The sequence below is a fragment of the Bufo bufo genome, chromosome 1 (genome assembly GCF_905171765.1).
Source record: "Bufo bufo chromosome 1, aBufBuf1.1, whole genome shotgun sequence".
In the NCBI taxonomy this organism is placed as follows: Eukaryota; Metazoa; Chordata; class Amphibia; order Anura; family Bufonidae; genus Bufo; species Bufo bufo.
The window spans coordinates 622,257,857-622,402,035 of NC_053389.1; the positions used below are offsets into that span (position 1 = coordinate 622,257,857).

Sequence of the window (144,179 nt, forward strand, 5' to 3'; positions counted from 1 at the left end):
CCACGTGGCCAGAGCTAGCCTTTTATGCCTTGGAGGTGCTTGCCTGCCCGGCGGCCAGCGTTTTGTCTGAACGTGTATTCAGCACGGCAGGGGGCGTCATTACAGACAAAGGCAGCCGCCTGTCTACAGCCAATGTGGACAAGCTGACGTTCATAAAAATGAACCAGGCATGGATCCCACAGGACCTGTCCATCCCTTGTGCAGATTAGACATTAACTACCTCCCCTTAACCATATATTATTGTACTCCAGGGCACTTCCTCATTCAATCCTATTTTTATTTTCATTTTACTATTATATTGCGGGGCAACCCAAAGTTGAATGAACCTCTCCTCTGTCTGGGTGCCGGGGCCTAAAAATATCTGACAGTGGCCTGTTCCAGTGTTGGGTGACGTGAAGCATGATTCTCTGCTATGACATGAAGCCTGAATCTCTGCTATGGGACCTCTCTCCTCTGTCTGGGTGCCGGGGCCTAAAAATATCTGACAGTGGCCTGTTCCAGTGTTGGGTGACGTGAAGCATGATTCTCTGCTATGACATGAAGCCTGAATCTCTGCTATGGGACCTCTCTCCTCTGTCTGGGTGCCAGGGCCAAAATATCTGACAATGGACTTTTCCAGTGTTGGGTGACGTGAAGCATGATTCTCTGCTATGACATGAAGCCTGAATCTCTGCTATGGGACCTCTCTCCAATTGATATTGGTTAATTTTTATTTTTTATTTTTATTTTAATTCATTTCCCTATCCACATTTGTTTGCAGGGGATTTAACTACATTTTGCTCCCTTTTGCAGCCCTCTAGCCCTTTCCTGGGCTGTTTTACAGCCTTTTTAGTGCCGAAAAGTTCGGGTCCCCATGGACTTCAATGGGGTTTGGATCCCGAACATTTCCGGGAAGTTCGGCCGAACTTCTCTAACCCGAACATCCAGGTGTTCGCTCAACTCTAGATCTTATGTATCTGCTCTCCTTTCGATACAATTTCCTGCTGGTTTCTTTTCTTCTTGTCCTCTCTGTGTCGGTTTCTGCTTGCACCGCAGCAGAAACCACACCAAGTGAACTGGTTCCCTCTTTGTTTTTCACTATGCAGCTATGTACCAATGCATCTCGCTGGTTTGGTGCTCTTTTATACAATACTCCCGGCCGCTCGGGGATAACCTGTCCCAGCACTGGGTCATTTTTAAAAATGAACCAGTTTTTCTGCAAGGAGTTCTTTAACGGTCCTATCTGCGTGTTATATTGGGTGAGGAAGGTAAATTTAAAGTCCAACATTTTATTCTCCTTCTCTAGTTCCTTCTTTCTATTAGAATTTTTAACCCCCCCCCCCCCCCCATCCCATTCTTCCACTTCTTTCCTGATCTTCTTTAAAGCCTTGGGGTTATATCCCTTCTCTTCAAACCTCTTCTGAAGCACCCTACTTTGTTCCCTGTAGTCTCTGACCTCAGTACAATTTTGACGAACACGTATAAACTGTCCCTTCGAAAATATTTTGTTTCCAGGTGCATGGTGGCAGCTCTGCATATCAATGTAGCCATTCACATCTGTTGGTTTGAAGTACGTTTTTGTCTTCAGCTGACCTTCCTCTAAAAAAAATGGTCAAGTCCAAGAAGTTGATGCTACTAGGGCTCATTTCACTTGTAAATTTTGAATTGTAGGTGTTCTCGTTAAAACTATTCATACGTTTTTCCAAGCCCCAGCGTTCACCTTCCCACATAATCAGGCAATCGTCGATAAAGCGCTTCCACAAAATCAACGTGCCTCCTTCCTGGACCGTTTTTTAAAAGGGGGTTAATCGTTAACCTGTATATGGCTACTTGGGAAAAGTTAACGAAACTGGGGGCGCATTTGGCCCCCATCGCCGTTCCGGTCAGCTGAAGATAAAACCCACCATCAAACCAAAAGTGGTTCTTACCAAGACAGAAATCTAGGCAATTCAAAATGAATTCCCTCTGTAGAGGGAGGATACACCAGCAGTCGCTAGCCATAGATCGGTATGGATTTCACCAATCTCCTTGATGATATTCAGGACCATACCCGTATCTTTAAGGTAAGATGCTGTTTTACCCACATATCTTTGCAGAAAATAGTCAACATATTCCGTGATACCACTTGTCAATTCCTTTTTGTCAATAATACCTATCACAAACGCCTTATCTAAAAGTGCATCCATTTCTTTTTTAAACTCAGGAAGGGGATCCTTTTTCAAAACCTGATAAGTTTCCCTATCAGAAAGGAGTCGGTGCATCTCCTCATCATATTTACTCCTATCCAATACCACTATTCCCCCCCCCCCCCCCCCCTTATCAGCCGGTTTGATGACAATCAGGCTGTTCAACTCTAGATTTTTCAATGCATTTTTCTCTTCTCTAGTTAAATTTGGGCCCTTCATTCTATCATCCATATTTTCCACACTTTTTAGTAAACCCTTTTTAAAAGCTTCCACACAATCATTATCCTTATTCACAGGGAAATATCTGCTTCTAGCCCTCAAACCCGTATGTATAACATAATTTTGCTGTTCCAGAGGTTTATATTCAATCTTCTCATTATTCAACATGTATTTTGCCAGATTTAGCTTGCGAATAAATCTATGTACATCTAAAAACATTTCAAACTTATTCAACTTTTTTGAAGGCGCAAATTTGAGACCTTTCCCCAGCACATTCTTTTCCTCATCTGTTAATTGATATGTACTCAGATTATATATCCCACTCAGTTCTCCCTGTTTTTTTTGGAGTGGGGGTCGCAGTCCTCCTCCTTTTCCCCTTTTTCCCAATTTCTTTTTGGTGGTATTACCATTCGTGGGTCCAGTCCCAGATCCTCCTTACCCCCTTCGTTGCCTGGTGTGGAAAGTTTTCTGGTTTATTGGCCCCTGTATTCACATTCTCCTGTTTCTCTCCTACATTGCTGAGTCTATAATTCTCCTTACTTCCAGCAGCTGGTCCAAATTGATTCCTATAACCCCTATAAGGTCCCCTCATATCATAAGATCTTCCTGAATTCCCATAATTCTGATTGTGATTATACGCACTCGGTGGGTATCTCTCCTGCCACTGCTTTTTGTTGATAATATCCATACTGTCTTCCCCGTGGTCCTCCACCATAATTTCCAACTTCCTTTCTGTTGTAATTTCCTCCTCTAGATAAGGATACATTGTTTCCCCCTGCCATTAATTCCTAATTTTTCTCATTTTGTTGAATAAGTTTGAAATAATTTTAGATGTACATAGATTTATTCGCAAGCTAAAATACATGTTGAATAATGAGAAGATTGAATATAAACCTCTGGAACAGCAAAATGTTATACATACGGGTTTGAGGGCTAGAAGCAGATTTTTCCCTGTGAAGGATAATGATTTTGTGGAAGCTTTTAAAAAGGGTTTATTAAAATGTGTGGAAAATATGGATGATAGAATGAAGGGCCCAAATTTAACTAGAGAAGAGAAAAATGCGTTGAAAAATCAAAAGTCGAACAGCCTGATTGTCATCAAACCGGCTGATAGGGGGGGGGGGTGGATATTGGTATTGGATAAGAGTAAATATGATGAGATGCACAAACTTATCAGGTTTTGAAAAAGGATCCCCTTCCTGAGTTTAAAAAAGAAATGGATGCACTTTTAGATAAGGCGTTTGTGAGAGGTATTATTGACTAAAAGGAATTGGGCTTTTTAAAAATTGTGGATCTTTGGCAAGTGGTATATTACCGGTGTCCTTGGATACCCAAACTGCTAGTGGATCCCCCCGGGAGGCAGATTGTTTCGGGCCTCCAATCTTTGACAAGTGGTATCACTGAATATGTTGACCATTTTCTGCAAAGATATGTGGGTAAAACAGCATCTTACCTTAAAGATACAGGTATGGTCCTGAATATCATCAAGGAGATTGGGGAAATCCATACCGATCTATGGCTAGCGACTGCTGACGTATCCTCCCTCTATACAGTCATTCCCAAAGATCTGGGACTGGAGGCGATTCGGGTTTATCTAGAGGAGGATGAGTGTATGCCACCGCTGCAGAGGGAATTCATTTTGAATTGCCTAGATTTCGGTCTTAGTAAGAACCACTTTTGGTTTGATGGTGGGTTTTATCTTCAGCTGACCGGACCGGCGATGGGGGCCAAATGCGCCACCAGTTTCGCTAATCTGTATATGGCTACTTGGGAAAAGTTAGCGATTGACCCCCTTTTAAAAACAGTCCAAGAAGGAGGCACGTTGATTTTGTGGAGGCACTTTATCGACGATTGCCTGATTATGTGGGAAGGTGAACGCTGGGGCTTGGAAAAATGTATGAATAGTTTTAACGAGAACACCGACCATTTAAAATTTACAAGTGAAATGAGCCCCAGTAGCATCAACTTCTTGGACTTGACCATTTTTTTGGAGGAAGGTCAGCTGAAGACAAAAACGTACTTCAAACCAACAGATGTGAATGGCTACATTGATATGCAGAGCTGCCACCATGCCCACTGGAAACAAAATATTCCGAAGGGACAGTTTATACGCGTTTGTCGAAATTGTACTGAGGTCAGAGACTACAGGGAACAAAGTAGGGCGCTTCAGAAGAGGTTTGAAGAGAAGGGATCTAACCCCAAGGCTTTGGAGAAGATCAGGAAAGAAGTGGAAGAATGGGATGGGTGGGTTAAAAATTCCAATAGAAAGAAGGAACTAGAGAAGGAGAATATAATGTTGGACTTTAAATTTACCTTCCTCACCCAATATAACACGCAGATAGGACCGTTAAAGAACTCCTTGCAGAAAAACTGGTTCATTTAAAAAAAAAAAATGACCCAGTGCTGGGACAGGTTATCCCCGAGCGGCCGAGAGTATTGTATAAAAGAGCACCAAACCTACGAGATGCATTGGTACATAGCTGCATAGTGAAAAACAAAAAAACAAGTAGGGACCAGTTCACTTGATGCGGTTTCTGTGGTGCATGCAGAAACCGAAACAGAGGACAAGAAGAAAAGAAACCAGCAGGAAATTGTATCGAAAGGAGGGCAGATACATAAGATCAAAGGTGAAATGGGGTTTGTCTACATGCTGGAGTGCCCTTGTGGGCTCCAGTATGTGGGCAGAACCCTTCATAAACTGAAAACACGACTGCAGGAGCATATAGGGAATATTAGGAAAGGTAAAGAGGATCACAGTGTTCCACTACACTTCAAGCTTGGAACTGGAGAGGAGGGGATCCTGTTGCCAACATCAACCGCAAGGAAGTTGGATGGATATACAGATTGGGGACCTTGAGTTTGATCTAAAGCCGTGCTTAGTGGAATGAGGAAGAGTTGCTAGCGGGGGGCGAGGGGGGGGGGGGCTGTATTGCTGCAGTCACTGACCTGTTTAGGATTATTATGCAAGGTAATAGCCGAGTTCTCTTTGAACTGTTGTCTAGTAAAATCGAGTTGCAAGTGGGGAGAGTGGTGTATTGCTGCTGTCATTGAATACCTGTGCCTGTGTATTGTGAATGAATAGAATAAAGTGGGCTGTGATTGGTTTGGGGGGAACCATGTGATCGGAGTGTCCCCTTGTGACTTTTTTTATGAATAGAAAATAGAGGGTTATTTGTTATGTGTGAATTATACGCTCTGTAAAGTAAGGAATTTTATGTCCTTTTGTAAGTAGAATAAAACCTGCTGATTGCGGAATTACCTGGTGGAACTTCACTATTTGTGTTATAACTTCCCTCTAGGGTGCAGGTGTATGAGTTTACCACCCTCTGGTAACCGATTGTTTGGCTACAAGGTGAAACAGCTGCGCATTTGGAACACTCATCATAGGCAGCGCAATCAACATTTATTGGAACTTTGACTGTGAAGCGAACTTTACCCACGTCGCTTGGTGGATCTGCAGCGCCAATAAGTAACCACAAAGATTAGAGACTGCTTGTATATTGGGTAATCCCAAGTAGCAGATGTCAGGCAGAATCTTAGTCTGACAATGCAGGGGTCAATAGCCCAGGTAATCCAAGTATCAGACAGCAGGCAGAATCAGTCAGGCAATGCAGGGACAATGCTGGAGGCAGACAGGCAGGGAAGGTTAGGGTTAATTGGCAAAGTACACAGCAGGGCAGAGCAGAAGAAGTAATCAGCTATAACGATCATGCTTGGGCACTTCATAGTCGGTGAAGTTGCCCAAAATACCAGTAACCCATCTCTGGCCAGTAATCGGGAAGCGTGCTCTCCACTCCTATAACAAAAGGAGATGTGCACGCCCATATGCTATAGTGCACAAGATGAGTCCTGGCAGTGAGGGTGAATGCAGCGGTATGCTGGTGGGTGCCTGCTCCTCCTGCGAGGTAGGCCAGAGCTGGGACCCATGGCACTGCAGTGTGCAGACGGCGGTCAGCCACACAACAGTGAGGTCACGGACACAATACTGACAGGTCAGTTTCTTCTGGCCACCTGCTTCAGCCATTTTTGTGATGCTGTCACACACAAGCTGCCTCTGCTGCTATATTTTCCCACTAACACTATCTTGTGCTGTTACTGCCACTGCTGTTGACCCCCACCTTTCAACTCTGCCAGGTCACTATGTTGACTCCTCATGCAGTTGCCACCCTCTCCACTGTGTGATGTGGCTACTAGTGTCCCTGTTTGGCCTTGTTGACAATTTTTTACCCTTCTGATCGGTCAGAAAAACTGAAAAACACAACGGATCCTGTCTTTAAAGCATCCATAAGGCCTCTATCACATGGTCACTATTTTGCATCAGGATTTGCTCATGATTTGGAAGCCAAAAGCAGGAGGTAGTACAAAACATTCCATTATGGGCCCTCTACTTGTATCAGCATGTAACAGAACAGGATCTCTAGCAATCTATGTGAAATCAGCAGACGGTGTAAAAGGAGAAGGCTCTTTCACTCTATAGTAGAATCTTGGGCCACTGCATGGTTAAAGAGGACCTTTCATGGTTTTGTATTGAGATAAATATCGCTCCTGCGCCCCGCTGTGCCCCCCCCCCCGCGCAGTTTTCGCGCTCAGTATACTAATACTGAGCATTTAGTACAGAGAGGAAGAGATGCCAGGGTTTCTCAATGGGCGTCTCCTTCTCCCTGGCTGTGCCGCGGTCCAATGACAGCAGAGAGCGTCACAGCCAGGGAGAAGGTGATCGATCTTTTTTTTTTTTTTTTCTCCCTGGCTGTGACACTCTCCGCTGTGATTGGACCGCGGCACAGCCAGGGAGAAGGAGACACCCTGGCATCTCCTCCTTCCTGTACTGATGCTCAGTATTGGCATACTGAGTGGGGAAACGGCACAGCAGGGCGCTGGGGCGATATTTAAAAAAATCTAGCAGGGTAGCAGCATCAGCGCCGCCCCCCCCCCAAGTAAAGGTATTTATCTCAATTAATACAAAACCATGAAAGGTCCTCTTTAAGTCCTTTATATCTGACTCTAACATTGACCTGTGAGGCGGAGTTCACTCTTCAGTTATTTGGTCAGTTTTGGAACCTGAACTGAACAAATAAGTGAACAGTGAACGGATTCTAAGAATGACGCCTGTCATACGGACAAAGTAACCGTTTCACTATCACGGTGGACTAGCTATGCAGGTTTTTGCAATGCACAGTGACTTACGATATACAGGCTTCCTGTAGCCGGGAGAACTGATTTTTTTAACACGCTTAATCACAAATTAATTTGTATCGAATCAAAGTTTTTGGCGAAAAATTCAGCGTCTGAATCTAATTTATGAAAACTTCGCTCATCTCTACTGATGAACTCTTCTACTGATCATCAGTAAGAAAAAGGTATAGAGCCCTTTAAAAGGCAATTTAGAAATGATATGCAAATTTATTTTCTTTGGTTTTAAATGTCATTTATGGCAACTAATAATCCTCTATTTCTTATTTTCAGTGTCTTGCTGAATTCAGCACAATGTGGAGTTTCTACTGTAGATATTCAAAGTGGAAAGTTGGCAGATGGCACACTGAGGTTGCTGGAAAGCATAATGGGTCCCGTAATTCTGTGATGATGTCCCTCTGGCTGCAAAGCTTGCTGTTCTGTATATTCTGTCATGACTGCACCTGTGCTCCAACGTTAGACTCATTGTCCCGCATCAAATCACTACATGCAAAACCTAATTTTGTGGACCTAAAGAAGATGGCCTATGCACCTGAAACGCAGCACTCTGTTGCTCTGGTACCTGTTTCGAAGCCTGAAGTATCGAAAAGAATGTTAAATACTTTAAAGGCACATTCTATGATGGAACAGCAAGCCCTTTCAGTAAGCCTTCAGAAACTTAACAAACAGAGTAGACTATTTAAGAGAGATTTTGAAAATGTATCTCAAAAGAACAGTTTAAGTTTATCTGAACTGGCTTCTGCTTTTAAAGACCTATTCAGAAAACTACTTGGTCAAGAGAACCTTTCTGAATTGGAGAATAACAATTATGTTGCTAGCAGCAAAACAAGAAGTTTATCAAGTTTTCCAGTGGAGCTTTCAAGAACGGGTCTTTTGAATGACACTACTTTGGATTATATGTTAAAGACACCAAGCTCTGCCACAGTTTTGCATTCTGATGTGTCTGAGACTCTGACTCCACCCCTCAAATGGGATGCTTTGTCTGAGATGCCAACTTCACCGCACAAGTGGGATGATTTGTCTGAGATACCGACTCCACCCCAAAATTGGAGCCCCCTGTCTGAAACCACTCTGCCCCACAAATGGAGCTCTTTTTCTGAGACACCAACTCCATCTCACAAGTGGAGCCCTCTGTCTGAGATGCCGACAACACCACAAAAACTGGACAATGTTCTGTTACAGATGCTTACTTTAGTAGATAACAAAACTTCTCCTGCAGTAGAAGGGCAAATGCTGTCAACTCTGAAGCATACCTCATTTTCAAGCCCTGAATATATGCCTTCCACTGGCTCATCAAACAAGCAAAAACAAACTGCTTTTCCTGACTTGAGATCATTTTTAGTGCGGTCAGAAAGCACTTCACTGTCAACAGCATACAGTGATGGAAAACATGTTGCAAAGTTGATAAGCTACTCTAATGTTCCAGGTAACCTTTTTCCAGTCACAGGTGGCACTAAAGTCCTAAACCTTATGACTAGTTCAGGTTATACAAACAATGGACTTAAAGAACTTACAACTTCTGATCAGAAAACTGAACAGCATATTGGTAGTTATAAGACTGGCACATACCAGTTTAGTTTACTAGATACATATGTGCATAACCTTTTTGAAACCTCTACTACTGGTCTACAAAAAAGTGATGTGCCAGTTACAAAAAAATCCCCAACAGACTTGAGTTTAGACAGTTCTACGGTGTCTGTAAATACAAAAACATACTCCCAGAATTCAAAATCCTCATCTACCCTACTTGTTGATTTCTCTGGTTATACGTCACTTAACCTAAGGAAAGATAATCCCTTGGATTTGGCATCTGTTACTGTTGATCGTAGCACTGATCTATCCCATATGACTATGCAAACAATCGGGAGTTCATCTGTAGCAGATGGCACTTCTGTTGGTACTTTGTTTACATTGTCTAATTTGGCTGCTCATGTAGAACAGGATCCCTCATCACAAACCATTTCGCAAACCTCAAAAACTGATCAAACATCAGAAAAAGACAGAGGTTTGAATCGGCAAAGAGGAACTTTAAGGACCATTTCTGTCTCCACTTGGCCATCTCAAACTATGAGCACAGCAGAGGCTCGCCGCTCCATGAGTTTTAAGACTCCTCATCAAACAGACTTTAATACCCTTTCAAGTGTTACTCCATTAACTTTTCATGTAAAGAATAAGGCATGTCTTCTGCAAATCCATGATACAGCAAACACTCAAACACCTGAAACCTCATCAGAAACCTTAAAACTGACCACTCCATACAAACCAACTGACTATGAAAGTGACACCACAGTGTTATTAACCAACAATTATGAGCCTTCAAATGATGCAAGCACCCCTGTAGAGAGTACATATACAGATGTACAGTTAGGGTTCCAGAGCACTACGACTCCATTTGAATCAGACCCATTTAATGATTCAATGAATGGCAATGGTAAGGCAAACCAAAGTACCTTCAACCTGACCAGTACTCGTTATAGTTCTACAGTGCCTTTTACAGGGGTCAGTAAATCATTGAGCACTTTCACTTCTTTGCGGAAATCCAGTACTTCCCAGCCGTCTGGTTCTACAGTTTCGTCTGTGCAAAAGTTACAGACCTCTCAAAGCACCCTTTACAGCACAGAAACCTACAGTCTCTCTCTGAGTGATGAGGCTAGTGTAGGTCAAGGGCATACTTTTCACCAACTCTCTACTGCATCCACGCCTGTTCCCACAAGATCTTCACATGTTCCCAGAACCATATCTGCTGAATTGCAAATAACTATTTCTACTAAGTCTGTGGCAGACCTGGAAACTTCATCAAAGAAAACCTCTACTTACCATACCTCAATGAAAGATCATTTGTTCAGCAAATTATACTCTACTAGACATCCTATGGCGACTCAACAGACCTCAAGTAGTCTCAGGCAATCACGAGCAGTAATGGCTACCACTGTCAACAATTTAAATATTCTGACTGGCCCTTTATCTAGTGTGGCTTCCTCCAAAGCAACTATGAAACCTTTACTTAGATCTACCCCTTCTAGGCTGGCATTATCCCAGTCAAGTAAAATTACTTTGCTCAATGCCACTTCAACTATACAAGTGAGACCAGGTGCTAAAGAATGGATTCCCCAAACTATTTTCCCTCCAAAACCTACTACCTATAACAGTAGACAGACAATCAGTTCAGCAACTGCTGCACTTGTGGTCACCATGCCATTAAACTTTCATCTTACTGGAGTCGCATTTAATGAGCAGCTTACGAACCACATAAGTGACGAGTACAAAACACTGGAGAAGGAAGTAAAACTTGTGGTGAGTGTTGTCAAACTAAGATGTTCAGTACATAATGTGAGGTTTCCTTTGCAGAAGTAAAGAAATTTTCTTACTAATACACTTAATTTGTTAGATCACATAAAATGTTAATTTGTGATCCTTTTAAAGGCATCTTTCAGCAGATTTGTACCTATGAAACTGGCTGACCTTTGTGCGCTAGGCAGCTGAAGGCATCTGTGTTGGTCTTATGTTCATATGTGTCCACGTGAATGAGAAAAACAAAGTTTTAAAATATACAAATGAGTGTTTAGGAGCAACATTGGGCTCTGATCTCTGCAACTGCTGCACCCTTGCCATTTTTGACAGGACCAGGCATTGAAAAGATCATAACACCTGACTGGCCCTGTCAAAGTACGGTGGGAGCGCAGTGGCAGAGAGAGCAGACCCTCAAAGTATAATGGTAATGCCCCTGTTGCTCCTAGAGGCTCATTTGCATATATTAAAACATTTTTCTCAAATACTGGCACATATGAACATGGGTCCAACATACACATTAAGCTTCAGTTTCATAAGTACAAATCTTCTGACAGATGTCCTTTTTAAAAATGCTCTTACACACTAGCTATAATACCCCCTGGTGTTTTTTGATTGCCTGTAAGAATGTTCAGTGCTCATGGTCATGCATGTACAGCATCTTAAGCAGAATGCCTGGATCTTCTTGTACATGGTTGACTGTGGTTGTTATGGCTCAGAATCTTGTTCCAGTTGGATCCATGGTTCTTGCCAGACAGAAGGGATGTATTGTATCTGGGTCCTCTTTTCCATCTGGAAGTGGTGAAATTGCATCTCACTGCATGGCTATTGAAAGGCAGTTAAGATTATAACTTAGAATCTAGGGGTCTTTCAGAAAAAGAGATCTTGACTCTTCAGAGCAGTAGGAAGAGAGTGACTTCTGATATCTATGTGAGAGTTTGGAAAGCCTTCTTGGATTTTGTAGGTAGCCAATGGACATTGCGGTACCTCCAGAGGTTTTGGTAATTCAATTTCTTCAGAAGGTTTTAGACAAAAATCTTAAGCTTAGTACATTGAAGGTTCAAGTTTCAACTTTAAGTGCCCTCTTTAATTACAAACTTGCTGTGCATACTTGAATAAAAGCTTTGGTTAGATTAAGGCCTTCACAAAAAGTCAAGACTGTGTCTTGGGATTCGAACTTGGTTCCATAGTTACATTGTTAATACAGTTGAAAAAGGCATAAGTCGATCAAGTTGAACCAAGGTATAGGTGGGGATGCGAATCCCAGAAGAAACTGACTCTGATTTCTACTTGTTTTCATAAGCATTAATATTTAATTTTAAGAAATCATCTAAACCCTTTTTAAAACTGTCCAGTTACTGCTGTGACCATGTCTAGAGTTGAGCGAACCCGTGCTGTTTTCGGCACCCGGACCCGAACATTTACGTAAAAGTTCGGGTTCGGTGTTTGGCGATTTTTATGGCGCTTTTTGAAAGGCTGCAAAGCAGCCTATCAACAAGCGTCATACTACTTGCCCCGAAAGGCCATCACAGCCATGCCTACTATTGGCATTGCTGTGATTGGCCAACTGCAGCATGTGACCCAGCCTCTATTTAAGCTGTAGTCAAGTAGCGCCGCCCATCACTCTGCTCTGATTAGTGTAGGGATAGGCTGCAGCTGCTGTGAGGGAGAGATCAGGGAGAAATCTTATAAAAAGCTGCTTCTTTACTCAGCGACCTACAGCAAATGTGTTTTGTGGGTGCAGTGCACAATTGTTTTAAGCCTGCCCTGAGCCAACTACTGAAAACAAACTTTTTTCCTTAAGTTAGTAAATATCAATACATAATCGGCAGTCATTTTATGCAACAATAGTGCACCAGCATAGGATGTCTGCAAGTCCAGAAATACTGCTTTGAGACACTAGGGTTAAAAAAAAACTTTTTTTCATATAGTGCATATCTAGGATTATCGCTGCATAAGTGACTGTGAAATTTAGGCCAGAAATACGGCTTTCTCATACTGGGGCGAAAAAAACCCCTATCTGTTTCATATAGTGCACATCTAGGATTATAGGTGCATAAGTGAGTGTCACATTTTGGCCAGAAATACAGCTTTTTGCTTACTGGGGTTAAAAAACCCTCTGATATACTGCATATCTGGGATTAGACGTGCATAAGTTACTGTGAAATTTAGGCCACAAATACCGCTGTCATATAGTTTAAAAAAAAAGAGTGCAATACCCTACATCAGAGTTTTTATTGGCGGTTAATTATTTTTAACAGACTTAACCACTTTTTACTTTGCTTGGTGAACGCTAACTATGAGGCAAACATCTAATAAGGGTGGTGGTGGTGTTGGTGGAGCCTGTGGAGCCTCTGGTGCAGGTAGAGGACGTGGCCGTTCTGCCACAGCTACACGTCCTACTGAACCTACTACCTCAGGTCCCAGTAGCCGCCAAAATCGACAGCGATATTTGGTCGGGCCTAATGCCGTTGTAAGGATGGTAAGGCCTGAGCAAGTACAGGCGCTAGTCAATTGGGTGGCCGACAGTGGATCCAGCACATTCACATCATCTCCCACCCAGTCTTCTGCAGAAAGCGCACAGGTGGCGCCTGAAACCCATGCCGATCAGTCTGTCACATTACCCCCGTGCATATCGGGGAACCTGTCTGAGCCTCAAGTCATGCAGCAGTCTCTTATGCTGTTTGAAGACTCTGCTGGCAGCGTTTCCCAAGGGCATCCACCTAGCCCTTCCCCAGGGGTGGAAGACATAGAATGCACTGACGCACAACCACTTATGTTTTCTGATGAGGACATGGGAATACCACCTCAGCACATCTCTGATCATGACGAAACACAGGTGCCAACTGTTGCGTCTTTCTGCAGTGTGCAGACTGAAAAGGAGGTCAGGGAGGAAGACTGGGTGGAAGACTATGCAGGGGACGATGAGGTCCTAGACCCCACATGGAATGAAGGTCCTGTAACTGACTTTCAGAGTTCGGAGGCAGTGGTGAGACCGAGCCAACAGCGTAGCAAAAGAGGGAGCAGGGTGTAAAAGCAGAGCAGCCGTCGCCGAAACAGTTCGCCTGCTACTGGCCACCGTCAACAGGGACCGAGCACACCAAAGGCAGCTTCAAGGAGTTACCTGGCATGGCACTTCTTTACATAATGTTCTGATGACCAGACCGGAGTGGTTTGCATGTTCTGAACCTTAGCACAACCTGCATGACCAGGCATCTACATGCGAGAAACAGGCTTCAGTGGAGTAAGCACCTTCAAAACCAAGAAATGGCTCAGGCCTCTCCTGCTCCCTCTTCTGCTGCCTTGGCCTCTTCCTCCGCCTCTGGAGGAACGTTAGAACCTGCCGCCCAGCAAACAGAGGATGTGCCACCAACAACACCACCTCCGTCACCAAGCATCTCCACCATGTCACACGGAAGCGTTCAGCTCTCCATCTCACAAACCTTTGAGAGAAAGCGTAAATTCCCACCTAGCCACCCTTGATCCCTGGCCCTGAATGCCAGCATTTCTAAACTACTGGCCTTTGAAATGCTGTCATTCAGGCTGGTGGAGACGGACAGCTTCAAACAGCTCATGTCGCTTGCTGTCCCACAGTACGTCGTTCCCAGCCACCACTACTTCTCCAGGAGAGCCGTGCCCTCCCTGCACAACCAAGTATCGGATAAAATCAAGTGTGCACTGCACAACGCCATCTGTGACAAGGTCCACCTAAACAGATACGTGGACCAGTAAGCACGGCCAGGGACGCTATATCTCCCTAACTGCACACTGGGTAAATGTAGTGGCGGCTGGGCCCCAGGCGGAGAGCTGTTTGGCGCACGTCCTTCCACCGCCAAGGATCGCAGGGCATCATTCTTTGCCTTCTGTCGCCTCCTCTTCCTACTCTGCTTCCTCCTCCTCTTCTACCACCTCCTCATCCGGTCAGCGACAGACCTTCACCACCAACTTCAGCACAGCCAGGGGTAAACGTCAGCAGGCCGTTCTGAAACGGATGTGTTTGGGGGACAGGCCCCACACCGCGCAGTAGTTGTGGTGGGGTATAGAACAGACCGACGAGTGGTTGCTGCCAGTGAGCCTCAAGCCCAGCCTGGTGGTGTGCGATAATGGGCGAAATCTCGTTGCAGCTCTGGGACTAGCCGGTTTGATGCACATCCCTTGCCTGGCGCATGTGCAGAATTTGGTGGTGCAGAAATTCATTCACAACTACCCCGACATGTCAGAGCTGCTGCATAAAGTGCGGGCCGTCTGTGCGGCATTCTCATCCTGCCGCTGCTCGGCTTGCGTGGCTGGAGGGATACGGAGTACACAGACAATACGCCTCCCACAGAGGACAGCTTGTCCTTACCTCTGGGCAGCCTGGCAAACATGATCGACTACATGCTGCAGTGCCTGCGCAACGACAGCAGAGTTGCCCACATTTTAACGTGTGCTGACTACTGGGTGGCCACCCTGCTGGATCCCCGTTACAAAGACAATGTGCCGTAATTCCCTCACTGGACCGTGATCGGAAGATGCGCGACTACAGGCGCACAAGGCGAAGGCAGGGGAGGAGGAAGAGGTCGCCAACGCAGCTGTGTCAGCGCCAGCACCTCAGAAGGCAGGGTTAGCATGGCCAACATGTGGAAAAGCTTTGTCACCTTGCCGCAACAACCGGCCCCAACTGCTGATATGGAGCGTGTTAGCAGGAGGCAGCATTTGAACAACATGGTGGAACAGTACCTGTGCACACGCCTACTTGTACTGACTGATGGTTCTGCCTCATTCAACTTCTGGGTCTCCAAATTGTCCACCTGGCCAGAGCTTGCCCTGTATGCCTTGGAGGTGCTGGCCTGACCTGCAGCCAGTGTACTCTCTGAACGTGTATTTAGCAGCCGCCTGTCCACAGCCAACGTGGACAAGCTCACATTCATTAAAATGAACCAGGCCTGGATCCCACAAGACTTGTCTGTACCTTGTGCAGAATAGACCGTTCTAGCAGCCTTAACCACCCATCCTTGTACTGAAGTGCACTTATTCCTTTTTTAATTTTTTTTTATATGTCCCAATATTTTGGGGGATACCCCTATGTTAAAATGCAAAATAACACACATCTGTGTTGGCTACCTATTCCTCCTTCGCCGCTGCTTCCACCTAGACCGCCACGTGAGCCTACACGGCCACATCCACCCATTCACCGCCTCAACCTCTTCCTCCTAAATCATTCCTAACCTTAATTTTTTTTTAAGGTCTTATGTTTTTTAATTCTTTTCCCTATCCACATTTGTTTGCAGAGCATTTGCCATGCTCTTAAGCAAATTTAGCTGCCTTTTGCAGCCCTCTTTCCAGGGCTATTTTAGAGCCATTTTAGTGGCCAAAAGTTCGGGTCCCCATTGACTTCAATGGGATTCGGGTCAAGTTTGGGTCCCGAACCCAAACTTTTTTTTCCAAGTTCGGCCGAACCTGCCGAACACGAACATTCAGGTGTCTGCTCAACTCTAACCATGTCCTGAGGAAGTCTATTCCACAGCTTCACCATTCTTACAGTAAAGAAGCTTTGACCCTTCTGGAGACTGAACTTTTTCCTCTCCAATCGGAAGACAAGGAATCCCTTGTCTTTGGAGTGCATTTTACATGGAACAGCTTTTTTTTTTCACCGTATTTTTTATTTTTTTGTATGCGCCTTTTTATATATTTGTATAGGTTAATCATGTTGCCCCCCCCCCCCCTTAGACGTTTCTTATCAAGACTAAATAAATTCAATTCTTTTAATCTTTCTTCATAGCGAAGACCCTCCATGCTCCTTATTTTAGTCGCTCTCATCTGTACTTTTCCAGCTGCAGTGCGTCCTTTCTATGGACTGGTGCCCAGAACTGAACTGCATATTCCAGATGAGGCCGCACCAACGCTTTCTAAAGTGGTAATATTACATCCCTGCCCCACGAGTCCATGCCTCATTTAATGCATGACAATATCCTAGTGGCCTTAGAAGAAGCTGACATTGTATGCTGTAATTTAGTCTACCATCCACAAGGACACCCAAATATTTCTCTAAGTGACTCTCCCAGTGGTATATCACCTAGGACATATAAAGCACAGAGATTATTACTACCAAGATGCATAACTTTACATTTGTCCACATTGAACCTCATTTGGCAAGTTGATGCCCAATCACTGAGTGTTCAAGTCAGCTTGTAGTTTATGGACATCTACCATAGACTGTACAGTTCTACATAGCTTAGTATCCTCTGCAAAAATAGAAATGGTGCTATTAATCTCGTCCTTGATATCATTTATAAATTTTAATAATAAAGGGCCCAGCACTGAACCTTGGGGTACACCACTTATAACCCGGGACCATTCTGAATAGCAATCATTGACCACAACTCTCTGGACACGGTCCTTTAGCCAGTTTTCAATCCAATTACAAACTATACTTTCCAAGCCTATAACCTTACTTTACCTTTTAAACGTCTGAGGGACCGTATCAAAAGCCTTTGCAAAATCCAGAAACGCTACATCCACAGCCGCCCCTGTGTCCAGGCTACTACCCACCTTCTCCTAAAAACAAATCGGGTGACTGACAACTTCTGCCCTTGGTCATACTCCTGTATATAGTCACTTAAGAGTCCAAACATTTTTCCACAAAAGATGTTAAACTGGTCTATAATTACCTGTGAAGGACCTGTATTCTTTTTATGAATATGGGCACCACGTTTGCCTTGCGCCAATCACTTGGCACTGTACTAGTACCTAGAGAATCTTTAAAAATTCTAAACAGGGGCACAGCACTGACTAAACTGAGCTCTTTAAGTACTCTTGGGTATAATACATCTGGACCCGGATCCCTGTTCACATTTACCCTATTTAACTAGTCTTGGACCATATCTACAGTTGGCCAAGTGAGTATATTACTGGATGTTCTAACAGCCCCCGCACCGCAGATATCTGCTCCTTTCTCTTTTGTATGTACAGAGCTAAAAAACCCATTTACTTAACTCTCTGCCTTTTCCTTATCTTCAGTGACTACCCCTCTCCTTTACCATTATTTAGTGGACCTACCTGCTCAGACCTAGTTTTTTTTTTTTTTTTTAGCATTTATATATTTAAATAATATATTGGTAATTGTTTGGCTCTTTTGCCACCTGCTGTTAATTTTGTATTTTTGCTAATTTTATCTCCATTTTACAGATTTTATTAAGCCCTTTGTAATCTTCAAACGCTACAGCTGACCCCTCAGATTTGTATTTAAATGCCCTTTTTTGTCTTATTGCCATTTTTACAGTAGCTGTAAGTCATGGGGGTTTTAATTTTAGCCATTTATACTTTGTTACCTAAAGGAATAATTTTTTTTAATGCAATTACTCAATGTGGATTTAAAGCTCTCCCGTTTATCCTCAGTATTATGTGACAGTAGCTGCACCCAGTCTGTGCCCTGAAATGCTGCCCTTAACCCAGGGAAATTAGTCTTTGAAATTTAGTGTCTCTGCTCTGCCTGACAGTTTGCTTCTTATAGTTTAGGGGGAATATAATTATATTGTGGTCACTATTACCTAGTATTTCTTGAACAGTAACATTTCCAACAAGCTCTGCATCATTCTAAATTACCAGATCCAACAGAGCATCGCCCCTAGTAAGAGCTTTTATAAACTGGCCCATAAAGTGGCCCTGCAGCAAGTTGAGGAATTTTTTTCCCTTTTGTGGTTGAGGCAGAATCATGACCCCAGTCAATGTCTGGTAATTAAAATCTTCCATTATGACCACTGTACCAGCTTGTGCAGCCCGCTCTATTTGGTTATACAGTTGGGTTTCTATCTCTTCTGTGATGTTAGGGGGTCTATAGATTACTTAAAACAAAAAATGGCGAAGTATGTACCATATAATGTGTTACACTTCACAGGGTACTCCCAAGTACGAAGACAATCTAGACTATTCCCAGAAGGGAACTGAGGGAGCTAAAACTTAACGTTTAATGAGTATCAATTTAAAAGCTGCATTACACACAAAAATACATGCAAACAAAGACTGATAGACAGCGACCCGACTGGGGCCAAAACAACAATAGGATGGTACCTAATTTGCAACACAACAAGAAAAGGAATAGTCTTACCAATCAGTAGTTGCAGATGGGATGGGTGCTCCAGGAGATTTTCAAGGCACCCATATTAGGCTATCTAGATCCACTGGATATGGTGTGCAGGAGTACCATCCAATAGAAATGCCGAACTGTATTGGCTGTAGTGTAGATAGAGGTCAGGAGTAGTGTTGATCACGAATAATCGAATTGCAAATTTTTATCGAGAATATAGCTACTTCGAAAATTTGAATATTTAGAATATAGTGATATATATTCGTAATTTCGAATATTCGAGATATATTTTTTAATCAGTACACATGATCCATCCCTGCTTCTAGCTTGTGGGCCAATGAGAGGGCTGCAGTATCTTTGACTTTTGGAGTAGTGTTGATTGCGAATTTTCATAATGCAAATTTTTATTGCAAATCTTTCAATTGCCGAGTAAAAACATGATTCCTCCCTGCTTCTTGCTTGTGGGACAATGACTCATTGGCCCATAAGCAAGAAGCAGGGAGGAATCATGACTTTAGATGGGAAAACTGATGAATATTCTTAAACTAATATATAGCACTACATCGAATATATTAGTTTTTTTGAATATTCATAATATTCTAAAACAAGAATATATAGCAATATAGCGAATATTCGAAAAAACGAATATAGAAAAATGTAGCTAATATACTGCTATATGATTATAGCACTATATTAGCTAAATTGCTCTATATTCGTTTTTTTCTGAATATTCGCTATATTGCTATATATTCTTGATTTAGAATATTACGAATATTCAAAAAACGAATATATTCAATATAGTGCTATGACTCATTGGCCCACAAGCAAGAAGCAGGGGGGAATCATGTTTTTACTCGGCAATTGAAAAATTTGCGATTAAAAATTCGCATTACGAAAATACGCATATTACGCAATCATTGCCTTGCCGATTTTTTGAGTGAAAAAAAATCGTAGAATATAACTAATATTCGAATTGGGGAATATTCTACTAAAAATTTGCGAACTATCGCAAATTCGAATATGACCCCTGCCGCTCTAGTCAGGAGCTGATCACCCTGAGTGACCCTGTCCAGGGATGGGGGTCTAGCAAGCCCTACCTACCTACACAGAGCACCGTCCGGATGCCTGCCCCTCTACCCGGGTGGAATCCCTAATAAGCCCTTACACAAATGAGCTCCCGACATGCCACGTTTCGTTCAACATGAACTCATCAGGGGAGTAATGTAAAAAAGGTTAGAGCAAAATTGGGGTAAGGAAAAGTTGAAGTTTAGACGCTAGATATATAATGGTCCTAAGGCAAATGTACTACTAGATAAACAAGTGGGCAATAGGGCCTATGGGCATAAAATCAAAAAAGGTTTTCCCATATATAATTCCCTAAGGCTCAGTCTGTAATGGTGTCCTGGACTGGTCTAACCTAAGGGCCAACCTAGGGGCCTATACCTAAGCGCACCAGTGGGTGAATAAATTATGGTCCTGAAAAAATTGGTGCCCTAAGGTGGGGGATAAGTCTTGCTATCAGAAACTATAAATGCCTAGTAGCGCGCTTTAAAAGGCTGTGGTCCGTGCGCCTTATTCTCTGACTGGCCCTCCCGATCATGTGATCACATCATGTGGCGTGGAATGCAGCGCAAGGCAACAACGCGCTCCACTGCGCGTGTGGCACACCCAGGGGGCGGGATAGGTAAGCATAGGAAGGTGGTCTGGATGCATAGCAACCAGGGCGCTCAGGACAGAGCCCGAGCTCCTTGGCTACGGATGACTTTAGACGCGAGCTTAAAAGCATTTTGGATGAGGCCAAATTCTCACAGCGGAGGAATATAACTTTTTATTCCCGTCTTGCCCCGCATGTCTACTTTTTACTGCCGCCAAAAATTACACAAAGGGACTAACGCCCTTAAAGGTCGCCCAATAGTGTCGGGGGTGGGGAATCTCTGTCAAAACTTGGGTACCTATATTGAGATCAGATCAGATCTGCAACACTACGGATCTACTGAAGCATCTGGAAGGGATTTGTGTAGAAGAGGACAGTCTACTTGCAAGCATTGATGTTGAAGCTTTATATTCCAGCATTCCGCACTCCTTGGGTATTAAGGCATTTGATCATTTCTTGCAGACTCTGGTATGTCAGTGCCGCGCCAACAGTCTTTGTCCTCCGCCTGTTGGAATTTGCATTGACCAGAAATGTTTTTTCTTTTAACAGTAGGATCTACCACCAGCTCAGGGGCACCACAATGAAGAGCTCTTGTGCCCCATCGTATGCTAACTTGTTCCTAGGCTGGTGGGAGGAAACCTTGGTCTTTATGGAGGAACGCTCCAGCACTATGAAGCCAGTGGGACTGTGGGCACGCTACATTGACAACATTTTTATCATCTGGAACAGTAACGTTGCTTCCTTCAACTCCCTAGTTAAAGGGCTCAATGACAATCACATTGTGTTATGCTTCAAATCTGAGATTAATGAGGTGACTTTGCCTTTCCTTGATGTACTGATTACCAAAACCAAAGGAGGCGAATTAGACACATCAGTATATAGGAAACCAACCTCCACCAATACTCTGCTCAGGTGGGAGAGTAGCCACCCCCTTCCCCTGAAAAGGGGAATTCCTAAGGGGCAATACCTCACTCAAGAGAAACTGTTCCACGAAGCGGGAATTTATTTAACTAGCAGATGACCTACGCGCTAAGTTTCGAAGCGGGGGTACCCGGACAAAGTCCTAAGAGGGGAATTTGAATTGGCATTGCAGGAGGATAGGACTAATCTCCTTGCTCCTAAATCTGCCACTGTACAGACCCCTAAGCTAATCCGCTTAATTACTACTTATCATAGAGCGGCCAGTGAGATTCGTGAAATTGTACATAAATTGGGGTACTCTCAAAATGGATCCAGACTTGCAGGAGGTTGTGAGGTATTACCCACACCTCACCTATCGCCGAGGGCATAACCTTCGTGACCAGCTAGTAGTCAGTGAATTTATACCCCCGTCCGCTGCTGGGTGCATGTGGCTACAGATGAACACTAAGGGCTGCTACAGATGTAGTGGCTGTATTGCCTGTAGCCACTTGCCGACTGGTAAAACCTTCCGGAGTAATATTACAGGGAAGGAGTACACCATTTATCATTACATCAACTGCAGAAATCGCGGGGTCATCTATCTAACCTGCGAATGTGGCAAGGAGTACGTCGGTAAGACCATCCACGAGTTCCGCAGGAGAATTGGCGAACATCTTAATGATATATCTAAAGCTAAAGATGCACCAGTCGCCAACCATATTTTCAGTCATCACAATGGCAACGCTCAGGCGCACTTTATGGGAATTGATAGAGCCCCCCTTCCCAGCGGAGAGGTAATTGGGACTGCTACATCCTCCACTGTGAGACCCGCTGGATCTATTATCTCAAAACTATGGCTCCACTTGGTCTAAATGAGCAGCTTAATTTTAGCTGCTTCATTTGACCTCTGTACCATACCATCTGTGTCTCTATCTGTGTTCTTCTATAAATGTCAACACCTATCTTTATACAGTTATACTTTTTTAGATAGGTGCAGTGCCTTTATCCATATAATCTGTAGTACACATTGACCCTATATTAGGTACTTATTCTGTGATTTTCAAAGAAACTCTGTTCATGCCAATATTGATACCATAGGGCACACTCATATGTGTGCCTCAGCAGCATCCAAGGAGCTCTGTCATGAGTGCCCTGGTTGCTAGGCATCTAGACCACCTCCCTTTGCTTATCTATTCCGCCCCCCTGGGTGTGCCGCGCGCACGGTGGAGCGTGTTGTTCCCTTGTGCTGCGTTCCACGCGACGTGTGTCGCACGCCACATGATCACGACGGTGGGTCAGGGAATAAGGCACACAGACCGCAGCCTTTTAAAGCATGCTACTAGGCATTTACAGTTGCTGATGGCCAGACTTGTATACCCCACCTTAGGGCACCAATTTTTTCAGGGCCATAATTTAACCCTAGCCTGTTCACCTACTGGTGCGCTTGGGTGTAGGCCCCTATGTTGGCCCTCAGGTTAGGCCAGTCCAGGATACCATTACAGACTGCGCCTTAGGGAATTATATATGGGAAAACCTTTTTTTTATTTTATGCCCGTATGCCCTATTGCCCACTTGTTTATCTAGTGGTACATTTGCCTTAGGACCATTATATATCTAGCGTCTAAACTTCAATTTTTCCTTACCCCAATTTTGCTCTACCCTTTTTTACATTACTCCCCTGATGAGTTAATGTTTAACGAAACGTGGCACGTCGGGAGCTCATAGGTGTAAGGGCTTATTAGGGATTCCACCCGGGTACAGGGACAGGTATCCGGACGGGGTCGCCCCTTTCAGGGCGAGTGCTCTGTGTAGGTAGGACTTGCTAGACCGGTCACTCAGGGTGAGCAGCTCATGACCTCTATCTACACTACAGCCAATACAGTTTGGCATCTCTTTATTGGATGGTACTTCTGCCCACCATATCCAGTGGCTCTAGACAGCCGGTGACCTAATTGGGGTGCCTTGAAAATCTCCTGGAGCACCCATCCCATCTGCATCTACTGATTTGGTAAGACTATTCCTTTTCTTGTTGTGTTGCAAATTTGGTACCATTCCTTTGTTGTTTTGGCCCCAGTCGGGTCGCTGTCTATCAGTCTGTTTGCATGTATTATTCTTGTGTAACGCAGCTTTTAAATTGATACTTTTTAAACGTTAAGTTTTAGCTCCCTCTCTTCCCTTCTGGGAATAGTCTAGATTGATCTATAGATTACACCAAGTATTATTTTTTCAAGGACGTCCTCCATGACAGCACCCATGGAGGATGTCCTTATTTGCTTCTGCAGGGACAGGAAGAGACAGTTTAAAAGGCCCCTCCCCACCCCCTCTCTCCAGTGTTCTTCCTGTCCCTACTGGGATAGGGTGAGTGAGACGGCTCCCTCCTAGCAAGTTAGGTAGGGAATGGGGCGAGTCTGGTCGGGGGGTGCTTACCTCTCCTCTTCAGACTCCTGTAGCCCCTTAACCAGCACCCCTCTGGGAAGTGGTCCCCTGGTTTGGTCCCCGAAACCCTTTCTGAGCTTGGCCGCAGGGATCGGGGGACGCCGTAGTCGCTTCTCCATTCCGGAGCTCTGGGCTCGGCAGCGGCTCCTGCGCTCCCCTGCGCACGCTAGGCTGGATTACTGAGCGCTCCTACGTGACCAGAAGCCAACACTCATCACAAGTGTCATGGCGGCGCGCATCGGCATGCTGGAGACCTTCGGAATCAGGACGTCTCGCATGTCTAGGGGGTTGACTCTTCCTTGGAATGAGTCCCCCCCCCCCCCCCCCATGAAGAGCAGGAGGAGGCGGAGCCAGGTGGCGACGGGCGGACCGGTAAGTAGATGAAACCCTATTTAAATGTCTGATGGCAACCTGGTGAGGTTGCATCATGGAGGTCCAGGCGTCCAACAAGCAGGAGACTTGTTCAGACTCCCCCGTCCAGGCCCCTGTAAGTAGCTGCTCTGTGCTTTGACAGGGGTGTTTTTTGGGAATCTTTTTGACTCTAAATTAGTCTCTATTCCCTTTTCCCTTAGACTACTAAGGATTTAGGTCACAAACCACACGGAGACCCTAAAAAGAAGGGAAGGAAGTGTGCGACCTTCCAAACAAGGCTTCTGGAGCCATATAAAAAACAGTTGTGCCCAGAATGCCTTTCCAACATTCTTAAGGACGAACGGTCATCCCTACTTTCAGATTTGAGGGCTATCGTAAGAGAGGAGGTGCAGGCGGCAACCTCAAGCCAGAGCCCAGACCCAGTACCATCTCTCTTCCCCCCCCCCCCCTCCAAAAGAGCCAGGATCCAGTCAGGCTCTGATTCAGAGGAAGAGGGGTTATGTGCTTCAGAGGAAATCGACGATGACTCAGTGTCCCTTCCTCAGGATGAACAAAAGATATTTCTTTTCATCCGAGGATCTAGATCCCCTACTCACAGCCATTAGGCAGACCATGGCTATTGAGGAGGAGGAACAGACACGCTCAGTTGAAGATTAAATGTTCGGGGGCCTTAAAGTCAGGAAAAGGAAGGTCTTCCCAGTAAATAAAAATCTAAAAGACCTCATTACAGAACAATGGGCAGATGGAGAAAAGAAGCTCTTCATTCCCAGAGATTTTAAAAATCGACTGCACGTTGATCCGAAGGACACTAATCTCTGGGATGAGGTCCCAAAAGTAGATGTCCAGGTGGCCAAGGTAGTGAAAAAGACCTAAATACCGTTTGAGGATTCGTCGCAGCTGAGGGATCCCATGGATAGAAAATTGGATCCCATGGATAGAAAATCCTGGGAGTCAGGGGCAGCTACAATTAACACTAACATTGCTGCCACTTCAGCTTCCAGAGCCTTAGTCTTGTGGATAAATCAACTGGATAGTCACCTCAGGGCTAAGACATCCAGGGAAGAGATCCTAGAGTCACTCCCTCTGCTAAAGATGCCTCAAGTTTCCTGGCGGATGCTTCAGCGGAATCTATTGATTTGCAGCCAAATCTCAGTCTCAGACTAACGCTGCTAGACGTGCCCTCTGGCTCAAGTCCTGGTCCGGGGATGTAGCGTCTAAAAACAGACTTTGCTCCGTACCATTCTCTGGTTCTTTCATGTTCGGCCCAGTCTTGGACTCTATCCTCCAGAACGCGGCGGATAACAAAAAGGTTTCCTGAGGAGAAACCTAAAAAGCCGCAGCCCTTTCGTAGACCCTCTGGCCAGAGTCAGGCCAAGTCTTATAGAGGGAAAGGTAAATCAGGCCGTTGGAGCTACCCCAAAGGGGGCAGGGGAAGGGGTTTCCTCTTCAACCCCAATACCAGACTGGACTCAATGGGACAGTATGTTATCTGAAGAGACAGGGCGGAACCAGAATCCCGCTCCTTCAGGTTCTAGCAGATCAGATTTTCACATGGGCAGAGAGGGAAGTTCTGTCCATTTCAGCGACCCATTTAAAAGGGTCTCAGAACTCGAGAGCCGACTTCCTAAGCCGTCACAGGATCGACGCGGAAGAAAGGAGTCTGAACAAGCAAGTTTTCAAACAGATCTGCCAGGTATGGGGCCAACCAGAGATGGATCTCTTCGCGTCCAGGGAAAATTCACAGCTGGACTGTTTCTACTCTCTAAATCCCAGTGGAAGTCCAGTGGCAGTAGAGTCCCTAGCCCAGAGTTGGGACATGAAACTGGCATACGCCTTTCCTCCTTTGCCCCTAATCCCGGCAGTCTTAAAGAAGATGAGGACCAGCTCTACCACTCTGATCCTAATTGCGCCAGACTGGTCCAAGAGAGCCTGGTACCCTATTTTGAAAGAAATGTCAGAGATCCGTATCCCCTTCCATGCAGGAAAGACCTGTTAATGCAAGGGCCTCTGGAACATCCCAATCTCAACAAGCTGAGACTGACTGCCTGGATCCTGAGGCAGACCCTGAGGAAGAAGGGTCTCTCCGATCAGGTAATATCAACTCTGCAACAAGGCTGTCGGCCATATATCTTAAAATATGGAAGAGATTCTCATCTTGGCTAGCCCAAAATCATCCAGGGACTAGAAATACGTCCATAGGCCACATACTAGATTTCCTTCAGAGAGGGTTTGATATGGGTTTAAAACCTAGCACACTCAAGGTGCAGATCTCGGCCTTAAGTAGCTGCTTAGACTTTCCATTAGCAGAACACAGGTGGTTCAAGAGGTTTATCAGGGCAGTTTCCAGAATGCGACCCACCTTAAGACAAACGGTTCCTACGTGGGACTTAAATGTAGTACTGAACAGCTTATGTGATTCTCCCTTCGAACCCATTGAGGATATATCCGACAAACTTCTAACCTTCAAGGCGATATTTCTACTAGCTATAGGATAGGTGAGATTCAGGCCCTGTCAGTTAGGGAACCCTTTTTGAAGGTCCTAGACGATAGGATAGTTCTTAAGTTGGATCATTCCTTTTTTCCCAAGGTTGTCTGTGTTTCACAGAGAACAGGAGATAATACCTTCTTCCTTTTGTACCGCTCCCAAAAACATACAGGAGGAACGGTTCCACTGTCTGGATGTGAGAAGAGCAGTCCTCGCCTACATCAAGTGGACGAAACCTTGGAGAAAATCACCAAACCTCTTCATCCAATTCGGTGGTAAAAACAAGGGATGCAAAGCCTCTAAGACCTCTTTAGCCCGCTGGATCAAGGAGACCATCAGGGAATATTATAGACTGCAGAATTTGTCTTGCCCCATAGCTTTGAGGGCTCATTCTACCAGAGCTATGGCTACAACCTGGGCGGAGAAAGCAGGAGCTTCCATCGATCAAATCTGCAAGGCAGCAACCTGGTCTTCCTCCACTACCTTTGTCAGACATTACAGACTGGACTCAATGGCCAATTAGGACTTAGCTTTTGGCCGTAAGGTCCTGCAGACAGTGGTCCCCCCCCTAAGATTATGTTCTAAGTTGTTAGTTCTCCATGGGTGCTGTCATGGAGGACGTCCTGGAAACATATATTTAGTTTACCGGTAAATGGCTTTCCAGGAGTCCGGAATGACAGCCCCCAATACTATCCCCCCCCCCCCCCCTTTTTTTTTTTTTTTTTTTTTGTTCCTTTCGGGACACTATTTGGTTTGTATGACTTATACTGCTACTGTATACAGTGTGAATTAACATTGTTCTCAAAATAAAGATGTGGCAGCCTATCCGGTGTAGTAAGTTATAAGAACACTAGAGAGAGGGGGTGGGGAGGGGCCTTTTAAACTGTCTCTCTTCCTGTCCCTGCAGAAGCCAATAAGGACATCCTCCATGGGTGCTGTCATTCCGGACTCCCGGAAAGCCATTTACCGGTAAACTAAATATGTTTTGTGTTTTTATCCCTTTGAACTTCCACCCATAAGGTTTACACATCCTTACCATCCTCACCCACAATTGCCTTATACACTTGTTTTCAGATCACTCCTCACATGCAGGCACATGCCACCTCCTTTTCTATTGACCCTATCTTTTCTAAATAGTGTAAAACCCTTTAATATTTATAGCCCAGTCATGTGAAGAATCCAACCATGTCTCAGCCACACAAACTATATCTGTGTTCTTTATTTTATGCACTTATATAGCACTACTGTATTCCGCAGTGCTTTACAGACATTAGCATTCAACTGTTCCCAATGGGGCTCACAATCTAAGGTCCCTATCAGTATGTCTTTGGAGTGTGGGAGGAAACCAGAGTACCCGGAGGAAACCCACGCAAACACTGGGAGAACATACAAACTCCATGCAGGTGTTCTCCTTGGTCAGATTCGAGCCTAGAACCCCAGCACTGCAAGGCAACAGTGCTAACCACTGAGCCACCGTGCTGCCCTACTTCTAGTACCATAGCCTCCAGCTCCTCCATTTTGCTAGCTAGACTTCTGGCATTTGTGAAAATGCATTTTAAATTACTATTACCTGTAAAGTGAATATCCAGGATTTTTGGGTTACCTTGGTTGATGTTTGTATGTAACAGGTTCTGGTTACCAGCAGTTCTATTTTTCATAAGTGTATTGTTATGCTCAGTCTTCTCCCTACTTCTCCCCAGCCCCCACTAAATCACCACTGTCCCCTTCTATATACCACTCTATCTACACTATCTACCCCCTTATTAGTATGACCCCCCCCCCCCAGGTCCTAGTTTAAAAGCTCCTCTAGCTGTCTAACCATTTTTTCCCCAAGAGCAGTTGCACCCTCCCCATTAATGTGCAGCCCGTCCCTACTATAGAGCCTGTAACAGAAGTCGGCCCAGTTCTCCATGAACCCAAACCCTTCCTTCCTGCACCAGCTTCTGATCCACTAATTTAACTCCCTAAGCTCCTGTTGTCTCTAGTGATGCTCGTGGCACTGGTAGTATTTCTGAAAACACTACCTTGGAGGTCCTTGACTTGAGCTTCTCTCCTAGTTCCCTAAAATAATATTTAAGGACCTTCCATCTCCCCCTGACTTTTGTCATTGGTGCCAATGTGTACAATGACCGCTGGGTCTTTCCCAGTCCCATCCAGCAATCTGTCAATCCGATTCGCAATATGCCAAACCTGAGCACCCGACAGACAACACACTGTTCGGCATTCACGGTCTCGGTGACAGATGACCCTGTCTGTCCTCCTAATAGAGTCCCCTACCAGCAGCATCTGTGTAACCTTTGCTGCACTCCTTTTCCCATCCCTCCTGCAGCGGGCATCCTCCTGGTTGCTAGGAGAAACTCACTGCTGCAGTGTTGATGGCCCCTGGGCTTTCATTCCTAATATCAGCCAAACAGGCGTTCCAGCTCAAGACTAGCCTCCCTGGCACTTTTTCCTCTACCCCTTATTCCTACATTAACCCAACTGCTGACCTGATAGTCCTGATCTTGTCCTCCTCCATCCACCTCCATTTCACTGACCCCAGCCAGTGCCTGCACAGTGAGGTCTAAGCCTCTCTATGGTTTTGCAATGCCCCTAAGTCTTTCAACTTGCTTATTTTAGATCCAAGATCTGGGATTCTAAATATGCAACATGATTGCATCTAGTGCAAAAGTATTCACCCTCGAATGGCTCATGTTTAAATGGGGATGAACAGTAAAGAAGAAAAACTGTAAATATGAGTTAGAATTAGACCCTGTCTGCTGTAGTTAAAGGATTAGCTATAATCAAGCCAAAAAGACACAAGGAAAATCTATCAAACCTTAGTTTCTTGCTCCTTGTCTTAAACTCTCGTTCTTTAAACTCCATTTATTCAGAAGCCCACTTAGTGCAGAAAGTCCAGTAAGAGCGAGGTCAGGATCAGTAAGAGCGAGCTCAGGATGAGTTCAGTGGTGTAATTAATAGCACCTGGAAGCACAAGCCACTCCCCTTAACCAAGCAGAGAAAAAAAAATGGGTTTGAATGGCAGTACCCAAATGCAAGTACTTTACTCTCATGGACCTCCGCTTCAAACCTCACTCAGCCACCTGCAATCACTCCCACGAAATCACACACTGCACCAGAATTCCGATTCTTTAACTCCTTAGTCACAAGCCCACTTAGTACAGCAAGCTTCAGGTAGAGCTCTTTTCGTCTGTTCACTTATAAATCTCCTACAGGATAAAATAAAATTTTCCCCTCACCCATGACAGCACCCTTGCGATTAGGACCTCCTAGACTTTATGGCATGGCAGAACATCTCCAGAAACAAATGCCTATCCAAACAAAATGCCCAGTAGACCTGCTAAAAAAAAAATCTCGTCTAGCCCAAATATGCAGGGCGGAGACTTGGAGCTCGCCTCATACCTTTTATTAGACATTATAGGCTGTAACTAAATTCAGATGCAGCATTTGGTGAAAAAAGGTACTACAAGCAGTAGTCCCTCCCTAATTTTGAATAATAGTGATTGTCTTTTAATTAGAGGATAAATATTCATGATTGGTTCCTCTGTTTCTTAGGTTTTTCTCTTCTATACTTTGGCACACCTCTGGAGGGTTCGTTATTGGAATCACTGAGGTGTGGTGGGGGTGTAAACCTTTTTCTCATCAGGTTTCCTGTCCTGAATAGGAGGTTCTAATTGCAAGGGTGCGGTCATGGGTTTCAAGAAAAACTATTACTGGTTAGCAATTTAGTTTTTCCAGTACACAGACCTTGCAGTTGTTTGGTTATATATTTTTTTTTATTTAAACTTTTTTCAAAATCAAATTATGAATTATTCAATACAACTAGAGATCATATTTATCAAATTCCCTTGCCCCTCTGCCAAGCCAGGGAGAGAAAAATAATTATTGAATTTATATAGAAAGTTCTCAGCTTTATATTAAAATATTCAGGTTCTTGAGGTTATATAGAACACTCTCAGATTTTGAAGCTTATATAGAAACTTATCAAGTTCTCATAAGAGAATAAAATTTTTAAAGGGAACCTGTCACCGGGATTTTGTGTATAGAGCTGAGGACATGGGTTGCTAGATGGCCGCTAGCACATCCGCAATACCCAGTCCCCATAGCTCTGTGTGCTTTTATTGTGTAAAAAAAAAAAAAAAAAAAATTTGATGCATATGAAAATGGAGCTGGGATGAGCCCTGTCCCTGAGACTCCTCTCAGGTTAATTTGCATATGTATCGAATTTATTTATTTTTTGATATTGGGACTGGATATTGCGGGTGTGCTAGCGGCCATCTAGCAACCAATGTCCTCAGCTCTATACACAAAATCTCGGTGAGAGGTTCCCTTTAAGGGGGATGAAGAGAACATTTTTAGCTTGATTGGTCATCATCAGAATCTGGTATGCCAAAGAAATTTAATCAAAAGTTACCTGGGTATGATATGTTTAAAATAGTGATAAAATAAAAAAAAATCTTACCAATGTATGGGTCAACTGGTGAAGTAGACTGGTATTTGGAGAAAAGGGAAAAATGAAAAACTAGAGTTCTGATTGCAGAAGAAAGGAATCTTTTGATTTGTAAAAACCCCTATCTGTAAAGCTGGTGAATACTCAAGTTATCAAAGTTGTATGTGAGTATGAGCATAAAATTGTATCATAAATTGAAAGATGAGTATTTCTTTGGGAATCTGAAGTGACTGGTTTTGTTAATGTTTTACTTATTGTTTTACAGATGGACAAGATATGCTTTGGCAAATACCAGAATAGTTATCTTACAACAGAAATAAAATCATTTTTGTAAGTTTTATATATTGTGTTTATAAAATATCATTATAATATTTGATATTCTTTACTTTGTTCTTTTGTTCTCTCACAAAATGCAACAGACCAAGAGGTTATCCTTCATCCAGGCATGGACAAGAAGTAACCAATTAAAGGCTGGTCTTCAGTCATCACTCCAGTGTGATGCAGCAGCTAAGATCATTAGTAAGCTCAGCCTGCTCAGACAACTGGGAGAACGGTCTACTGAAAAAACTACATGTTTTGGACTTTTTCTGTCTAAAATAATGAATCTCAGATGGAAATGGCTAAAACTGATGCCAAATGTGCATAACTGATGCTTTAGAATACAGGGTCCGATTTTTTTATTTATTTTTTTGTTCTGCTCATGGATCAGAAGAATGGAAAAATACACGGTGATGTGAACCTGGCCTAAGAATAAAAATTTTGTATTGAAGCTGATAGTAGGGACATAAATGGGCCTTATGCTACAGATTTTGGAAAATTTCACATGGTAAAAACAGTTGATTATTTGTGACAATATCAACAGTTTTTACCAGGGCAAATTTTCCAAAATGTATTTATTTATCTTTTAAGATCTTGTCCTTAAAGGCCATGGACACATTTTGGGGAATTTTTTTTATTGCATCCTACTTAATTGGGGCTAATATATTTTTTCAAATGGTCTTTATTGAAAATTTCCAACAGTTCTTGTACTACAGGGTTTAATTGAGAGAGTTCTTTGAAGTCTTGACCGCTCATAAATACTCATTGCAACTTTATTCTTGTCACACTGATAAGAATGTGCTCTGCAAATACAGATTACGGTGGGAAAGTGGCTGAACATGGATTTTTAGCTCAAAATAAGTAGAGTGCAATAGTTATAAAAGGAAAATGCCTCTGAAGGTGTCCATAGCCTTTAATGCCAGGTTTACATGAGCAGAATGAGTGTATTTTTATTCTTGTACTGTATTTTTCCTGGTAAAATGACCAATACTGATAATATATGATGCTGTCAGTTTGGGGCATTAGACCTTTTATCATGCAGGAATTTGTGGTTGTAAAATGGGGTGAACTTTGAAGGCAATAGTGCACTCTTGGTAGTTGTGGTCTGCCAGTATTTCCAAGGCACTGAGTGTACAATGTTTTAAGAGCTTTTGTGTTACTTTGCTTTACGGCAATTAATCAAACTTTCATTTTGTCTTTTTAGGAAGGGCTCGGTGATTGTTGAGAGTAATATTGTGTTTAAGAACAACCTCTACATGCCAAGTGTATCTGACATTATCAGGACTCTCCTGACTGATGGAACCAAGACAAATTATTTTGAATGGTCTATTAATGGCTCAACTGTAGAGTTAAATGGTTTGTCTCATTTTCAGCTGCTTGATGGAATGCATAGGTGGTCTTGCTTCAATAAAATTTTGTGACAGTCTGAACCAGAAAGTAATAGGTTTGTTGCAAATAGGATAGGTGATGAAAAATTGGTTTAATTAGATCTATATTATCCTGTGCTTAAAGGAAACCTGTCACCATGGGAGTCTGTTTTCATTTGGTATGTTCTAAAGGAGGAGGAGCAGGTGACAGGTTCCCTTTAAAGATCTTTTTGGTCCTGAACCAATGTCTGTGTTTACATAACCACCCAGTAATGTAATATTTCTAGATAAATTATTAAAGCTGCTCTAGCAATATCCCTATAAATAATGATGAATCTCTTGTTTCCTGTAGGCTACACAAGGTCTAATATGCCATTGGAGAATCTATCAATATCTCTCCTGGTTCTGCGTGCTGGGTATATTGCAGTAAGCCAGAAGAATAAAGAAAAGCAAAGTTTCTTGGACAATCTGCAGAAAGCGGTAGGCTGGGGTAATTAATGCCCCAATTGACTTTACATATAGCGTTTTGTATAATGCATATATAATATTGATGAATTTGGTAGCACGCTTTTCTGTACCGGGACCCTCAAGTTACGACGGGACCATTGCAAGTTGAAAATATTACAACTTGAAAACCGTATGAAAAACTTGATAAAAGAGCAATTGGTTCTGTAGATCTCAACATGTCCACCTAAAATAAGCAAAAAATGAATAAGGGCTCTTTCACACAAGCGGATGCTGTGCAGGTAATCCGCTGCGTGAAAGACAGCCAAACCCCACTCCGGACAGCAGAGACTCGGAGCATTAATATGATTAATAATGCGCTTTGCCTCTCTGACATTTTTGCTACAAAATCAGAGTGAGATAAAGTTGTCACTGTGATTTTGTAGTAAAAAGATCAGAGAGGCACGGAGCATTATCAATCATGTTAATGCTCCATGTCTCTGCTGTCCGGAGCAGGGTTTGGCATTCTTTCACGCAGCGGATTACCCCCACAGGATCTGTTCGTGTGAAGGAGCCCTAAAAGACAGAAAAGTCAAGGGCTACAAATAAAGTTCTTGGGCTACTTTCACACTAGCGTTTCAATTTTCCGGTATTGAGATCAGTCATAGGGTCTCAATACCGGAAGAAAAAGCTTCTGTTTTGTCCCCATTCATTGTCAATGGGGACAAAATATAACAGAACGGAATGCTCCAAAATACATTCTGTTCCGTTTAGTTGCGTATCCATACCGGAGAGTAAACCGCAGAATGCTGTGGTTTTCTTTCCGTAATGGGATGCGGAGCAAGACTGACACAATAAATGTTAAAGATAATACAACCGGATCCGTTCATAACTGATGCAGATGGTTGTATGATCAGTAGAGATGAGCAAATCGAAGCTGACGAAGTGCAATTCATTACGAATTTCAGGAAAGATTCGATTTACATCGAATGCGAATTTCCTCGCGATTCATGGTAACGAATCACATTTTTCCTAAAATGGCTGCGGCACGTGTGAGGACATGGACAAAGGAACTCTGGGAAGGCAGGATCACCCATACTGATATGTATGTAGCCAATCAGCAGCCAGCCTGCCCTGTGTCACAGCCCTATAAATACGGAAGCCATCTTAGATTCTGCCATTCACCAGTGTACTTGGTGCAAGGAGAGACATGTCTGCAGGGGCTAGGGACAGTGATAGAAAAAACATCATTGTGCTAAAAAAGATTTACAAGTGCAGGGAAAGATTATTTAAGGTGTAGGGAAAGGATAGGGAGGAATCATTCCACAGCATTTGTTGAACAGGGTTCAGTCGGGGATGGGGGGAGGCGACAGCCTGGGTAATTGGAACATTCCTATTGGACCTTGCAGCACTGACTGGGCACCCAAATTGCTGTTATACAGCAAACCGTTCTTATTAGGGTGCAAGTGCTGTTTGATACAGGCACTAACTGGGGTTATTACAAGGAAATATTTCTACGTCTTATTTGCCCTTGTGCGGTGCACTTATCTGTAGTAAAGGCTTTTGTGGGGTGTTTTAGCGGAAAAAGAAAAAATATATTTGCCACTCAGTGGTGTAGTTATTTCTTGTAAAGCTTTTTGTGACTGGTATTAGCACAAAAAAGAAAAAATACATTTTGCCTCCGTGACAGAGGCCTAAATGTTTCTGGTGCAGGCAGTAGTCGCAGCAGAGTAAGGGGCCGTGGCAGCAGGGGTCACTTTGAGAGGCCTGAGCTCCAAGTCTCGGCTAGCGGTTGTGTTGTGACCAGCAACCCAGCAGTTTTTGAAGTGGTTGTCTTTATCTTCGACTTTGTCGTAAGTGACATCAGACACCCCCAGCCAAGAGTCAGTGGGTTCGTCAGACACAACCCTTAGTTGGCGTGGCCCGGGAGCAGGCCCTGCCCTCTCACCTATCCTCAACCTGCCTCTGTCCTTTTCTGTTCCCCGAGCCACAGAAGTATTGTATGCTGTGGGCTCAGCTCCACTATACAGCGAGGAGGAGGTACTAGAGGACAGTCAGCAGCTACTGCCAGCCAAGATCTGGAGGAGACATTCGCCGATTCCTCCGCTAGGTGGGCAAGTAGTGATGAGGAAGAGTGGTGTGGAAACTGGTGTTGCGAGCGGTCAAGCTCCTGACCCAGAGACCGTTGAGGAGGACATCAGTGACGTGCAGACAATACTCGATAATGATGTAGCTGATGGCACTTGGGAGCCAGGTGATGAAGGAGCTTCATAATCGGGAGAATAGGGTGGTAGCTTGCCCAAAAGCAAGCAAGTTGCTAGCGTGGCTGGAAGTCAGCAGGGTGGGAGGTCGGGAGCCAAACGTGCCAGGGGGTAGACTACCTGCTTCACGGGAGCCTACCTGCCCGTGAAGTAGCTGTGCAGGGGTTCATGGAGCAGGGGCGTTCATAGAAATCACTGGGCTCCATAGCAAGAATCTGAATTTGACCCCCATGCCCATACCCATCTCTGGTACCTCCCACTACTTGTGCCCTGGTCCCTCCCCTGCCCCACCTATGAATAGAGATGTCGCGAACATAAAATTTTCCGTTCGAACGGCAAACGCGAATTTCCGCAAATATTCGCGAATGAGCGAACCGTTATAGACTTCAATAGGCAGGCAAATTTTTAAACCCACAGGGACTTTCTGGCCACAATAGTGATGGAAAAGTTGTTTCAAGGGGACTAACACCAGGACTGTGGCATGCCGGAGGGGGATCCATGGTAAACCTCCCATGGAAAATTACGTAGTTGACGCATAGTCTGGTTTTAATCCATAAAGGGCATAAATCACCTAACATTCCTAAATTGTTTGGAATAACGTGCTTTAAAACATCCAGTGTGTGTATACGATCAGGTATGATGTATCGATCAGGTAGTATAAGGGTTACGCCCGCTTCACAGTGACAGACCAAACTCCCCGTTTAACGCACCGCAAACAAGTCCCGCTTCCCATTTGCACAACCGCAAACTCCCCATTTGCACAAGGTTGGATACCAAGCTAGCCATGTCCTGTTCCTTGTCCTCACTGGCCACGTACAACACCAAGGGTCCCCGAAAGGTGACAACAAGCCCCCTGGGACGCCTGCTGTGGTTGGTCTTCTACCTTCCTCCTCTGACTCTTCTTCAGACTCCTCTCTCTGCGTTGCCGCAGGTCCATTAATCGACGACGACAAGGCTGCTTCTGGTGGTGGTGACCACAACTCTTCCTCTTCATGCTCATCTACGGCCTGATCCAGCACTCTTTGCAGGTCACGCTCCAGAAAAAACGCATATGGGATGAGGTCGATGATGTTGCCTTGGGTTTGACTGACCAGGTTTGTCACCTCTGCAAAAGGACGCATGAGCCTACAGCCATTGTGCATAAGCGTTTAGTAACGCGGCCAAAAAATACCCAGCTCCGCAGAGGCTGTCCTCCTTTTTTTAAATAAAAAATAAAATCTGTTATTACCAGTTTAATCTCTGTTTTGTCCCCTATCAGGGGCTGGTGTATGGAATAGATTTTAAGAACCGGGAGATGGCAAAAGATGGTTGGTCGGTCCTCTTCCAATTTGGGGCACTGCGCTAGTGCCGTGCAATGCACTGTGCCACCCTATATGAGTGGTGTGTTAAGTAGTACTATTCTTATCAGTTTAATCCCTGTTACGTCCAATATCAGGGGACGTGTATCGAATAGATTTTAGACAACCGCAAAGAGTTGTCAATAGTTGATACACTCGTGACATAAATTTTATTCCTCTATGCGTCAATCTTGGTGTAGTGATGACTGTGCTCGTGCGCACGTTTGGGAGATTGCAGGCGATGGCTGTTTTTCAAAGCCTATGGTCGTGCTGAGGTAGTTCAGTGACAGTTAAGTGACCCAGAAAACAATGATTCTGCAGTGTGGGCCTATTGTTGGCCTAGAAGGCTTTAATGATCACCTTAGATGATCACAAAGAAAATTTATGTTTTTTCTATGCAAAATTATCCAGCCGATCGCTTTTGGTCTGTTCACAATGAAGAAACAATCTTAACATCTGGGGTGTGCCAACATTGCCAACACACTCATAGAGGTGATCGCTTCATTGTGATACGCAAGCCCCTTCACCACAACAAGGTAACGATCACAAAGGGGAATTGACACATGTATGTGCCTTTTTTGTTGTTGTTTTGTTTTTGCAGCCACAGTGCAGCACCAGAGGCCAGAAAAATTAGGCATGTATACATGCCTGAAAAACTAGGTATTGTTGCAGCCGCTGAAAGTGCACTAAAACATTGCGGCTTGAACCCTAGTTGGTGGCGGAGAAGTCACGCAAGTCATCCGGCATGCAGAGATTAAATACAGCAGCGTGTGGACCATTTTTAGCCCAAGGCATCTCATCAGGCCTTTTTTAGTCAAATGCATCCCCCACTGTCGGTCCCTTCGGGATCCATGCCTCATTCATCTTATTGAAGGTGAGGTAATCTAGACTTTTTTGACCTAGGCGATTTCTCTTCTCAGTGACAATACCTCCTGCTGCGCTGAAGGTCCTTTCTGACAGGACACTTGAAGCGGGGCAGGCCAGAAGTTATATCGCAAATTAGGATAGCTCAGGCCACAGGTCAAGCCTGCACACCCAGTAGTCAAGGGGTTCATCGCTCCTCAGAGTGTCGATATCTGCAGTTAAGGCGAGGTAGTCTGCTACCTGTCGGTTGAGTCGTTCTCTGAGGGTGGACCCCGAAGGGCTGTGGCGATGCGTAGGACTTAAAAAGCTCTGCATGTCCTCCATCAACAACACGTCTGTAAAGCGTCCTGTCCTTGCCGGCGTGGTCGTGGTAGGAGGAGGATTACTTTTACCTCTTCCCCTGTTAGATTCCCGTCGTTCTGTGACATCACCCTTATACGCTGTGTAAAGCATACTTTTTAACTTGTTTTGGAACTGCTGCATCCTTTCCGACTGCATCCTTTCTGCTCATACCGGGGGTCTAGTAGCATGGCCACCCAGTACAGGTTGTTCTCCTTCAGCCTTTTTATACGAGGGTCCCTCAACAGGCATGACAGCATGAAAGACCCCATTTGCACAAGGTTGGATGCCGAGCTACTCATGTCCCGTTCCTCATCCTCACTGATCTCATTGAAGGTCTGTTCTTCCACCCCCCCCCCCAGCCACGTACAACACCATTGGTACCAGATGGGTGACAACAAGCACCCTGGGATGCCTGCTGTGGTTGGTCTTCCTCCTCCTCAAAGCCACATTCTTCCTCTGACTCCTCCTCCTCAGATTCCTCTTCCAGCGTTGCCGCAGGTCCAGAAAGCGATGATAAGGCTGTTTCTGGTGGTGATGGTGACCACAACTGTTCCTCTTCCTCTTTACGCTCAACTACGGCCTGATCCAGCACTCTTCGCAGGGCACGCTCCAGGAAGAAAACAAATGGGATGATGTCGCTGATGGTGCCTTCGGTGCGACTGACTAGGTTTGTCACCTCCTCAAAGGGACGCATGAGCCTACAGGCATTGCGCATGAGTGTCCAGTAACGTGGCAAAAAAATACCCAGCTCTGCAGAGGCTGTCCTAGCACCCCGGTCATACAAATACTCGTTGATGGCTTTTTCTTGTTGGAGAAAACAAGTCCATGTGTGTAATGCTGCCTGACTGAGACATATCCCTGATATCTACATCCTCTGGCAATAATGGTTGCGCAACACTCATTTCTTCCAACTGATGTGTAAATAACTCTGACAGATCAAGTAAAGCGGCTGTGGTGCTCGTGCTGTAGGTGGTGGCGGGCGAGTGGTAACTTGAGAGGTGCCCAAAGCTGAGCTGGAGGAGGATGGTGCGTCAAGGTTCCGAGCGGAATCTGTAGAAGATTGGGTGTCCTGTGTAAGCCAGTCAACTATGTCCTCCAGAATTTTTCAAGTTCAGGGTACGTGGCCTCTGAACACTGGGCATTATTCTAGGGCCAAAGGAAATCACAGCACCACGACCACGACGGCCTCTGCCTCTCATTTTTTTTTTTGATTAGTGGTACTATGCGTGCAAGGTACTGTGCCACCCGATATGAGTGGTGGGCAGTGGGCACAGTACAGTCTGTGGGCCTGACACTCACTGGCAGGCAACTGCAATTATATCACAGAGAAAAAAAATTAAATGACTTTTTTTTTTTTTATCTGCAAGGTACTGTGCCACCCGATATGAGTGGTGGGCACACAGTACAGTCTGTGGGCCTGTGGCCTCACACACGGGCAGGCAACTGATATATATATATATATATATATATATATATATATATATATATATATATATATATATATATATATATATATATATATATAGCAGACTGATGTACCAGCCCGATGTACCAGCCCTAAAAAGGGCTTTTTGGGGTGCTGTCAGGACGCTGTCCTTACAGCAGATTAGTCTTTCAGGACTGGAGTTGACACAGAACACTGGCCTAGCTTACGATTTCCCTATTAATTCAGCAGCAGCAGCACTCTCCCTGCTCTAACTAACACTGTAGCTTCAGAATGTATATAAGATGGATGCTGTTCTTGCTTTTTGATAGGAGGTGGGAGGGAGGGTATGCTGCTGATTGGCTGGAATGTGTCTGCTGACTGTGAGGTACAGGGTCAAAGTTTACTCAATGATGACGTATAGGGGGCGGACCGAACATTGCATATGTTCGCCCGCCGCGGCGAACGCAAACGAGCGATGTTCGCCGGTGAATAGTTTGGAACATCTTTACCTATGAACTGTGCATTCTTCTGCTTATTATATTGTGTACTATACCTCTCATGTACTGTCTGCTGCTGCGTACTATATAGTGTGCCATACCTGCCCAGAGACTATGCCTTCTGTGTATTATAAAGTGTGCTATTCCTGCCTAAGGCTTGTTTAACATCTGTTTTAAAACGGATATACCAAGGGGTGCCCAGACAAATACTACTGTGTGAAGCAGTTTTCGTCTGGCCGCGTCTTGGCATATTTGCCAGGTTGTGGCCAGATCTCCACTGGTCCCCATTATAATGGATGGGGCAGGACCGAACCTTGGCAGTGCACGGTAGCACCCAGTATTCACTGATCTGGCAGGCTGTTCCTGGCTGGAACAGCCTGCCAAATCTGTTTTAACGCAAATATGAAACACTCCTAAAGACTCTGCCTTCTGCTGCATATTATAAAGTGTAATAAACACCAATAATGAATGACTCACAGAAGTGAGTACCCGTGCAGAGCCAGCACGTATGGTAGAACGCCAAAAAAGAGAAATAGGGCTCGCACTCAATAATATTATGAATATATAAATTTTATTAGTGTCTCCATATGAGACAAATCACAATAAAAACACATAGAAAACAGTAGATGGTGGAAAATGAGCACACAGAATGACACGGAGCACAACTAATATCTGGAATGGCAAATGGATACAACCACAGTGGGTATATAAAATATAGCACAAATGTGCATGTGGGCCAAATAGGATATCAGAAATACATATAATCAGGCAAGGCTATAGAGGAGACTAAATAAAGGTATCATATAAAATGACAAAGATGTGCATATAAAATGCATAGTGCAAATATCTATATATATATATATATATATATATATATATATATATATCTATATATATATATATACTCTATATATTCTATATATTCTATATATTTTTATATATTCTCTATGGATACTTTATATATTTTTTGTGTTTATATACTTTCATATATTCCACTTATCAATATGCAGAATACTGTAGCGCTGTATGCGGTCTCCTCTGGGTCTCCTTTTCATTGTGTCATAGGATGTGTTATGTATTGTCATTCTACATTTTGGTCCAATACACTTTGTTTTGCTTTATAATATGAGTTCTATTTGCCCCCCTATGTCATAATTTGGCTCCACCGTACCGTTGGAGCGTCTCAGGTTATAGTTCTTTGTATTTATTATTCCTGCCGAATCCCGGAAGTAGCGCTTTGCGTTCCACCATGTGGTTCACCTACAGGAACCGGAAGTGACGCGATGCGCTCCAGCTTGGAGCGCACTCGTCTCCCTTCCTTGTGTGGCCACACATTTTTCTGTTCCCTAAGTGTCTGCAGCTGCCTCCTATTCATCAGCTATTCCTTTGGCTATAAAGGCCACCCTATCAGCCCCCCTCCATACACACCTCCCCCTGAAGAAGCCTTGCGTGAAACGTACGTCAGGGTTGCTGGAGCACTACACAGGTATTTTTGTCTATGGCTTTACAATGAATTACTCAGCTTCTGCTATCTATGCACTTTGAGATATTTGCACTATGCACTTTATATGCACATCTTTGTCATTTTATATGATACCTTTATTTAGTCTCTATAGCCTTGCCCGATTATATGTATTTCTGATATCCTATTTGGCCCACATGCACATTTGTGCTATATTTTATATACCCACTGTGGTTGTATCCATTTGCCATTCCAGATATTAGTTGTGCTCCGTGTCATTCTGTGTGCTCCTTTTCCACCATCTACTGTTTTCTATGTGTTTTTATTGTGATTTGTCTCATATGGAGACACTAATAAAATTTATATATTCATAATATTATTGAGTGCGAGCCCTATTTCTCTTTTTTGGCGTTCTACCATATTATAAAGTGTGCCATACCCTTCCCTGCCCCATGAACTGCTACTACTGTTGTTGCTGCTTTTTATATAATGTGTCTGTGCCCACTCCCTCTTGTTAATAAAGTGTGCACTGGATTCTCCATCTTAGCACCACAACCCCCATGGCACACACCAGCCCCTAGGCACTTTTGTTATCAGTCATGACAGATGACTTACTGCATAACACAGAGATTGCTCTCCTGTTCTACTTCAGCGTGCCGAGCGCAGCAGTCAGGTCCTTGACACACTGCAGATCATGGAGCTGGAGGTCACGCTAAGTCAGGGCAGGTCACAGGTTGTGTGTGTGTGCATTCAAACAAGTGACATGTCTGCACATCCTACTGCAGCTAAAGTTTCTCTGTTAAGCAGAAGGACAGAACATTCATCAGTGGCCACTGATGAGCTCGTTAAGGACGGGGCCCGAGATCAGGGAGCAAGGAGCCAGAAAAGGGCTGGGCGATTCATCCACAGCTGAGCTCCCTTCATCCACGGGCCCGATAGCAGCTGCGTGGTCTGCCACTATTAGAGGTACGCCACTGTCATGGAGGCAGTGGTGTTAGGATTCACTCAGTGCGTAGTGTTGGTGGTAAAATCACCCTACTCGTAGATGTGGCATTTTTTTCCTAAGCCGCTGGAGGAGGTGAACGTGGCCATATGTAGAATCTGTGGGCAGCAGGTGTAGTGTGGCCAGGGTATCAATGTTGGCACCACAGCCCTGTGTCAACATATGCAGCATCGCCATACAGTGGCCTGGGAGAACCATGGCTCAGATGTGGTGGACCAGCCTGCTGCAGCAACCGGCGGGGGAGGCCATAGTTTCCCCAAGAGGAACTCTCCTATCCACCCGAAATGTGGAGAGTCTAACATTTTTGTCAAGATGAATCAGGCGTGGATCAGCCAGGATTTCCACCCACCAATGCCTGATGCATCAGACTAGATCATCCATGGTGCCACACCAACACTTTGACAAAAGAGACTGGTTTCTTCTGGCTACCTGCCTCAGCTACTATTCTGATGCTGCCACCCGCCTGATGCCACACATCTGATGACAGTGCTTCTTCTTTCACCCACCATCTTCATCGGGTACTGGTATTGCCAACCACCTCCACACTGTCACTGTGCCACTCTGTGGTCTCCTCATGCTGTTTCCTCCTCACCACTGTCATAATGCCAGTCTGTGGACATCTCATGCTATTCCCTCCCTCTCCACTTCATAACTGGGCCACTATTTAGCCTTTTTGGCTTGGCTGACATTTATTTTACCCTTCTGATCTGTCAGAAGGAAGGTAAAATGAGACTCACAACGGATCCTCTGTGTAGCAGCTGGAAGGCCTGTATGGTCCCATCAGATTTGGCTTATGATTTGGTAGCCAAAAGCAGGAGTGGGTGCAAAAGACAGAAGACCTGCAACTATTCCGTTCAGGTGTCTGTTTTGGATCCACTCCTATTTTTTTGCAATACTGATGTATTATTAGACCTGACCAAATGCTGACCAAGTGAAGGCAGATGCTCCACAGACAGGATTCCTTTTTTGTAAGTTATTATTCTGATGGATCAGAGGAAGGGTAAAATCAGTGAAGTCGACACAAACTTACTGCTGACACCCTCTCAACTCTGTCGGGGGGCTCTACTTGTATAAGCGTTTAATAGAACAGGGTCTGTTGGCATCTATGTGGAATCAGCTGACTGTGTAGAAGGAGTGCGCTTCTTCTTGGCGCTAACATTGAACTGTTATTTTGGTCAGTTTTGGCCCCATGACTGCCCAAATAACTGGTGTGCAGTGATTCTAAGTGCGACGCCTCACAGTATTATTTCACTACCAAAGCAGACTTCCTATGCGTGTTACTGCAAGGCACAGTGTTCTACACCACTACAAAGGATCTCTGCAGCCAGGAAATAGCAGTTTTTTTAACAAAATTTGAAATTTTTAAAATCGCGAATCGAATTTTTTAAAAATTCGATCATCTCTAATTATCCGTAACGGAAGCGTTTTTGATGAACACTGCCGGATCCAGCAAAAACGCTAGTGTGAAAGTAGACTTGCATATAAGACAAAACTGCTGAAAGCTAGAAGATCAGTTGCTATGCTGACAGGAGCATCTTCAGTCCTGTACTGTAAGCAGAAAAACGAAATTAAGCTCGTACTGTACAGCTATTGCCTGTGCTAAGAGATGTAGTACTGTACAGGGTGCTACAAGACAGTCGATCAGTGCATGCACTTCAGTGATATGCTGATTGGCTGGATCAGCTTTATACATAATTTTCAAGATGGATGCAATGTTTGTGTTATGTATAAAATCTAAAAGGGAAAACATAATGTATAATAAACTCCCAATGATGCCTCTGCTGTAGCACCCCGGTGAAATACTTTAACTAAGATTATTTCTCTTACAGGTGTTCAATGCTGTTCATACATCATTCCCAATCGCAAACGTTTCATTTTCACAAATCCGGTAAGATTTTTCTAGTCATGGACACTTTATCAGAGATGTAATGAGAAAGCACTAAAACAGTAAAATCGTTTTTGTAGATTTGGTATGTTGTATTTTGCCATATGATTTTACCTATGGAATTGAAATGAGTGAAATAATTCTAAATGGATCAGATTCATTTGGCAGAAGAATTTGTGAAATGGTGATTTGCTTTAGATGAACTGCATTCTCCATTTTACTTTTACACTAGTGAGGGAAGCGGGCCAGGGTGCATGGAGACGAAGTATCACATGACCCTCGGAGGGGCCCCTTGCCAGTGGCTTTTCAGCAATCCTTTGTAGACCTCCTGATAGACCAGCCAGTATCCTGCCTCCTATCAGGCTGTGTGCTAGCACTTTGTGAGCTCAGCCACTAATGTGATAGGATGTCTATCTGTCTGCCAGTGCTACTGCGGTGGGGTACGGGAGCACCTAGTTTCCTGCGCCGCCGATCGCTGCCATAGGCTTCAGGCCTGTTAGGTAGTAAAATCCTGGCGCAGTGTGGGGGCAGATTACTATGTGGGGGCGGTGTGGAGGAAATTACTGTGTGGGGGCAAATTACTATATGGGGGCAGTGTGGGGGACGTTGCTATTGGGGAAGCACTGTAGGGGCATTTCTATTACAGGGACATATTAGGAGACATTATTTTTGGGACACTATACAGGCATTATCACCTAGAGCACAATATTGGGTGGTGTTATTACTGGGGGCACTCAAGGGGACATTATAATTGCTGCAGACACTATAGGGACATTTGGGGTAATTTATCAAACTGGTGTAAAGTACATCTGGCTCCTTTGGAAAATGAAAGGTGGAATCTGATTGGTTGCTATGGGCAATTAAGCCAGTTGTCCTTTACACCAGTTTGATAAATCTCCCCCATAGTGTTTATAATATGAGTAAATTGTATATTTGCAGCAACCACTATTATGCTGGAACGCTGTTTGTGGTGCAGTTCCCAGAGTCTTACCCCTTTTCCAGGTTTTGGATAACAACTTTAGGTCGCTAGCATTAAGGCACCGAGGCCCATGTTTATGATGCTATTTACATACAGATTCCCACTGAGGAGGTGGTGTAGAAGATAGGTGTGGTAGTGGCCTTGATGAAGTGTTGTCGGTGTCCTACGTTTGGCTCATTCCCTGAGGTCTGTTGCAGTGGAATTTTAGTACTGAAAAATGAGGCCCCAGTTAAACGTGACAGTCCTTTTTACTAAATGCCACAAAGAACTTGAAATACATATAGCTTCAGCAGACTTTAATGAAATTCTTCTCTGGCACCAGCTGAGAAAGTATGGTGGTGGGTTCTGCACTTGGGTGTTACTGGCCTAATGGTTGTCTGGTGATGGTTGGCTTTACTGTAGTCGCTCATCTCACCGCAGTGTCTTCAGTACGATTCTTGAGTGGGTGCTCTACAAGCTACCTTCTAACTCTCTGGTGCTATAAGGAATATCTGGATCCTAGACCTTGATATGGTTCTTGAGTGGGTGCTCTTCGAGGTACTTCCCCACTACCAGGACAGGACCTTTCGCATCATCTCTCCACCTTTCACACACCCCACATACAAAAATGCAGCAATTAAAGAATATTAAAAAAGTACCCCCAGGTCTGGGGTGCTACGTATTCATGTTCATACTGTAAAGTAATGCTGGGCATAATATAAAGAGATATTGGAAATAAACATAAATTAAGGCTTGGCAGTAGCAAAATGTTGATACCAACATAGACTGGTGCTAATAAGGAACCCCTTGTTGATTTACTGATAAAATAAACTGTTAAACATATTGGGATAGCAGAGGCGGGCTGATGAGAAGATTAACAAAGGAATAGGTTAACTTTGATATAATGAAAGGCAGATCTATTGCAAAAGAAAGGGGAGACTTAAAACTAGAGATGAGTGAATTTTTCAAAAATTTGGTTCGCCGAATTTTTGGGGAAAAATTTGGTTCAATCCGAATTTATTCGCGGCAAATTACGTTCTAAAACAGCTATTTCCTGGCTGCAGAGAGCCTTTCTAGAGGTGTGGAACACTGTGCCTTGCAGTAACACGCATAGGGAGTCTTCTTTGGTAGTAAAATAATATTGTGAGTCCGTATGACATGCAGATGACAGGCGTCACTCTTAGAATCACTGCACACTTCACTTATTTGGGCAGTCTCGGAGCCAAAACTGACCAAATAACTAGTATGAACTCAGCCTTACAGGTCGATGTTAGCGCCAAGAAGAAGCGCACTCCTTTTACACTGTTGTCAGCTGATTCCACATAGATGCCAACAGACCCTGTTCTATTAAACGCTTATACTAGTAGAGCCCCCCTGACAGAGTAGAGTGGGTCAGCAGTAAGTTTGTTGACGTCACTGATTAATTTGCCCTTCCTCTGATCTGTCAGAATAACCCCCAAAAAACGGATCCTGTCTGTCGAGCATATGCCTTCACTTGGTCAGCATTTGCTCAATAATCCTTCAGTATTGCTAATGCCAAAAAAACAGATGACACGTGAATGGAATATTTGCATTTCTTCTGTTTTGTACCCACTCCTGCTTTTGGATACCAAATCATAAGCCAATTCTGATGGGACCATACATGAAGTGGGGAGGATGGGAACAGCATAAGAAGTCCACATAGTTGGACCTATGACATAGTGGTGAGGTTGAAGCAGCATGAGAAGACCACAGAGTGGTCCAATGACAGTCTGGAGGTGGCAGCAGCATGAGGAGGCCACAGAGTAGCACGACAGTGTGGAGGTGGCAGCAGCATGAGGAGGCCACTTCGGCTCTGCACTATTTTAATACATGTTCTCCGGTACAAAAGCCTTGGCAAATTGATTGTCAGGGAATTTCCATCGAACATTGGGATAATATATTGGTGAATTTAAGTTTAGTTTCTTATAATTTTAATCAAGTTCTGGTTCCATTTAATGAATCTAATATATAAAGCTGAGTGTATAGGTGTGTGTGTATGTCCGCTAAAGGAATCCGCACTGTCGCATTTACAATCATGAAATTTGGCACACAGGTTCATCAGGTGTCCGGAAAGGTTTTAGACCAGGTCTCTGCTCTCTAGGATGTACCGTTTCTGAGAGATTCCCAAAAAATGAATCTGCCAATAGAAGTTTGCAGGTCCTCCAGCCTCCACATACAGTTTTACTCCAGCTCTCCATAACAACCCAGTCATTTATCTTCACTGCTGTAGGAAAGCTTTAAAGGAAATCTGTCACAAAGATAATTGCTATTGAAGTAAAGCCATGGCCTAATAGCACTTAGTACCTTATTTCAAGATGTGCCTTTTGTTCCAGCAATAGATGTTTTTACCCTCTGAAAATCCAGTTTATTTGGTATGTAAATGAGCCAGTAAGGTACCCAGAGGAGCGTCACTCTTGCAGGAAAGAGCCCTGACACACCCCCTGCCACAATGTGTCCACCCTCAAAAGACTTAAAACCCTGCCCCAGGTCCCGCTAAGCCGGGCCCCTTATCTGGTTAGGCCACGCCCCCCCATTAAGAGCCGATCTGGGTTGAAAAAAATGAAGGCAATAATCAACTTCTGTCAGCTGTAGGGGTTGGAGGGAGGGGGACTTTCACCCTCTAGCCCACACTCAGACAGAACAGTGCTGCTGTCTTAGAGTGAGCTGCTCAAAAGGACACGCCCCCAATCCAGTAAAGGTCACTGTCAAGGGGGTGGTATGCTGTGAGTCACTTTTAAAGGGGAAGGCTGCTATAAAAGTTAAGGGGTTGGGCTGCTGTGGACGTCCAATTTTAAGGGACTAGGCACTGTGGGGGGGGTCAGTGTTAAGGGGTGGGGGGCTGTGGAGGTCACTTTTTTGGGGGCAGGGTTCTGTAGATGTCACGGTTATAGTGGATAGTGTCATCTTTTAACGACACACAAACATTAAATGAAATTGATTAAATATACCCGAGCGAAGCTGGGTCCTTCAGCTAGTATTTAATTTAAAAAAGTAAGTGTTGCCTAAGACGGGAGAGAATCGGCCAGTCTTCTGGTTATTCGACGACGTGGTTGTGATGGAAAAAGCATTCTAAAAAAACAATCTCTCCACCTGGAGACGAATCTTGTCAAGATTGATGAAAGTGTGGTATTGGCTGCTCATCGAGCCAGATACTTCTGGGGAAACCTGCCTGGCATGAACAAGCCTCTAGTAGCTACAGACAATGAGAAGACAAAGCTTCAAGATTGTTTGGAGCCCGGAAGAGTCGCGAAGTGCATCAAGATTCCAACTATAACTACCAGCCCCTGGTCTCTTCGTCAGGGAAAACATCTGCAACCCACCGGCCGCAGGGTGATAACTTGTGAGATGACTGTGTACCGAGGAATAATAACAGTTCTTTACTCAGTTTTGAGGCTCCCTGGGCCGGGCTGCAGTGAAGGGGAGAACAGCACTAAATTCTCCGGGGCACCCTCTTCTACAAGGGACACCGGCCAGGTGTTGATTGAGGTGCCATTGATGGTGATTGGATTTTCTGGGTGCTTGTGCGGCTGGGCCCCTGAATTAGGTAAAATTGTGACGCCAGCACTTTGGTGGCGCAAAATGATGAGTGGTGGCAGTATGGAGATGGAAGAATGAGACGGGGTTCGAATCCAACTAAGAACTGTACTGTAAGCAGGGTCTTGACAGCAATTTACATCCAGATATAAACTACTACTCCCAGACTAGGCCTGAACTGATATAGATAGATAGATAGATCTATCTCATCAACTTTTCGAGAGAGAGAGAGAGAGATTGTTCATTTATTTCCTGGAGTGCTGCCTATTTTTGATATTTTTATATATAATATATTAGTGCTATCCCCATCTAGTGGTGGAATGTGTAGTGCGCCTAACAGCCTATAACAACTTTGCAGTACCCACGTACACGAGTGGGACACTGCACATCCCGAGTTCTCAGTCGCCATACAGTAGATGGGAAGGAGATGGAGAGGGTGTTCAGATTCCCCCCGCACTATACGGACATATCAGAAATGAACCACTGCTCCTGACAGAAGCTCCTGGGAAGGTCATGGAGCGTCCCGGTCATCCGGCATCTATTCGCTCTGCTGAAGGATTATTTTGAAAGTGTGTAGAAGCCACACGGGGCTCCCATGCTGCAGATTTATCATGGAGACACCGGATTTTATAATATTACATTATTTAAAGAAAAAAAAATGAAGCCCCTTCGTCACCCAGCTCTAAAGTGCTATCGGCTGCATCATCATTATAGAGTACTGTCTGCACGTCACTGATGTCCTCAACTGTCTTTGGGTCAGGAGCCTGACCGCTCACAACACCAGCTCCCATGCCACTCTCCTCATCACTACTTGACTGTCTAGTGGTGGAAAGGACAGAGGCAGGTTGTGGACAGGTGAGGGCACAGGGCCTGCTCCCGGGCCATGACAAGCAAGTATGTCTGATGAACCCACCGACTATTGGCTGGGGGTGTCTGATGTCACTTAGGATGAAGTGGATGACTGAGTTAACCAATCAAGAACCACTGGGTTGCTGGTCAAGACACGACCGCTAGATGACACCAGGAGCACAGGCCTCTTGCTGCAACTCCTGCTTCCACGCCCCCTTACTCTGCTGCGACCTCTGCCTGCGCCAGAAACCTTTAGACCTTGCCACTCCTCTGTGCATGGCATGGCCTGGCACTTCTCTGTCTGATATACTTTTAGCTGAACTAAATAAATTAAAAGCAAATTAGAACACCCCTAAAAATAAATATATAACAAATATATTCTTTCTGTTCTGAAATACGCCACTAAACGTTTTCACCACAAATAACCAACAGTGAAGTGCATAAATATTTTTCTTTTTGAACTTAAATAGGCCACTAAATGCTTTTGAACATGGCATTTGCACCCCAATAACAAATTGCTGGAATGACAGCTGTATAATGGCTATTTGCATCCCCAAATCTTTCCCTGCACTTGTAAATTGCTTTTCTAGCACTGTTCCTAGCGCCTTCTGACGTCTCTCCCTGCACTAAGATGCTGTGAAATGATACCTCTGAATCCTTTCCCTGCACTTGTAAATCGTTATTTCAGTTTTATTTTTTTTCACAATGAGGTTTTTCTAATTGCTGTCCCTAGCGCCTTCTCACGTCTGTCCCTGCACTAGGAATGCTGGAAAATGTCTGACTCTAAGATGGCCGCCGTATTTATTGGGCTGTGACATCACAGGGCTGGCTGCTGATTGGCTGCATGCATGTAAGTCTAGGTGATCCCGCCTTCCCAGACTTCCTTTCTCCATGTCCTCACACGTGCAGCAGCCATTTAAAAAAAATTTGATTCCCCCAATTCTCCTCGCAATAAAAAAATGGAGGCTGATGGAACACCACTAGAGTTGAGCGAACACCTGGATGTTCGGGTTCGAGACGTTCGGCCGAACTTCCCGGAAATGTTCGGGTTCGGGATTCGAACCCGACCCGAACTTCAACCCGAACCCCATTGAAGTCAATGGGGACCCGATCTTTTTGGCACTAAAAAGACTGTAAAACAGCCCAGGAAAGAGCTAGAGGGCTGCAAAAGGCAGCAACATGTAGGTAAATGCCCTGCAAACAAATGTGGATAGGGAAATTAATTAAAATAAAGATAAAATAAATAAAAATTAACCAATATCAATTGGAGAGAGGTCCCATAGCAGAGAATCTGGCTTCACGTCAGCAGAGAATCAGTCTGCATGTCATAGCAGAGAATCATGCTTTACGTCACCCAACACTGGAACAGTCCATTGTCAGATATTTAGGCCCAGGCAGAGGAGAGAGGTCCCGTAACAGAGAATCTGGCTTCATGTCAGCAGAGAATCAGTCTGCATGTCCTAGCAGAGAATCGGGCTTTACGTCACCCAACACTGGAACAGTCCATTGTCAGATATTTAGACCCAGGCAGAGGAGAGAGGTGCCGTAACAGAGAATCTGGCTTCATGTCAGCAGAGAATCAGGCTTCATGTCACCCACCACTGGAACAGGCCACTGTCAGATATTTTTAGGCCTCGGCACCCAGACAGAGGAGAGGTTCATTCAACTTTGGGTTGCCCCGCAATATAATGGTAAAATGAAAATAAAAATAGGATTGAATGAGGAAGTGCCCTGGAGTACAATAATATATTGTTAAGGGGAGGTAGTTAATGTCTAATCTGCACAAGGGATGGACAGATCCTGTGGGATCCATGCCTGGTTCATTTTTATGAACGTCAGCTTGTCCACATTGGCTGTAGACAGGCGGCTGCGTTTGTCTGTAATGACGCCCCCTGCCGTGCTGAATACACGTTCAGACAAAACGCTGGCCGCCGGGCAGGCCAGCACCTCCAAGGCATAAAAGGCTAGCTCTGGCCACGTGGACAATTTGGAGACCCAGAAGTTGAATGGGGCCGAACCATCAGTCAGTACGTGGAGGGGTGTGCACAGGTACTGTTCCACCATGTTATTGAAATGTTGCCTCCTGCTAACACGTTCCGTATCAGGTGGTGGTGCAGTTAGCTGTGGCGTGGTGACAAAACTTTTCCACATCTCTGCCATGCTAACCCTGCTCTCAGAGGAGCTGGCCGTGACACAGCTGCGTTGGCGACCTCTTGCTCCTCCTCTGCCTTCGCCTTGGGCTTCCACTTGTTCCCCTGTGACATTTGGGAATGCTCTCAGTAGCGCGTCTACCAACGTGCGCTTGTACTCGCGCATCTTACTATCACGCACCAGTGCATGAAGTAAGGTGGGCACATTGTCTTTGTACCGTGGAACCAGCAGGGTGGCAACCCAGTAGTCCGCACGCGTTAAAATGTGGGCAACTCTGCTGTCGTTGCGCAGGCACTGCAGCATGTAGTCGCTCATGTGTGCCAGGCTGCCCAGAGGTAAGGACAAGCTGTCCTCTTTGGGAGGCGTATCGTCATCGTCCTGCGTTTCCCCCCAGCCATGCACCAGTGATGGGCCCGAGCTGCGTTGGGTGCCAGCCCGCTGTGAACCTGCTTCATCCTCATCCTCCTCCTCCTCCACCTCCTCCACCTCCTCCTCCTCCTCGTCCTCCAGTAGTGGGCCCTGTCTGGCCACATTTGTACCTGGCCTCTGCTGTTGCAAAAAACCTCCCTCTGAGTCACTTCGAAGAGACTGGCCTGAAAGTGCTAAAAATGACCCCTCTTCCTCCTCCTCCTCCTGGGCCACCTCCTCGGCCACCTCCTCTTCTATCATCGCCCTAAGTGTTTTCTCAAGGAGACATAGAAGTGGTATTGTAACGCTGATAACGGCGTCATCGCCACTGACCATGTTGGTGGAGTACTCGAAACAGCGCAACAGGGCACACAGGTCTCGCATGGAGGCCCATTCATTGGTGGTGAAGTGGTGCTGTTCCGCAGTGCGACTGACCTGTGCGTGCTGCAGCTGAAACTCCACTATGGCCTGCTGCTGCTCGCACAGTCTGTCCAGCATGTGCAAGGTGGAGTTCCACCTTGTGGGCGCGTCGCATATGAGGTGGTGAGCGGGAAGGCCGAAGTTACGCTGTAGCGCAGACAGGCGAGCAGTGGCAGGATGTGAACGCCGGAAGCGCGAACAGACGGCCCGCACTTTATGCAGCAGCTCTGACATGTCGGGGTAGTTGTGAATGAACTTCTGCACCACCAAATTCAGCACATGCGCCAGGCAAGGGATGTGCGTCAAACCGGCTAGTCCCAGAGCTGGAACGAGATTTCGCCCATTATCGCACACCACCAGGCCGGGCTTGAGGCTCACCGGCAGCAACCACTCGTCGGTCTGTTGTTCTATACCCCCCACAACTCCTGTGCGGTGTGGGGCCTGTCCCCCAAACATATGAGTTTCAGAACGGCCTGCTGACGTTTACCCCGGGCTGTGCTGAAGTTGGTGGTGAAGGTGTGTGGCTGACTGGATGTGCAGGTGGAAGAAGAGGAGGAGGAAGCTGAGTAGGAGGAGACAGGAGGCAAAGAATGTTGCCCTGCGATCCTTGGCGGCGGAAGGACGTGTGCCAAACAGCTCTCCGTCTGGGGCCCAGCCGCCACTACATTTACCCAGTGTGCAGTTAGGGAGATATAGCGTCCCTGGCCGTGCTTACTGGTCCACGTATCTGTGGTTAGGTGGACCTTGCCACAGATGGCGTTGCGCAGTGCACACTTGATTTTATCGGATACTTGCTTGTGCAGGGAAGGCACGGCTCTCTTGGAGAAGTAGTGCCGGCTGGGAACAACATACTGTGGGACAGCAAGCGACATGAGCTGTTTGAAGCTGTCTGTGTCCACCAGCCTAAATGACAGCATTTCATAGGCCAGTAGTTTAGAAATGCTGGCATTCAGGGCCAGGGATCGAGGGTGGCTAGGTGGGAATTTATGCTTTCTCTCAAATGTTTGTGAGCTGGAGAGCTGAACGCTGCCGTGTGACATGTTGAGATGCTTGGTGACGCAGGTGGTGGTGTTGGTGGTACATCCCATGTTTGCTGGGAGGCAGGTGCCAACGTTCCTCCAGAGGCGGAGGAAGAGGCCGAGGCGGCAGCAGCAGAAGAGGTAGCAGGGGGAGCCTGAATGACTTCCTTGTTTTTAAGGTGTTTACTCCACTGCAGTTCATGCTTTGCATGCAGGTGCCTGGTCATGCAGGTTGTGCTAAGGTTCAGAACGTTAATGCCTCGCTTCAGGCTCTGATGGCACAGCGTGCAAACCACTCGGGTCTTGTCGTCAGCACATTGTTTGAAGAAGTGCCATGCCAGGGAACTCCTTGAAGCTGCCTTTGGGGTGCTCGGTCCCAGATGGCGGCGGTCAGTAGCAGGCGGAGTCTCTTGGCGGCGGGTGTTCTGATTTTGCCCACTGCTCCCTCTTTTGCTACGCTGTTGGCTCGGTCTCACCACTGCCTCTTCCTCCGAACTCTGAAAGTCAGTGGCACGACCTTCATTCCATGTGGGGTCTAGGACCTCATCGTCCCCTGAATCGTCTTCCACCCAGTCTTGATCCCTGACCTCCTGTTCATTCTGCACACTGCAGAAAGACGCAGCAGTTGGCATCTGTGTTTCGTCATCATCAGAGACTTGCTGAGGTGGTATTCCCATGTCCTCATCAGGAAAAATAAGTGGTTGTGCGTTAGTGCATTCTAGGTGGATGCCCTTGGGAAACCCTGCCAGCAGAGTCTTCAAACAGCATAAGAGACTGCTGCATAACTTGAGGCTTAGACAGTTTCCCGGATATGCATGGGGGTGATGTGACAGAATGATGGGCTTGGTTTTCATGTGCCATCTGTGCGCTTTCTGCAGAAGACTGGGTGAGAGATAATGTGAACGTGCTGGATGCACTGTCGGCCACCCAATTGACTAATGCCTGTACCTGCTCAGGCCTTACCATCCTTAGAATGGCATTGGGCCCCACCAAATATCCCTGTAAATTCTGGCGGCTACTGGGACCTGAGGTAGTTGGTACACTAGGACGTGTGGCTGTGGCAGAACGGCCACTTCCTCTCCCAGCACCAGAGGGTCCACTAACACTACCACGACCATGTCTGCAGCACCTTGAATCTAATCTACCCTTTTAGGGACAGATTTAAAGTAGGCCTGATACAGCAGAAACCACTAATTTTGAGAATTGCAAAATTGGGAATTGTTTTTCAACCCACAAAAACTGTGCTTTGTTGGACATTAAATAACTTGACCAGCTAAAACAGTAATGACAGATTTGGTTGACTATAAATGTGAGGCCTATTTTTTAGGCGCTGGGTGACAGGCTCAACTTGCCCCTGATGTATTATATGGCCAAAAAATAACCACACTATTGATGGTTAAATGCACTTGATGTCAGCTTGCCCCTGATGTAGGATATAGCAAAAAATAACCACACTATTGATAGTTAAATGCACTTGATGACAGCTTGACCCTGATGTAGGATATAGCAAAAAATAACCACACTATGGCCGCCGATCACCCCAGAAAAAAGTGACTGAAAAACGCTCTGGGCAGCCTAAAAACACTGAGCAATTGAATAGCAGCAGTTCAATGATCCACAGCTGTAGATCGATCACTGAATGAAGTCTTTTGGAGGAGTTAATCACTGCCTAATCTCGCCCTAAAGTCGCAGCTGCAACCTCTCCCTACATTTGTATCAGCAGAGTGAGCGCTACGTGACCCAAGCTTATATAGAGGCTGGGTCACATGCTGCACTTGCCAATCACAGCCATGCCAATATTAGGCAAGGCTGTGATGGCCTCTTGGGGCAAGTAGTATGATGCTTGTTGATTGGCTGCTTTGCAGCCTTTCAAAAAGCGCCAAAAAAGAAAGCCGAACACCGAACTCGAACCCAGACTTTTATGAAAATGTTCGGGTCCGTGTCACGGACACCCCAAAATTCGGTACGAACCCGAACTATACAGTTCGGGTTCGCTCATCCCTAAACACCACACATTTTTTTGAGTCAACCCTCATTGGTTTAATATAATTCAGGAACAGGGAGAAATAAGGATTGAGCTGGAAGAATTTGGGAATTTTAACTCTAGTTCTGCTCATATACATTACGTCTGGGACGCATTAAAAGCTTTTATCCGAGGTATTCTCTATTCCAGAATTCAAAAAGCGAAAGCACTTTATGCTGAGAGAGAGAGAGGGCCCTGGAACAGCGAGTGTATGCTCTACAAGGTAAAATAGCCACGGATCAAAGCTCAGATATACAACACCGCCTACTTAAAGCTAGGGAGGAATATAATCACCATCTTCATGATAAAGGCCAACAAAAGATTTTTTTTTCAGGCTAAAAAACAGTTTTGTGAGGAAGGAAAGCCAGGGAGACTATTAGCTTCCCTGATTCAAAACCAGCAAACTACCACTGTAATTAAAAGTATTAGATCTTCCAAGGGAAAGATATGCACAGATAGGATAGATATTGAAAAAGAATTTGCCAGTTACTTTGCTACGCTATATAGATCGGAGCTAAAAGGACAACAGATTAATTATAAAAAAATATCTGGACAAAATTGATCTCTCCTCTCTCTCCCAGGAGGATAGTCTTGTTAGAGACGCCGGTCCAACTCCTGGAATTGCAAGAAGCCTTGAGATCAACTGGGGCTAATTCCTCTCCGGGGACTGATGGCCTCCCTTTCGAACTATACCGGCGGTATAGTAATGTGCTTTTACCTCACTTGCTGCAGGTATTAAATGTGTCTTGGCATGAGGCCCGATTACCAGCATCAATGTCTGAAGCTATCATTTCTTTGGTCTTAAAAAAAGGGAAGAATGAATTGGAGATGGGGTCATATAGACCCATCTCCTTACTCAACACTGACTATAAAATCGGTGCTAAAGTGTTAGCCAATAGACTTAAGAGGGTAATAGCTAAGATAATTCATCCTGATCAAACTGGATTCATACCAACGTGCTCAGCCCAGACCAATATCCGGAGAACACTGATGAATATCCACCTGGGAGAGGGAGAGGACCGCTCCATCCTGTCTTTAGATGCCTCCAAGGCCTTTGACAGGGTGGAGTGGAACTTCTAGTGGAAAGTAATGCGCAGGATGAACTTTGGCCCCAATTTTGTCCAGTGGGTCAAATTGCTGTACGAAGCCCCCAGGGCAAGGATAAATGTAAATGGCTTTGTGTCTGACCCCTTTGAATTACAGCGGGGCACTAGACAAGGCTGTCCACTATCTCCTCTCTTGTTCGCCATTTTTTTAGAGCCCTTGGCATGTCGAGTAAGACAGGATACACATATTCTTGGTTTTGGCGACCAGGATCTGCAAGACAAAATCAGCCTGTACGCAGATGATGTCCTCATCTATTTGAGGGATGGGTATTTAGCCCTGCCCCCGTATCATGAAGATAATAAATGAATTTGGATCTTTTTCTGGATATGAAGTGAACTGGCAGAAATCAGCCTTATTACCGCTAAATAAGATCCCCCCCCCCCTTCCCCAGCTGAAGTGGCGGTTGTCAGATGCTTAACGCTAATAGATTTCCTAGAATATCTGGGGGTCCGGATTAGTCCCCTGGTGAGAGATTATACCAAACTGAATATTACCCCACTGATAGATAAAATCAAAAATAAAGTAAGAGTCTGGCGAAAACTGACGCTGGGTCAGGCAGATAGGATTGCCTTAATTAAAATGGTGCTTCTCCCACAGATACTTTACCAAATGGCTTCATGCCTGATTTGGATTGAGGATGCACACTTCAAAGCTCTGGAGAGACTGCTTAATGAACTAATCTGGGGCAGAAAAAGAGCACGTATCAAACAGAACTACCTATGGCTAGGAGAGGAGAGTTGGGGTTATCCATCCCTTACCTGCGGGGCTATTATTTGGCCTCCCAAATACAGTGGTATTTATCTGCCCCCCTTAAGACACCCTCAACTCATTAGAAATTATAGAGGACCCCAGCGGGATATATTTAGTATTCTAGAAACTGGCTATATGGGAGATGAGGGGGAAAAAATGTATAATTTCACACACTATGCAGTTTGTTTGAAACGCACTTAAAGTTATTTTGGGAATTACGCACTGATTTAGATTTACCCCTCTATGGTATAATTCACACCTGAGTGAATTTAATAAGATTGATAGTGAATTTTGGGTAAGGAAGGGAATAATCAGGGTAGATCAAATGATACACAATGGGCACATCAGGACGTTTATGGATATATTTGGGCACAGAGATATTAAACTATTAGATAAGTACAAATATTTTCAGGTTAAACACACCTTCACATGCACTAAAGATAAAAAGGTGTTCAATATTAAATCACACGATTTTTATGGATTGGTGTTTTGATTCATATCAGAACACCAGGTCCATCTCACTAATCTATAATAAATTGAGAGTGGAAATGGGTAAAATGAATAAGTTTAGAAGTGAAGTGAAATGGAGTAAAGATATCGGGAATAACAAAATAAGATGGGAATCAATCTATAGAAACATGCGGAAGATCTCCATATCTGGGAATCATAGGTTAATCCAGTTCAGGATATTACACCGCCTATACTACACGCCCCTCTCTCTTTCTCGGTTTTATGCTAATGTATCAGATGAATGTCGTAGGTGTCAAACTCATCGAGCGGATTTCATACATCTTATCTGGGCATGTCCTCTGATCCAGAGTTTCTGGATCAATGTCTTTTCTGAGCTCCGAAGGTGCTCTTCAGTTAATTACGATGTAGATATAACTGCGGTACTAGGGGCTCCCTTATTGGATGGGCAGGGAAGAGAAAATATGTTCTGAATGAAGTCATTGATGCTGGCCAGGGTAGTAATTGCTAGGAACTGGGGCGCAAAGAGCCCTCTGTTGGTATCTGCGTGGCACCAACTGGTTGTCAAAGTTAAGAAATATGAGAAACTTGCTATCCATAATAAGAGCCAGAAAATCAAGTGGGATAGAACCTGGTCGACATGGCCATAAAGTCCTGTTCACCGTGGATGTGCTCCGAGACAACGATGGTGGGTGGTGGGGGGGTGGGGTTCTCTCTCGTATTTCTTTTTGTCTTTTGTAAGATATTAATTTTGCATTTGTAACATCATGTTCTACCTTTACAACTGTTATGTTTTGGATAAAAAAATTTGATTAGTTACCACAAAGCGCGAGGAAATTTTGCATTAGCTGCTAATCAAATTTTTCCTGACATTCGGATCTAATTCCACTTCGTCAGCTTCGATTCGCTCATCTCTACTTAAAACTATAAAAGAAAAACTGAAAGAAAATGAAAGCTGCTCTAACTTTTTGCTATGGGCAACTGACTGGTTCTCTTATGTAGATTTCATACATCTTCCCCAAAGTTGTTTTAAAGACCTATCTGTCACCACAAATTGCCAAGCAATCTGCAGGCAAAGGGTTATAGAGCAGGAGGGGCTGAGCAGATTGATAGGTGTGCCGGACTGAACAGTCACTAGGGCTGCTGGAGAAGCCTGAGGGCCAGCCTCCATCCTACGGACTATGGACCCAGAACCATGGAGACCCCCCTCAGATCTTTTGGGGTTACAAGGAACTATGAACCCTGATTTATGTGTGGAATTTATATGCCACATATTTCTTATTGCCCATTAAAGGTGCAGGGTGTGAATTCAGCAACACAAAAAGGGTTAACTCTGCACTGATTGTTAGTGATGGGATTAAGATGGCTGACTCTAGGAGCAGCCGACTCCTAGATGAGTAGATCACCCTATAATACACTCAGGAGGTAATACCATCACATGTCTCCTCTCTCCCTATTCATTCATGATAGAGGGGGTGAAGATTGGTTATGGTTGATTGATTTATGATGAACTTCTTGAACTATGTATGTATGTGTGTGTGTGTATGTATATATATATATATATATATATATATATATATATATATATATATATAATATATTATTATGAGTTGATCAATAAAGGGAGTTCCTGTTTTGGCCTTCAACATAGAGCATCGTTTCGTGTGTGGGGATTGCTATACGCTGTATTTTCCCCTGGCTATAACCCATAGCTCTTGTAAGAGCTGTTCCTGTTCCTTGTTCCTGTGGTGGTTACTGTGTCGAGTGGAGTGCTTGGAGCCCTCGGGAAGCATCAACGGAGGTACCCAGTTGGGGTGCCAGGAGATCTGTTACAATAGGTTTTGTAGAAAAAGATTCAGTAAAATGTCAGTAGTACACAGGGGAGGTGTTGTCAGTGGTGGCATTCTGTGCAAATGCATATACATAGATAGCTGTCAGTCACTTTATAGCTGGAGATGGTCTTTAAGGGTTTCTCCAAATTAAGAAAATGAAATTACTCAAATATTTATTATAAATATATTATCCAAATACATGTCATTAAATATAATGGTGTGTTTTGTGTGGGAAGCAATCATTAGGTGAAATAAAATGGTTGGCATCCTATGGGCACACAAAACCTGTTCTAAACACATAGGAGGACAAGTTACTTTACAACACTGAGGTAAAGCGCTGCCTGATCCTCCTCTCCTACTTGTCAGGGTTTATGATCCTGAATACAGTTTAGTATGATCTTCAGCTAAATCTCTGCAGGAATGGAGTTCATGAGGAGACATGAAGTACAGAGGTGGTGTGGAGCTTTGCCTAATGAGCCGCAGCACTTGTATGCAGTCTGTATTACCATAGTCTGTCCTGTCCATCCTCTGTCTCCTCATGAACTCCATACAGCTGTATTCAGGATCATAATCCCTAACAAGTAGAAGAGGATGAGGCAGTTCTTTAGCTCAGTGTTGTGAAGTGACTTGTCCTCCCTAGGTAAAACGAGCTATTATAATTTGATAAGGTTTTTTTTTTCTTCTTGGGAATTGGAGATTTATGTATATCTGTTTTCCATCCCTTCTATTCTATTCCTAGCATGTTGCCCTTGTTTCCCATACAACCCGATTTTATTCTGTGTATAATTACACCTCTTCCAGTCCTTCATATTCCCCAGGAGCAACACACAACCCTCGCAGATACTTATATATAAAAATAGTTTACTGATAACATAGAGGTGACAAAGCGATGAACATTATACATAAAGATACAGATAACACAATACATAGACGACTCCACCACACACAGCCACCTCAGTTCCTGCCCACCCTGGATGCTAAGCAAATGTGGCTAATATACAGTCTACTGGATCTACTCTTCTAACCAACTCACATCCAGTACCTGACCATTAGTACATGTACATATAGAGACTCATGCATAAACAGCTTATATAATCTATTGGTAATACAATTGCAGACTGCAAATATCTATATGTACACATATAAAGTCTACTGGGATATTATAATTGTATACATACCCACATACGCACATATATAACTTGGCTTGCTCCTGAAATGCTGTTAATCCAGGAGTGTCCAGGAAGAGAAGAGAAAGCCCCACTCCCAACTTTCACCTATATGTTCCTGTGTCCCAGCCCCCCCACCATAGACTCCACCCTGTGACCACCCAAATATCTTCCCCCATCTCTTGGACAAGAGAATGTTGATCAACTGCTTTTACAATGTGCCCTTACTGCCTTAGATATGCTAACAAGGGACACAATGCTACTGGCCATACTGAATGGGTGAATACCACTGGGTCCAATTATTAGGCATATTTGTGTGGTCATCAGGATGAGGTTCTGGCTGAAAGCCATATTTCCCTTAACATAATCAAAGATATTTGGGAATATATAATAAAGTAATATTTAAGTATTTTACCCAATCCGGCATGACGGCACCAGGAGAGAGGGTCCGCCTCCTAGGACAGGAATCCCACAGGTACAAAAAAGGAGCCTCTCCCATCCTCGTTTTTTTATTTTTTCCTGTCCTAGGAAGTGGATCCTACAGGTGGCCATAGAGGGGAGTAGATTTTCCCCTGGGCAAATAAAAATATTTTTGTTTAATCTGGGTGGGGTGCGCCGGGTGAGTTCCCCGCTCCACACACCCGGAAGATGCAGGCTGCAAGCTAGGAAGAAGCGGTACGGCGGGAAGAGCTATACTAAGTGCAGGGGGCCTGAGTCCCCTTACTAACTGTTGGACGGTCTCCTGATATTGTGGATGCCTTCAGCGGTCAGCCGGCGGCTGGTTCCCATGCAGCAGTCTAGAGGGGGGCCATATGCGCAGTGGCAAGATGGTGGCTGGAGCGATGCTAGGGCGTAATGCCAGCATTCGATTCTGGCACCTTCCCAGAGGATAAAACGGGGCAATGCTGGTTTTATCATGGCGTCTGGCAGTTCTCACCCGTGCTTGTGCCTTTTGGCATTCTTGTGGGAGGGACCTGTTCAGCAAGAGTGCCCCCACCACACCTGGCTCAGGATCTGAGCCTCCCACTACACAGGGTCCAGTGTGTAGCCTGTGTCAGGCAACCTAAGTGTATTTTTTGTTCGTTACCCTGTAGTGATTGACCGTTCTCTCCCTTATGTTTGAGGGAGAAAAGGAGTCTCCCTCTTCTAATGTTAAGACCAGGAAGTGAGGCTTGTGTTCTAAACATCTGTCATCTTCTGGGACTAAACCTTTTGTGTAAAGATTGTACTGCATCGGTTAAGTCTGAATCTTTTTTAGCCTGTTGGTGGACATTAAATCTATAGTTAGGTAGGAAGTTCAATTTGCCCTGGCCTCCTGGGATGCATCTCCCTCCCCCAGCCCCCCCCCCCCCTCCCATAGACCGGCCTTTTCTAGAGATCTCATCCGTTTGGGAAGTGACTCTGATTTGGTGAATCCTGATTTTTCTGATCCTTATATCTTGGATAAGACCCAGGAGTCTGAAGAAGATAACTAATACAGGAGATTTTTGTTTAACCCTGATGACAGAGGAATTAATTAAAGCTATAAGGGCCACAATCATAATAGAAATTCCCAGGAAGCCCAGATCAGTTCAGGAGGAGATTTTGGGTCAGGCATAGGTCTGTTTTTCCGATACTGTATAACATACTAACATTAATTAGAGCGGAGTGGAAAAAAACCTGAAAAAAGTTTTCATACCCCGCTGCATTAAGAGGCGGTATCCCTTTGAAGTAGATTGTACAGACTGGGCATCTATCCCTAGAGTTGATGCTCCTGTAACTAAGATCATAAAATGCACAGTTTTAAAACTTTTTTTATTGTGCAGTTAAAGGACCCCATGGACAGGAAGGAGAGCCTCCTTAAGAAAACATGGGAAGCCACGGCAGCTCTTTTAAAACTCGGAGTAGCTACGACATGTGTGGCTCATACCTTTTAAGTCTGGTTGGATCAACTGGAACTCCACTTGATTAATAAGACCCCAAGGGAGCAGATCTTGGACAGCCTTCCCTTGCTAAAAATGGCCACTAGCTTTCTGGCAGACATCTCCGCAAAGTCCATAAGGCTGTCTGCTCGTACAGCTGTACTATCTAATACAATTAGAGTCCTATGGTTGAAAGCCTAGCCTGGGGATATGACCTTTTAAGAGCAAATAAATTTATCTTCCATTCCATGGCCAATATGTCTTTGGTCCCGACATAAGATAAGCTGGATAAGATCTTGGAAAATGCCACTGATCTTAAAAAAGGTTTCCTGAAGATAGATCTAGAGGCAGGAGGCATTTTTTTTTCGGAATAGACAGCAGCATCAAGGTACCAAGACGGATAGGTTAAAATCTCGGAGGTGGAGCTATGCAAAAGCTGGGAAAGGATGGAATTTCCTTTTTAATTCCAATAAGGGGAAACCTTCAACCTCCAAACAATGACCCCATCTGGGTTGGGGAAAACTCAGCTCCTTCATTGATACCTGGGAGCAAGTAATTGCAGATCCATATATCACGCATATTATAAGAGAAGGTTATGCAATAGAGCTGCAATCTCTTCCCCTACAGAAATTCACCTTAACCCAGCTTCCCATATCCCAAATGTCTTTTCTGTCTGGCATAAGAGAACTAGTAAAATGTGTTCCCAGCAGGGAAATGGTAAGTGGTCACTATTCCCCATTATTTCTAGTACGGAAACAGAACAGCAGATTCAGAACTATAATAAATCTGAAGCCCCTAAACAAATACATCGCCTATCGCAGATTCATGATGTAAACCGTAAGGTCTGCAGTAAAGCTGATAAAGAAGGGAGCTATGATGGCCACGATAGATCTCAAGGATGCTTACTTTCACGTCCCAATCCACCCCCAATCCAGAAAATATCTAAGATTTGCGTTGCAGTTGGAAGGAAGGATTTATCATTATCAATTCAACTGCTTTCCTTTTGGAATCTCTTCTGCCCCCCGCATCTTCTCCAAGATCAGAAAGGGATACTGATAATTTCATATCTGGATGGTCTTTTGGTCATAGCAGAAAATATGTATCTTCATTCCCATCTTCAGGTAGTTCTATCCCATCTTCAGGCCCTAGGCTGAATAGTCAATTGGGGAAAATCCAACCTCCTTCCAGACAACCGGAGGGTATTTTTAGGCATCCTTCTAGATTTAGTCCTCCAGAAATCTTTTTTGCCTACCCTAAAGATCAAGGAACTAAAACTCAGAATCCAGCAATTCCTGAAGAAATCCATTTGCTAAGTTAGAGGGCGCATGAAGATTCTGGCACACCTCTCGTTCTGCATTCTCGTGGCTGCCTGGGCTCAATACCACATGAGAGTAGTGAAGCGTACATGTAAGTCATCAAAAGTGACAGGTGCCTCGCTCCCATTTAGACGCCACCTCCAGCTGCCAAAACCCCACTCATCAACACGCCCCTTTCGTCCTCTTGACAGGTCCCCGTCCCACCTTCGCCCCCCCCTTCCCAATCTGAATAATGTATGCCTGGACATGTCTAGAGAGCAGTTCACCATACCCCTTAATGTCAGTATGCAAATTGAGCACAAACAAAAACGCTGCGTTTTAAAACGTTTATTGAGCAGATAAACAACAAACAGAAATACAATACAATGTAGCAAAACAAAAATGTAAAGAGATGCCACGTTCCCAGCCTCAGATAATGCAATGAGCGTGACCCATGACCTATGCATAATACACCTAAATATTTTCATCTAATCACGTTCCCTGCCTCAGATATTGCAATGAGCCTGACAAAACCCCCCCCATAAATGGGCTGACCTTTGATCTAAACAACAAAACCCACACCAACAACGAGACATACACTTTTGTTGCTAAATAATTGAGACCATTAAGATGCAGTATACAATATAGTCTGAAAAGGAACTTAACAATGAGCCCCGCAAATTTGGTGATAAATACACCATCAGAAAGAATTGGCTTTAAAACTTAGTAACTTATTTTTTATAAATGTCAGTACATGTCCTAATATAAAGTCTATACATATATCTATGTATCTATCCATCTATCTGTTATCTATCGATATATCTATATATCCGTATACCCCATCTATCTAAATTCTATCAATCTATCTACCTATAGTCTATCTTTCCATCTATCTGTTTATCTATCTATCCATCTGTCTATGTATCTTAGGGTTGAGCAAACCCGAACTGTAAAGTTCGGGTTTGTACCGGACTTTAGGATTTTTGGACCCCCGGACCCGAACATTTCAGTAAAAGTTCGGTGTTCAGCGATCTCTTAGCGCTTTTTGAAAGGCTGCAGAGCAGCCAATCAAAAAGTGTTTAACTGTCTGACCTTAGAAGCCATCACAGCCATGCCTACTAATGGCATGGCTGTGATTGGCCAGTGCAGCATGTGACCCAGGCTCTATATAAGCTGGAGTCACGTAGCGCTGCACGTCACTCTGCTGTGCTTAGTGTAGGGAGAGGATGCTGCTGGTGATTTCACGGAGAGAATAGGAGAGAATCTTTGTTAAAAACGTGAATCTAACTCAGCGATCTACATACATTGTGTTGTGTGGGTGCAGGGCACAATTTTTTTATCCTGCCCTGAGCCCATTGACAAAAAAAACAAACAACTTTTATAAGTCAGATAGGTGGGCGGCGGCAGCCATTTTATGCAAGCTCAGTGCACCAGCACTGCATCTGAGCTTTTGGGACATTGAAATCCAAGCTTTAAAAACAGCATAAATCTGTACAATTTTTTTTGCAATTTAAAACATCTGGTGCATTTGCAGGCTTGGTCAGTGTGCAATTTAATCTAGAAATACAGCCATAATTTTCTGGGTTTTTAAAAACACACTTTTTTGCCAAAATCCACTATTTTCCAGATCTGCAAGTGTTAAATTCAAGTTTAATATATACAGCTTTCATATTCTGTTACCAAAAAACACTTCTTTGGCAATATACAACATCTGGATTAGTGAGTGTGCAGTTTAATCTAGAAATACAGCCATCATTTTCTTTTTTGCCAAAATCCACTTTTTCTGGCCTTGCAGCATCAGCACGTGTGAAATTCAAGGGTTATATACTGCTGTCATATTCAGTTATTAAACAAACACCCGTTTGAGCAAAAAAAAAATTGTTGCCAGCATTTGCTGCATATGTCATTGTGAGATACAGCCTTTACATAGTGTGGTTCTATTTACTTATTTGAAATCAAGCCATTTTGGGCACAATTCTTTAATAGCGGCCTAGTGTGTGTCAGGCTGTGTGAGATACACCCTGTACATACTGTCGTTCTATTCAACTATTTAATTAACACCCATTTAGGGCAAGATCCTAAATTCGAGAAATATGAGGAGTGTCAAGGACGTGGCCCAGGTCATGGTGCTGCTGGTGGAGCTCCTGTTGCAGGGAGAGGACGTGGTCGATCTGTGCCAGCTACACGCACAAGTGAAACCCCTTCCTCAGGTGCGAGTAGGCGACAGAACCTGCAGTGGTATTTGGTCGGGCCTAATGCGGCTCTACGAATGGTGAGGCCTGAACAAGTTAAGGCGATAGTAGATTGGGTTGCTGATAGAGAGGTCGCGAACATAAAATTTTCCATTTGCGAACGGCGAACGCGAATTTACGCAAATGTTCGCGAACCGCCATAGACTTCAATAGACAGGCGAATTTTCTGGCCACAATAGTGATGGAAAAGTTGTTTCAAGGGGACTAACACCTGGACTGTGGCATGCCGGAGGGGGATCCATGGCAAAACTCCCATGGAAAATTACGTAGTTGACGCAGAGTGTGCATTAATCGCATTGCGAATTCAACTTAGAGCTAAGTTCCAAATGGTTGTATTGCTAGAATTGATGAATATAACGAATATAGCACTAAATTCTTAATCTTCGTTATATTCTAACAATACAACCATTAGGAACCCAGCTCTAAGTTGAATTTGCAATGCGATTTAATATAACCTGTGTTAATCGCATTGCGATTACAACTTGGTCAAATTTGTGATACTAAGATGTAAGTTTGATCGGAACAAGGTGCCTGCTCAAATCATTGAGCAGGCACCTCGGATAAATGCGCGCGGGGGGGGGGGGGGTCCCGTGACACCCCCCCCCTGTTTCGGCAGGTCAATTCAAACCTGCGGTTTGCGGCTTTTTATGGTGTGGGCAGCGGTGCCATCGGGTCCCCATGGGGCTGTGGGGGGGGACCCGATGGCATGGAAGGCAGCGCGATGCCTTCCTGAGGCATCTGCGCTGCCTTCCGATGAAGAGCCTGTGAGATCCAGCCCCCTGGATCTCACAGGCCCCGGAAGCTGTATGAATTATACACACAGTATTACTCATACAGCCAATGCATTCCAATACAGAAGTATTGGAATGTATTGTAAAGGAATATACCCCCAAAAGTTCAAGTCCCAAAGTGGGACAAAAAATAAAGTGAAAAAATAGTTTTCCCCCCAAAAAAAATTAAGTTTCAAGTAAAAATAAACAAAAACTTCATTTTACCCAAGTAAAAGTGGGGGAAAAAAGTATACATATTAGGTATCGCCGCGTCCGTATCGACCGGCTCTATAAACATATAACATGACCTATCATGTTATATCAAATGATCTAACCTGTCAGATGAATGTTGTAAATAACAAAAAATAAAAACTGTGCCAAAACAGCCATTTCTTGTTATCTTGCCTCACAAAAAGTGTAATATAGAGCAACAAAAAATCATATGTACCCTAAACTAGTACCAACAATACTGCCACCCTATCCCATAGTTTCTAAAATGGGGCCGCTTTTTTGGAGTTTCTACTCTAGGGGTGCATCAGGGGGGCTTCAAATGGGACATGGTGTCAAAAAATGGTGCGCCCTCTTGTGGAACACCTAAAGAGTTAACAAAGTTTGTAAAATGAGTTTTGAATACCTTGAGGGGTGTAGTTTATAGAATGGGGTCATTTTTGGGTGGTTTCTATTATGTAAGCCTCGCAAAGTGACTTCAGACCTGAACCTGAAAAATTTCAAGATTTGCTTCTAAACTTCTAAGCCTTGTAACATCCCCAAAAAATAAAATGGCATTCCCAAAATGATCCAAACATGAAGTAGACATATGGGGAATGTAAAGTAAAAACTATTTTTGGAGATATTACTATGTATTATAGAAGTAGAGACATGGAAACTTTAAAACTTGCAATTTTAAATTTTTTTGGGGGTAAATTTGGTATTTTTTTATAAATAAAAAAAGATTTTTTTTTACTTCATTTTACCAGTGTCCTGAAGTACAATGTGATGAAAAAACAATCTCAGAATGGCCTGGATAAGTCAAAGCGTTTTAAAGTTATCACCACTTAAAGTGACACTGGTCAGATTTGCTAAACCTGGCCTGGTCCTTAAGGTGAAATAGGGCTGAGCCCTTAAGGGGTTAAACTTTAACATGTTGTACCACATTTGCACTTCAATAATTTGTCCCACAATTCCGCTTTACTCTTTTGGCCAAGATTTTTGCCTCTAACTTTTCCCATATTTCCGCTTTACTCTTTTGGCCCACATTTGGGCTTCTGTAATTTGTCCCACATTTGCACCTCAATAGCTTTTCCCAGATTTCCGCTTGATCCCCAAAAAATTTATAAATTTATTTCCCTTAAATTTGGTCTCTTTTTCTCATGCTCCCTTTCTGGCGTGGAACCCTGATTCGCCGATAACCATGATCAACTGCTCAGACTATGTGCGGAGGTCTGTCAGATTAGCAGCATGTGTCTAATTATTTGTTTTGTTTTGGAGTTGTGCTAGATCCGCCTCCCTTCAGGTGCTCTGGGTGGGGTCATTGGCTTAAATTACTTTCACTCCCAGGGGGCCGTGCGGGTTATAGCTCAGTCAGTCTGTGGAAGTAAGGAGTGAAGGATTGGCTTTTCCGGCTCAGATAAGATAAATTTGTTTCTTATTTCTTTGGTTTGCTGTCTTGGCTTTTTTTTGTGTTCTCTCCTGGTTCTGAGGGAGCAGGCTGTCCCTTTTTCCCCTTTCCCCCATCTCAGGGATTCTACGGTATTCTCAGCCCAGGCACGAGGACACATTATTTCTACCTTCAAGGTCTGAATGTGGGCAAAGCAGAATAGGGAGAGCAGTTAGGGATTAGCTAGGAGGTGACCTTATCCCCAGTTTCTCGCCTAGAAAACTTGTTTTGTGATTTATGTATCTTATATCCTGTCCGCCGTGACATTATAACCCACCATACTGTGACTGCCATTACTCAGCGGTTTTGTGATGGCGTCAATTGATGCGCTAGTTGACCGCATGCAGGGATTATCCCTAGAGGTTGCGGATCTGCGTAGTTCGGTCACACAGTGTCAGTGTTCTGGCATCAGGTGCAGGTCAAATTTGTGGGGAGCCTAAAGTCGCTCTTCGAGAGATTTTCAGGGGGTGCGGATGATTTTATCCGCTTTAAAGAGTCATGCAAATTGTATTTTCGGCTGCGTCCATCTTCGTCAGATGATGAAAGGGGACGCACAATCCTGGGCCTTTTCTCTGCCGCCCGGTTCTCTGGCCCTCCAGTCGGTGGAAGAATTTTTCAAAACCCTGGGATTCATTAACGATGACCCAGATCGGGTCTCGATGGCGGAATCTAAATTGATTTATTACAGGGTGAACATACTGCAGAGGTTTACTGCGTTGAGTTTAGGAGATGGGCTACAGCAGCGGTTCTCAACCTAGGGGTCGTGACCCCTTTGGGGGTCGATCGGCCCTTTCCGGGGGGTCGCCTGAGGCTTCCTATTGTGGGTCGCCCGCACAACGGCAGCGGCCCCTTATCCTCGCGCACAGGAAGTGATGTCCTATCACTGCCTGTGCTTGAAGGAGCCTGACGTCTGGACGGGTAAGTCGGGCCGCCTGTCTGCTGAGGTCAGTTTTTTCGTTAATGACACCGCCGCTGAGCACCACTGCCACCAATGATTTAATTGACCTGGCTGAGCCTGGTTAATTTTATTTTAATTATTTGGCTGAGCAAGGCTTAATTTATTTGGGGGGGGACATGAAGCACCGCTGATTTATTTATTTGGGGGTACCCTGAGCACCGCTGATTTATTTATTTGGGGGAGACTTGAAGCACCACTGATTTATTTACTTGATGGGTACCCTGAGCACCACTGATTTCTAAAAAAAAAATTTGGGGGGTACTGTGAGCACCACTGATTTATTTTTTAAGGGGGATTTGTTATTATTTTAAAGTTATTTTTTTGGTTTACAAATATTTTGTATTTATACTAAAGTTCTGTGGTTATGAATGAATACTTGTGTATTTGAATTAACATTTGGTGTATTGGTGTCTGTGCGTGTTTTTGGTGGGTCATCATAACAGTAGCAAAATTAGTTATGACGTAGCAAGGAAAAAAATGTAATGGTTGGGGGTCACCACAACATGAGGAACTGTATAAAGGGGTCACGGCTTTAGAAAGGTTGAGAACGGGGGCGTGGCCGAGCCAGCATGGAGTGAGGAAGCAGGTTTGCAGTGCTCCTACAAAATCCTGTGAAATATCCTTTATACACCTGGCATAATCGGGGGTTTTTTGAGCGCATTCACTATATGTTGGACCCCTTCATACTTGGGGACACTCTGCCCGGTGCTGGATTGCTGAGTTTTGGCTGTGGCGCTGTGGATGCCGACGGATTGAGGGAGAGGAGCGGAGGGACGCAAACTGAGGAGAGTGTGGAGTGAGGCCGGGACACGATCTGCCACAAGGTACACAGCGCAGGTACGGCTTGCTGAAAGTTGCTAACAACTTACCTTGGACTGCTGCCGATACCTGCTGGAATCTTGAGCCGAAGACCGAGGCGGGAAGAAGCCGCGCGGTGGGCGCCATCTTGCCGTTAAGTGTATGTGCAGCGGCGCTCCTCTCTGCCCCAGCAAACGGAGTGGATCAGCGAAACGCTCTGTATCTCCCTACTTCCACTATTATCCTGAAGTCCTGCAGTGGTAATCCTCTTAGGAGTCCTTATATATGAAAGCTGCAGAGTTCACCGCAGTTTATATGAAAGTTTAGTGGTGGTGGTGCTGGTGTACTTATCCCCCTCCCCCCTGAGGAATGTAAAGATATCTGGCAGTCTACTTGGCTGTGTGGCAGGACTTGCTGAATTTAATAAAGCCTTATCTTGATTTGCTGCATGAGTGACAAACCCCAGCAGATCTTTAAAGTGTCTGTGGACTATTTCTATGGGCCGCAAAACTTCTTCTGTGGCTCCATCATCTGTTAAACGGTTCATGGATGCCATGAGTCAAAATGAACAGGAAAGTGAGGGGTCTCCTGTCCCTGGTTCCTCTGCTGAAGCCTCTCAAATTATGAAGGCTATAGCTGCCTGTCAAGCTGCTCTTACATCAAAGATAGACCATTTACAGTCTGACCTTAGCTGTTTGCGACACGATTTTGACAAAATACGTGAAAGAACATCTGCAGTGGAGCAAAGAGTGAGTGAGGTGGAAGATGCGTCCAGAGCAGCTGGAAATGATACCAGGCAGCTGCTGCAACAGGTACAGATGCTGCAAGCCAGGGCGGAGGACGCTGAGAACCGCAATAGACGTAACAACGTCCGTATCCTGGGCTTACCGGAGCGAGCAGAAGGGTCTACCCCAGAAATTTTTGCGGAACAGCTCATAAAAGTGTTACATCCCATCTCACTTTCCAGTTGCTTTGTTATAGAAAGGGCACATCGGATTCCAACCAGGCCCTTGCCGCCGGGATCCCCTGCTAGACCTTTCATCATGAAGATCCTGAACTACAGGGACAGAGACGCTATTTTGCTAGCTGCTCGACAGAAGGGGAATGTCAGCTATGAGAATGTCCGTTTGTCCTTTTACCTGGACTTTACTGCAGAGGTCCAGAAGAAAAGGAAGCAGTTTGCTGAGGTCCAAGCGCGGCTGAGGGACAAAAATGTGAAATATGCCATGATCTACCCTTCTCGCTTGAGGGTGCAGGATGGTGAAACCGTCCGTTTTTTTTAGTACTCCTGAAGAGGCTACTGAATGGATTGAGAGAAATCTAAATGCAAGGCCTCACCGCTGATGGTTTATACTATAGTGTTGGCAGCTGAAGCATATAATACTTGATTAAATGTTAAACTGTTTTGCTGACAAGATGGTTGGGGGAGGGGGGGGGAGTATCTGCTTTAAATGCACCATTATTACTCCTGTTAGATTCCCTGTTCTTTGACTTTGTCTATTGATCAGATGTTTAACCCCATATTGGTATGCTGGGTGGCAACACCCTGTACGACTATGCACTGTTGTGGGTAGACGTATATACTTGCTTCCTATCACCAACGTACCTATATGGTATATATGTTCTAATGAGTTAGGGTAGGTTATCATACCCAGGAGTTGCTAGTTTGGGCTGTCAGGCTCAACCATGTTAGGAAGGTTTGGGCAGGGTGGGTTAGGGAGGTTGGGAATGGGTGGGTTGAAGAGTTTCTCTGAGGGGTTCTTTGATGTGGATTGTATGTGTGCGTGAATGTGCCTTCATTGGTTGGAAACTATGGAGATGTTATCTTTGGAAGAAACGCACCTGCAGGGCCAGAAAGTACTAGCTTTGCGGCGCCCATGGATAGGCCCCACATATCATGCGGTTTACTCAAACCACGCTAGAGGCGTGTCTATTTTAATTGCTAAGTCTTCCATTTCAAATACTATCTGTGCAGCTGGACCCTTATGGTAGGTATGTGATTTTACATGCTTGTGTCAGAGGCCTGCAGTACCTATTTGTGGGATTATATATTCCTCCGCCATTCCGCAGAGAGGTCCTAGACTTAATTACAGCTAAAATAGCAGCAGGATTTCCAGCAATACCTTATATTATTATGGGTGACTATAATGCCACTTTAGATCCTATACGGGACAGAAGGGTTCCCCAGGCCTCACACAACAATGTCCTATCACATTGGGCTAATACTTATGATTTAGTAGAGACTTGGCGCTATTTCCACCCCACAGACGCGCAATTCTCTTGCTATTCAGCTTCTACTGGCTCACTCTCTCGTATAGATCTGGCCTTTGTCAGCAGAGATTTATCCCCCTATATCAAGTCTAGTGATTATCTACCGAGAGGAGTTTCAGACCATGCCCCCCTCCTTCTGATACTGTCACAGCCGCTGGCTTCGACTGATAAGCAGTGGCGGTTAAACCCTATGTGGCTCGAGGTATTACCTGTGGTGAGCGAGAGTCTAGATGCAATGGGGAATTACTGGGCAGAACTTTGTGGCTGGAGGCGCAGCGTAGGTTTACTTTGCATTTAACTGAATATACTGAGAAGAAACTTTTAAATCAGAGGCAAACTATTTTTTCAGATGGTGATAAGTGTGGCAGGGCCTTGGCGTACTTGACTAGATCTGAGACTCAACAAACGGTGGTGGCGGGAATTCTGAATGATCAGGGGCTCTTATTGAGGGAGCCCAGAGATGTCTGCCGACAGTTTGCCTCCTATTATGAGACATTGTATGCCCCCAAGATCACGTGTACTTCTGAGGAAATTGTCAATTTCTTAGCAGGTATTAATATTCCTTCTTTGGACAGAGATGACAGGGGAGCCCTGGCGGCAGACATATCTGACCTGGAGATTGAAATGGCCATTAGTTCCTTAGCAACCAAGAAAACCCGGGACCCGATGGATTTCCTGCTGAATGGTATAAGCGATTTTCTAAAGACCTGGTTAGTAGATTTGGGAAGCTGTTGAGGTATGCACTGGAAAGTGGTTCGTTGCCACCGTCCTTTCTGGAGGCAACGATAGTAGTGATTCGCAAGTCGGGGAAACCATCTGACCAGTGTAGCTCTTATCGACCTATCTCACTTCTGAATCTTGACGTCAAAATCTTTGCGAAGGTACTGGCGTTAAGATTGCGGGGGATAATTCTCTCCTTGGTTGGGGTAGATCAATCGGGTTTTATGCCAGGGAAAACCACAGATATTAATTTAAGGTGATTGTTCACTAATCTTCAGGTCAAACATGATAACAGAGGTATGAGGGCTCTTGCGTCCTTAGACAATGAAAAAGCATTTGATTCAGTAGAATGGGAATTTATGTGGGCAGTGCTGACTCAAAGGGGCTTTCCGAAGAAATTTTTGTGCTGGTTACAAATGCTTTATAGATCCCCTTCGGCGAGAGTCAGGGTGAATGGGTACACATCGGACTCCTTCCCCTTGGGTATAGGCACTAGACAGGGCTGCCCTCTCTCCCCCCTGTTATTTGCATTAATTATGGAACCTTTGTCGATACTCATATCCTCTAACTTAGGTATAGAAGGCTGGGAAATAGCTGGAATATCTATTATATGCTGATGACATGCTGGTTTACCTAGCAGATTCAGGGAAATCCTTGGAAATCCTTGGATACCCTTTTAGGTGGTGTTGATCAATTTGGGGGTTTCTCGGGTCTCTGTGTAAACTGGGCTAAGTCTAGTCTATGTCTGGTTGATGATGTTGACTCAGCTCGCATTTCGGTGAACAATAAGCTTCAGATTGTGGAGCAATTTACATAATTTACATATTTGGGGATTATTGTTCATAAAGAAGTGGCAAAATTTTATGATTTGAATGTTGCTCCTACAATGCAATCCATTACTCGAAAGCTAGAGGCTTGGGAAAACCTTCCTTTAACTCTGGGCGTATCAATGTGGTAAAAATTCTATACTTATATAGGGCTGCCCCAGTGTTAATCCCCAAGAGACATTTTGCTACTTTGGATAGAATAATCGCTCCCTTTCTATGGAATAAGTCTTCTCCCAGAATAGCGAGATCCACCCTCCAGGCGTCTTACCTGCGGGGGGGGGGGGGGGGGGGGGTCTTGCCTTGCCAAACCTGTACACGTACTATGTAGCGGTGCAGCTGAGCTATGTGGCGTGGTGGGTACGGGCTGACTCGGGTAACCCGGCGGTAGTGTTGGAGGCAGCTTTATTGGGGTCCTATGAGGCACTTACGAACTTGGCATATAGGAGGGGGGCTAGGTCTACAATACACTACACCCAGTCGATGGCTGCTGCAGTACAGATGTGGGTCAAATGGGGTCAGAAATGTAACCCTGATGAGAATATTACTTGGTCGCCATATTTGCCTTTGTGGAGAAACAGAGTGCTTCCGGAGCTGTTCTCATTACTGGAGTTTGAATTTTGGCCTCAGAGGGGGGTGCGCTACCTTACCCAACTATATGATAAGGGCCTATTTAGAACCTTTAATAGTTTGAAACAGGAATTTAATTTGCCCCAGCGTTGTTTGTATAGTTATCTTCAACTCAGGCATGCCTGTCGGGCTCAGTTTGGTAGAGAACCTTTAAAACTGGAGTGTGGTTCAGTTGAGGCAGCGATTAGGAGGGTTCCCTTGGTCAAACCAGTGTCGACCCTGTATGCGTCGTTGATGGCGTTGCAGGACTCCCCCCTAGACAGGGCATTTGTTAGGTGGAAAAGGGACATTGAAGGTTTGGAAGATGTTCATGTTAAAGAATCTAGCTGTACATGGAGATCTACAGTGGTAAGTGCTAGGGATCAGTTGATTCAAGTTAAATGGCTTCATAGGATTTATTATACTCCTGTGAGGCTATTTAAAATGGGTAAATTGCCGAACCCTCATTGTACAAGATGTGGACATGAAAATGGTTGTCTTATACACATGGTTTGGCAGTGTCCGATTATTCATGGCTTCTGGGAAGAGATTCATAAATATTTTAATGACAAACTAGGCTTTCCTAACGTCTGTACTGAACTCACTAGTCTGTTGGGGGTAGCCAACGAGATTGTTCCAACCAAATTTGGCAGGAAGCTGTATAGAATACTCTAATAATTATATTATTATTATATTATTATTATGCTAGGAAAACTATCCTTCTCAACTGGAAACCTCCTAAGAATCCTACTGTGCAACAATGGGTACATCTAGTTAATGCTGATCTTGAATTATACAAGTTTGTGTATGAGAAGAGGGACCCCTGATCGCTTCATGAAGATATGGGACCCCTGGATTGGAGCCCAGACTAGTACCATAGATGACTGAAAGACTGTTCTGACCAATGAAGGCGTGTGTGAATGTGTGTGTGTGCAGTACTTTTAATATTCCTTAGGATTGATATGTTGGGTACTGTTCATCCTGAAAGTGATATCTTCTGTCCCAAACTTGGGTCATGAGGAACTGCTATGATTGATCCCATGTATTTGATTTGTACTGGACTCAATTGATTGTCTGTATTTGGTGTTTGTTATGCTTTTTGCTAAATTAATAAATAAAAAGATACTATAAAAAAAAAAGAGAGGTTGAGAACCACTGGGCTACAGAGTCAGAGTGGAATGACCCCGCGTTACGTAGTTAGTTTTGTCAAGGGTTATCTGAGAGGTTGAAAGATGCCCTGGCTTTTCATGAGTACCCGGATACTTTAGAGAATGCCATGTCTTTGGCAGTACGGTTAGATAGACGTATCAGAGAGAGGTGTAAGGCTCCCTCCGCAAGGGATCCCTTCTGTGAGTGGCTTCGTCTCACCTGCTTCCCAGGGTGATATTACATATAGCTCTGGGGTAGGGGAGGAACCCATGCAGCTGGGTCAGATATCTTTCCGTTCTGGTAGTAGAGACTTTAGGAGATTGCATAAACTATGTTACTACTGTGGGAAAAGTGGTCATTTTGTTTTTGCTTGTCCTTTTGTTAAACCGCATGATAGAGTAAAAGAAAACTGTCCTGACTCTTGGTAGCGTGAATGGATTGGTGGAGCAAGCAGGTATGCAAGCTCCCTGTAATACTCGTTTTCTCCTTCCAGCTATGGTGGCGCTAGACTGTTGAGGTATTCATTGACTGTGGTGCTGGGGTAAACCTTATTGACTGACTGACTTTCTTTTTCTTCAAAATCTGGGTCTAAGTACTTGCACTTTAGAAAGAGAGATTCCGGTGTTTGCAATAGATTCTTCCCCTCTTTCTCAAAGGCGTCTCACTCATATTGCTCATGGTATTCAGTTAAGGGTGGGTGATTCACATGTTGAGATTCTGTCTTGTTTTGTCATGAAGGATTTGCCCGCTCCTATAGTCTTAGGGTTACCGTGGTTGACAAAACATAATCCAATTATAGATTGGCAAGCAAGACAAATCCTTGGTTGGCGTGAATTTTGTTCGGATAATTGTCTTGGCACATCTATCTCTGGTGTGTCCATTACGGTTCTACCTCAGTATCTCAGATTTTGCGGATGTCTTTTCGGAGGGTGGGGCTCAGGAATTGCCCCCTCATCGTGACTATGATTGTCCAGTTAATCTCATCCCTGGGGCTAAGTTGCCAAAGTCTCGGCTTTACAATCTTTCTCAACCCGAAAGAGAGGTCATGCGGAAGTATATCGCCGAGAGTTTGGCAAAAGGTCATATTAGGCCATCTAAGTCTCCGGTGGCAGTAGGTTTATTCTTTGTAAAGCAAAAGGATGGATCGCTGAGACCTTGTTTGGATTTCCGGGAATTGAACCGTATTAAGGTCCGGGATCCGTATCCCCTTCCTTTGATCTCCGACCTTTTTGATCAGATTGTTGGTGCCAAGGTGTTCTCCAAGTTGGATTTGAGAGGGGCCTACAATCTCATCAGAATCAAGGAAGGGGATGAGTGGAAAACGGCCTTCAATACGCACGAGTGTCATTTTGAGAATCTGGTTATGCCTTTTGGGTTGACGAACGCGCCAGCGGTATTTCAGCGATTCGTCAATGAAATTTTTCATCATTTGGTGGGGAGGTTCGTGGTAGTTTACTTGGATGACATTTTAATTTACTCTCCTGATCTGAAGGCCCATCAGGATCATGTGAGACAGGTTTTAACGATCCTTCGGGAGAATAAATTATATGCCAAATTGGAGAAATGTGTTTTCTGTGCAGGAGCTTCAGTTTTTGGGATATCTGCTTTCTGACTCTGGTTTTCGTATGGACCCCGAAAAGGTCCAGGCGGTTCTGGAATGGGACCGACCAGAGAATCAGAAAGCTTTGATGCGGTTTTTGGGGTTTACTAATTATTATAGAAAATGTATTTTTAACTATTCTACCATTGTAAGACCTCTGACTGATATGACAAAGGGCGCCAACGACTGTTTGGTTGTATGAGGCATTGCAGGCCTTTTCGACTATTAAGGAGTGTTTTGCGTCTGCTCCCATTCTGGTGCAGCCCGATGTGTCTCAGCCATTCGTGGTGGAGGTTGATGCATCAGAAGTGGAGGTTGGAGCGGTGCTGTCGCAGGGTTCATCTCCTGGCAAGTGGGTCCCATGTGCTTTTTTTTCCAAGAAGCTCTCGGTCGCCGAGAAGAATTATGATGTGGGAGATAGAGTTGCTGGCCATCAAGTTGGCCTTTGAGGAATGGCGTCACTGGTTGAAGGGGGCGTCTCACCCCGTTACTGTATATACGGATCATAAGAATTTGGCTTACCTGCAATCTGCCAAGCCTCTGAACCCTAGACAGGCCAGATGGTCACTGTTTTTTACCAGGTTCAATTTTGTGGTTACTTTTTGCCTGGGGGTTAAAAACATCAAGGCAGATGCGTTGTCTCGCAGTTTTCCTGGGGGATGTGATTCAGAGGATCCTGCTCCGATTTTGGCTGATGGGGTGGTGGTCTCCCCTCTGTACCCCGAATTGGAGATGGAGGTGTTGGGAGCCCAGGAGGGGGCTCCTGGTTCTTGTCCCCCACGGAGGTTGTTTGTTCCCGAAGAACTGCGATACAAGGTATTCAAGGAACATCACGATACTGTCCTTGCTGGACATCCTGGTGGGAAGTCCACCTGTGACCTTGTGTCCCGGAGGTTCTGGTGGCCCGGGTTACGTAAGAGCATTGAGGATTACGTGGCAGCTTGTGAAACCTGTGCACGATCCACGGTTGCTCATACTCGACCGGCTGGTTCACTCCTTCCTTTGTCTATTCCATCTCGTCCTTGGACGCACTTGTCTATGGACTTTATTACGGATCTGCCGAGTTCCTCCGGGAAAACAGTAATTTTGGTGGTAGTTGACTGTTTTAGCAAGATGGCTCACTTTATATCGTTAAGGCTACTTTCACACTAGCGTTTGGGGCTTGTGAGCTCCGTTTGAAGGCTCTCACAAGTGGCCCCGAACGCATCCGTACTGCCCCAATGCATTCTGAGTGAATGCGGATCCGCTCAGAATGCATCAGATTGGCAGCGTTCAGCCTCCGCTCAGCAGGCGGACACCCGAACGCTGCTTGCAATGTAAAGTCTGGACGGATCCGTCTGAACAACTTTCACACTTAGAATTTTTTCTAAACTATAATGCAGACGGATCCATTCTGAACGGATCCAAAAGTCTTCATTATAGGAGAGGATCAGTCTGTGCAGACACCAGACGGATCCTCTCTGAACGCTAGTGTGAAAGTAGCCTAACTAGTCTGCATAATGCCAAGACTCTTGCGCAGATTTTTGTTGATAATATCGTGAAATTGCATGGTATTCCTTCGGATGTGGTTTCTGATGGGGGCACGCAGTTTGTCTCCAGGTTTTGGAGGGCGTTCTAGTCTCGGCTTGGCATTCAACTTTCGTTCTCTTCGGCTTTTCATCCGCAGTCGAATGGACAGACAGAGCGTACTAATCAAAACCTGGAGACCTACTTGAGGTGCTTTGTGGCGGAGAATCAGGAGGACTGGTCCTCATTCTTGTCCCTAGCAGAGTTTGCTTTGAATAACCGTAGGCAGGAGTCCACGGGTAAGTCGCCATTTTTTTGGTGCATATGGTTTTCATCCTCAGTTTGGTACCTTTTCTGGACTAGTTCCTCTGGGATGCCAGAGGAGGAGAGATTTTCTTCTGCCTTGTCTTCTATCTGGCGGAGGATCCAAGTGAATTTGGAGAAGATGGGTGAGAGGTATAAGTGAATAGCTGACAAGAGACGTGTGACTGGTCCTGTGTGGGTGATCTCGTGTGGTTGTCCACTAAAAATATTAAACAGAGTGCCATCTTGGAAACTGGGTCCAAGATTTATTGGCCCGTACAAAATATCTGCGGTGATCAATCCAGTAGCGTTTCGGCTGGATCTTCCGCAGACTTGGAGGATCCATGATGTATTCCATAGGTCTTTATTGAAAAAATATGTGAGACCGGTGGAACCATCGCCATTGCCCCTTCCTCCTGTTCTGGTCGATGGAAATTTAGAGTTTGAGATCTCCAGGGTTCTTGACTCTAGAGTTCTTCGGGGTTCCCTTCAGTACCTAGTACACTGGAGGGGATACGGCCCTGAGGAGAGGATGTGGGTTCCGGCACTGGATGTCGGTGCCAGCCGACTGGTTAGGGCTTTTCACAGATCCCACCCGGATAAGGTTGGTCCGGGGTGTCCGGAGGTCACCCGTAGAAGGGGGGGGGGGGTACTGTCATGCCCTGCTCAGACTACGTGCGGAGGTCTGTCAGATTAGCAGCATGTGTCTAATCATTTGTTTTGTTTTGGAGTCGTGCTAGATCCGCCTCCCTTCAGGTGCTCTGGGTGGGGTCATTGGCTTAAATTACTTTCACCCCCAGGGGGCCGTGCGGGTTATAGCTCAGTCAGTCTGTGGAAGTAAAGAGTAAAGGATTGGCTTTTCCGGCTCAGATAAGATAAGTTTGTTTCTTCTTTCTTTGGTTTGCTGTCTTGGCTTTTGTGTGTCGTCTGTCCCCTCCTGGTTCTAAGGGAGCAGGCTGTCCCTTTTTCCCCTTTCCCCATCTCAGGGATTCTACGGTATTCTCAGCCCAGGCACAAGGACACATTATTCCAACCTTCAAGGTCTGAATGTGGGCAAAGCAGAATAGGGAGAGCAGTTAGGGATTAGCTAGGAGGTGACCTTATCCCCAGCTTCTCGCCTAGAAAATGTGTTTTGTGATTTATGTATCTTATATCCTGTCCGCCGTGACAGGTAGGCTACGAAAAGAGCATCGAAAGTTGATAGAGAAGATATCCAAATGGATGGTGGATGTCACTGGGGCACCTCTACATAGGTGACAGGAACATAAATAAAAAAAAGTCAATTACATTGTCAGGTGACATTTTTAATATATTGCCGGATAGAAACCCCTGCTCTACATAGTTGACAGGGAATAAAATTTTATAAATTCTTCATTAATTAATGCGCGCCACATCCTTTCATTCAATGCTTAAACTTTGTCCCACTTTTACGCTTTAATAATTTCTCATAATTCCGCTCTAATTTTAAATTTTTAAAAATGATTCATTCCCTTGTATGTGGTCTCTTTCTCATGCTCCCTCTCCGGCGTGGAACCCTGATTCCCCGCCAACTGTGATCACTATGGTAGGCGCATAAAAGAACATCGAAAGTTGATAGAGCAGATATCAAATTGGATCGTGAACATCACGGGGACGTGCGACATGGTGGGGCAGTAAGTGTGCACACGCCTAAACACGAACTGACTGACAGGGGTCAGCCCCTGCAACTTCTGGGTCTCCAAATTGGGCACATGGCCTGAGCTTGCCCTTTTACCCCTTGGAGGTGCTGGCCTATTGTCTGAACGTGTGTTTAGTACGACTGGAGGGAGTTATCACAGGTTATATTTCCCAATGTTTTGGGGTGTACCCTGATATAAAAATAAATTTTAAAAGCAAAAAGCAGTGTAGACTACCTCATACCACCTCCACCGCCGCTTCCACCTACACCGCCACATCCACCGCTTTCTCAACCTCCTACTCCATATGGACCTTTGTCCTCCTAGATCAAGATTATTTTTTACTTGTACGTATTTTATGTTATTTAAAGTTATTTCCCTATCAACATTTGTTTGCAGAGCACTTGCCATGCTCTTAACCACATTTTGATGCCATTTGAAGCCCTCTAGCCCTTTCAATGACATTTTTACAGCCATTTTAGTGCTCAAAAGTTCTCATCCCCATTGACTTCAATAGTGTTCGGGTTCAAGTTCGGGTCCCGAATAGTGTTGAGCGAACAGTTCGAGCATAGTTCGGGTCCGTACCGAATTTTGGGGTGTTCGTGACACGGACCCGAACCCGAACTTTTTCGTAAAAGTTCGGGTTCGTCGTTCGGCATGTATTTTGGCGCATTTTGAAAGGCTGCAAAGCAGCCAATCAACATGCATCATACTACTTGCCCTAAGATGCCATCGCAGCCATGCCTACTATTGGCAAGGCTGTGATTGGCCAAGTGCAGCATGTGACTCAGCCTCTTTATAAGCTTGTGCGCACGTCGGGACGTGCTCACTCCCGATGTGAATAGAACAGGGATAGACGCAGCTGATGCTAGGGCGAGAATAGGCAGGGATAATTGAATAACTGGAAGCAAATTTCTCTCCTCCACCTGTGATTCATCTGAACAACTGCAGCTGAGCTGCTTTTTTGATAGGGATTGGCTATTTTTAGAGTGGCCAGAGTGATTTTTCCATCCACATGTACCTGGGCTGACCGCCGGCCGCCATTTTGCGACTTGTAGTGCTGCAGCAGAAGCTGCCACAGTGTGCATTCCAAAGCTCCAAACAAGTCAGACATCTACACCTGGGATTCAGACCAATAGCGATTTAGCAGCACAGTCCAAGGCTATTTTTTTTAAAGGTTGTGCAGACCATTTTGTGGCACATGTTACTGGGCTGATAGGCGGCGGCCATCTTGGGACTAGTGCTGCAGCACAATCTCTCCCAACGTCCATTAATCACTTGTAATAGTGGTCTGTGCCATAGAAATCCTACATCAGGGACTTGGGTGTGCTTGTGTCACCCCTACTAATACCAGTCCACCTGTAATCCATACAGTGAAAAGCCATAAAGTATTCCAGTGAGGGAATTTTTTTTTTATTTAAAAAAGGCCAAGTTAGTTTATCTGGCGTTCAATATACTAGATACAGTTAGGCCTGCGTTTCATACATCTGGAATTAGCAAACTAATGTGCTGGGGTTGGGAAAACATATATGTACCCATACTAGAATCTGTCAAAGAAAGCGGTACTCACATATAACAGTCATTCCATCTGTAATCCATACAGTCAAAAGACTGAAAGTATTCCAGTGAGGGGATTTTGCTTATAAAAAATATATTTCATTGTGGTGCGAGTTGAATCGCAACAATGAAGAAAAATACTATTAAGGGACGAGGACGCGGTCGTGGTGGTGTCCGTGGAGCCTCTGTTGCTGGTAGAGGACGTGGCCGTTCGGCCCCAGGCGCACACAGTAGGGAACGAACTCCCTCAACTAGCCGGCAGAATGTACCGCAATATCTCGTGGGGCCCAATGCCGCTCTTAGGATGGTAAGGCCTGAGCAGGTAGAGGCATTAATCGATTGGGTGGCCGACAGTGCTTCCAGCACGTTCACCACATGGTCTTCCACCCAGTCTTCTGCGGAAAGCGCACAGGTGGCACCTGAAAACCAAGCCCATCAGTCTGTCACATCACCCCCAAGCATATCAGGGAAACTGTCTGAGCCACAAGTTATGCAGCAGTCTCTTCTTCTGTTTGAAGACTCTGCTTCCAGGGTTTCCCAGGGGCGTCCACCTAGCCCTTCCCCAGTGGAGGAAGACATACCATGCACTGACGCACAACCACTTATGTCTCCAGATGAAGAGGACATGGGAATACCACCACAGCAGAGTCACCGACTCTCTGATGATGACGAAACACAGGTGCCCACTGCCGCGTCTTTTTGCAGTGTGCAGACTGAACAGGAGGAGGTCAGGGAGGGAGACTGGGTGGAAGATGATGCAGAGGACGATGAGGTCTTAGACCCCACATGGACTGAAGGTCGTGGCGATGACTTTCACAGTTCAGAGGAAGAGGTAGTGGTGAGACCGAGACAACAGCGAAGCCAAAGAGGGAGCAGGGGGCCAAAGCAGACGAGCCGCCGCCCCCAGAGTTCGCCTACTACTGGACATCGCCAACAGGGACCCAGCCCCACAAAGGCAGCTTCAAAGAGTTCCCTGGCATGGCACTTCTTTAAACAATGTCCTACCGACAAGACCCGAGTGACTTGCACGCTCTGCCATCAGAGCCTGAGGCGAGGCATTAACGTTCTGAACCTCAGCACAACCTGCATGACCAGGCATCTACATGCGAAGCATGAACTGCAGTGGGGTACACACCTTAAAAACCAGGCACTCGCTGAGGCTCCCCCTGCTCCCTCTACCGCTGCTGCCTCGGCTTCCGCCTCGAGAGGAATGTTGCCACCTGCCGAGCAGCAAACAGAGGATGTGCCACCGACACCACCACCACCGCCACCGTCAACTAGCGTCTCCACTATCACACAGCAGCGTTCAGCTCTCAATATCTCAAACCTTAGAGAGGAAGCGCAAATTCCCCCCGAGTCACCCTCGAGCCCTTGGCCTGAACGCCAGCATTTCTAAACTGCTGGCCTTTGAAATGCTGTCATTCCGGCTGGTGGACACAGACAGCTTCAAACAGCTGATGGCCATGGCTGTCCCGCAGTATGTGGTTCCCAGCCGCCACTACTTCTCCAAGACAGCCGTGCCTTCCCTGCACATGCAAGTGTCCGATAAAATCAAGTGTGCACTGCGCAACGCCATTTGTGGCAAGGTCCACCTAACCACAGATACGTGGACCAGTAAGCACGGCCAGGGACGCTATATCTCACTAACTGCACACTGGATGAATGTAGTGGCGGCTGGGCCCCCGGCGGACAGTTCCTTGGCGCACGTCCTTCCGCCCCCTAGGATCGCAGGGCATCATTCTCTGCCTCCTGTAGCCTCCTCCTCCTACTCGGCTTCCTCCTCCACTGCTTCCACCAGCTCATCCGGTCAGCCACACACCTTCACCACCAACTTCAGCACAGCCCGGGGTAAACGTCAGCAGGCCATTCTGAAACTCATATGTTTGGGGGACAGGCCCCACAGCGCAAAGGAGTTGTGGCGGGGTATTGAACAACAGACCGACGAGTGGTTTCTGCCGGTGGGCCTCAAGCCAGGCCTGGTGGTATGCGATAATGGGCGAAATCTCGTGGCAGCTCTGGGACTAGCCGGTTTGACGCACATCCCTTGCCTGGCGCATGTGCTGAACTTGGTGGTGCAGAGGTTCATTCACCACTACCCCAACATGTCAGAGCTGCTGCATAAAGTGCGGGCCATCTGTGCGCGCTTCCGCCGTTCACATCCTGCCGCTGCTCGCCTGTCTGCGCTACAGCGGAACTTCGGCCTTCCCGCTCACCGCCTCATATGCGACGTGCCCACCCGGTGGAACTCCACCTTGCACATGCTGGAGAGACTGTGCGAGCAGCAGCAGGCCATAGTGGAGTTTCAGCTGCAGCACGCTCGCGTCAGTCGTACTGCCGAACAGCACCACTTCACCACCAATGATTGGGCCTCCATGCGAGACCTGTGTTCCCTGCTGCGCTGTTTCGAGTACTCCACCAACATGGCCAGTGGCGATGACACTGTTATCAGCGTTACAATACCACTTCTATGTCTCCTTGAGAAAACACTTAGGGCAATGATGTTAGAGGAGGTGGCCCAGGTGGAGGAGGAGGAGGAGGATGAGGGCTCGTTTCTAACACTTTCGGGCCAGTCTGTTTGAAGTGGCTCAGAGGGAGGTTTGTTTAAGCAGCAGAGGACAGGTTCACAAGTCGCCAGCCAAGGCACTGTACTGGAGGACGAGGAGGATGAGGAGGTGGAGGGGGACGAGGATGACGCAAGTTCACAGCGGGGTGGCAGCCCAGGCCCATCACTGGTGCGTGGCTGGGGGGATACGGTGGACGATGACGATACGCCTCCCACAGAGGACAGCTTGTCCTTACCCATGGGTAGCCTGGCCCACATGAGCGAATATATGCTCCAATGCCTGCGCAACGACAGCAGAGTTGCCCATGTTTTAACGTGTGCAGACTACTGGGTGGCCACCCTGCTGGATCCCCGGTATAAAGACAATGTGCCCACTTTAATTCCTGAACTGGAGCGCGACCGTAAGATGCGCGAGTACAAGCGCACGCTGATAAAGGGCGCTCTTGAGAGCATTCCCACATGTCACAGGGGAACAGGTGGAAGGTGAAGGCAGAGGAGTGGCAAGAGGTCGCCAACGCAGCTGTGTCACGGCCAGCTCATCTGAGGGCAGGGTTAGCATGGCAGAAATGTGGAAAAGTTTTGTCTCCACGCCACAGCTATCTGCACCGACACCTGATACGGAACGTGTTAGCAGGAGGCAGCATTTCACTAACATGGTTGAACAGTATGTCTGCACACCCCTCCACATCCTGACGGATGGTTCGGCCCCATTCAACTACTGGGTTTCGAAATTGTCCACGTGGCCAGAGTTAGCATGTTATGCCTTGGAGGTGCTTTCCTGCCCGGCGGCCAGCGTTTTATCTGAACGCGTATTCAGCACGGCAGGGGGCGTCATTACTGACAAGCGCAGCCGCCTGTCCACAGCCAACGTGGACAAGCTGACCTTCATAAAGATGAACCAGGCATGGATCCCACAGGACCTGTCCCTCCCTTGTGCAGAGTAGTCCTTATTAACTGCCTAAAACATGTCTTGTTGTGCTACGGGCCACTTCTTTATTTGATACAAATTTTATGAAACCCACAGTTGAATGAAACTCTTCTCTGTCTGGGCGCCGGGGCCTAACCAGATGAAAGTGGCCGGTTAAACTAACGGGTGACATGAAGCCATAACCTCTGCCATGCTACCTCTGTCTTCTGTCTGGGTGCTGAGGCCTAAGTCAAATAAAGCGGTCTTCTGCTGTGCTGGGGGATATGAAGCTAATCTCTGACCTCTCTCCTCTGTCTGGGTCCAAAGGCCTAAATCACTGAAAGAGGCCTTCTCCTGTGGTGTGTGATATGATGCCAGAATATGTGCTGTGGGGCCTCTCTCCTCTTCCTGGGTGCAGGGGTCAAATAAACTAAATTGTGGCCTACTCCTGTGGTGGTTGATATGATGCCTGATTCTCTGATGTGGAACCTCTCTCCTCTGTTTGGGTGAAGGGGTCAAAGTAACTAAATGGTGGCTTCTCCTGTGGTGGCTGATATGATGCCAGAATATGTGCTGTGGTGCCTCTCTCCTCTTCCTGGGTGCAGGGGTCAAAGTAACTAAATGGTGGCTTCTCCTGTGGTGGCTGATATGATGCCAGAATATGTGCTGTGGGGCCTCTCTCCTCTTCCTGGGTGCAGGGGTCAAAGTAACTCAATGGTGGCTTCTCCTGTGGTGGCTGATATGATGCCAGAATATGTGCTGTGGTGCCTCTCTCCTCTTCCTGGGTGCAGGGGTCAAAGTAACTCAATGGTGGCTTCTCCTGTGGTGGTTAGTATGATGCCAGAATATGTGCTGTGGGGCCTCTCTCCTCTTCCTGGGTGCAGGGGTCAAAGTAACTCAATGGTGGCTTCTCCTGTGCTGATTGATATAAAGCTGATGGTTGTGCCATCTGACATGGTTGCCAGGGTCTGATTCAATGGGGGCCTACTCCTGTGGTGGGTGATCTAAATGCCTGATTCTCTGCTGTGAAACCTCTCTCCTCCGTCTGGGTGTAGGGGTCAAAGTCTTTCAAAGTCGCCTTCTCCTGTGCTGATTGATATGAAGCTGATGGTTGTGCCATCTGACATGGTTGCCGGGGTCTGATTCAATGGTGGCCTACTCCTGTGGTGGGTGATCTAAATGCCTGATTCTCTGCTGTGTAACCTCTCTCCTCCGTCTGGGTGTAGGGGTCAAAGTAACTAAATGGTGGCCTACTCCTGTGGTGGGTGATATGATGCCTGGTTCTCTGCTGTGGGACCTCTCTCCTTTGTCTGGGTGCTGTGGTCAAAATAATAGTAAGTGACCTTCTCCATTGGTGGGTGACTTGAAGCCTGATTCTGTGCTATGGGACCTCACTCCAATTAATATTGTTTAATTTTTATTTATTTTATGTTAACTCATCATTTCCCTATCTACATTTGTTTGCAGGGGATTTAACTACATTTTGCTGCCTTTTGCAGCCCTCTAGCCCTTTCCGGGTGTGTGTGTTACAGCCTTTTTAGTGCCCAGAAGTTCGGGTCCCCATTGACTTCTATGGGGTTCGGGTTCGGGATGAAGTTCGGGTCGAGTTCGGATCCCGAACCCGAACATTTTTCGAAAGTTCGGCCGAACTCGTCGAACCCGAACGTCCAGTTGTCCGCTCAACTCTAATGTATCTATACATCCATATACCCCATCTATCTAAATTCTATCAATTTATCGATCTATTTATCTATATTTCTATCTACATATCTATGTATCCATTACCAATCTCAATCAATCAATCAAGCTTTATTGGCAGGTCTAAAATTATACATTAGAATTGCCAAAGCATGTGGGAAATAGGAGGTTGAGAAATGGGGACACACCCGGGGTCGATGTATAGGAGTCTGTGGCATATCATGATGGGATGGGGGGGGGGGGAAGGGGGGGAAGGGTGCGGACACCCCCCCGGGTCAGGGTATCTGAGTCCATGGCATATCAGGCTCCTCTGTCTGTGGCAGGCACTGATTATATTGTGCTGCTATGTCCAGTGTTCTCTTCCTTTCCCAGCAGGATGGGCAGCTTCTTTTCCTCCTCCATGGAGCTGAAGTCTGGGAGTATATCAGAGAGTCTCCTAAAGTGGATGTCCCTCACTGAGTATTTGGGACAGTATATCAGGAAGTGGGCCTTATCCTCCATTACCTCCAGGTGGCTCTGCTGGAACAGTCTGCTTTCTCTAGGCATGTAGCTCTGCCGATGCCACCTGGATTCGACGGCCAGACTGTGGGCGCTCAGTCTGTAGCGGCTCAGGATTTTCCAGTCTCTGGGGTTCCCTAGTTTCTCCAGATATCGGGCCAGTTTGCAGTCTCTCTGCAGTCTCTGGTACACAGCTTCTGGGATGCTCTCGCCTCCTTCCTCCATTCACTGACTTATTCCTCTTGTCTCTTGTTTACTGTGTTCCTGATCCTGGATTTTGTGAGGTGGTGTGGGGTGATTATCTGGTCAGGCTGGGTTTCAGTAAGTTGATTTTGGGGCTTTGCCTTGCCTGGGATCCCTTGCTGTAGCAAGGCTTTATAGTGAAGGGAGCCTTTACTACCATGTAGATGGCCCCAGAATGATAGCGCCCTCTTCTGGATTGTAAAGTGTAGAGGGAATCTGCCCTGCTCCCCTCGACGGGCACTGTTAGAGGTGCTCCGATGGACCTGGAGGAGATGCTTACAGAGTTCCAGGTGGAATATTTCTGTTGGGCTGGAATCCCATCTTGACCAGTCTGTACGTGTGAGGGCCCCAGACTTCACTGCCATACAAGAGGATTGGTGCAATGATGGAGTCCAAAATTTTAAGCCAGACCCTCACTGGTGCTTTGAGGTGGGACAGTCGTTTTCTGATGATGTAGAAGGTCTTGCATGCTTTGTCTTTCAGCTCCTCAATGGCTGATTTGAAGCTCCCAGTTTGGTCAATTATCAGGCCCAGGTAGGTGTACCTGTTGGTGGCTGTAAGAGGGTGGTTGTGTAGCGTGGAGGTAGGGGGCCTGGCTGACTGTTTTTCTTCTCTGGAACACCATAGTGTTGGTCTTTTTTAAATTGATGGGAAGGGCCCATGTGGTGCTGAATTTCTCCAGAATGACTAGCTGGTCTTGGAGACCTTTCTCAGTTGGTGATAGTAGAAGGTCATTCACATACAGGAGAAAGTTGACCTCTGTGTCATGAAGGATGAGACCTGATGTTGAGGAAGACTCCAGAGCCACTGCCAGCTCGTTGATGTAAATGTTAGCGTTGGACTGAGGCTGCAACCCTGTCTGACTCCTTGGCTCTGCTGGAAGTAAGCCGTTCTTTTCCCATTTACCTTCACGTTGCATCGGTTGTCGGTGTAGGAGCTTTTGATGAGGTTGAATGTCTTTCCCCCTATTCCACTCTCCAATAGCTTCAGGAGCAATCCTGGGTGCCACACCAAGTCAAAGGACTTTTTTAAAGTCCACGAAACAAGCGTATATCTTTCCCTGCTTTGTGGACATGGCTCTGGATTAGGCAGTGCAGGGTGTAGACGTGGTATGTGGTGCGGTGGCATGAACCCTGCTTAGCTTTTACTGAGTACATTGTGCTGGGTGAGAAAGCTGAGGATTCTCTGGTTCAGGATACTGTTAAATAGTTTCCCCAGATTGCTGCTGACACATATCTCTCAGTAGTTTGCCGGGTTATACCTGTCCCCGCTCTTGTATATTGGGGTTATGACACCTTGGTTGCAGGCTTGCGGGAAGTAGCCAGTGCTTAGCACAATGTTGTACAGTTTTGCTATGGTTGCCTGTATTGCTGGTGGGCTGTACTTAAAGGGTTTCTACCACCTCATTTTGACTTAATTAGCTCTGACACTAGCGATCTGCTAGTGTCTGATCTACCTAACAATGCTATTCTCAGACCTGTGTGGATCAGTTTCACTAAAAAACGAACTTTTATGGATATGCTAATGAGCCTCTAGGTGCTATGGGGGCGTCTTTTCAGCACCTAGAGGCTCGGTCTACTCACATTGTATGCCGCCCCGCTCGTCCGTTAAGCCCGCCCATCTCCTCTTGAATACCATCCTCCATCTGAGCCAGTGGACGAATTCTCGCGCCTGCGCCGTGCGCGTCTGTATTTGGCACAGGCGCAGTGAATGTCTGACCGCTGCCTGCACAGACATCTCGGTCATCGGCACAGGCGCAGTGGAGATGTCTGTGCAGGGAGCGGTCAGACATTCACTGCGCCTGCGCCGAATACAGACGCGCACTGCGCAGGCGCGAGAATTCGTCCGCTGGCTCAGATTGAGGATGGTATTCAAGAGGAGATGGGCGGGCTTAATGGACGAGCGGGGCGGCATACAATGTGAGTAGACCGAGCCTCTAGGTGGTGAAAAGACGCCCCATAGCACCTAGAGGCTCATTAGCATATTAATAAAAGTTCGTTTTTTAGTGAAACGGATCCACACACAGGTCTGAGAATAGCATTGTTGGGTAGATCAGACACTAGTAGATCGCTAGTGGCTGAGAGCTAATTAGGTCAAAATTAGGTGGTAGAAACCTTTAATCATTTTGGGTGGGATGCCATCTGTGCTGCTGGCTTTCTTACCTCTTATGGTTGATATTCTCTCTGATATCTCCTGCAGTGTTATGGGTGAGTCTAGCGAGTTTTGGAAATCTTTAAATATCTCTTCCATGCTCTTCAGTTTTGGCCTAATTTGTTCTTGATCTGGGTTCCGTTCTTCTTTTGGGATGTCTCTGTAGAGGTCTCTGAAATACTGGAGCCAGATGTTGCCGTTCTGAATATGGAGGTTGTTTTTTTCTTATTTGTGCCCAGGTGGTTCCATAGTTCCCAGAAGGCGTCATCTTGGAGGGCATCTTGAAGCTGTGTAAGTTTGGTTGAGGTATATTCTTGCTTTTTCCTTCTGAGGGTTTTGTATTGCCTCTGCATTGTCGTAAGCTTTCCCATAGGTTGGTGGTGTTGGGATCTCTATGCTTTTTATTTGAGGCTGATCTTAAGGTTTTCCGTACAGCTCTGCACTCCTCATCAAACCAAGTGTTGGGGTTATCTTCTTTTTGCTTCAGGTGGCTATACTTTTTCAGGTCAGCCATTTCTGCTATGGTGTCAAATATATTAAGATCTCTTACAGCTTTATTGACTCTTTCTGGGTTTATCTCAAACACCTTGTTGTTGAAGTAGTAGAGCATCCCTTTGATTTCTGGTTTATTGTGCACCTCTTTATATTTCTGAGCCAATGTCTTGGACCCCTTATAAGATGGAGGTAGTGTGAAGAGTTCCGCCTGCTGAGGTATTTGTCCTGGTGGTTTGCTTGTGGACTTAATATATAGGGATGTTTCGCTGTGATGATACAAGTGCGATTGTGGGCTGACTATGAAGGCCCCTATGTTTGCAGGGTCCATGTCTGTGATGGCGTAGTCCACTACGCTGCTACCCATATGGGAGTTTAATGTAGTCCTTCCCAGAGTGTCTCCCTTGGTGTGACCATTGAGGATGTGGAGTCCTAGGCTTTGGCAAAGATTGTTCCCCTCTGTATGTACTGAGCTGTCACTGTTGGTCTGTTCTGTTTCAATCTGTGGTCAGGTAGTCTTTCCCTGCCTCTTCTGGCATTGAGGTCTCCCATGATAAGGACTTTGCCCAGGGTTTGATAGTGGGTGGCTTCCCTTTGCAGGATCTCAAAGCATTCTGGGTGGTGGTATGTAGGCCGCACAGAGATAGATGTTGGACTGGGAGGTGAGGATGGAGCGGTCTATTATGATACAGATATGAATGTTTCCCCGTTTCACTGGTCTGATCTGCTCATGGAGCTCCACTTTATACCACACAAGTAGCGGACAAGTTTGGTGGTCTTATTTTTTAGGGCTGGGACAGAGATTTTCCTTTATCCAGTGGGCACCAGGGACTTGCTCTCCGACTTAGTCAATGTTTCTAGAAGGATTTGATTGTCGATATTGCTCAAACTCTGGGTGAAGTCTGGATCCTTTACTTTACATCCAAAGGCTGCCGTGTTCAGACCTCGGATGTTTCAGCTGCTGATTATAAAGGATATCATAGTGGGTCCTTATACCTTGTAATGAGCTGTTCTGACCAGCGGCACACAACTTTTTATGGGGTCCGATAACATCTAGCAGACATATCAGTCTTTTGTCCCGGGACAAAAGACTGATATGTCTGCTAGATGTTGTGTGCCGCTGGTCATTTAGTTTTAGGAAGTTAGACGTATCAATTATAAATGTTACGTATCTGCTCTAGATGCGGTGATCAAATATTTTGCTTAAATCACGTACGCTTGATTTTTAGTAAAACATAATCGCGTAACAAAGTAAATTTCCTAACACAACAAAAATGGTTTCAACTGCCGCGGCGGTCGCAGATTCTGTTTTGTCAGAGTTGCTGCGGCTGTGACGGGACAAAAGACGGATATGTCTGCTAGATCAGTGTTTCTCAACCAGTGTGCCTCCAGCTGTTGCAAAACTACAACTCCCAGCATGCCCGCACAGCCAAAGGCTGTCCAGGCATGCTGGGAGTTGGTTTTGCAACAGCTGGAGGCACACTGGTTGGGAAACACTGTGCTAGATGTTATCGATCCCCTGCTCAGTTGGGTACCGCTGGTCATTTTAGTTTTAAGACGTTAGACGCATCACTTATAAATGTTACGTATCTGCTCTAGATGCAGTGATCACATTTTTTGCTTAAATCACGTACGCCTTTGATTTTTATTAAAACATAATTGCGTAACGCAGATCTTAAATAACCCTTAGGACATGCCAGAACATGCCTTCGACATGCTCGGACATACCCTGACGCACTTCGCAAAACGGGCGCGGTATTTAAGAAAATGGCTGTTGTGACCAAAAAATAGGGTCAAAATGGACGCTGAAATTTTTTAAACTTAATGGACGTGTCTCTGACTACAACATATACTACCTGTTTGGGCCTGTTTTGATAGCTGTTTAACTTTTAAATAACCGTTCTATTCTGGCTCTTCATTGTTAAATCTGGTTGTACAACATACACTGCGTGCAGAATTATTAGGCAAATGAGTATTTTGACCACATCATCCTCTTTATGCATGTTGTCTTACTCCAAGCTGTATAGGCTCGAAAGCCTACTACCAATTAAGCATATTAGGTGATGTGCATCTCTGTAATGAGAAGGGGTGTGGTCTAATGACATCAACACCCTATATCAGGTGTGCATAATTATTAGGCAAAATGGGTCAAAAGAAGGACTTGACAGGCTCAGAAAAGTCAAAAATAGTGAGATATCTTGCAGAGGGATGCAGCACTCTTAAAATTGCAAAGCTTCTGAAGCGTGATCATCGAACAATCAAGCGTTTCATTCAAAATAGTCAACAGGGTCGCAAGAAGCGTGTGGAAAAACCAAGGCGCAAAATAACTGCCCATGAACTGAGAAAAGTCAAGCGTGCAGCTGCCAAGATGCCACTTGCCACCAGTTTGGCCATATTTCAGAGCTGCAACATCACTGGAGTGCCCAAAAGCACAAGGTGTGCAATACTCAGAGACATGGCCAAGGTAAGAAAGGCTGAAAGACGACCACCACTGAACAAGACACACAAGCTGAAACGTCAAGACTGGGCCAAGAAATATCTCAAGACTGATTTTTCTAAGGTTTTATGGACTGATGAAATGAGAGTGAGTCTTGATGGGCCAGATGGATGGGCCCGTGGCTGGATTGGTAAAGGGCAGAGAGCTCCAGTCCGACTCAGACGCCAGCAAGGTGGAGGTGGAGTACTGGTTTGGGCTGGTATCATCAAAGATGAGCTTGTGGGGCCTTTTCGGGTTGAGGATGGAGTCAAGCTCAACTCCCAGTCCTACTGCCAGTTTCTGGAAGACACCTTCTTCAAGCAGTGGTACAGGAAGAAGTCTGCATCCTTCAAGAAAAACATGATTTTCATGCAGGACAATGCTCCATCACACGCGTCCAAGTACTCCACAGCGTGGCTGGCAAGAAAGGGTATAAAAGAAGAAAATCTAATGACATGGCCTCCTTGTTCACCTGATCTGAACCCCATTGAGAATCTGTGGTCCATCATCAAATGTGAGATTTACAAGGAGGGAAAACAGTACACCTCTCTGAACAGTGTCTGGGAGGCTGTGGTTGCTGCTGCATGCAATGTTGATGGTGAACAGATCAAAACACTGACAGAATCCATGGATGGCAGGCTTTTGAGTGTCCTTGCAAAGAAAGGTGGCTATATTGGTCACTGATTTGTTTTTGTTTTGTTTTTGAATGTCAGAAATGTATATTTGTAAATGTTGAGATGTTATATTGGTTTCACTGGTAAAAATTAATAATTGAAATGGGTATATATTTGTTTTTTGTTAAGTTGCCTAATAATTATGCACAGTAATAGTCACCTGCACACACAGATATCCCCCTAAAATAGCTAAAACTAAAAACAAACTAAAAACTACTTCCAAAAATATTCAGCTTTGATATTAATGAGTTTTTTGGGTTCATTGAGAACATGGTTGTTGTTCAATAATAAAATTAATCCTCAAAAATACAACTTGCCTAATAATTCTGCACTCCCTGTACTGCCTATGCCTCGTAAGAAATGTGTAAACAGTGCTATTTTTGCAAATTTGTTAGTTGCTTGTAGAAATTGACCGACAGCTGGTCTATTAGTAGATAGGTGGATCTGTTGAATTTCTGTGATAGAAGCTGCTATGAAATAGGCCTAAATGGAAAGATAAAATCGGCTCCCGTGTTCCGCGGCTGTCGCTCTTAAATATAGTCTTAGGACACGGTCTTGTCTCTATGGCCAAACGTTTCCTATTTCTGAAAATGCCGTTTTGCTCTATACCTATTGTTTTCTGCGTCTTGGGCTCGGGTTTGCGTGAGTAATCCGAAATAAGGTCTTTTAAGCTGTCAAAATTAACAAGTCGAGTGTTACCAACGTTGAGAGTTATACCCATAGATGGATGGAAAGAGACTGTAGATGGGTAGATAAATTGATAGAATTTTAGATAGATGGGGTATACACTCACCTAAAGAATTATTAGGAACACCTGTTCTATTTCTCAATGCAATTATCTAGTCAACCAATCACATGGCAGTTGCTTCAATGCATTTAGGGGTGTGGTCCTGGTCAAGACAATCTCCTGAACTCCAAACTGAATGTCAGAATGGGAAAGAAAGGTGATTTAAGCAATTTTGAGTGTGGCATGGTTGTTGGTGCCAGACGGGCCGGTCTGAGTATTTCACAATCTGCTCAGTTACTGGGATTTTCACGCACAACCATTTCTAGGGTTTACAAAGAATGGTGTGAAAAGGGAAAAACATCCAATGTGCGGCAGTCCTGTGGGCGAAAATGCCTTGTGGATGCTAGAGGTCAGAGGAGAATGAGCCGACTGATTCAAGCTGATAGAAGAGCAACGTTGACTGAAATAACCACTCATAACAACAGAGGTATGCAGCAAAGCATTTGTGAAGCCACAACACGCACAACCTTGAGGCGGATGGGCTACAACAGCAGAAGACCCCACCGGGTACCACTCATCTCCACTACAAATAGGAAAAAGAGGTTACAATTTGCACGAGCTCACCAAAATTGGACTGTTGAAGACTGGAAAAATGTTGCCTGGTCTGATGAGTCTCGATTTTCTGTTGAGAGATTCAAATGGTAGTGTCCGAATTTGGCGTAAACAGAATGAGAACATGTATCCATCATCTGATGGCTACTTCCAGCAGGATAATGCACCATGTCACAAAGCTCGAATCATTTCAAATTGATTTATTGAACATGACAATGAGTTCACTGTACTATAATGGCCCCCACAGTCACCAGATCTCAACCCAATAGAGCATCTTTGGGATGTGGTGGAATGGGAGCATCGTGCCCTGGATGTGCATCCCTCAAATCTCCAACTGCAAGATGCTATCCTATCAATATGGGCCAACATTTCTAATGAATGCTATTAGCACCTTGTTGAATTAATGCCACGTAGAATTAAGGCAGTTCTGAAGGCAAAAGAGGTCGAACACCGTATTAGTATGGTGTTCCTAATAATTCTTTAGGTAAGTGTATGTATAGATACATAGTTAACAGATACATAGATATACACTCACCTAAAGAATTATTAGGAACACCATACTAATACGGTGTTGGACCCCCTTTTGCTTTCAGAACGGCCTTAATTCTACGTGGCATTGATTCAACAAGGTGCTGATAGCATTCTTTAGAAATGTTGGCCCATATTGATAGGATAGCATCTTGCAGTTGATGGAGATTTGAGGGATGCACATCCAGGGCACAAAGCTCCCGTTCCACCACATCCCAAAGATGCTCTATTGCAGAGTTCCCCAACTCCAGTCCTCAGGGCCCACCTACCAGTCAGGATTTGAGAATATCCCACAGAATGAACACCTGTGGTAAGTCCTAAGGCATTGACACTAATTATATCACCTGCTCAATACTAAGGAAACCCTAAAAACATGACCGGTAGGTGGGCCCTGAGGACTGGAGTTGAGGAACACTGCTCTATTGGGTTGAGATCTGGTGACTGTGGGGGCCATTTTAGTACAGTGAACTCATTGTCATGTTCAAGAAACCAATTTGAAATGATTCGAGCTTTGTGACATGGTGCAATATCCTGCTGGAAGTAGCCATCAGAGGATGGATACATGTTCTTATTCTGTTTACGCCAAATTCGGACTCTACCATTTGAATGTCTCAACAGAAATCGAGACTCATCAGACCAGGCAACATTTTTCCAGTCTTCAACAGTCCAATTTTGGTGAGCTCGTGCAAATTGTAGCCTCTTTTTCCTATTTGTAGTGGAGATGAGTGGTACCCGGTGGGGTCTTCTGCTGTTGTAGCCCACCCACCTCAAGGTTGTGCATGTTGTGGCTTCACAAATGCTTTGCTGCATACCTCGGTTGTAACGAGTGGTTATTTCAGTCAACGTTGCTCTTCTATCAGCTTGAATCAGTTGGCCCATTCTCCTCTGACCTCTAGCATCCACAAGGCATTTTTGCCCACAGGACTGCCACATACTGGATGTTTTTCCCTTTTCACACCATTCTTTGTAAACCCTAGAAATGGTTGTGCGTGAAAATCCCAGTAACTGAGCAGATTGTGAAATACTCAGACCGGCCCGTCTGGCACCAACAACCATGCCACGCTCAAAATTGCTTAAATTACCTTTCTTTCCCATTCTGACATTCAGTTTGGAGTTCAGGAGATTGTCTTGACCAGGGCCACAAACCTACATGCATTGTAGCAACTGCTATGTGATTGGTTGACTAGATAATCACATTAATGAGAAATAGAACAGGTGTTCCTAATAATTCTTTGTGTGTGTGTGTATGTATATATATATATATATGTGTGTGTGTGTGTATATATATATATATATATATATATATATATATATATATATATATATATATATTTATACTGCTCAAAAAAATAAAGGGAACACTTAAACAACACAATGTAACTCCAAGTCAATCACACTTCTGTGAAATCAAACTGTCCACTTAGGAAGCAACACTGAGTGACAATCAATTTCACATGCTGTTGTGAAAATGGGATAGACAACAGGTGGAAATTATAGGCAATTTGCAAGACACCCCCAATAAAGAAGTGGTTCTGCAGGTGGTGATCACAGACCACTTCTCAGTTCCTATGCTTCCTGGCTGATGTTTTGATGCGAGCTGTGGCAAGAAGGTTTGTGGTGTCTGTCAGCGTAGTGTCCAGAGCATGGAGGCGCTACCAAGAGACAGGCCAGTACATCAGGAGATGTGGAGGAGGCTGTAGGAGGGCAACAACCCAGCAGCAGGGCCGCTACCTCCGCCTTTGTGCAAGGAGGAACAGGAGGAGCACTGCCAGAGCCCTGCAAAATGACCTCCAGCAGGCCACAAATGTGCATGTGTCTGCTCAAACGGTCAGAAACAGACTCCATGAGGGTGATATGAGGGCCCGACGTCCACAGGTGGGGGTTGTGCTTACAGCCCAACACCGTGCAGGACGTTTGGCATTTGCCAGAGAACACTAAGATTGGCAAATTTGCCACTGGCGCCCTGTGCTCTTCACAGATGAAAGCAGGTTCACACTGAGCACATGTGACAGACGTGACAGAGTCTGGAGACGCCGTGGAGAACGTTCTGCTGCCTGCAACATCCTCCAGCATGACCGGTTTGGCATTGGGTCAGTAATGGTGTGGGGTGGTATTTCTTTGGAGGGCCGCACAGCCCTCCATGTGCTCGCTAGAGGTAGCCTGACTGCCATTAGGTACCGAGATGAGATCCTCAGACCCCTTGTGAGACAATATGCTGGTGCGGTTGGCCCTGGGTTCCTCCTAATGCAAGACAATGCTAGACCTCATGTGGCTGAAGTGTGTCAGCAGTTCCTGCAAGACGAAGGCATTGATGCTATGGACTGGCCCGCCTGTTCCCCAGACCTGAATCCAATTGAGCACATCTGGGACATCATGTCTCGCTCTATCCACCAACGTCACGTTGCACCACAGACTGTCCAGGAGTTGGCAGATGCTTTAGTCCAGGTCTGGGAGGAGATCCTTTAGGAGACCGTCCGGCACCTCATCAGGAGCATGCACAGGCGTTGTAGGGAGGTCATACAGGCAAGTGGAGGTGACACACACTACTGAGCCTCATTTTGACTTTTAAGGACATTACATCAAAGTTGGATCAGCCTGTAGTGTGTTTTTCCACTTTAATTTTGAGTGTGGCTCCAAATCCAGACCTCCATGGGTTGAAAAATTTGATTTCCATTTTAAATTTTTGTGTGATTTTGTTGTCAGCACATTCAACTATGTAAAGAACAAAGTATTTCAGAAGAATATTTTATTAATTCAGATCTAGGATGTTATTTTTGTGTTCCCTTTATTTTTTTGAGCAGTGCGTATATATTTATATATATATATATATATATATATATATATATATATATATATATTTTTTTTTTGCTTGGCATTTTCTTTCATTTAATGAAATATTTTTACTTTAACCATTTAATAGGCTCACAAGGGGACTTTATTAGGCAATCTTTTGATCGCTTCTATAATTCTCTTGAACTGCATATGCAGTACAAATAAATTATACTGACAGTCACCAGCAGGCTGCACAAGAGGGGCACAGCCTTCCCCGGATACACTACAGGCAGCATTAAGGCCTTCAGTATACTTCAGACTGCCACTGCCTAGGAAAGATATCTCATCCCCTGCCTATATATGTGGCTTGCCGATGTGAGACCGCCTGCAGTCCATTCCCTGCTATGATGCCGCAGTCGTTAAATGGCCTTGACTGGTGCCTCTGGTGGTCTAGGCCATTAGATCAGGAGGCATTTAAGAGCTGAGCCCCATGCTCTTAGGCTGAGCTGCCACCTTTTCATGGAGGCAGTCTAGGCCCATTAGTGACCACCATAAAAAAGCATACGAGTAATCATTAAGGGGTTAATGAAATACAGAAGGTGGCCAGCATGCTCAATGCAGTTTTCTGTATGGATGACAACACTTTACATCCTGTGTTGGTCAATATATCGTATAAAAATTATTAGTATTAAAAAATAAAACCTCATTGAGCATGCTGGCAAACATCTCTTCATGATCAGATTCTTTTGTGAGGTTGCTTGTGCTTTTTTTTAACATGGGGAAACTATCGTCATTGCCATAGTCCTGTGACTTGTGTGACTGTTGCAACTTTTTTGAGCCTGTCGTGAAATGTAAATACTTGACTGAGCGTTTGGCGTCTGTGCACAGGCTGCTAATTTATTTCTGGGTTCCTGCATGGTCGATCTGGTACTTATTACTGCCTTTAAACACTTTCAAAATTGCTGTTGGCTTTTGATCCTCTGAATTTTTGATCTCATTGCCAAATAAATTTTTAATTATATAAAGAGATGTTGAAAATTGTATACATAGATTGAGTACCACTTGTGGCTGACACTGTACACCCTGGTTTAAAGATCTATGTTGCATACTTTTGTGACTTTTGGCTTATTACCAAATAAAATGTATTTCTCTCTCCCAGGAATGTTTATGGAGACCTGACAGTAAGAGGCAACCTTTACTTAAACTCTACCGTCCATACAAATGTGCAGTCTCTGATGTCCACCTTACTGCCCCTTGTAAACAGATCTGTGGACCTTAGTTCCATCATTGTGAATGGTTAGTATTTTAGAGTGAAGAGCGTTTTTTTGTTTGTGTGCCAATGAAAGGATGATACTTATGTGTTTACATTATATAGGCATCGGAAATGAATTGAAAGTTCAGACCATTAATTTTCGACTTACAAATGAACAGTTTGTGCTAAATCTACTGGATATGTCATCAACTGAATCTCAACTTCTTAGCAAAGACCTTTCAACGGTGGTGAGTGTGAATATGTAGTTTAAAAAGAACTATTGCAAAACTGGTTGTCTCCCACATCCCCTTCACCCTCCCCTAGACTTCACTGTTGTGCTTGAAGTTTGTGGCTCAAAAAATAATAATGTTCTTTGTAGGTATTGTCCGTGTTACGTGATGGTAACCTCCTTCAGGTGATAATGAGGGAATTCAAGTAAGTCTCCGAACTGTCAAGTAGATAACCTGTTCCCCAATCATCTCCAAGTTAGTATAACATTTCGTATAAACAAATTAAATGATATATTTTTGAGGTTTTATACTTTTATAAGGTTGAAAAGGTCACATATCTAGGACTTCCAACCAACTTAGTTTATCCAGAAGGCAAAAAAAAAACTAAGTAAAATGTAATTGGAGAAAATAGCACAACTATAGTTTTAATAGATGGCATTAATACAAAGTAACCTCTTCCTGGGGATTTAACATTTTTAAAAGATCCCATTCTTAACAATATATTTGAAAAGAAGTCACTATTTTGAGTTATTTTGGTTGCAAAAACAGTTTAAGCTATATTAATCCCTTCCTGACCAGCGCCATAATAGTACGACGCCACAGGAAGTGACTTGCCGTACAGCTATGGCGCGCTGATTGGGTGGGTGCAGGAGCTGCGCCCTCCCAATCGGCAGCAGGGGTCTGGCTGTTCCTGACAGCCGAGGCCCTGCTGTATGCGCCGGCATTGGTAAAAACATTGATGCCAGAGCATTAACCCTAGCAGTGCTGCGGTCAGTGACCGCTGGTTATGTGGAGGGAGCTCCCTCCCAGTCTCCATCGCGTCCCCGTGCTGCAGAGACTGGGACCTGATGGTTGGGAAGGCAGCCAGATCCATGGAAGGCAGCAAGATGGCCTCTTAAAGACATTCCGTCATAGTATTCCATTATGGCCCATGGTAACGGAGTCCATATTGCAATTGTAATAAAACTCGAACTTGTAAAACACAAGTTTATTCATCCCTACTATTGAGCCATATTCTCTGTAAGACATGTTATGAGTCTAATGCTCTGAATGTGAGAGTTATAAAGACTGTTCTGGGAGATGTAGGGGTTGGAACAGGAATCGGTGTGATGCCAGCACTATGCAGTTTGGTAGCTGTAATCTCACGACCAAAGACTGTTTATAGCCCAAAGTTCTGGTGCACTACGTCAGTTTCTAGATCATCGGAAAAGGCACAAAATTTTGGTATTTCGAAGGGAGTTTTATCACAGTGTATAGGATTTGATCAGAACAAATTTTAAAGCAAACAGTGTTGAAAAACCCCTTTTAAGTGTTGAGATGTCCCATTTTTTATTTTTTTTTACGTTTGTTTAGGAGTGGCTCTGTAGTTTGCAGAGGAGATCTTGTGTATCAGGTTCCGGCACCTGGTAGTAGAGAGGTTCTCAAAATCTTCCTTAAAAGCCTTGGATCTGATGGCATTTTGGGATCCTCAAAGTATAAAGTGGATTCTAAATCTATAATCATAGGCGGTAAGAACTATAAGATGGTTGTTAAACTATGAGAGATGTCCCAAAGGAATTGGCATAATTGGGAATATGTCCATTTTCTGTGGTGACAGACCAATTAATAATAAACTTTTTTTATTTTTTTTTATATAATGCATCCAAGTTCTAGACTTTGGTCAAAATGTTCCTATTGTAATAGGCTGGCTGTGAATTAACTGACTGTTGGCGTTACATGTAGTCAAAAACTGTTCTTTATTCCTTGTTCCACTTAGATTCCAGTCCTGGACCTTACAATGAGTATCTTGATTTCCCTGGATTTGGTGTGGCAATAATTGTAATGTGTGGACTCTGCATATTGATCTTCCCAATCATTATTTTTGTGGTATGCTATAATTTTGTCGTGCCTTTTGCAAGGGAACAAAACATTCTACTGAAAGACAATGCTTATTCCATTGTGAAATTCCCGATACATTATTTACATGGCCTGCAAATGTGATCAGTTTTCTTTCCATTGTCAGAATCGCATTAAAATTAGGTATGAGGAAGTGTATTACTAAAACCTTGGGGGGGGGGGGAAGCTATTAAAAGGGTTATCCGCTTTGTACTATTGATGACCTATCCTCATCAATATTAGATTAAAGGGGGGTCCAACGTTCGGCATCTGCGCAGATCAGCTATTTGAAGAGAAGGCAGGGCTCATATGAGCGCTGCCTTCTCTGCTCTGTTTACCTGCTCGCTGCAACATTTGCAGTGGTGAGCAGGTGTAATTAAAAGTATGGTGTCGCCCTTCACTTCTATAGGATGGCTCTGTAGTATTTACTTGAACAGAGAAATATGTCTCAAAAAAGTGAATGAGGACCCCATTCTTGTTACACCACTGCAATTGCTCCGGTGAGCAGGTAAAGAATGAAGAGAAGGCAGCACTCGTATGATGACTTCTCTTCAAATATATGATCTGTCAGTAGTTGGACGCCGCTGGTCTGATACTGATGACATAGCCTGAACATAGATCTTCAATAGTAAAAAGCGGACAACTATTTAAGAATGTTTCATGCGCCAATCTTAAACCAATTTGTGTGCATCTTTTGACTGTGTGCGCCAGATATTTCAAATCTATAACTAGTCATTGCAGGCATAGATTTCGCTATAATTTGCAAGATTCTGTTATCTGTCTGGCCTCTGGTGGCCAGCCCATATATCTAAATTTTTAAAAAGCAGTGAGGAGTAAAAATGTCTCATCTTAGTCCCCATATGACCAGTGCCAATGTAACTTTTTACACTACTAAAGTGTTGCAAAGCTTTAACTTTGCCCTATGTACAACACGATCTATGTCTGTTTTCTTGTGACTTTTTTCTTTGAGGCAATTAGCATACGATGAACTATGGTGGACATATAATTGTGGAAGCTCCATAGTCCCCCTGAGCGGTTTATGGCCTGGTGTGCAAACCCAGGTGTCCTCACTATAATCCAGCCCTGTATTGGAACAAGGTCTGGCTTGACACCTATACAGAGTCAGTAAAGACTATCCCACAAGTCACGGTCACAAAATAAATTTTAGGCTGCCGAGTTCCCCACTTACTGCAGAAATTATTTCCATGTACTCTGATAGCATTGCAATATAGACTGGAGGCTGCTACTCACTTCCTTGTTTTGTTCCAAGTTCTGTTGCTTCTGGACTAATGTCTGAGACATTACTTCCTGGTATACCCCTTGCTAGCCCTTGGACCTGATTGTTTTCCTCCTATTGCATTAATATATTTTCTATGTAAATACACGCTCTTCTTACTGTGATACATGTGTATGCCACCTTTTTTTTTTTTCTGCTGATATGCACCTGGCAAGATTGAGCATAACAAAATGTTTCTCGTTCAGTGTGCCAAAACCAGGATGCTCGGCCATAGAAAAAAGGCTACTATTCAGAGGCAACCTGATCCTGATAACCAAAGTCATAGTTTGGAGATGGATAACCAAGCATTTAGAGCATACATTGAGCAAGTGAGTAAATGGAATTTCACAGCCTAGAAAGCTCATAATTTCGGTATAAGATGTCATCATTTGCAGCACAGCCTTTGAAGGGCTTATAAGTAGGGATGAGCGAACCCGAACTGTATGGTTCGGGTTCGTACCGAATTTTGGGGTGTCCGTGACACGAACCCGAACATTTTCGTAAAAGTCCGGGTTCGGTGTTCGGTGCTTTCTTGGCGCTTTTTGAAAGGCTGCAAAGCAGCCAATCAACAAGCGTCATACTACTTGCCCCAAGAGGCCATCACAGCCTTGCCTACTATTGGCATGGCTGTGATTGGCCAGTGCAGCATGTGACCCAGCCTCTATATAAGCTTGGGTCACGTTGCGCTGCACGTCACTCTGCTGATACAAGCGTAGGGAGAGGTTGCAGCTGCGACGTTAGGGCGAGATTAGGCAGATTAACTCCTCCAAAAGACTTCATTCTGTGATCGATCTGCAGCTGTGGATCATTGAAGTGCTAATATTGACTTGCTCACTTTTTTGAGGCTGCCCAGAGCGTTTTTAGATCACTTTTTTTCTGGGGTGATCGGCGGCCATTTTGTGACTTGTGGTGCGCCAGCACAAGCTATCACCAAGTGTATTTAACCATCAATAGTGTGGTTATTTTGTGCTATATCCTACATCAGCTGCAGGCTGAGCCTGTGTCACTGAAGTGCATTTAACCATCAACAGTCTGGTTATTTTTTGGCCATATACTACATCTGGTGCAGGCTGAGCCTGTCACCCAGCGCCTAAAAAATAGACCTGACATTTCTATTCAACCAAATCTGTACTGTTTTAGCTGGTCAAGTTATTTGTAGTGACCGTAAAAGCACATTTTTTGTTCTGGGTTGAAAAACTATTCCCAAATTTGCCATTCTCAAAATAACTAGTTTCTGCTATATGAGGCCAACTTGAAATCTATCCCAAAAAGGATATCGGACATTAAAGGTGCTGATAGTGTCATTCAGAAAAACCTAAGACACACGCTACCGTGCAGATAGAAGTCTGATTCTGTGATTAAACCTATACCTGTCACACAGCGCAAAAAAAACAGGCCTCACATTCTATTCAACCAAATCTGTACTGTTTTAGCTGGTCAAGTTATTTGTAGTGACCGTAAAAGCAGACTTTTTGTTCTGGGTTGAAAAACTATTCCCAAATTTGCTATTCTCAAAATTGTGCTGAACGGGAACAATGAGGAAAACATCTAATAAGGGACGCGGACGTGGACATGGTCGTGGTGGTGTTAGTGGACCCTCTGGTGCTGGGTGAGGACGTGGCCGTTCTGCCACAGCCACACGTCCTAGTGAACCAACTACCTCAGGTCCCAATAGCCAGCAGAATTTACAGCGATATTTTGTGGGGCCCAATGCCGTTCTAAGGATGGTAAGGCCTGAGCAGGTACAGGCATTAGTCAATTGGGTGGCCGACAGTGGATCCAGCACGTTCACATTATCTCCCACCCAGTCTTCTGCAGAAAGCGCACAGATGGCGCATGAAAACCAAGCCCATCAGTCTGTCACATCACCCCCATGCATATCAGGGAAACTGTCTGAGCCTCAAGTTATGCAGCAGTCTCTTATGCTGTTTGAAGACTCTGCTGCCAGGGTTTCCCAAGGGCATCCACCTAGCCCTTCCCCAGGGGTGGAAGAGATAGAATGCACTAACGCACAACCACTTATGTTTCCTGATGATGACATGGGAATACCACCTCAGCACGTCTCTGATGATGATGAAACACAGGTGCCAACTGCTGCGTCTTTCTGCAGTGTGCAGACTGAACAGGAGGTCAGGGATCAAGACTGGGTGGAAGACGATGCAGGGGACGATGAGGTCCTAGACCCCACATGGAATGAAGGTCGTGCCACTGACTTTCAGAGTTCGGAGGAAGAGGCAGTGGTGAGACCGAGCCAACAGCGTAGCAAAAGAGGGAGCAGTGGGCAAAATCAGAACACCTGCCGCCAAGAGACTCCGCCTGCTACTGACAACCGCCATCTGGGACCGAGAACCCCAAAGGCAGCTTCAAGGAGTTCCCTGGCATGGCACTTCTTCAAACAATGTGCTGACGACAAGACCCGAGTGGTTTGCACGCTGTGCCATCAGAGCCTGAAGCGAGGCATTAACGTTCTGAACCTTAGCACAACCTGCATGACCAGGCACCTGCATGCAAAGCATGAACTGCAGTGGAGTAAACACCTTAAAAACAAGGAAGTCACTCAGGCTCCCCCTGCTACCTCTTCTGCTGCTGCCGCCGCCTCGGCCTCTTCTGCTGCTGCTGCCGCCGCCTCAGGCTCTTCTGCTGCTGCAGCCGCCTCGGCCTCTTCTGCTGCTGCTGCCGCCGCCTCGGCCTCTTCTGCTGCTGCTGCCGCCGCCTCGGCCTCTTCTGCTGCTGCTGCCGCCGCCTCGGCCTCTTCTGCTGCTGCTGCTGCTGCCGCCGCCTCGGCCTCTTCTGCTGCTGCTGCCGCCGCCTCGGCCTCTTCTGCTGCTGCTGCCGCTGCCGCCGCCTCGGCCTCTTCTGCTGCTGCTGCCGCTGCCGCCGCCTCGGCCTCTGCTGCTGCTGCCGCTGCCGCCGCCTCGGCCTCTTCTGCTGCTGCTGCCGCCGCCTCGGCCTCTTCTGCTGCTGCTGCCGCCGCCTCGGCCTCTTCTGCTGCTGCTGCCGCCGCCTCGGCCTCTTCTGCTGCTGCTGCCGCCGCCTCGGCCTCTTCTGCTGCTGCTGCCGCCGCCTCGGCCTCTTCTGCTGCTGCTGCCGCCGCCTCGGCCTCTTCCTCTGCCTCTGGAGGAACGTTGGCACCTGCCGCCCAGCAAACATGGGTTGTACCACCAACACCACCACCTGCGTCACCAAGCATCTCAACCATGTCACACGGCAGCGTTCAGCTCTCCATCTCACAAACATTTGAGAGAAAGCGTAAATTCCCACCTAGCCACCCTCAATCCCTGGCCCTGAATGCCAGCATTTCTAAACTACTGGCCTATGAAATGCTGTCATTTAGGCTGGTGGACACACACAGCTTCAAACAGCTCATGTCACTTGCTGTCCCACAGTATGTTGTTCCCAGCCGCCACTACTTCTCCAAGAGAGCCCTGCCTTCCCTGCACAAACAAGTGTCCGATAAAATCAAGTGTGCACTGCGCAACGCCATCTGTGGCAAGGTCCACCTAACCACAGATACGTGGACCAGTAAGCACGGCCAGGGACGCTATATCTCCCTAACTGCACACTGGGTAAATGTAGTGGCGGCTGGGCCCCAGGCGGAGAGCTGTTTGGCGCACGTCCTTCCGCCGCCAAGGATCGCAGGGCAACATTCTTTGCCTCCTGTCTCCGTCTCCTCCTACTCATCTTCCTCCTCCTCTTCTTCCACCTGCTCATCCAGTCAGCCACACACCTTCACCACCAACTTCAGCACAGCACGGGGTAAACGTCAGCAGGCCATTCTGAAACTCATATGTTTGGGGGACAGGCCCCACACCGCACAGGAGTTGTGGCGGGGTATAGAACAACAGACCGACGAGTGGTTGCTGCCGGTGAGCCTCAAGCCCGGCCTGGTGGTGTGCGATAATGGGCGAAATCTCGTTGCAGTTCTGGGACTAGCCGGTTTGACGCACATCCCTTGCCTGGCGCATGTGCTGAATTTGGTGGTGAAGAAGTTCATTCGCAACTACCCCGACATGTCAGAGCTGCATAAAGTGCGGGCCGTCTGTTCGCGCTTCCGGCGTTCACACCCTGCCGCTGCTCGCCTGTCTGCGCTACAGCGTAACTTCGGCCTTCCCGCTCACCGCCTCATATGAGACGTACCCACCAGGTGGAACTCCACCTTGCATATGCTGGACAGACTGTGCGAGCAGCAGCAGGCCATAGTGGAGTTTCAGCTGCAGCACGCACGGGTCAGTCGCACTGCGGATCAGACACACTTCACCACCAATGACTGGGCCTCCATGCGAGACCTGTGTGCCCTGTTGCGTTGTTTCGAGTACTCCACCAACATGGCCAGTGGCGATGACGCCGTTATCAGCGTTACAATACCACTTCTATGTCTCCTTGAGAAAACACTTAGGGCGATGATGGAAGAGGAGGTGGCCCAGGAGGAAGAGGAGGAAGAGGGGTCATTTTTAGCACTTTCAGGCCAGTCTCTTCGAAGTGACTCAGAGGGAGGTTTTTTGCAACACCAGAGGCCAGGTACAAATGTGGCCAGACAGGGCCCACTACTGGAGGACGAGGATGAGGAGGAGGAGGAGGAGGTGGTGGAGGAGGATGAGGATGAAGCATGTTCACAGCGGGGTGGCACCCAAAGCAGCTCGGGCCCATCACTGGTGCGTGGCTGGGGGGAAACACAGGACGATGACTATACGCCTCCCACAGAGGACAGCTTGTCCTTACCTCTGGGCAGCCTGGCACACATGAGCGACTACATGCTGCAGTGCCTGCGCAACGACAGCAGAGTTGCCCACATTTTAACGTGTGAGGACTACTGGGTTGCCACCCTGCTGGATCCCCGGTACAAAGACAATGTGCCCACCTTACTTCCTACACTGGAGCGTGATGGGAAGATGCGCGAGTACAAGCGCACATTGGTAGACGCGCTACTGAGAGCATTCCCAAATGTCACAGGGGAACCAGTGGAAGCCCAAGGCGAAGGCAGAGGAGGAGCAAGAGGTCGCCAACGCAGCTGTGTCACGGCCAGCTCCTCTGAGGGCAGGGTTAGCATGGCAGAGATGTGGAAAAGTTTTGTCACCACGCCACAGCTAACTGCACCACCACCTGATACGGAACGTGTTAGCAGGAGGCAACATTTCACTAACATGGTGGAACAGTACCTGTGCACACCCCTCCACGTACTGACTGATGGTTCGGCCCCATTCAACTTCTGGGTCTCCAAATTGTCCACGTGGCCAGAGCTAGCCTTGGAGGTGCTGGCCTGCCCGGCGGCCTTGGCATAAAAGCCTTGGAGGTGCTGGCCTGCCCGGCGGCCAGCGTTTTGTCTGAACGTGTATTCAGCACGGCAGGGGGTGTCATTACAGACAAACGCAGCCGCCTGTCTACAGCCAATGTGGACAAGCTGACGTTCATAAAAATGAACCAGGCATGGATCCCACAGGACCTGTCCATCCCTTGTGCAGATTAGATATTAACTACCTCCCCTTAACAATATATTATTCTACTCCAGGGCACTTCCTCATTCAATACTATTTTTAATTTCATTTTTCCATTATATTGCGGGGCAACCTCAAAGTTGAATGAACCTCTCCTCTGTCTGGGTGCCGGGGCCTAAATGTATGACAGTGGCCTGTTCCAGTGGTGGGTGACGTGAAGCCTGATTCTCTGCTATGACATGAAGACAGATTCTGCGCTGACATAAGGCCAGATTCTCTGTTACGGGACCTCTCTCCTCTGCCTGGGTGCCTGGGCCTAAATGTGTGACAGTGGACTGTTCCAGTGGTGGATCAAAGGAAAATGGGCGGCACTGTGCTTCGATAGGGGTCCAGGTGCACGGTCAATAGGTTGATTCCCCAGGTACTTGTAGTGAAAAGACCAGCACTCCGTAATTCCAATAGTGAAAAGGATTTTCTTTATTCGTCACCCATATGTGACGCGCGTTTCGACACTACTCTGTCTTTCTCAAAGTACAGGTGATAACAGCGCTTATCACCTGTACTTTGAGAAAGACACAGAGTAGTGTCGAAACGCGCGTCACATATGGGTGACGAATAAAGAAAATCCTTTTCACTATTGGAATTACGGAGTGCTGGTCTTTTCACTACATGTTCCAGTGGTGGGTGACGTGAAGCCTGATTCTCTGCTATGACATGAAGACAGATTCTGTGCTGACATAAGGCCAGATTCTCTGTTACGGGACCGCTCTCCTCTGGCCTCTTCCAGTGGTGGGTGACATGAAGCCAGATTCTCTGCTATGGCATGAAGAGACTGATTCTCTGCTGACATGAAGCCAGATTCTCTGCTATGGCATGAAGAGACTGATTCTCTGCTGACATGAAGCCAGATTCTTTGCTATGGCATGAAGAGACTGATTCTCTGCTGACGTGAAGCCAGATTCTCTGCTATGGGACCTCTGTCCAATTGATATTGGGTCATTTTTTATTTTTTTATTTTAATTTTAATTCATTTCCCTATCTACATTTGTTTGCAGGGGATTTACCTACATGTTGCTGCCTTTTGCAGCCCTCTAGCTCTTTCCTGGGCTGTTTTACAGCCTTTTTAGTGCCCAAAAGTTCGGGTCTCCATTGACTTCAATGGGGTTCGGGTTCGGGACGGGTTCGGATCCCGAACCCGAACATTTCCGGGAAGTTCGGCCGAACTTCTCGAACCCGAACATCCAGGTGTTCGCTCAACTCTACTTATAAGCTTATTTAAGAGTACGCTTAAATTTGGTGTGAGGCTGAAAATCCAGTGTTCTGCAGTAGTGGATGAGATCCATATGCTATGAAAAACAAACAAAAAAAATCACCGCAGTAAGGGGTCATGCCCACGGCCGTGTGCTGTCTGCAATGCACGGGCACAACCGTGGGGCAGCCGCATGCGCATCGCAGACCCATTCACTTGAATGGGGTCTGCGATCTGCATCAGACGGTCCGCAAAGCAAAAATGTAGTGTATGTACTACTTTTTGGGGGTGCGGAGGCACGGCCAGAAACACCACGGAAGCACTCCGGGGTTCTGATCCATGCCTCCGTTCCGCATCTCCATGATTTCGGACCCATTGAAGTGAATGTTTCCGCGGCCCGTGGTGCACACGGCCGATGCCCGTGTATTGCGGACCCCCTGTATGCGGGCCGCAATACGGCTGGGCAACGGCTGTGTGCATGATCCCTAATTGACATACAATACAAAGTGTGATAACCACAGCAACATGCCATTTAACTTGTGGATTCGTAACAGAACAAAATAAATCCTATCTGGATCTACCCAAAGTTTAAGGGCTCATGCACCATGGCATATTAAGACATTATGAGCTCTGGGCTATAGAGAGCTGAAAGACAGCACTTCTAGACTATGGGCCAAAGCTCTACCTTAATATTTCATATGGAGTTTCATGCAGAGGTATTGGTAACATAGTAAAATAGCTTGGAAGGCGGAATAAAGACATCTGTCCATCCTGTTCAGCCTGTTATCCTGCAAGTTGATCCAGAGGAAGGCAAAAAAAAAAACTGAGGTAGAAGCCAATTTTCCTCACTTTAGGGGGAAAAAATCCTTCCTGACTCAATTGGGCAATCAGTATAACTCCATGGATCAACGATCCATCTCTAGTATCTATAACCTGTAATATTACACTCCAGAAATACATCCAGGCCCCTCTTGAATTCCTTTATTGTACTCACAATCACCACCTCCTCAGGCAGAGAGTTCCATAGTCTCACTGCTCTTACCGTAAAGAATCTTCTATGTTTGTGTAGAAACCTTCTTTCCTCCAGACGCAGAGGATGTCCACTCCTCAGTCACAGTCCTGGGGATAAATAGATGATGGGATAGATCTCTGTACTGACTCCTGATATATTTATACAGTTATTAGATATTTCTTCCATAATGTCAAATGATTGATAGAGCCATATGTAATACAAAACCATGTCCCTCTGCTGCACCAGAAGTGGTTCTTACTTTTGCTAACATTATTTATGCATGAGGAGCACCCCTCAATAATGTGAACACTGCAGAGTTTTTCTTGCTTGCTCCAGGAAATTGACAACTAAAGTTGTTTGCTCTGACCAATACTAGCATCAGACTGAGATACCTTTGATCTACCAGATTAAATTATTAAGGACCCACAGAATGGAACATATACACATCTACTTTTATCAATATGGTCTATAGCTAGTGGTCCAAAGTTATTTGCTCAAAGGTACTGCTTGATATATGGTTACCTAAGCTGGTTCTGTGGTATTGGGTTCTTGACGATGGTCAAGCTTGTATTCTGGGCCACATCTGTTCTTTATTCTCTAGTAGTTTGTGTAATAAAACCTTCTGCTCTGGGGACATAGTGACCTGTATAATTTTTTATATTAATATATTTTTTCTCTTTTTCTGCATAGCCTTAATGATGACTTTTTGCCCAGTGGTTTTAGACCGGGACACAGATAACCAAAGATATAGAAGCAGCCATGAGACTCACTTGAAGTGGGAGTGAGATGGAGATTTGCTTTTACCAGGCAGTGTCAGCTGGCTCTGTATCTGCTTTGCACGTGTTGAATGTGGTGTCCGGACAGTGGCTGGCATGTTTTAATGGAGATTTACTGCTTGGACTCATTCCAACAAGGCAAGAGACCTCAGAGGGGAGGAAACATCCCTGTTATTGCCTAATCCAGCATTTTTGTTAAGCTTGCACAACTGAAATAAAATTCTCCTTTCTTCTCAAGCACAATGAGAGAAAATTATGTTTATAATCTTTTTTCACCTGTTTTTGTATCTTTTAAGGCGTTTTGATTTATGTAAAATGTTTGTACAGTTCGATTTGTCTTGTGTGGAATAATCAAGTTTAATAAAAAGACAATAAGATTTATTGCGTGACTGGATATTCTAAGTCTATACAATCAACAAGCTTTATAGAACAACATTAGAATATGGCAAACAATCATTGTATGAAACAAATAGTTCATGCCATACTGACATGTCTTGTCTCAAATCTTATTGTCATAAGTAGAATTTCCCCCCAAAATTTTCCTTCCAAAACTAAGCTGAAGTAAATTTTTGCAATTTGAATTGTACGATTTGCTAAAAAAAGGTGTCCGACATCTTACATAATACAGTAGCACACAGGGCATGTGAAGATGGAGGATCAGACAACTCCTGGCTGGCAGCCTCACCTATATTACCTTGCAGTCAGCCTTACCCAGTTGGGAGGGACTATATAGACATGTGATCTGGGCACTATATCCGTTTCCAGGCAGAGATGCCAAGTGCATTCTCACCTTGTATATTGATGTGCCTCAGATAAGGCTACTTTCCCACTCTTGTTTTGGCTTTCCGTTTGAGATCCGTTCAGGGCTCTCACAAGCGGTCCAAAACGGATCAGTTTTGCCCTAATGCATTCTGAATGGAAAAGGATCCACTCAGCATCAGTTTGCCTCTGTTCAGTCACCATTCCACTCTGGAGGCGGACACCAAAATGCTGCCTGCAGCGTTTTGCTGTCCGCCTGACGAAACTGAGCCAAACTGATCCGTCCCGACATACAATGTGAGTCAATGGGGATGGATCCGTTTTCTCTGGCACAATAGAAAACTGATTCGTCCCCCATTGACTTTCTATGGTGTTCAAGATGGATCTGTCATAGCAATAGAAGACATAATACAACCATATCCGTTCATGACTGATGCTTGCGGTTGTATTATTGTAACTGAAGAGTTTTTGCAGATTCATGACTGATCCGCAAAAGAATGCTAGCGTGAAAGTAGCCTAAAGCAAAGAGACCATTATCTTTAGAAACAAAACAAATAGTGAGTTCTGGGTCTGTTAGGGAATTATTTAGTTAGAGAGATTTTAGCTACTAATGTAGAATTGGTAGTAAGACGGCTCACCCTCTATATTTCACAGGTAGGTGCCAAGGTCTATCCTGCATCACCCCTTCAAAGTAGATAGATAATATATATTGAAATAGACCGGCACTCAAAACATATGGGTTCACGTAGGAGACTAGGCAGGTGGATGTTGAATAGAAAATGGTGCAATTTAACTCTAACATAAAAACATATATTGACATAAAAAGGGATATGCAGAATCCTATGTGGGATTGTGGATATGATATCTTTATAGATGGAGTCCGCAGAAACGCAGGTTGAGGAGTACGTAGCAGCTTGTGGATATATGGATAACGTCCCGCGGTATAGGTAAGTCCTATTATGTATAATTCGTAGCAATCAATCTCAGGGTATAACTTGTTTAGTACTCACTGTTTGGTAGTGCGCATACTTGTGGCGTCCCACGTGTCAAGGCGCTTACCTCGATGTGGATTAAGTCAGGTACATACGGCAGAACTGGTTACTTGCTGATAACATAGATCGGAGCTCCTATTCTCGCGAGATCTGCTACCTTTCTTTCGTATATTGTAATGCAGACTCAAAAATCGCAAGCCGAAAGTCGCAATGAATCTTCAATCTTTTTTTCGTTGAAATCAAAGTTTGCCTTACTTTCGTATGTTGCTATAGATAGTTTGCCGCTGATAAATTCGATCACCAGTGAGTTTTCATTCGTGGTCTCGAAAAAATGTTTTTCAACAATGCATGGCCATGCATAAAATTTCGGACTCTTTAAGAATAAACCATAGATCGCAGACGCGTTTCGAAATAGATCCCTATTTCTTTCTCAGTGGGTTTATTCATATTAAAGAGTCCAAGTCCTTATATACCTGTCTGATTGCTAGGGTGGGTCCCATCAAATTAAGGAAGGGCGTAAAACATGGATAGAGGATGGAATGGTAGATCCTACACAGCGCTCTTCCCTATAGTGCAGTATTGCGGTGATGGTGGGTCTTTGCTGCGTTTCTTCGAATACATATGCGTTTTTTGGTAAATAGTTGCTAAATATAATGGCAATAACAGCCTGTGTTTTCAAATATTTTTCCCACTTTTAAATTAGAAAATAGTCATACAATGGTATGTAGTATGCATAAAATCTAACAAAATATGTACCAGTAAAATATATAAAATAAGTTGCTGAGTGCACAATATTAAACAAGCTGTAAACCTTTCAATCTAGGGTGAAATTCCAGATGAATTCTCAGATAAAATATCGGATGGAATATCTGATTGGGTATCCGATGATATATGGGGGGTTTGCCCATCACCAAGGGGGACATCCCAGTGTTGATAAACAACCAGACATGGGATATCCCATCAGTAAGTGGCACTTCCCCCCATTAATACTTTTTTTCACAGAAAGCCAAAAATCTTCAATTCAGCATTTAGCCCTGCAGGTGATAGACTACCAAAGTCAAAAATATGTCTTGACTCCCTCCTTGACATTTTTGCAATGCGATTGCCGCCCCTCCAGTGTCTATCCACCTTCTCCAGTGCCGCAAATGCCAAACCTCTATACTCTTGATTATGAAATTCTTTAAAATGTTTGGATAGAGGATGATTTGTCATAACTTTTTTAATATTGTTAATATGTTCGGCTAATGTACCCGAAAGAGTCGATGTATTGTTTTCGGCACTGACACTGGATGATGTAGATGACACTGGAGGAGTTGCAAGTTGCATTCCTTGATGTCAAAGACAAATTGATTCTGTGTAGACTCAAACCTTTCTATTTTCTTTGTGGGGGTAGTATTCCTACATCCCACACACCTACCACACCTGTAAAAACCCTTCATTTGTACCCAATTTTGTAATGAAACAGTATTTTTCAGATTGTTTTTTACTGTAGGTACTAATTTTAGACCTAAATTGGGTGCTTTTGTAAATGTTATGAGGGGAGATGTGTTTAATAGGGGTCCTATAGTCCTTGTCTTTCAACACAAAGTGCCAATGTCGGTTAATTTGTCGTATTTGTTTTGACTGTACTGTACGGCAAAATTATCCTTAATTCTACCTCCATTAGTTTATTTTCGCTAGATGTAGGTGCTGGTGTGAAGGATTGCCTTTCCATGTTTCTCACTCTCTAAAATATTATCAGGATAGCTTTTACATTTAAACTGAACTTTCATCCTTCTAGCTTCCTCTTCAAAGGTGGTGTTATCGGTACAGTTACATTTGATCCGGCGGAACTGTCCAACTGGGATATTTAACAACCATCTTGGAAGGTGACAGCTCGTAAAAAGGATAAAGCTATTCTTTGCAATTGACTTCTGATAAGTATTACATACAAATCTTTCTCCCTATTTTTTATGTCCAGGAATTCGGTGTATTCTTTGTTTGACGTGAAAATTAATCCGTCTGAGTTGTCATTGATATTCAAAAAAGTTTTCAGCTGGGACTCTCCATTGTTCCAAATGAACAGGAAGTCATCTATATAGCATCTCCATAGGACCAGGTCCATCCCCAGTTTAGAGGTGATGTTAGAATATTCCCATTGTGCCAAATAAAGATTAGCATAACTGGGGGCGAACCTGGTCCCCATGACTGTCCCACGCTGCTGTATATAATCACCTTCAAAATAAAAATAGTTATGATCCAAGATGTACCTGGCTCCTTCTACCAAGAAATCAATTTGTTTGCCACAAAGTTCGCTATTCATCTCAAGTTGTGTTTTCATAGCAGAAGTGCCACGTTCATGTTCAATTACAGTATAGAGGGACTGAACGTCCAAGGTACCCAGAATCCAATGGGGTTGGACGGTCAGGCCCTCAAATGTCTGGATAATGTGTGGTGTCTCTTATGTAGGACTTGATGTTTTTTACTACTGGTTGTAGAAGAGTGTCTATGTACTGGGATAGATTAGAGCTTAGGAAGCCTATTCCCGAAATGATCGGACGTCCAAGGGGATTTTTTGGATCCTTATGAATCTTCGGCAAGCAGTAGTATACTGGTAATCTACACTGCGTGCCCAAGATAAACATGTGATCTTGTTTAGACAGGATCCCTTGTTTGAATCCCCTATCACAGTAGTTGGTCAATTCTCTGCTAAATTCGTCCAGTGGATCTCCTTTTAATTTCATGTAAGTGGTCTTATCTGAAAGTTGCCTTCGACACTCATTATTGTAATGCTTGGTATCCAGGACTACTATAGTGCCACCTTTATCCGCAGGCCGTATTGTAATATTGCCTTGTTGTAACTGTTTTATCGCTCAAATTTCATTACATGAAAGATTACAGAACTAACGTTGACTATTGAGCTCAAGTTGTGATCTAATGATATTTTTTCTGATCTACCCTTTCCTTGTCTTTTTAAGTTGTGGTTTGGATAACTTTGGTGATATCTCCTTGAGTCTGACCGAGTGCGATTAGCTATTAAGTGTGGGGGTGGTTGGTAAGGTGTTAAATATGGTGATGTATCTCTCCTGGTCTCGATAAGTGTTCTTTTGTCTTAAATTGTAGGGGTGTGTTGGTGACGACCGTACATAGTGATCCGTTTGTGGTGAATGTGTTGTTCTGTTTCTCATACGTGTCTTGTGGTGTGGCGGGGTCCGGTCTAAAAAATGTTGCTCATATAAGGTCTCATATTTATTGCTAACTGGTACATTATATTTATTTTGGGCATATGATTTATCCCTTCCTTGTGTGGTTGTCTCACTTCGCTTTTCACTTACGTGTTCTGTCAAATTAGGATGTCCAGACCGTTTATCAGTTTTTCTGCGGTAAATCGGATTTAAAACTGATGCTTTTTAGTTTTTTTATTAATTATGTCTAAGGCCTAGTTCACACGAACGTATGGCTTTTTCAGTGTTTTGCGGTCCGTTTTTCACGGATCCGTTCCGTTTTTTGTTTCTGTCGTGTTTCCGTTTCTGTTCTGTTTTTCCGTTCTGTTTTTCCGTATGGCATATACAGTAATTACATAGAAAAAATTGGGCTAGGCAAAAAAATTTTCAATAGATGGTTCAGCAAAAACGGAACGGATACGGAAGACATACGGATGCATTTCCGTATGTGTTCCATTTTTTTTGCGGACCCATTGACTTGAATAGAGCCACGGACCGTGATTTGCGGTCAATAATAGGACATGTTCTATGTTTCAACGGAACGGAAAAACTGAAATACGGAAACTGAATGCATACGGAGTACATTCCGTTTTTTTTTTTGCGGAACCATTGAAATGAATGGTTCCGTATATGGAACACAAAAAAACGGCCCGTACACTCGCAAAAAAAGTTCATGTGAACTAGGCCTAATTCTGTTTTATCCAAACCTCTCCTGGCAGGACAGATTATGTATAGGTTTGGATAAAACAGAATAAGACATAATTAATAAAAAAAACTAAAAAACATCACAGTTTTAAATCTGATTTACCGCAGAAACAAACTGATAAACGGAAGTTACTGTGTGCTTTCCGTTTCAGTCTGTCCATTCCGCAAAAAAATAGAACATGTCCTATTATTGTCCGCATTACGGACAAGTGCAGTACTGTTCTATTAGGAGCCAGCTGTTCAGTTCTGCAAAATACAGAATGCACACTGACTCCATCCATATTTTTTGTGGTTCAGTTTTTTGTGGAAAATACATACGTTGTGTGCATGAGCCCTTACATTGTACTGGACTGTGTACAATTATGCATTTGTTTTTTTAATTTATGAAAATTGAAGTAGCAAAATGTCATTCCCCTCAGACTAGTGTACTGCCTGATGTGATATGCTGCATAACTCCATGTTATATTGTAGTGGACTCTCAATTGCTTTTTTTTTTTCCTTTGCTGCAAAGCTGTTGATTTGGAAGCAATGATGCTACTGCTGTTGGTGCAGGCTCAAAAGCTGTCAAACCTAGGGAGAGCTGTGGTGGTGGCAGAAATGTCAGTGTTGCTGGTGGTGGATCTGTGCAGGTATCATCTTTGTAGAAATATTTTGCCACAGTGCTGTCTCACGGTCATACTAGTGTTGTCTCAGTTCAATATAAACAATATTTTTCCCCCAAAAAAGTTTTAAAATTCTTTAAAAAAAAGTTACCCGTAGAAATGTGGCCATTCAGGCACACATGTAGGAACTACAACACTCCTTAAGAACATGAGGAGGCACCACTTGTGCACATGGAAAAATTGAACTGGCCAGTAAACGGAACAAGACTGTTTGTTTTTTTTTTTTTGTTCTGTCATTGTAGTAGCCAGGCCATGTCTAAAAGCGGTACATTGTCATTAAAAAGCTATTGTTTCTGCTGGTCAGATGATGACTCCTAAGTCCTCCATTCTATCATCAGTCCTCTTTAATGGAACAGTGGCAGTCACATTTTAAGAAGGTGGGGCGCTGTGAAGATCTAAGTTAAAGGGGTGGCTGCTTTGTTGGTTAATGTTAAAGGGCAGGGCGCTGTGGAGAACACTTATGGGGACGGGGGGGGCTGTGAAAGTCAGTTAATGGGGTGGGGTAATGCGGAGGTCACTGTTAAAGGAGCGGGTTGCTGTGAAGGTCAAAGTTAAGGGGGTGGGCTGTTGTCGAGGTCCCCGTTAATGTGGGGTGCTGTCGAAGTCAGTTGTGGGTACACTGTGGATATCATTTAACCTCGCACACAAAAATTAAATGAAATAGATGAAATACAGCCATATCCTTATCACTTTAAAGGGAACCTGTCATCAACTTTATGCTGCCCATACTAACAGCAGAATAAAGTAGAGACAGGAGTGATGATTTATAAGTTAAGTTAGTGGTTGCCGAGAACCAACATCACAATCATTGCAGACCAGGCCTGGAAAAGTCATGGCCACCTGAGAAGAGTCCTGGTTATTCATGAATTCCTGCTCTCCTAACCCACCTGCTGATGACTGACAGTCTTCTACCTAGTTTTCTCCCTTTCTCTCTGAGAGAACTGCCAATCAGCAGCAGATGGGTGAGAGAGCAGGAGATTATGAATAACCATGATTTTTCTCAAGTAGATCTGACTCTTTTCAAGGCCTGTGCTGCAATGATTGATGCTGGTGTGGTATGCCAGACTGACGGGAAATTATACCTGAGGTCACGGTGTGAGCATTAGGTGGGCCGAGGTAAATACAGTTCTGGTTACTCACGGTTACGTCGTCCCTGAGCAGGCTTGCATAAGTGAAGAGAACAGCACAAGAATTCTCTAGGGCACACTCTGGTGTAAGACACAGGCCAGATTGTGGTTCGAGGTGCCCTTGATGGTCTGTATTAATGTGCCTATGGCAAGGTCCCTTGTAGTCGTGATGCCAGTACCTTTTGTGGTGGTACAACCATTTACTGTAATTGAGGAACTGAAGACTGAGACGAGGATGGTGTAATTCAACTTATAACTTTTACTAAGCTGTCTCCCACGTTAAGTTCTTCCCACCATGAGGCAGGCGGAGCATGTTCTGGAGCTCTGCGCAGATTGTTCTACTTTAATTGCAGGCACGCTGATAACATCCTGGAAAGAGATTTGCAATAACTGAGCAACAGGATAATGTTTAGTGAGGGTAACGTGGTAATCATTCAGGTTTATGAGACAGACAGGCACTTTACCTTGGGAAACAGTCATTAAGCTCCTTGCAGCTCTGACTAGGGGATGATCGTCCAGCGCGAAGGGCTCTACCATGGCTTGGTAGTCTTTAACTTGAATTCCCAGGGTGGCACGGCACCATATGAGTGTCTCGGTATTTGGTTTAAGGATCACAGGGTGGTTACCTCGGATGCGGACACAGCAGATTTCTCCTTTCTCATTGGCGAATTTCTGTTGTGTGCTTAACACATGGATGGTCTGTTGTATGACCCTTTTGGAGGCAGGGGAAGTAGTAGGCATAGATTGGCGGATTGCCTCAAGCATCTCAGTGTAACAATTCCTAAGGACATTCTTAGGATCACTGCAGAGCCACCTTTTGTCTCCGTCTTGTACAACAATAATACCTTGTCGAGGTAGGGTGGTTTCTCCTACTTGCAGAGTTGGCTCCCAATAACCATGTATTGGCACGGGTTTCCCGTTGCTGGCTGTAAGATCCAACCAGGATTCTGGTGGTTGCATAAGTTGGTTCTGGTCCCAGTATTTATCAAATGCAGGCTGTAGGATGGTAGTGACCTGAGATCCGGTGTCCAGTAGGGCGACAAAGGGAATTCCGTTAATTCGGATTGCTACTTCTGGATGGGATCCTACGTATCTGGGCATCCAGTTGGGATCTTGTGGACCTACTGGTTTATCTTTCGAGGGGCGGTCCTTAGCCTCGAGGGTCTCTCTTTTAACCGCCAGCACATTGTTTCTGTGTGTCCCGACATATGACAGTAGGTGCAAACAGGTCGCCTGCGGGCGTTGGAGTGGTCATTTGGGTGCCCGTCAGAACTTCTGGGATATATATCTTTGTAGTCAGGAGGGAAATTTTTTTTTCATACGGGTGTCTCATGCTCCAATAATAAAGACTTCTTCCACTGTTATAATTTTTGACAGACCTTCTCCAGGATTTTTGTCAAGTCATTAACCTGTTCTTTCAAGGCTGCTACGGCATCAGGGACTGGAGTTTGAGCTGCCTTGCTGGCGGACTCTTTCCCAGAATGGCTAGCTCTTTAAAGTCTAGGAAAGTGACACTTGGGTGTTGTGCATCTAACATTCTCAACTGGCTTTTTAGGTTGTCAGTGTTAACACCTTCAATGAATTGTTCCTTTAAAGTTTTGTCTTGGTTCTCTGCCTCATGGGGGTCTACCTGAACCACAGCTCTAAGGGCTTCTTGTAAAGACAATGCAAAGTCTCTGAGTGACTCACCGGTTTGTTATTTTGTGCTGAAAAACCTCATTTTGACTTCTGACACGGTCTTGGGTTCAAAGGTGGTGTAGAGTCTCTCAAAGATCTGTTCCACTGTTCTTCTTTCAGAGCTAGGCCAGGACTTCACCTCCCGGAGTGCGACTACCTCTAATTGGGCTAGGAGTATTTCCATTTGCTGCTCTGTGGAGACAGGGTACAATCTGAAAAAGGCACACATTTTCTCTTTAAAGTCTTGGGGTGTGAGCTTCCCCAGAGTATCGGAGGAACCAAGGGGCCCCAAAGTAGTAGGGCATGGTTAGTGGCATCATGCTGGCTGCTGCAGCGGCTGGCGGTGTACTGGAGCCAGCTGTGGCTGCTGCAGGGGATCCGCTGAGGTCAGGATGCCCGGCTTCCTCCTGAACAGACATGGCAATGACAGTTTATTTAAATGCTGCAAGCTAAATTTGACTTTATGCGATTTTTGTATGGGGTTGCTATAGGCAACCGTTGCGGGTGTATGGCCCTTTAACCGCCTAACGCAGGATCGCGTTCCGGAGGCGGCAGCCCTGCGCACAGTCACGCATATATGCGTCATCTCGCGAGACGCGAGATTTCGCTCAAAGCCGGCCCGCGCATGCGCATCGCGGGCCGGCAAAAGTTAAAGAAGTATTTAGTCACCAGCCTGCCAGCCAATGATCGTGGCTGTCGATTTTCAAAAAATCAAATCAAAAGACAGATAACACATTATATTTGTAAATATGATGTGTTAAATGGCTTGTCTGCTCCTCTGCTGGTCCTTTTCGTCGGTTGGTTCCAGCAGAGGAGCAGACATCACAGTGAGTAGCCACCAAACACTACACTTAGCCCCAGATCACCCCCCATCACCCGAATTAACCCCTTGATCACCCCTTGATCACCCCTGTCAATCACCTAGTGAAAGGAAAAAAGTGATCAGTGTAAACTGTCACTTTTTTTTCCCACTGGTATTGACTGTTAGGTTTTAGGATAGTTTAGGCCCCTTTGGTAGGTAGTTTAGCGTCGGTTAGCGCCCAGCCCACCGCAGTCACTGATTCGCTGATTAGCGTATCGCTAATCAGCATTTGTACTTTTATAGTATCTGTAAGTGATCAAAACTGATCACAGTCAGATCTAGAATTGTATTAGTGTCGCCTTAGCTCGCCCTCCACCCAAAACGCAGTGTTCGCCCGACCAGGCCTGATCGGTCGCCCACACGTGCATTCACCCACACCCGCCCCGCCGCAGTGACAAAAAATATATATTTTTTTGATCACTGCACAATCACTTTCCAAGCGCTGTAAAAAAATCAGTTTTGATATTTATCAATCGCAGCGGCCTCCGTTACTTCGCTAGCCTCCCCTTTGTAAGACAGGCTTGCTTTTTTTCTTAGGTAGTCTCAGGGAATACCCCTAAATTTAGTAGTCCAAATGTCAAACAGGGGGTATTCTTCTGAAGAGGCCTACAGGATTCTGACCCAGTCGGATGAGGAATGGGAACCCTCATCTGACGAATCTAGCGGGTCAGAATATGAACCTGTAGAAAGCAGTGGCAGTCTGACCCAAAGTTCGAACGAGGAGGTTGAGGTCCCTGATGGCACCAGGCGTACCTGGCCCCGTGACGCTAGACCACAGGTTGCGCAGGATCTGCTTCAAGAGCAGCAGAGTGGGGCTGGCGCTGTCGGATCACGTGGTGAGACATACACCAGCAGCGCAGCCCTCCCTGGACGTAGTACCAGCACTGCCGTACAACATGATGAAGTGGCGAGCACCAGAAGGGCAGTTGAAGCTGGTACGGTGGCACGTGCAGTAGTTACCCCGTCGCAGCCACCGCACAGACAGGCCCGTAGACCCCCTAGAGTCCCTGAGGTGCTGGCAAATCCTGATTGGCAGTCACCAACTTCAGCCGCACCAGTAGTTCCTGCGGAGCTCTTGGACTGCGGAGCTCTTGGACTTAGTCGTGGCAGAAACAAATCGGTATGCCACTAAATTTATATCAGCCAACCCGGGAAGCTTTTATGCCCAGCCTTTCCGGTGGAAACCAGTCCAACTTTCCGAAATTTAAATTTTTTTGGGCCTTCTCCTCAACATGGGTCTAACCAAAAAGCATGAATTGCGGTCATATTGGTCCACGAACTCGATTCATCACATGCCCATGTTCTCTGCTGCCATGTCCAGGGCACGATTTGAAGCCATCCTGCGTTTCCTGCACTTTAGCGACAACACCACCTCCCGTCCCAGAGGCCACCCAGCTTTTGACCGGCTCCACAAAATTCGGCCCCTCATAGACCACTTCAACCAGAAATTTACAGATTTGTATACCCCAGAGCAAAACAGCTGCGTAGACGAGTCCCTAATACATTTTACCGGGCGCCTTGGCTTCAAACAATACATCCCAAGCAAGCGCGCCCGGTATGGGGTCAAATTGTATAAGCTCTGTGAAAGGGCCACAGGCTATACCCACAAATTTTGGATCTATGAGGGAAAAGATCAGACCCTGGAGCCGGTCGGTTGCCCGGACTACCTGGGGAGCAGTGGGAAGACAGTCTGGGACTTGGTGTCATCCTTATTTGGCAAGGGGTACCATCTTTATGTGGACAATTTCTACACAAGTGTGGCTGCTGTGGCACCGTGCGAGATAGTCGCGTGGGCTTCCCCCAATGGCTCGTTACCACCTGTCTTGCAAGGGGGGAGAGGGCTGCCTTGTGTAACGAAGAACTGCTCGCGGTGAAATGGAGAGACAAGCGTGACGTTTACATGCTCTCCTCCATTCACGCAGACACGACAATACAAATTGAGCGAGCAACCCGTGTCATTGAAAATGGGAGGGGTGGACTTCAATGACCAGATGTTGTCTCCGTATTTAGTTTCCCGACGCACCAGACACTGGTATAAGAAGGTGTCTGTATATTTAATTCAATTGGCTGCATATAATAGTTTTGTTCTCTACAGTAAGGCTGGGAGAACACGATCCTTCCTCAAATTTCAGGAAGAGATCATCAAGAACCTCCTGTATCCAGAAGGTTCCGTGGCCCCATCCACCAGTGTAGTTAGCCGTCTACACGAGCGACATTTCCCCAGTGTCGTTCCTGGTACCTCAACCCAACCGTCACCCCGAAAAAGATGTCGTGTCTGTAGCAGGAGTGGAATAAGGCGTGACACCCGCTATTTCTGTCCTGACCACCCTGCCCTATGCTTTGGATAACACTTAGCATAGGGATTGCATCTCACAGGACAGGCACACAGGGCTATTAGGGCCGAGAGAGAGAGTATATGTAAAATGACACCCCAAAAAACATTGCCCAACTTCTCCTGAGTAGGGCAATACCGCATGTGTGACACTTTTTTGCAGCCTAGGTGGGCAAAGGGGCCCACATTCCAAAGAGCACCTTTCGGATTTCACCGGCCATTTTTTACAGATTTTGATTTCAAACTACTTTGCACGCATTTGGGCCCCTAAAATGCCAGGGCAGTATAACTATTCCACAAGTGACCCCATTTTGGAAAGAAGACACCCCAAGGTATTTCGTGATGGGCATAGTGAGTTCATGGAAGTTTTTTATTTTTTGTCATAAATTTGTGGAATATGAGACTTTGTAAGAAAAAAATAAATAAATTTTAATCATCATTTTCCGCTAACTTGTGACAAAAAATAAAAAGTTCTATGAACTCACTATGCCCATCAGCGAATACCTTAGGGTGTCTACTTTCCGAAATGGGGTCATTTGTGGGGTTTTTCTACTGTCTGGGCATTGTAGAACCTCAGGAAACATGACAGGTGCTCAGAAAGTCCAGAGCTGCTTCAAAAAGCGGAAATTCACATTTTTGTACCATAGTTTGTAACCGCTATAACTTTTACCCAAACATTTTTTTTTTTTATCAAAGACATGTAGAACAATAAATGTAGAGAAAAATGTATATATGGATGTCGTTTTTTTTGCAAAATTTTACAACTGAAAGTGAAAAATGTCATTTTTTTGCAAAAAAATCGTAAAATTTCGATTAATGACAAAAAAGTTAAAATGTCAGCAGCAATGAAATACCACCAAATGAAAGCTCTATTAGTGAGAAGAAAAGGAGGTAAAATTCATTTGGGTGGTAAGTTGCATGATCAATCAATAAACGGTGAAAGTAGTGTAGGTCAGAAGTGTAAAAAGTGGCCTGGTCATTAAGGGTGTTTAAGCTAGGGGGGCTGAGGTGGTTAAGGCTACTTTCACACTAGCGTTTGGGTGTCCGCTTGTGAGTTCCGTTTGAAGGCTCTCACAAGCGGCCCCAAATGGATCCGTCCAGTCCTAATGCATTCTGAGTGGAGGCGGATCTGCTCAGAATGCATCAGTCTGGCAGTGTTTGTCCTCCGCTCAGCAGACGGACACCTAAACGCTGCTTGCAGCGTTCGGGTGTCCGCCTGGCCGTGCGGAGGCAAACTGATCCGTCCAGACTTAGGCTACTTTCACACCTGCGTTAGGTGCGGATCCGTCTGGTATCTGCACAGACGGATCCGCACCTATAATGCAAACGCTTAGATCCGTTCAGAACGGATCCGTTTGCATTACCATGAACAAAAAAAAAAAATATATATATATATTTTTTTTTTTTTGTTCATGATAATGCAAACGGATCAGTTTTGACTTTACATTGAAAGTCAATGGGGGACGGATCCGTTTGAAAATTGAGCCATACTGTGTCATCTTCAAACGGATCCGTCCCCATTGACTTAGGCTACTTTCACACTAGCGTTCGGAGCGGATCCGTCTGATGTTTCATCAGATGGATCCGCTCCGATAATGCAGACGTTTGCATCCGTTCAGAACGGATCCGTCTGCATTATTACTTAGAAAATTTTCTAAGTCTGAAAGTAGCCTGAGCGGATCCGTTCAGACTTTACATTGAAAGTCAATGGGGGACGGATCCGCTTGAAGATTGAGCCATATGGTGTCATCTTCAAGCGGATCCGTCCCCATTGACTTCCATTATAAGTCTGGACGGATCCGCTCGCCTCCGCACGGCCAGGCGGACACCCGAACGCTGCAAGCAGCGCCAGTAACTTTTTTTGGTGGTACAACCATTTACTGTAGTGTTAATTGAGGAACTGAAGACTGAGATGAGGATGGTGTAATTCAACTTATAACTTTTACTGAACGTTGCTCCTGGTAACAGTAACCTCCAAGTATTAAACAGTTTCTTTGAGATGGACAGAGGTGAAACTGCAACAGGTCCACTGCTGACAGGTTTAATGTGTGTCTCTCTAGCTATTAAATGATATAGGTTTTTATGCTTACTGGTAGAGGACTTTTATGCTCGTCCCTGTTATCCCAGTGCAGGTTAGTGAGGCTGCTGGAGGCTGGTAAATCCTGCACTTTTAAATCCAAAGGTCCTAAGGCGCTTGTAGAGATGGCCGTAACCCTTTGGGGGGGGGGGGGGGGGTGGTGGTGGTGGTGTGTCTCCTTCTTTAGTATTCTCTGAATTAATATCCTGCTGAGTATATGGAGCACTTCAACTCAGGGCGTCAAGACTCCAGACTGAACTGGACAGAACTAGGCTTCACTAGAGACTGACACACCCAGACTGCACACTCTGCTAGACTAGGCCTGAGCTGAACTATGTACACTCACCTAAAGAATTATTAGGAACACCTGTTCTATTTCTCATTAATGCAATTATCTAGTCAACCAATCACATGGCAGTTGCTTCAATGCATTTAGGGGGGTGGTCCTGGTCAAGACAATCTCCTGAACTCCAAACTGAATGTCAGAATGGGAAAGAAAGGTAATTTAAGCAATTTTGAGCGTGGCATGGTTGTTGGTGCCAGACGGGCCGCTCTGAGTATTTCACAATCTGCTCAGTTACTGGGATTTTCATGCACAACCATTTCTAGGGTTTACAAAGAATGGTGTGAAAAGGGAAAAACATCCAGTATGCGGCAGTCCTGTGGGCAAAAATGCCTTGTGGATGCTGGAGGTCAGAGGAGAATGGGCCGACTGATTCAAACTGATAGAGGAGCAACGTTGACTGAAATAACCACTCGTTACAACCGAGGTATGCAGCAGAGCATTTATGAAGCCACAACACGCACAACCTTGAGGCGGATGGGCTACAACAGCAGAAGACCCCACCGGGTACCACTCATCTCCACTACAAATAGGAAAAAGAGGCTACAATTTGCACGAGCTCACCAAAATTGGACTGTTGAAGACTGGAAAAATGGTTTCTTGAACATGACAATGAGTTCACTGTACTAAAATGGCCCCCACAGTCACCAGATCTCAACCCGATAGAGCATCTTTGGGATGTGGTGGAACGGGAGCTTCGTGCCCTGGATGTGCATCCCTCAAATCTCCATCAACTGCAAGATGCTATCCTATCAATATGGGCCAACATTTCTAAAGAATGCTATCAGCACCTTGTTGAATCAATGCCATGTAGAATTAAGGCTACTTTCACACTAGCGTTTGGGGCTCCGCTTGTGAGCTCCGTTTTGAAGAGTCTCACAAGCGGCCCCGAACGCATCCGTCCAGCTACCAATGCATTCTGAGAGGACGCGGATCCGCTCAGAATGCATCAGTCTGGCAGCGTTCAGCCTCCGCTCAGCAGGCGGACAGCGTTTGGGTGTCCGCCTGGCCGTGCGGAGGCAAACGGATCCGTCCAGACTTACAATGTAAGTCAATGGGGACGGATCCGTTTGAAGATGACACTATATGGCTCAATTTTCAAACGGATCCATCCCCCATTGACTTTCAATGTAAAGTCTGGACGGATCCGTCTGAAGCTACTTTCAGACTTAGAATTTATTCTACAATATAATGCAGACGGATCCGTTCTGAACGGATCCAAAGTCTGCATTATATGAGCGGATCCGTCTGGGTAGACCCCAGATGGATCCGCTCTGAACGGTAGTGTGAAAGTAGCCTAAGGCAGTTCTGAAGCAAAAGGGGGTCCAACACCGTATTAGTATGGTGTTCCTAATAATTCTTTAGGTGAGTGTATATGGGATGTATTATCTCCCCCTAGTGGTAGGCTCAGTGTAATGCAATCTAAATACACTTGTAAGCAGGGATTATACATAAAGATGCATTGCAGCATAAAAACAGGCTACATAAAGCATACAAAGCAATACACAACAACTTTGCAGTACCCACGAGGGTAGTGGGACACTCAGCAACCTCTTACTTTTAGCTCATGAGTAACACACTGCTGAAATCAGCATTTCTGTCACTATTTTATGCTGCCCTGTGTGAGGTCAGCATAACGTTGATGACATGGTTCCCTTTAATTCTGTCTTGGTGTTAAAAAGCTTGAAAGTAGTTGCATATAATCCTAGGAGAACCCAGAATGTTATACACAAGTTTTTCGGGACAATCTGAGCACTTTTGATTCGGGTCTAATTCATATGTACATGAATAGAATCTTCCTATTGGTTCATTACATTTGGAACCGAACAAATTTCATGAAATACCCTCATCTCTAGCAATAAAATACTTCATACCATATGTACAAAAGAATGTACTTTAAGGCCACCATACACATTAGACATTGCTTGATGGTTGAACAGCAACTTGAACAATCATCTGGTGAATGACCATTTAGTAGACTCCATGGCCTTTACAGTTCAGAGTGGCCATAGATGTTCAATGAAACCAGGCAATGGACAAACAATCTTTCTGGGAAGGTTCTTTCATCCACGAATGATATTTCTTTAACCCCTCCCTAGATGAGGACATAACTGTATGTCCAGATTGAATGTAATTTACAGCAATCAGGCGTACAGTTATGCCCGAAGTGTTAACTGGGGTTGTGACTAGTGTTGATCGAGTACCAAAGTGCTCGGGTGCTTGAGTAGAACACTTTGGGAAAAGTGAATTTGCGAATATCGACACTTTAAGAAATCGCGAATATTTAGAATATAGTGCTATATATTCGTAATGACTAATATTATTATTATTTTTTTTTTTAACACACTTCACATCTGGTGATCATCCCTCCCTTCTTCTAGCTTGTGGGCCAATGAGAAGTTAAAATATATATATACACACACAATGAGCAGGGTACGGCTGACGCCAAATTATGCAATGACTGGGTCAGGTGTAGATGATAGTCTATAGTTTGTTCGTGATGCCAATTGCAGCATGCCCAGGGTACTTTCACAGGGCCCTCCCAAGGTGTTATAACGCACGTCCCAGGTTAGGAATGCCAGAGTGGTATAGTGGCTTATAATGTCTCTATAGGTGGTGATAATGGTGTCAACGGTGTCTCCTACCTGGGTACTGTTGGACTACTGGCTCACTTGCAATAAATTGAGTGTAGTGATAGTAGGAGTAATAGAGGGCTCTTGCAGCAGAAATTGATGTCCAGACCTTTAGGTGAAGTTCAGACTTGTCTTTACTGAATATAACTTTCATCCCAGCAATGTACAGCTTTTGTCTTAGGTCCCAGCAGGCTTTGGCAATGGTTGGCAGGAATTGCTTAGTAGTTCTAAAAACTGTGGCAGGAATTTATCTTCTGCGCTTCTCTTTACCTTCTGTGTTGTGGGGACTGACTAGCTGAGGAGGAATATGGCTTCTCCTAGGTTGCTGGACTTTACTCACAGATCTATTCTCAGGGAATGCTTTCGTCCTGGAACTCTGGAGATTGTCTGCTGTCTTGTCATCCAGCTGAGGCTGCAGGGCTTAGCTGAGACAAGATACTGGCTTTCTTCCCTATATTGGGGAGCGTCTTACACACACACCCTACCCCAAGCAGGGGGTGGGCTACACACTGACCTAACTTCCTTTTCCTCCCAAGGTGCAGGATGTGGGAACAGTCCACACCTCCACAGAGCGGGAGCTAAGTTGGAATGAACCATTCCAGCTTAGAAATACTAAACTGTAGCTAACTTCTTACCAATCCATTGCTGCCACCTGCTGGTGAACATGGAAAATTACAACAATAATTGCATTTAACATGGTTTATGCACATTTGTCAATGACATAATGTAAAATCATATCAGATGACAAGGTAAAGGCTCTTCACAGACCGTAGTGGGGTAGAGGCGTGTAGTAACACAATTCTGGGGTGTTACATATATATATATATTATAAAATTTCAGATAGTTAGAGGGAGATAGTTAGTTAGTGTAGGTTAGATTGATCTATAGTGTAGCTGATATATTTCAGTGCAGGGTGTTAGGCAGTGTAATAGGTTCTGCTGTCCATACATACATGCTACAGACATAGTGCTGTGATGTCACAAGTTGCACCTTTTGCGAAAAAATATGCGCATCATTAATTGCCAAAAATTCACAAGCGCAAATATATTGGAGCACTCGATCTGCATATAAAACTATTCTAATGTTCTGCCATGCCAACCATTTTCTCCAGTCTCAGGAAACTTATACCAGCTTGAAAAATTTAGCGTAAGTGACCTACGCCGGTATTTAGCGCACATTACGTGGCTGATTTTTGCAATCAAGAATATAATCTCAAATTTGCGAATATATGACGAATATTCTACAAAATATTTGTGAAATATTGCGAATTCGAATATTGCCCCTGCCGCTCATCACTACCGAGCACAATGGAAGTCAATGGGAGAACCCGAACATTAAACCAGGCACCCCCTGCTCTGAAGAGGGGATGGTGTCTGGTTCAAAAGAAAAGGTCAGAAATTGATAGAAACACCACTGAAATGGTTCGGGAACAGCGTGGGGAGGATGTCTGGATGCATCTTGGACTCCCAGGTCGCTGCTGAATACGCACCAAACTGAAGATAAAATCGATTTTAGAGGAAAAATTGTTAGGAAACATTCTTCCTGTATATTTACTTGTACATAAAGTGCAAGTGCTACCAAAAAGTACAAGGAATAGACACTCCGATACAACCTGTATATCACATAAAGGAGGGCCTCATTCACATTGTGGTACAATTGTTCAGGTAGTGGGACTCCTAAAGCCTATGCACTAAGTGAAAGGGCTGCCAAAAATTTCAAGGAATCGGCGCTCCAATACATCCTTTATTACACATAAAGGAGGGCATCATACACGCCCTTGAAAAATTATGATTGATGGCCTGCTGGTGACCCTCAAAAGCATTTGGAGCAAGGGCCTTCTAGTGAGTTTGAACCATATACCCTTTTTTGTGGTGGAAGGGGTGCATGGGAAAACTGTGTATTTAATACACCATAAAAGCCACATTTAAAGTGCCTTTATGTTCAGCCACTTTCCTCTGGTGGAGTAGAGAAGTCAGGGGCAATCCAGGCCTTGTTCATTTTGATAAGAGTCAACCTGTCAGCATTTTCAGTTGACAGGCAGATGCACTTATCAGTTATTATGCCCCCAGCAGCACTAAATACCCGCTCTGACAAAACGCTGGCGGCATGGCAGGCCAGCACCTCCAAGGCGTAGAGCACCAGTTCGTGCCATGTGTCCAGCTTGGACACCCAATAGTTGTAAGGCGCTGAGGGATTACTGAGGATGCTGACACGGTCTGCTACGTACTCTTTCACAATCTTCCAAAACTTTTCCCTCCTTGTGACAGTAGGCTGCGCATCAGGGTGAGGGTGCTGGCGGGTGTCATGAAACTGTCCCAGGCCTTGGAGAGTGCTGCCCTGCCTCTTTCGGAACTGCTGTGTTCCCCTCCCCTCCTCGGTAGCCCAAGGAACTATGTACTCTGCCGCCAGCGTTGTCAGCTGGAAATTTTTTAAGCAATTTTTTCCACAAGAACCTTCTGGTATTGCAGCATTTTGCTAGTCCTCTCCACCACAGGAATGAGAGATGAGAAGTTCTCTTTGTAGGGGGGGTCGAGAAGGGTGAACAACCAGTAATCGGTGTTGGTCAAAATGCGTATAACGCGAGGGTCACGGGAAAGGCAGCATAACATAAAGTCAGCCATGTGTGCCAGAATCCCAACAGACAAGACTTCACTGTCCTCATCAGGAGGATGACTCTCAATATCCTCCTTCTCCTCTTCGTAACCATCCATGCTGAACAAATGGAATAAACCTGCTATGGGTACAACCCTCTGTAGCGGAGGCAACCGTCTCCTGCTCCTCCTCCTCATCATTATCCAATTCGTGCTGAGAAGACGAACGGAGAGTGGTCTGGCTATCACCCTGTGTACTGTCTTCCCCATTTCCACCTCTTCCACATGCAAAGTGTCTGCCTTCATTGTGAGCAGCGAGCGTTTCAGTAGACACACAAGTGGGATGGTTACACTGATAATAGCGCCATTGCCACTGACCATCTGTGTTGATTCCTCAAAGTTGCTTGTGAAGAGCAGAAGCTGACTGGAAAGGCGAGGACCATGTTGCAGCTGGAATTCCACTACTGCCCTCTGCTGCTCACAAAGCCTTATCAACATGTGGAACGTGGATTTCCAGCGCGTGCTCACGTCGCACAACAGTCGGTGAGCTGGCAATTTCTAGAGCTTTTGCAGCGTTGCCAGACTGGCGGGAGCTGTAGATGACTTTTGGAAATGGACACACACTTGGAGCTCCTTCACCAGTAGCTCAGGCTGGGGTAGGTTTTGAGAAACCGCTAAACCATTATGTTGAACACATGGTCTAGGCATGGTATTTGTGTGAGCTTGCCGAGCTCCAAAGCTGCCACCAAGTTACGGCCATTATCAGACACAACCATGCCTGGTTTGGTTGTAGGTTGAGTGGCGAGAACCACAGCTCAGTTTGGTCCCTTATACCCTGCCACAGCTCTGCAGTGGTGTGCTGTTTGTCACCTAAGCAAATTAGTTTCAGCATGGCCTGTTGCCGCTTTCCCACTGCAGTGCTACACTGCTTCCAGCTACTGACTGATGGCTAACTGGTGCTGCAAGATAAGAATTCAGAGGTGGAAGTGGAGGAGGAGGTGGAGGAGAAGGGGGATTGTAGCCACTAATGTATGTGGTGGCGGAAATCCTGATGGAAGTAGGACCCGCAATCCTTGGCGTTTGGTAGAAATGTAGCATCCCTGGCCAAAAGCACTTGTCCATGTGTCAGTCGTTAATTGGACCTTCCCAATAACTGCGTTGATCAGGGCTCGGGTGATGTTATGGGACACATGCTGGTGTAAGGCGGGGACGGCACACCGGGAAAAATAGTGGCGGCTGGGGACTGAGTAACGAGGGACCGCCACCACCATCAGGCTGCGGAAAGCCTCAGTGTCCACAAGCCCAAATGGCAACATTTCCAGGGCCAGCCATTTGGAAAAATGCGCATTTAGTGCTATGGTCTGTGGGTGGGTGGCTGGGTATTTGCTCTTTCGTTCAAAGGCCTGGGGTATGGGCATCTGTACGCTGCAATGGGACACAGAAGTGGATGTGCTAGCTGATGGTGCTTGTGATGGTCCAGGTGCAGGGCGGGGGGCATCCTGGCCTGCATCTTGGACAGGGGATTGACCAGCACGTAACACGGGAAGAGGAGGCAGGGGTGTGACCCGCAGACACTGATTATTGACCCAGGCATTCGGCCCACCTATTAGGGTGCTTTGATGCCATGTGGCGAATCATGCTGGTGATGGTGAGGTTGCTAGTGTTCACGCCCCTGCTCACTTTGATACGGCACAGGTTGCAAATGACAATTCTTTTATCGTCCGCACTTTCCTCAAAAAGCGCCAGACTGCGGAACACCTACCGCTTGGCAAGGGAGATTGCCGCAAGGGGGTTCTCCAGGGAACAGTTGTGGGCCTGTTTGGTGTAGCCCGCCTTCTCTCTTTTGCCACCCCACTGCCTCTTCCAGACTGTTGCTGCAGATCCCTCCCCCTCTGTACTGCTGTCCTTGATCAGCTTGCCACCTTGCCAGGTTGGGTCAGTGATTTCATCGTCCACCATCTCCTCTTCCACTTCCTCACTCTGGTCATCCTACTGACTTGTTGACCTAACAAGAACCTCACTTATTGACAACTGTATTTCATCCTCATCATGAACCTTTTGAGACACCAATTGCTGTTGACTTATTGGCAACTGTGTCTCATCATCATAATCCACCTCGTAAAACACTAATTGCCGTTCCCCACTGTCATCTTTTTCTGACTGTGGATGTTCAAGAGTTTGGGAATCAGTGCACAAGACCTCCTCATGTCCCTCTTCCAGTGGGCTTGGCGAGAGGGCCAAATCAAGGAATGGTGATGAAAAGAGCTTCTTGGAATATCCGAGTGTGTGATCACTTGTTTGCCAAGACTCTCCATGGTGGGAGGAAAGAGGTGAAGATTCTGTTGACCAGACTCTTGGCTACTGAGACTGCACTTTGTGGAAGACAGGGTGGTGCTTAACCGATGGAAGCATTATCTGCTGCAATCCAACCGACCACCTGGTCGCACTGGTGTGACTTCGAGAGTTTTGTCCTGCGCCGCCCTCCAAACTGGGACATGAAGCTAGGTGTCGTGGATGAGTGTGTTTCTTGTGCTCTGGCAGAAGGCACAGTTTAACCGCTCCCAGGGCCACGGCCTCTGCGTGCATCATCAGCAGCACGACCACTTTTCCATCCCTTACTGCTCGCATATTAAATGGTATATATTCTTGCAAGCATGTCACACGTACAGTAGCACAGGTTTTGTAAGTGTATGCGCAAATAAATTAAATTGAATGTCACAGATATTTAGGATGCGCAAACGTTATACAGGAGATGTAGCGTAGGTAATGTCGCTGTCACCAGCGGCTAAAAAATTAGACTGAATGTCACTGATATTTAGGATGCACTAACGTTATACTGGAGATGTAGCCCAGGTAATGTCGCTGTCACCAGCGGCCAAACAATTGCGCTGAATTTCACAGCGCAAATGTAACACAACAGATGTGGCAGAGGTTGTGTCACTGTCAGCAGCAGCCAAACGATTGCACGCAATTTAGCGCAGATAGCGCTGATAATATATATGGCAGCCAGATAAAACAATAGTCCTTAAAAGGACTTTTGGGTGTCTAACACCTTTCACCAGTAAACCCTGCCTAAAAATACAATTCCTGTCCCTACACTATCTGTCCCTTCTGCTGCAGCTCGCCCTGACTAAGACAGAGCTGAACCACATGTCACCGGGTTCTATATAGCACCTGTAATACCAGCAACCACTGTAATACCAGCAACCAACATGGCTATGGCATTACAGTGAGTGCCAGTACCTCCGCGCATCTTTATTGGCTGCGTAGCAGCCAACAAACGTGCGGGTAGGAGACTCGAGCAGTAAAAAAGTATTCGGCTGAGCATGCTCGCCCAACACTAGTTGTGACAGTATAAAGTGTCACAGCCCAAGTCTCCACTCACGGAAAGCAGAGACAGAGGAGATGTTGGCAAGGGACCAAAGTGGCCCCTTGCTGGCGATCGCTCTAGTTGGTTAGTCTGTGCAGACTAACCAACCAGTACGTAGTTGCTCTAATTCTTCCGGTTTCAGGGTCTGATCTCCACTATGGAGATCAGAACCTGATATTGGCTATACCCCTCTGTGGCTGTATTGTATGCTATGGCAGCGGAGTAGAAAGAGAGCCGCCACAATCAGCAGCGGCTGTCAGCAGTAACATACAGATGACTCTGCTGCAAAGACCGAGATTGGTGCTGGCACTGATCCCTGTTGTTTAACACCTTACATGCCATGGTTGATAGCAACCGCTGATGTAAGGGCTTAACAGAGCACGGGAGCTCCCTTTCTCCCTCATTTTGCTGCAATGGCAGTGTCCCAATAGTTGCAATGGTAGCTGGATGCCTTACCATGCACCGAAGCCCGGCAGACCCGCCAGAGGCAGGGTCTCATCAGGCTTAATGAACTGATAGTACAGTACATTGCAATAGTTGACTATTGCAGTGGACTGTTTAGCAATCAGACCTGGACACTGGATATTCAAGAACCAAGTGAGCCTTGGTTTTAAAAAAAAGTAAACTTTTTTATTTATTTTTTTAAACATTTATTTATTTTTATTTATTATTTTTTTCAATTTAAAAAAATGAAAAAAATAAACTTCACATAATTGGTATTGCCACATCTGTAACAACCTGCTCCATAAAATAATCATGTTCCTAATCCTGAGTGGTGTACTGTGATGAACCAAACCTTGCAGTCCCGTCTGATGTCACTAAGTCTGCGTCAGGATCACACGGTACAGTTTTACAAAGACATCCCCTATCCACACGGACTCAGGGAGGAACAGGGAATGAGAGAGGGTGGCCCATGCGACCTCTGGCATAGCATAACACTCGCTCACAACCCTGACAGGCTGAGAGCCCTTTCACTGCCCCAATTAAAAAGCCCTGCCAGCACGGTAGACTGCCACCAGTTGCTTGTTTAAATATAAGCCCAGTCTGTTTCATACTAGGATTATATTAGGTTAGAAATCTGCCAAGGTAGCATGTAACGTTAGTGTGAGGAATATGGATTATCATTTATTGGCAGCACTGATTGTCATTTGATTCACCTTTTGGCATGTACACAGTCAGTGTACATGCAAAATATGTTCTCGGCCATCTGCTGTCAGCTAGCAAGGGAGGAAGCCCCAGGGGTCCAGGCTTCAAGGAGGCCCCAGGTGGATAGTCACACCTTAACCAGCCAGGTTGGAGGCAAGCTAATCCTGCAGGAAAACCCCCAGCAGGAGGTCTCAGCCATTGCCCGGGATCAATATTACCTCCCAGATATGTTGGCACCTACATTTCATAAGGAATTGTGGATCGTCCGTCCATCCCAGGCATAATTCGGTTATCTTTTTTCGATCCTAGGGCAAAGCCAAACATCCACGTGGTTCTGGCTTGATGCTAGGATGCCCCACAGAAACCACATAGCGGCACCATGTTTGGACTCTAGTTGCAGCCGGAATCCAGGCAGATCAATTGGGCCCAGAACCATCTTCCTGCGACATTCTGGTCTGGGGCTATGAGCCCTAAGGGGTTTTATGGGTCATTTTCTGCCAGCACTAGAGAAGGAGGAGAGGACCCATACCCATATGCGGGGAGGGGAGCGGCCAGCTACAGGTCATAAGCCCATGCAAGCCAGTGGTTGGTGTCTTTTTCTGAAGGGGGTCACATCGTGCCAATGTGTTTGGAGAGACCGGGAACCAGCTGACATCACTGCCCCCATGTGACTTCAGCCAAGGACTATTCCACCCTCATAACCCAAAGGAACTTTCATCTACCCGGTAACTGACTTTTGTTCTGCTTAACCCTGTTGTACCTATATCACCTGTTGCAATATATAGTAAGAGGTTACAGCCAGCTCACCTTCCGATCCTGTGTAATGGTGCACGGGGCGGACACAAGCCAGTCCAATAGTAGATGCACGATAAAAAAAATGCTCCAGCACCAGAAGGACGTAATGAAAAAATTCCCGGTCTTTATTCAAATCACCAGCATATCGGTGCATACAGCGACAGTGACACAATGACCCACTTGTCCCCACGATCTACGCGTTTCGGACGATGTTGTCCTTAGTCATGATCTATGGCGTCTGGCGTGTGCCGGGCTAAAATAAGGCTCACCTCTGGAGTGTCCGCCCACAGGGAGGGACATTGAAATCCAGGGCAGGTAAAATAATCAGTCCGGATCACGCAAGACACCTGTGCAAACATATTCACCTGTGACATACAAAGAGTTTTGACACCCCACAATACTTTAGAAAAACTAATACGAAATATAAAATTGTGTCATTATTTCCTCATGAAAAAAGTTATTAGATGGAAAGAAAAAGTTCATGATTTTATCACACCTTTTTCCAACCTGGCATGGTATGGGTAACATAATATTGTCCACTGGATGTATAACAAAAGACGCATGCTGAAAATAACTTTAGCAGACTAAAAAAACCGGATCCAAATGTGCAAAATGTCAGTCAAGTTCCCATGGGTTAAGGCTGGTGGTTTGCTGTAGTTCTGTGTCCATGAATCCCACGTATATCATGATCTTTTATAATTAAGCAAGTCCAGATTCATCCAGTCATTCTGAGCAAAAATAACGCAGAGTGTGAACAAACACTTAGATTCATGGCAAATTTAAGCACATTGATATAATTGTAGTGTGTTCGAAAATCACTAATCACACTGCCAGTTCAACTGAAACATATCATCAATTTGTGTTCACATCTATCTTGCTGAAAAGAGGGAAAGAAAATCTGCTTCATGTGAACAGTGCCCTGCACTCCAAGATACAGACCGTTTCATATAAAGGCAACTTAGTAATTCAATATGATGATGACTTAGTACTATGAAAGAAATGTGTATAGCATCGGTCTAAAACAGAATTTGTAGATGTTTTGTATCTCTCACATACTCAAAAAATAAAGAATAAACAGATGCTATACATTTTATTTCTGTTACCTATAGTTTTGGTCTAGATTTATGTTTAAGGGATTTATTGATCTACTGTCATGACACATTTGGATACTGTTGTCATCATCTTATGTCTTTTCATATCCTTATTTCTCTGTTTCCATTCCCATCCATCATTCAACCACATTTTGATATTTTGAATGTCTGTCCAGACATAATCTCTGGAGAGATCGTGAAGGGAAAAAAAAGGGAGAAATGTTCATTCAAAAAGAGACCATAAGAAGTACACCAACGGATAATGCCTGTCTCTAGAGTTTATAGGCCGGCATTATACAAGCAAGCAATATGCATATGTGCTGGAGCGCATAATTAAAGCGCAGCAGGACAGGCATACCATCACAATACTGGTGTCTCAAATGTGACACGCATGACCCCCATAGGGAAGATCTCTATAATTATGTGCATGTCAAACCCATACACCAGTTAAGGGGTGACTCAATCATGAACTTCAGAAATAATACACACAAAAATTAAAAAACAACCATAAAAAATATATCTATATATATGGGTATGTGTAAAAACAAGGCAAAACCTTGGTTATGCTGCATGTAGATATTAATACAAGTACATTAATTCTTTTTTGAGATTGAGACCGTATGGAAATCTTGTATTTAGTCTCCAAATCCAAAAAGCTTCCCTGAGGAGTATTTTTTTGTTTAATATTACCCCCTCTTTGAGACATTATAACCCGTTCGAAAGCAAAGGTACTAAATGTATCTATATTGCGGTTATGAACATCTATGAAGTGATGTGCCGCATTAGAGACTCCTGTGGCTATTGGGTTCAGTATGTAATTGAGGTGTTCACGCAGTCGATCTTTAAATTTCCTGCTAGTGCAACCGACATATGTCAGATCACAAGATGTACAATTGAATGCATATATGACTCCTATTGTATTGCAGTTTATAAAACTCTTAATTGGAAATTTTTCAGTATGCATTGAGTTATAAAATTCTTTGGTATTTTTAGCAACTTTACATGTTTTACATCTTGTGTATGCACATTTGGAGAACCCAATGTATTTTAACCATGTGGGTGGATTTTTGGAGTGCATGGGAGTATACATGGAGGGGGAGAGCGTAGTACCCAATGTATCGGGTCTTTTAGATACTATCCGGCATCCATGTCTCAGGGTTTCCCTCAAAATATGGTCTTCATACAAGATAGGGAGACATCTGTGAATTATATTCTTGATTTCCGCAAATTGTCTGCTATATGTAAGTACAATTGTTGGTATACTGTTATTATTTGTTTGGGGGATATCAGATTTAATATGGCTTTTGTTATTATATACGTCCGTTCGTCCCTTAGTAGCGGAATTTAAATCTTTATTTACTGATTCTCCCTCTTTATTGGAGTTGAGGTTTAATAATTTGGCTCTTGATTTATTTTTGGCAATTTTGAAACCCCTATGGAGCATCCATTGAGGATAACCTCGCATTTCAAGACGTTTCCATATCTTCATGCATTCTTCATTGAATGCCTCATCTGTACTGCAGTTCCTTCTAGCTCTTATAAATTCACCGACAGGGATACTTTTAATGGTATGGAGGGGGTGATGGGAATTCGCCCTCAGGATGGTGTTGCCAGATACCTCTTTGCGGTAGGTCTCCGTTAACACCACCTGACCCGCAGCTCCAGTCAAAGTCAAATCCAGGAATTGGATACCAACAATTGTACTTACATATAGCAGACAATTTGCGGAAATCAAGAATATAATTCACAGATGTCTCCCTATCTTGTATGAAGACCATATTTTGAGGGAAACCCTGAGACATGGATGCCGGATAGTATCTAAAAGACCCGATACATTGGGTACTACGCTCTCCCCCTCCATGTATACTCCCATGCACTCCAAAAATCCACCCACATGGTTAAAATACATTGGGTTCTCCAAATGTGGATACACAAGATGTAAAACATGTAAAGTTGCTAAAAATACCAAAGAATTTTATAACTCAATGTATACTGAAAAATTTCCAATTAAGAGTTTTATAAACTGCAATACAATAGGAGTCATATATGCCATCAATTGTACATCTTGTGATCTGACATATGTCGGTTGCACTAGCAGGAAATTTAAAGATCGACTGCGTGAACACCTCAATTACATACTGAACCCAATAGCCACAGGAGTCTCTAATGCGGCACATCACTTCATAGATGTTCATAACCGCAATATAGATACATTTAGTACCTTTGCTTTCGAACGGGTTATAATGTCTCAAAGAGGGGGTAATATTAAACAAAAAATCCTCCTCAGGGAAGCTTTTTGGATTTGGAGACTAAATACAAGATTTCCATACGGTCTCAATCTCAAAAAAGAATTAATGTACTTGTATTAATATCTACATGCAGCATAACCAAGGTTTTGCCTTGTTTTTACACATACCCATATATATATATATACATATATTTTTTATGGTTGTTTAATTTTTGTGTGTATTATTTCTGAAGTTCATGATTGAGTCACCCCTTAACTAGTGTATGGGTTTGACATGCACATAATTATAGAGATCTTCCCTATGAGGGTCATGCGTGTCACATTTGAGACACCAGTATTGTGATGGTATGCCTGTCCTGCTGCGCTTTAATTATGCGCTCCAGCACATATGCATATTGCTTGCTTGTATAATGCCGGCCTATAAACTCTAGAGACAGGCATTATCCGTTGGTGTACTTCTTATGGTCTCTTTTTGAATGAACATTTCTCCCTTTTTTTTCCCTTCACGATCTCTCCAGACATTATGTCTGGACAGACATTCAAAATATCAAAATGTGGTTGAATGATGGATGGGAATGGAAACAGAGAAATAAGGATATGAAAAGACATAAGATGATGACAACAGTATCCAAATGTGTCATGACAGTAGATCAATAAATCCCTTAAACATAAATCTAGACCAAAACTATAGGTAACAGAAATAAAATGTATAGCATCTGTTTATTCTTTATTTTTTGAGTATGTGAGAGATACAAAACATCTACAAATTCTGTTTTAGACCGATGCTATACACATTTCTTTCATAGTACTAAGTCATCATCATATTGAATTACTAAGTTGCCTTTATATGAAACGGTCTGTATCTTGGAGTGCAGGGCACTGTTCACATGAAGCAGATTTTCTTTCCCTCTTTTCAGCAAGATAGATGTGAACACAAATTGATGATATGTTTCAGGTGAACTGGCAGTGTGATTAGTGATTTTCGAACACACTACAATTATATCAATGTGCTTAAATTTACCATGAATCTAAGTGTTTGTTCACACTCTGCGTTATTTTTGCTCAGAATGACTGGATGAATCTGGACTTGCTTAATTATAAAAGATCATGATATACGTGGGATTCATGGACACAGAACTACAGCAAACCACCAGCCTTAACCCATGGGAACTTGACTGACAATTTGCACATTTGGATCCGGTTTTTTTAGTCTGCTAAAGTTATTTTCAGCATGCGTCTTTTGTTATACATCCAGTGGACAATATTATGTTACCCATACCATGCCAGGTTGGAAAAAGGTGTGATAAAATCATGAACTATTTCTTTCCATCTAATAATAACTTTTTTCATGAGGAAATAATGACACAATTTTATATTTCGTATTAGTTTTTCTAAAGTATTGTGGGGTGTCAAAACTCTTTGTATGTCACAGGTGAATATGTTTGCACAGGTGTCTTGCGTGATCCGGACTGATTATTTTACCTGCCCTGGATTTCAATGTCCCTCCCTGTGGGCGGACACTCCAGAGGTGAGCCTTATTTCAGCCCGGCACACGCCAGACGCCATAGATCATGACTAAGGACAACATCGTCCGAAACGCGTAGATCGTGGGGACAAGTGGGTCATTGTGTCACTGTCGCTGTATGCACCGATATGCTGGTGATTTGAATAAAGACCGGGAATTTTTTCATTACGTCCTTCTGGTGCTGGAGCATTTTTTTTATCGTGCATCTATATCACCTGTATCTGTAACCCCAGACCACTGTATATATTCTCTGTGTATATTGTGTCATCTAGTGTGCCCTTAAGGCGATTAAATATATAATTTAATCTTGGGCTAACTTGTATCTCGATCACAAATCCCCACGTCCGTGTTTCGGCCTAGTTATAAGCTACCGCGGGTTGGTTTCTCACCCTATATAATCCCGTTAGCGGACCGGGCTTATATCAAACGAGAAGCTGGTGGCAGATTTCCCGGGCTGAGAACGCGCTGTTTCACTTCGGCAGTGAAAAGACTCTCCCAGCTTGTTGCCTCTCTGTACCCGCGTGGACAAGAGGTGTCTGTGTAAACTGTACCAAGCTGACCTTACATGCTCCTCTGGACGGCATAACGTCACGCTTTGGTAACAAGTGACCATACTGCGTCTTGCGAGCTTGACGTAGGTGACGTCAAGCGAGCATGAGGCGTGGTATCAATCACAGTTAGAGGTCACCAGAAGGTCATAGGGGGGAGGTCCTGGTGCCAGTGGATCCGGCCATGTCCCTGGTACATTTGGAGACTAAACACAGCATTGCTTCTTGGCTTCTAATAGGAGTTCTCCATATCTCACCTTCCATGGGTTCTACAAGCGAGGGAGGCCCAGGGGAATGTTCGGCTTGTTCCCGGGGTCTTGAAGATGTAACCAGAATACGGCTAAGATGTACGGTAATTTCATAAATCATTATTAACTCACGGTTCCAAACTGCCTGTGCGGGTTTCTTTGATGCAGTTGACCAGCTCTGTCCCCCAATGGGGAAGCTGTCCTGTCTCGGAGAAGCTTGCTTCCAGTCTGGCTGCTGGAGGTGTGAAATGTTATCGCTTTGAGGCTGGGCCACCTTTGGAGCCTATTTCCTATGCAAGATGCCCATCACACTTGACAAGAAATTGACAGGCAGCAAATTATATTCCTCACAGTTACCAACAAACACTACAGACCGTCTAACAAAAAACAAGCCCTCCTACAGCTACATTCATGGAAAAATAAAAATGTTATGGATGTTGGTATATGGCGATGCAAAATTCGACTTATTTTTAATTTAAAAAGTGATTTTATGCTGAAAAAGTAGTAAAACATAAAAAATATATAAATTTTGTATCGCCATAACCGTATCAACCCACAGAATAAAATTATAATATCATTTATACATACAACATGAGGAACCCCATAAAAAATAAAATCAAACACTGAGAGAACTGCAATTTTTGCCAACTTTACCTCCCAACAAATGGTACAAAAAGTGATCAAAAAGTAATTTCTACCTCAAAATGGTACAAAAAAAAACCTACAGCTTGTACTGCAACAAACAATCCTGCACACAGCTCAGTGTCAATCGTGAATATATTGGAGAACTCTAACTGCATATAAGGCCATTTTTAATGTTCTGCCGTGCCAACCATTTTCT

The 144,179-nt window shown here is 45.0% G+C and overlaps 1 protein-coding gene across 1 annotated transcript; it reads left to right on the forward strand.

Annotated features, from left to right (window-relative positions):
* Window positions 1–10,604: 10,604 nt before the first annotated feature.
* LOC120986234 lies at window positions 10,605–112,624 on the forward strand. Its single transcript, XM_040414694.1, has 12 exons — window positions 10,605–10,868; window positions 31,490–31,554; window positions 32,747–32,898; window positions 33,262–33,389; window positions 44,375–44,433; window positions 100,462–100,598; window positions 100,678–100,802; window positions 100,934–100,989; window positions 102,138–102,292; window positions 102,541–102,650; window positions 104,142–104,264; window positions 112,319–112,624. Exons 1-12 carry the CDS (start codon window positions 10,767–10,769, stop codon window positions 112,322–112,324), a joined length of 1,218 nt encoding a protein of 405 aa, XP_040270628.1. The 5' UTR covers window positions 10,605–10,766; the 3' UTR covers window positions 112,325–112,624.
* The last annotated feature ends 31,555 nt before the right edge of the window (window positions 112,625–144,179 follow it).

What these genes read in the sequence shown, in the direction of transcription:
- LOC120986234 (XM_040414694.1), top strand. Translation starts at nt 10,767, where the DNA reads ATGCCATTAAACTTTCATCTTACTGGAGTCGCATTTAATGAGCAGCTT. An exon ending in ACAGAAATAAAATCATTTTT is followed by an intron (nt 31,555 to 32,746) that starts GTAAGTTTTATA and finishes TTGTCTTTTTAG; the next exon opens with GAAGGGCTCGGTGATTGTTG. An exon ending in GCAAAGACCTTTCAACGGTG is followed by an intron (nt 100,803 to 100,933) that starts GTGAGTGTGAAT and finishes TGTTCTTTGTAG; the next exon opens with GTATTGTCCGTGTTACGTGA.